A 144,179-nucleotide genomic window follows, 5' to 3' on the forward strand; every position below is an offset into this window, starting at 1 on the left:
GAGGGGTCATTGTGAGTGTCTAGGTAGGGGCAGTGGGCCTGTTATTCAGTGGGGCCTATAAGGAAGTTAGAATATTGGGACTGGGGGGCAGCTTTACTAGGATTCTATCATCACCTTGCCAACAAAAGGTCTGTATAGTCAAAGCTCTGGTTTTCCAGTAGCATTCTATGGCTGTGACAGTCAAACATAAGGAAAGTTGAATACCACAGAATCAAGGCTTTCCCATTTTAGTGTGGAAGAAGACTTTTGAAAGTCTCTTGGAATGCAAGGAGATCAAATCAGTCAAGACTTAAAGAAATCAATTCAGACTATTCACTGGGCCATCAAGTACTGAAGCTGAAGCTTAAATACTTTGGCCACATAATAGGAAGACAGGACTCATTGGAAAGGACCCTGATCTGGGGAAAGATTGAAGGCGAAAGGAAAAGGGGATGGCAGAGCATGAGATGGATAGATAGTATCATGGAAACAACAAACATGAACTTGGACAGACTTTGAGAGATGGTGGAGAATAGAGGAGCCTAGAGTGCTGTGGTCCAGGGGCTCACAAAGATTCGGGTGTGACTGAACGACTGGACGACAACAACAAAGGAGACAACTAGGACTTATACCACATCATTCCCCTGCTCATGAAGCTTCACTTAAGAAATGCTTGTGATAACATATTCTGACTTTCTTCTCTACAGCTTCCATCCCTAGAAAGAGACCGAAACAGTGGATGCTGTGCTGCTTCTGAGGACAAGGGGAGGGTTGCTGTGCTGGTGCAGATCATGCTGGTGAGATGACCAAGCACCCTATAGGGACTCTCTCCTTTCTCCATGGACCAAGGGAGGATGCATCCACTAATTGCTCTGCACCTCCAGAGTATTGCTTCAACTTTTCTACTCAAGGGGAAGTTTCAAATAAATAGAAGCTCAGTGTTGACTTTGTATATCTGGCTTGTTTCCCTTCTCTTTACTCCCTGTTTCTTCTTTGCTCCCACTTATCCCACTTAATTTAAAGAACATTATTGGCTGTTCATCCGCGTTGTTTGATTAATGTCATCAGTTCCATTCTCCTCCATCCCAGGAAATCAAAAATCTTTTAGTGTCCTTCTGCCATAGCAAGCTCAAGGTGATGAGAGAGACAGAGATGGAGAAAGAGAGAGTGATCCTGAAGCCCATCAAAAGCCCTAAACATAGGAGATGATATTTTGCAAGCCAGCCCAGGATCAAAGAGAGGAGGATGGCTTCTGTGTCTATCAAGTGGATCCCCTTTTGAATCTTTTACTTGTATGTGAGGACTATCCCCTTACAGAACAGACACTTCTAGCTATGTCTCCTTCCACCCTTCTCCAAGGGAGACTTTAATTCCTGCCAGGAAGGGAAGCAAGAGGTTGGGGCCAGAAGCTTGACCACTTTGTTCTCCTTAGAGAGAGGAAGTACTGGGCTAGAATTATATTCATCTGCTCCATCTCAGGGGTGTGGTTTTTAGGTGCAATCTAACCTCCGATTATTGTTCTGTTAACGGGAGAGGCAGGACCCCAAGCTCTGTTTCCAAGACTTGACTCCCTTCCCACTAAATCCGAGGTTTCCTATGGACTCACAAAGCAGGTATCAAAGAAATTCATTTATCCAGGTCTGTAGAAAACAAATCAGATAGAGGATATATAGGAGGATATATAACAGACAATAGAGTGAAGGTGCTTTCCCATTTATACTGAGGTAATTCAGTATAACCAAGGGTGATAGTTGCAGATCTCACCCAAGGGGAAGTTTCCTGAAATCTCTAGCTGGAGACAGGGACATTATAGAGATTGCCAGATCCTTCCATATTGTCTTTTTCCCAGAGCTTTTTTCTTCAGCAACTTGAAGTGGGGTTGCCATCTTCCATGTTCCCTCTCAAAGCTGGAAGCCAGAAATTCCAGCAGAATTGGGACTAAAACTCAGGTCTTCTTAATAAGGAATAAGGCACAAAATATCCCTTCTCTTTTTCCTTGTTTATGTGACAAGGGTCCATTTTAGTGCTCTGTGATGGTTCACTTTTCACTTTGCCAAGTTCTTATCCTTGAACTAAAAAAACAGGAACTAAGACTATTTATCCCAAACCAGACATCTTAATAAGAAATGAGGAGAAATAATAAAACAAATGTTTTTAATTAGTAATTTTCTCATTTAATGCCCACAACAACTCTGTGAGATAGGCTTCCATAAGCATCATTTAGTCCCTTTTTATAGCTAAGGAATGGTGAATTACTCAATGTGGGAAGAAGCTGTGATGCTTTGAGATCCAGCTCCCAGGGAAACTATAATCAGAAAGGAGGGAGTCAAAAAGTGAGAGTGATAAGAAAAATAAGGGGAAAAAATACTGAAAGTATCAAAGATTTCAGGAAGAAGAAAACTCAAGAGACTTCAAGCATAAGCAGGAAAACTAGTTAACAACAGAAGGAAATATGGTCTCCACATCTAGTGAACAGATTCAGGCATCTGTGAATAAATACTGAAAAATATCTGCAATTGATAGTCAAAGCATATGAACATGTGGTTTTCAGAAGAATAAATCTAAGCTACAAAACCTATCATATGAAAAAATGTGCTAAATCATTAATGTTAGAAAAATGCAAATTAAACCACTCTGAGATATCACCTTAACATCTATCAAATTGGCTAACATGACAGAAAGGGAAAATAACAAATACTGGAGGGGGTGTGGAAAAATTGGGACACTAATGCACTGTTGGCAAAGTTTGAACCTGTCCAATTGTTATGGAGAACAATCTGGGACTATGCCAAAAAAGCTAAAAAACAAACTGGTCGTACCCTTTGACCCAGAAACACCACTACTAAGTCTGCAGTCCCAAAGAGATCAAAGGAAAAGGATCCATCTGCACAAAAAAATATTTATAGAAGCTCTTTTTATGGTGGCAAAGAATTGGAAATTGAAGGGTTGCCCATCAATTGGGGAATAGCTGAACAAGTTGTGGCATATAAATGTAAAGGACTATATTGTACTATATAAGAAATGATGAGGTGGATGGTTTCAGAAAGACTAGGGAAGACTTATATGAACTGATGCAAACCAGGAGAACATTGTACACAGTGACAGCAATATTATGACAATAATGGACTATGAAAGACTTAGCTACTCTGATATGATCCATAACAATTTCAAATGACACATGATTGAAAATGCTAACCACCTCCAGAGAGAGAATTGATGGACTCTGAGTACAGATTGAAACTTAATTTTTTCTCTTTATTATTTTCCTTTTTTGCAACATAGCTAATATGAAAATGTTTTGCATGACTTTGCATGTATAGAGGCAGTTTTTGCTTTATGTAAGTCAACTATTCTATAGACCATTACATAAAGTGATTTTTATGTAATGTGAGTTTGTCTCTGAAAGTGGGGAAAGGAGGGTGGGCACCATCTGTCCTTGGAGGAGAAAAGCAGGGCAGAGCCAGTCTCGGTGGCAAATATATGGGGATTGGACATGGACACAGACAGGAGATGACAGGCAACACATGTGGCTAGGGACGGACATGGGTATCTAAGCACTGATGGATTGAAGGATATCCATGGGACTGGACACATGGGTGGTGGGCAAAATGGGCAAAGGTCTCCTCTCTTGATGCAGGAGATTTCAAGCCAATTTGGCAGCAGTATGAACAGTGGCTGACTCTCCCCTCCATCAGTCCCATATCTTTTCTGCTTTTACTTGGAGGTTTTTTTTTTGGTTGTTGTTGTTGTTGGCAGGGCCAGGGAGGACAAATCACCTAGCCAAGTAGCAGGAGTGAAGAAAGAGCACAGTTCTGTACAGAAAAATTACCATAGGTGGGGTTTTTTTTGAATATGCATTTCTTTCAGAATTCTTTGTGTAAAATCAAATTTGCGTAATATGAATTTACATAAAACAAGAATTATCCATAACGAGTATCATATTACGTACCTTCTCAATGGATAGGGACTTTTTTCATATGACTACTTTTGTAGCTTTAATTTATTCTTCTAAAAACTGAGTGTTTATATCTTTTGATGACTTACTACCTAGAGATATCTTGCAATATTTATTCACAGATGTCTGAATTTGTTTGCTAGAAACGGAGGCTATGTTTCCTTCTATTGTTGTGGGTTTTCCTGCTGATTTATCAATTTATATTCAAGGTCTTTGATATTTCTTCTTCCTGGAATCTTTGGTTCCTTCAGTATTCCCCCCTCTCCATTTTCCCTTTTTGGTCACTTCTTGAGTGTTCATATTTATTTGAACTTCTCAATGGGGTGGTAGAAAGGAAGAGAATTTGGAACCAAAAGTTTTAAAAATGAGTGTTAAAAAAATAAATACTGAGAAATAAAGGAATCCAACACTTGTTAAGAGAGGACCCTGTGGAATTTGAAGAGAACATGGAACCCTAATACACTGTTCCTAAGTAGTTTAAAAGAGAAATGAGAATCATGAGAGCAGAATTTATGACCTGCCCAACAAAAATAATGAGCAGGATAGAAAAACTTACATCTGCAGTAGCAAATTTCACTAGATGAAGAACAATAGATTAGGAATTCAAATACACAAAAGTGAAGGGAAATCAAGAAGAAAACAAGCAAAAAAATTAAAAGAAAATATAGTCATAATGAAAGCAAAAAATACTGATCTAAAAGACAGGATGCATAGAGACAACCTAAGATCATAGGTCTCCCAGAAGAACATTTCAGGACAAAAATTTTTAACATCATAATGCAGGAAATAATAGAAGAGAACTTCTGAGAACTTCTGAACAGAAAAAATGAAATTCTAATAGAAAGAATTTACAGATCACCTCCAGGAAGAAAAAAAAAACAAAACACATATGGCCAGAGACAGACCAAAGCTGCAAACTCTAAAATACATAAGGGTTACTGTTTTGTTTACATTCCTACATGGAAAGATGATGAGTATGATTCATGAGACCTCAGTATTAGGGTAGTTGAAGGGAATATGCATATATATATATATATATATATACATATATATATATATGTTTATGTATATATATAAGTGAATGTGTATGTATGTATATATCTATGTGTATATGTATGTACGTGTATGTATGTGTATATATATATATGTGTGTGTTTATATATATATGTAAAAGAGAGAGAGCAGACACAGGGTGAGTTGAAGATGAAGGGAAGATATCTAAAAGAAATAAAATGAAATTAAGGGATGAGAGAGCAACATACTGAGAGAGGGAGATAGGGAATGATAGAATGGGGTGGATTATCTCGCATAAAGGTGGCAAGAGGAAGCAGTTCTATGGGAGGAGGGGAGAGGGCAGGTGAGGGGGGAATGAGTGAACCTTGCTCTCATCAGATTTGGCCTGAGGGGGAATACCATACATACTCAGTTGGGTATCTTACCCCACAGGAAAGAAGAGGGAGGAAGATAAAAAAAAAATAAAAGGCGGGGTGATGGGGGATGATGGAGGGGAGGGCAGATGGGGGTGGAGGTAATCAAAACAAACACTTTGAAAAGGGGACAGGGTCAAGGGAGAAAATTCAATAAAGCGGGATGGGTTGGGAAGGAGCAAAATGTAGTTAGCCTTTCACAACATGAGTATTGTGGAAGGGTTATACATAATAATACATGTGTGGCCTAGATTGAATTGCTCGGCTTCTTAGGGAGGGTGGGTGGGAAAGGAAGAGGGAAGAGAATTTGAAACTCAAAGTTTTAAAATCAGATGTTCAAAAACAAAAAAAGTTTTTGTATGCAACTAAAAAATAAGATACACAGGCAATGGGGCGTAGAAATTTATCTTGCCCTACAAGAAAGGAAGGGAAAAGGGGATGAGAGGGGAGGGGGGTGATAGAGGGGAGGGCTGACTGGGGAACAGGGCAACCAGAATATATGCCATCTTGGAGTGGGGGGGAGGGTAGAAATGGGGAGAAAATTTGTAATTCAAACTGTTGTGAAAATCAATGCTGAAAACCAAATATGTTAAATAAATAAATTTAAATTAAAAAAAATACATAAGGGTTAAATAAATACCAGCTCAGCTCAGAAAACAAGTTCTTCAAGACATTAGGAGAAAGACTTTCAAGTACAAACAAAAAGCATTCAAATAATACAAGACTATTCCACACCCACTAGAAAAAGGAAGAGGGAATGATATAATATTCCCTGAAGAACAATGGAGCTCAAGATGTAGACCAGGGTGACCTGTCCTGCAAATCTGAGCTTAACCATACAGGGCAAAAGATAATCACTTAATAATACTAATAAAAAAAGAGTTTGGAACATTTTTAGAAATAAAGCTAGAGCTGAAGAGATTATTTGCTTCCTGAACATGTGAAAGAACAGAAATGCAGGAAAATGGAACAGACAAAGACAACACCAATGAAGCAACAATGGAGAGACCAGTAAGAGACTTCTTTCTAAATGTACATAAGAGATAGAGGTAAAAGTGAAATTCTAGTAGAGGTATCAGTGAAAAGGTTAATAGGAGGCATTATGGATAGAAGCTGGTGACACTGTCTACAGGTGAATCAAAACAAATGTTTTTTTGTGGGACTACATTACAACAGGGGAAGGTACATGAAAGGGGAAGGAGGGCAGCAGGAGGAAACAGAGGACTGTGTGATGCTTCTGTGTCAAAATAAGTCCTAGCAATGAGAATGTGACCTCTGTAGTCTCAGAAAGAGAAGAACCTACAGGGGAGTGAGTGAGGAGGAAAGACTGAAAAGGGAGGGCTTACTTTGGGGGTGGGAGGAAGTTCTACTGATGAATGCTTCTATGGGTGAAAAGAGATGATCAGTGAAGGGAGATGGAGATGTTACTCTGGGTAAGACATGAGGCATTCGGTGCTTTAAAAATCTTCTTGTCCTAAGGTGGGGTTGCGGCTTACAGGGTTGGGGTCGGGGGAGGATCTGTAACTCCTAGGATCAACTGACACCTGAGGGAGTGGAAGAGCATTGACCCAGGAAAGGAGATTTTGAAGCAAATGTGGAAGGAAAAAAAAAAGGTAACTTGGGGAGGTTATAGATCAATGGTGGGCTGCATAATCAGAGACAAGGTGGTTCAGGGAACCTACCATGGGGCAGTGTCTTCTATGACACTTTCAATAATTAACATTGTTCTGTGAATAAGGCACAGTGGAAAAGCAAAATCTGTGGGACAAGCTCTATAAGGCAGCGTCAGAGAGCACCTAGAGGGGAGATCCTAGAATGGATGCCTTGGAAGCTTTGATTGCATGAAGAATATAGAGAAAAGAGAGACCAGATAATTATAGGGGTCATGAATCAGAAAATGAGGGTCTACAGCAGAAAGAAAAAGGGGATGGATAATGAAGAAAGTCAGAGAAATCCTTTTTGAAAGAGGTACAAAAATGAAATTGAAAAAACTAACAAATAGGACTAATTGAATGGGAGAAGAAGGAACAGGAATCTACCTGACTTAAATGAGAGGAAAAAAGAGGGGAGGAAGAATTATATTACTAGATAAAAGCAGGAGAGCAAAAGGAACTAATAGAACCCCAAAAACAAAGAGATGACAAATAAGAAGAGGGCATTAGAAATGAGGGGAAGAGAGCCAGTGGGAACACAGCTACCTTTAAAAAAAAAAAAAGGAAAGTAACTGAAAGAACATAATACTGTGTTTACACTAGAAGAGAAAAAAAATCATAATTTGAATTTTAAAAATTCAATATTAGAGACAAGTGGAGAAAAATATAAATCTAACTTTTATAACTTTATTTTTTATAGTATTTTATTTCTCTAATTATATGTAAAGACAATTTTTACACATTTATTTCCACAGAATTTTGAGTTCCAAAATTTTCCCCCTCTGTTCCCTCCCCTCTTCCTAAAAGGTAAGCAATTTAATATAGGTTATATATGTGCAATCATGTAAAAAAAATCCATATTAGTCATATTGTGAAAGAAGAAACAGACCAAAATGAAAAAAAAATAACAAAAAGAAAGTGAAAAATTGTATGCTTCAATGTACATTCAGAGTCCTTCAGTTCTTTCTCTGGATGTAGACAGTATTTTCCGTCATGATTCCTTTGGAATTGTCATTTTGTTTTGTTTTGTTTTTTGGAGGGGGGAAGGCAGGGCAATTGGGGTTAAGTGACTTGCCCAAGATCACACAGCTAGTAAGTGTGTGAAGTGTCTGAGGCCAGATTTGAAACTCAGGTCCTCCTGACCCCAGGGCCGGTGCTCTACTCATTGCACTACCTAGCTGCCCCCTGGAATTGTCTTAGATCAGGGGAGGAGAACCTGCAGCCTTAAGGACATATATAGCCTTCTAGGTCCTTAATTGTGGTCTTTTGACTGAATCCAAATTTTACACAACAAATCCTTTTATTTTTATTAATACATTTTTGTTCGTCTTTTATATTTTTGTTTTATTTTTTAAATGAACATATTTAAAATACCAAAAAATAAAATGAATTTCAGTGAAATAATCTTCCTGGATTGACTGTCACAATTAGAACATTAGTGAGCCATAAGGACAGAATTGATGGCTGCTATGCTCATTATTTAATTCTAACTTCCTCCACCTGACTGGGCACATACCACATGAGACTGGCTGGTGAGAATTTATGGGGATCCAGTACACCAAGCTGTTATCAGCTTTTGACAACAGTGCACTGTATTTCTGTTTGAAGTAGAATTTGTAAATAGTGACACAGCTCAACAGTATATTTTAATTCTGTCTGCTTAATAGCCCATCATGTCAAAGAAGACCAAGAGAATACTGAAGGAAGAAAACTGATTTTTAAATAAAGATTTTGAATTTCAGTATTATCTTGTTTCTGCTAAAGATAAGATGATTTGCTTGCTTTGTGATACTGCAATATCAACATTAAAAAGATTCAATGCTTATCAGCATTATAACACTCATAAGGTCCACAAATATTTTAAATTAGAGGGAGAGGTGTGAAAGGTTGTATCGTAGAAATTAAAAGATGAAAAGCAAAAGCAAAGACAATCCCTTCAAGTAGCAATAAGACCTGGAAATAAAGCCATTGAAACAACTTATAAAGTAGCTTATATACTCAGAGAAAAAGGGAAGCTATTCAGTGATGTAGAAATTATAAAAGAATGCATTGTCAAAGTTGTAGGATGCTTAGACCCCAATAATGCTTCAAACAACTACCTCTTGGGAGAACTATAACTGATCAGCAGCATGAATTAGCCTTCAACTTAACAGAACAACTTCATGCAGTACTTCAAAAGGAAAATATATTATTATTCAATCGCTTCGGATGAATCAACTGATACTACTAACTTGGTGCAGGTTTTATACCTCATTTGGGTCATAAGAGAAGATTTTCTTTGCTACAAGGTGTTACACACTTTGGGCACTTGTGACTAGAGCACAGGGAATAGATATCTTCAACAGCTTTCAAGATGAATGTCATGAAGTTGGACTGAATTTGGTAAATTTAATTAGTGTATGTACAGACGGTGCACTTTCCATGACAAGAAAACATGAAGGGTTTTTTGCAGATAAAAAAATTGTTAATGATCCAGAAGCTCTCATTTCTTTTCATTGTATCTTGCATCAGCAAAACCTCTGTACAAAAACTACTATTTTAAGCGACACTTTGCAACAAGTTATAAGTGTTGTTAACTACATTTGTGCAAATGCAATACAGCATCATCAATTTCATAACAAGCTAAAGTTGAACGATGAGGTATTCAGTGTGGATTTGCCATATCATTCTAAAGTGTATTGGCTATTGAAGGGATAGGTGTTAGCCAAAATCTTATCTCTGTGAGAAAAGATAGTTAAATTTTATGAAGAACAGAATCAGCAATGTGAATTATTGAAAGAAGATTTCTATAGAAATGCTGCATTTCTGTGTGATATCATGTCAAATGAAAATGACTTGAATATTTCTTTGCAAGGTAAAACTAAGTCTATATATCATATGTGGCAAAAAAATCCAAGTATTTAGGAAAAAACTATCTTTTTTCAAAACATTTCTTCTTAAAAAAGGAAATTTTGGATGAACATTTTCCCCAGTTAGCAAAGGTCATTGATGAGCAGAATGTAATATGTAAATCATTGGAAGAATATGCTGCTGCTATAGACCCATTATCTGGAGAATACGATGAAAGATTCACTGAGTTGGAAAATCATGACATCACACTTGAATTAGCATTTCAGCCTCACCTAGCTGATATCACCAAGGCACCTAAAGAACTACAGATGGAATTGATTAAGCTCTCAGTAGATGGCATTTTAAAGTCATTGTTTGATGCTAAGAAAGATCCAATTGAAATATGGAAAAATGCGGTAGAATATTCACACCTTTGACAACATGCTCCCAAAATGCTTTCTTGCTTTTCAACCACTTATTGCTACAAATCTACATTCTCCTACCTAACCCAAATAAAGATGCCTGTAAGGTCATAAATGACTGATACCCATCTAGAGGATCAACTGAAACTGCAGACCTCCATGCTGCAACCAAATATTCCAATTCTTTCCAACAAAAAGCAGACCCGACAAACAACTAACGTTAAAAGGTTAGTTATCTTTAAAATTAACAAATAGTTTTCATTTTTTGAAATGATTAAGTACATTTTAAAAGTATATCTAATTGAAGTTTTTTGAATGTGGCTTTATTTGATTACAGCTACATATTAATGCAGCCTTCCAACATGAAAAGGTTCCCCACCCCATCTTAGACCATTGTATTGCTAAGATGAGCTAAGCCATTCATAGTTGATCATCACACAATGTTACTGTTACTGTGTACAATGTTCTCCTGGTTGTGCTCATTTCACTTTACATTAGTTCATATAAGTCTTTCCAGGTTTTTTTAAACCATCCTGCTCATCATTTCTAGTTGCACAATAGTATTCTATTATATTTGTATACCACAGTTTGTTCAACCATTCCCAATTGATGGGCATACCCTCAGTTTCCAATTTTTTGCCGCCACAAAAAGAGCTGCTATAAATATTTTTGTGCATGCAGGTCCTTTCCCCTATTTAATGATCTCTTTGGGATCCAGGCCTAGTGGTGGTATTGCTGGATCAAAGGCTATGCACAATTTGGTTCGTCTTTGGGCAGAGTTCCAAATTGCTCTCCAGAATGGTTGGGTCAATTTACAACTCTACCAACTGTTCACTAGTAACCCAAATTTCCCACATCCTCTCTAACATTTATCATTTTCTTTTTCTGTACTTTTCTAACTTTAAAAGTGAATGGATTCAATAATCCAATAAAATAAAAAAGAGTGAGAGTTGGATAAGAAAGCAAAACCCTACAATTTGTTGCTCACAAGAAACACATTTAAACAACAAAGACATACCAAAATCAAACCAAGGTGATAGGAAAAATCCAAAAAAGCAGGAGTTGAAATCATTCTATGTAACAAATCGAAAACATTTAAAAAATAAACATAGACAAACAAGGAAGCTATATTATGCTGAAAGGAAACATAAACAACAAAACAATATCAGTAATAAACTTATATGGTCTAAATGCCTTAGCATCCAAATCCATAAAGGAAATACTATCTGAGTTTCAAGATGACATAGAAAATAACACAATAGTGACAGGAGACTTCAATATTCCTCTCTTAGTTTTGGATAAGTCTAACAGAAAGATTGGCAAAAGAGAAAATATGGAATTGAACAAATTTCTGGAGAAACTAAAGTTAAAAGACTTAGGTCATCTCCTAAATGGGACAGCAAAAGAATATATGCATTCCTAACTTTTACAAAAATTTACCATGTACTAGACCACAGAAATATTACCAGCAAATGTAAAAAGGTAGAAACAATTAATATATCCTTTACAGACCATAACACAATAAAATTAGAAATTGATTCAGGGACCGCAAACAAAAGATACAGACCTAACTAAAGTCTTAACAATGAAATATAAAATAATGAGTGGGTCAAAGAAAAAATTATAGAAACAATAACTATGTAAAAGAAAATTAAAGCATCTCTGAGGTGTCACTTCATGCCTATCAGACTGGCAAATATGACAAAAGAGAAAAATTACAAATATTGGAGGTACCATGAATTAGTCCAGCCATTCTGGAAAGCAACTTAAACTATGGCCAAAAAGTCAACAAAATGTGCATACTTTTTGACACTACAACGAATGTCACTCCTAGATCTATATCCCAAAGAGATCAAAGAAAGAATAAAAGGACTATAAGTAAGAAAAAGATTTATTGCAATCCTTTTCAGAGTACTCCCAACTAAGAAACTAAGGAAATGCCCATTATTAGGCATGTTTATAACATATATATATATATACCATAATATATCATATTATATATGTTTATATTATGACATGTGAATATGGTGGGATAGTATTGTGCCATACGAAATGATGAAATAAACTGTTTCAGAGGAAACTGGGTAGATCTCCACGACTGCCACAAAGTAAAGTGATCAGAACTAGAAAAATAATTTATACATTCAATCAATAATGTAGTATTCATCAAACACGGGGTGCCAGGCAGTGTGTTAATGACATTATAAAGAAAAATAACTTTTTTTATTTAATATATTTAGTTTTCAGCATTGATTTTCACAAGACTTTGAATTACAAATTTTCTCCCCATTTCTACCCTCCCCCCCACTCCAAGATGGCATATATTCTGGTTGCCCTGTTCCCCAGTCAGCCCTCCCTTCTGTCACCCCACTCCCCTCCCATCCCCTTTTCCCTTTCTTTCTTGTAGGGCAAGATAAATTTCTACACCCCGTTGCCTGTGTATCTTATTTTCTAGTTGCATGCAAAAACTTTTTTTTTTGTTTTTGAACATCTGTTTTTAAAACTTTGAATTCCAAATTCTCTCCCCTCTTCCCTTCCCACCCACCCTCCCTAAGAAGTCAAGCAATTCAACATAGGCCACATGCGTATCATTATGTATAACCCTTCCACAATACTCATGTTGTGAAAGACTAACTATATTTTGCTCCTTCCTAACCTATCCCCCTTTATTGAATTTTCTCCCTTGACCCTGTGCCCTTTCAAAAGTGTTTGTTTTTGATTACCTCCACCCCCATCTTCCCTCCCTTCTATCATCCCCCCTTTTTTATCTTCTTCTTCCTCCTTTTTTCCTGTGGGGTAATTTACCCAATTGAGTATGTATGGTATTCCCTCCTCAGGTCAAATCTGATGAGAGCAACATTCACTCATTCCTCCTCACCTGACTTCTCTTCCCTTCCTACAGAACTGCTTTTTCTTGCCGCTTTTATGCGAGATAATTTACCCCATTCTATCTTTCCCTATTTCCCTCTCTCAATATATTCCTCTCTTATCCCTTAATTTGATTTTATTTCTTTTAGATATCTTCCCTTCATCTTCAACTCACCCTGTGCCTGCTCTCTCTCTCTCTCTCTCTCTCTCTCTCTCTCTGTATATATATATATATATATGTATATATATGTATATATATATATGTATGTATGTATGTGTGTATGTGTGTATGTATGTGTATGTATGTGTGTATGTATGTGTGTGTGTATATATATACACACATATATATACACACACACATACATACACACATACATACACACTCACATATACATATATATACATAAGCATATATATGTGTATATATATATATATATATGCATATTCCCTTCAGCTACCCTAATAATGAGGTCTCACAAATCATACACATCATCTTTCCATGTAGGAATGCAAACAAAACAGTTCAACTTTAGTAAGTCCCTTGCAATTTCTTTTTCTTGTTCTTTTTCTTGATTACCTTTTCATGCTTCTCTTGATTCTTGTGTTTGAAAGTCAAATTTTCTATTCAGCTCTGGTCTTTTCACTGAGAAAGCTTGAAAGTCCTCTATTTTATTGAAAATCCATATTTTGCCTTGGAGCATGATACTCAGTTTTGCTGGGTAGGTGATTCTTCGTTTTAATCCTAGCTCCACTGACCTCCGGAATATCATATTCCAAGCCCTTTGATCCCCTAATGTAGAAGCTGCTAGATCTTGGGTTATTCTGATTGTGTTTCCACAATACTCAAATTGTTTCTTTCTGACTGCTTGAAATATTTTCTCCTTGATCTGGGAGCTCTGGAATTTGGCGACAATATTCCTAGGAGTTTTCTTTTTGGCATCTATTTGAGGAGGCGATCGGTGAATTCTTTCAATTTCTATTTTGCCCTGTGGTTCTAGAATATCAGGGTAGTTCTCCTTGATAATTTCTTGAAAGATGATATCTAGGCTCTTTTTTTTGATCATGACTTTCAGGTACTCCAATAATTTTTAAATTCTCTCTCCTGGATCTATTTTCCAGGTCAGTGTTTTTCCAATGAGATATTTTACATTGTCTTCCATTTTTTCATTCCTTTGGTTCTGCTTTATAATATCTTGATTTCTCATCAAGTCACTAGCTTCCACTTGCTCCAATCTAATTTTTTTTTAAATGCAATTTATTTCTTTAACATATTTGGTTTTCAGCATTGATTTTCACAACAGTTTGAATTACAAATTTTCTCCCCATTTCTGCCCTCCCCCCCCACTCCAAGATGGCGTATATTCTGGTTGCCCTGTTCCCCAGTCAGCCCTCCCCTCTATCACCCCCCTCCCCTCTCATCCCCTTTTCCCTTCCTTTCTTGTAGGGCAAGATAAATTTCTACGCCCCATTGCCTGTGTATCTTATTTTTTAGTTGCATACAAAAAGTTTTTTTTGTTTTTGAACATCTGATTTTAAAACTTTGAGTTCCAAATTCCCTTCCCTCTTCCCTTCCCACCCACCCTCCCTAAGAAGTTGAGCAATTCAACCTAGGCCACACATGTATTATTATGTATAACCCTTCCACAATACTCATGTTGTGAAAGGCTAACTACATTTTGCTCCTTCCCAACCCATCCCGCTTTATTGAATTTTCTCCCTTGACCCTGTCCCCTTTCCAAAGTGTTTGTTTTGATTACCTCCACCCCCATCTGTCCTCCACTCCATCATCCCCCCACCTTTTATTTTTTTTTTATCTTCCTCCCTCTTCTTTCCTGTGGGGTAAGATACCCAACTGAGTATGTATGGTATTCCCCCTCAGGCCAAATCTGATGAGAGCAAGGTTCACTCATTCCCCCCTCACCTGCCCTCTCCCCTCCTCCCATAGAACTGCTTCCTCTTGCCACCTTTATGAGAGATAATCCACCCCATTCTATCTCTCCCTATCTCCCTCTCTCAGTATGTTACTCTCTCATCCCTTAATTTCATTTTATTTCTTTTAGATATCTTCCCTTCATCCTCAACTCACCCTGTGTCTGCTCTCTCTCTTTTACATATATATATATACACATACATACATATACACATAGATACATACATACATACACATTCACTTATATATATACTTAAACATATATATATATGCATATATATATATATGCATATTCCCTTCAACTACCCTAATACTGAGGTCTCATGAATCATACTCATCATCTTTCCATGTAGGAATGTAAACAAAACAGTTCAACTTTAGTAAGTCCCTTGCAATTTCCGTTTCTTGATTACCTTTTCATGCTTCTCTTGATTCTTGTGTTTGAAAGTCAAATTTTCTATTCAGTTCTGGTCTTTTCACTGAGAAAGCTTGAAAGTCCTCTATTTTATTGAAACTCCATATTTTGCCTTGGAACATGATACTCAGTTTTGCTGGGTAGGTGATTCTAGGTTTTAATCCTAGCTCCATTGACCTCCGGAATATCGCATTCCAAGCCCTTCGATCTCTTAATGTAGAAGCTGCCAGATCTTGGGTTATTCTGATTGGGTTTCCACAATACTCAAATTGTTTCTTTCTGGCTGCTTGCAGTATTTTCTCCTTGATCTGGGAGCTCTGGAATTTGGCAACAATATTCCTAGGAGATTTCTTTTTGGGATCTATTTGAGGAGGCGATCGATGGATTCTTTCAATTTCTATTTTGCCCTGTGGCTCTAGAATATCAGGGCAGTTCTCCTTGATAATTTCCTGTAAGATGGTATCTAGGCTCTTTTTTTGATCATGGCTTTCAGGTAGTCCAATAATTTTTAAATTCTCTCTCCTGGATCTATTTTCCAGGTCAGTGGTTTTTCCAAGGAGATATTTCACATTGTCTTCCATTTTTTCATTCCTCTGGTTCTGTTTTATAATATCCTGATTTCTCATAAATTCACTAGCTTCCACTTGCTCCAATCTAATTTTTAAAGTAGTATTTTCTTCAGTGGTCTTTTGGACCTCCTTTTCCATTTGGCTAATTCTGCCTTTCAAGGAATTCTTCTCCTCATTGGCTTTTTGGAGCTCTTTTGCCATTTGAGTTAGTCTATTTTTTAAGGTGTTGTTTTCTTCAGTGTATTTTTCAGTATTTTTTTGGGTCTCCTTTAGCAAGTCATTGACTTGTTTTTCATGGTTTTCTCACATCCTTCTTATTTCTCTTCCCAATTTTTCCTCTACTTCTCTAACTTGCTTTTCCAAATCCTTTTTGAGTTCTTCTATGGTCTGGGGCCAGTTCATGTTTTTCTTGGAGGCTTTGGTTGTAGGCTCTATGACTTTGTTGTCTTCTTTAGGCTGTATGTTTTGGTCTTCTTTGTCACCAAAGAAAGAATCCAAAGTCTGAGACTGAATCTGGGCGCGTTTTCGCGTCCTGGCCATATTCCCAACTAACTAACTTGACCCTTGAGTTTTTCAGTGGGGTATGACTGCTTGTAGATTACAGAGTTCTATGTTCTACGTTTGGGGGGGAGGTGCCAGCTCTGTCAGAGCCGCACTCCTCCTTCCCCAAGGACCCCCAGTCCAGACTGGGCTCAGATCTTCGGCAGGCTGTGCACCCCTGCTGCGATCCGCCACTTAATTCCTCCCACCAGGTGGGCCTGGAGCTGGAAGTAACAACAGCTGTAGCTGCCCCACCTCCGCTGCCCCCGGGGCTGGAAGCCGAACCGCGAACTCCTTCCACTCCTGCAGCTTTTCCCACTAACCTTCTCCGCAGTCTTTGGTGTTTGTGGGTCGAGGGGTCTGGTAACTGCCGCAGCTCACATATTCAGGGCGCTAGGGCCCCCTCCGCCCGGCTTCCGGTCTGGATCGTCCACGCCGCTCAGGCTGGGCTCTGCTCCACTCCGTTCCCAGCTCCCAGCTCCCAGCTCCCAGCTCCGTGTGGAATAGAGCTCACCCAGAGACCATCCGGGCTGTCCTGGGCTGGAGCCCTGCTTCCCTCTGCTGTTCTGTGGGTTCTGCCGTTCTAGAATTGGTTCAGAGCCATTTTTATAGGTTTTTGGAGGGACTCGGGTAGGGAGCTCACTCTAGTCCGTGCTTACCAGCCGCCATCTTGGCTCCGCCCCCTCCAATCTAATTTTTAAGGCAGTATTTTCTTCAGTGGTCTTTTAGACCTCCTTTTCCATTTGGCTAATTCTGCCTTTCAAGGCATTCTTCTCCTCATTGGCTTTTTGGAGCTCTTTTGCCATTTCAGTTAGTCTATTTTTTAAGGTGTTTTCAGTGTATTTTTCAGCATTTTTGGGGGTCTCCTTTAGCAAGTCATTGACTTGTTTTTCATGGTTTTCTCGCATCCTTCTCATTTCTCTTCCCAATTTTTCCTCTACTTCTCTAACTTGCTTTTCCAAATCCTTTTTGAGCTCTTCCATGGCCTGAGACCAGTTCGTGTTTTTCTTGGAGGCTTTTGGTGTAGGCTCTATGACTTTGTTGACTTCTTCTGACTGTATGTTTTGGTCTTCTTTGTCACCAAAGAAGGATTCCAGAGTCTGAGACTGAATCTGGGTGCGTTTTCGCTGCCTGGCCATATTCCCAACCAACTAACTTGACCCTTGAGTTTTTCAGCGGGGTATGACTGCTTGTAGACTAAAGAGTTCTATGTTCCAAGCCTGGGGGGATGCGCCAGCTCTGCCACACCAGCACTCCTCCTTCCCCAAGAACCCCCAACCCAGACTGGACTTAGATGTTCAGCAGGCTCTGCACTCCTGCTCTGATCTGCCACTTAATCCTCCCACCAGGTGGGCCTGGGGCCGGAAGCAACTGCAGCTGTAGTTCTGTAGCTGCACCACCTCTGCTGCCCCCGGGGCAGTAGCCAAACAGCGAACTCCTTCCACTCCCACAGCTTTTCCCACTAACCTTCTCTGTTGTGTTTGGTGTTTGTGGGTTGAGAAGTCTGGTAACTGCTGCAGCTCACTGATTCAGGGTGCTAGGGCAAGCTCCGCCCGGCTCCTGGTCTGGTTGGTCCACGCTGCTCATGCTGGGCTCTGCTCCACTCCGCTCCCAGCTCTGTGCAGGATAGACCTCACCCAGAGACCATCCAGGCTGTCCTGGGCTGGAGTCCTGTTTCCCTCTGCTGTTTTGTGGGTTCTGCAGTTCTAGAATTGGTTCAGAGCCATTTTTTATAGGTTTTTGGAGGGACTCGGCGGGGAGCTCATGCTAGTCCTTGCTTTTCAGCTGCCATCTTGGCTCCACCCCAGAAGAGAAATAACTTTGAAAAACTTTAGAACTTGGATCACTACAGTGGTAAACCATCAGTTCAAGAGGATTAAAGATAAAATATACTACCTACCTCCTGCCACAGAGATGATGGACTTAAAATGAAGAATGAGACATAAATTTTGGATATGGCCAACTTGTGAATTTGTTTTGCTGTATGATGCATATTTTTATGAAAGTTTCCTTTTCTTTTTTATCATTCAATGAAGCAGGGGATGGTGGGAAGGAGAGACAATAAATGCTAGTAAAGTAAGCACATTTTTTAAAAAGATGGCTCTTTGGGAGGGGTACAATGTAGGAAATATAAAAATGAATGACATTAGTAATTAAAAATAAAAGGAAGGAGTGAGAATGACTTGCAGGGCCCCTTGATAATAGATTTTATTTAAGAAAGTGTTCATAGCTGTGGTTTCATTGGTGTTGGATTAGGAAACTCAGGAAGAGACTCACAGTTTAGCAACTCATTGTAAATTAGGTTCTTAGAAAGTTTGTTCACTGGGTAAGTGACTTGGTCTTCCCTGCCAGTCTGTCAGAGGCAGCATATAAAAAATCTTCCTAACTCCCTTTATCCACTCAGTGGTTCTGTTTCTTGATTGTGCACTCAATGCAGCCTCAGAGGCTGAGATGCAAAGTATGGATCAACTCTCTGCTGCTTGTGCTAATTTTGACCTAACAATTAACACCAAGAAAACACAGGTGCTCCACCAGCCGGCACCACACCATCCATATGTGGAACCATTGGTTACAGCAAATGAAGAAATTTTGACTACTGTGGACAAGTTCACTCCCCTTGGCATTGCCAGAGCTAACTCAGTGTTTGGGAGGCTCCAAAGGAAAGTATGTGAGAGAAGAGAAGACTGCCTACCAAATGGAAGGTCTACAGAGCCATTGTGGTGACCTCCTTGTTGTACGCCTGTGAAACCTGGACAGAATACTAGCACCAGGTCAGGAAACTGAATTGCTTCCATTTGAATTGTCTTAGGAAGATTCTGAAGATCACCTGACAAGACAAGGTACCAGACGCTGAGGTTCTTTCTTAAGCTAAACTGCCAAGTTTTCAAACTCTACTGCAAAGAACCCAATTCCAATGGACTGGCCACATTGTTTGAAAGCCAAATGGATGTTTGCCTAAAAGACTATTTTACAGAGAACTCACACAAGGCAAGTGCTCACACAGAGGCCAGAAGAAACAATGCAAGGACACTTTCAAGGTGTCCCCGAAGAACTTTGGAATCAGTGGGAGTCAAGGCAAAGGACTGTCCAGCATGGCATGCCTGCATCAAAGAAGGCACTGTGCTCTATGAGTGAAGCAGAATTGTAGTAGCTCAAAAGAAATATGAGATGCACAAGTTTAGAGACATCTCCACTCCAAATGTTCATGTTGATTATTTGTGCTAGACCTATGGAGCCTTCTGAGCTTGTATTGGTCTGATGAGCCATAGTCAGACACACTTTACCTTCACTCCAACATAGTGATGTCATTTTGGCCCTCTTGGAAAACAAAGGACAACTGACTCAGTTTCCGCCATTTTTTTTTCCCTTTGCCACCTAAATTTCAACACTTCCCTGCCTTTCAGTGTTTCATCAGCTGGACATAGTTTTCTACTGACGAACAAGTGATCTGAAAACATTTGTCCAATTGCCTGGAATTAGTTTTGTCAAGACCTGACACAAATTTCATCGCACTAGGACCCCTGAGATACTTGATTGAAAAGAGGAAAAAACTCGAAGCGTCCCCTAGTTATTTTATTTTCTCTTGGACCCCATTTGTCTAATTAAACCACAAGCTGCCCTTTGTTGGTCCGACATCATCAATTCATTGTTGGCCATCAAACATTTCTTTCCTCAGACCTTCCTTAGGAACCTATGTCATTATTCCAGACAGGAGCAACCAAGGGAAATAGATATACAATGTTTACACTTATGTAAATGAAAACAACAGTAGAAGGGTAACTCAGCTTAGTAAATCTTGGTTCCAAAGGACAGTTGATAAAAGCTTCCCTACCATTTGTAGAGAACCAAGAGGCTATAGGGCTCAGTTCTGTCAGGCATAACTGGCGAATGGGTTAGTTTTGCTTAACTTCTTCTTTGTGACATGGGAGTATTCTCTGGGTGGGGGGGGAGAGATCCCAAAGGTCTGGGTTGTAAGAAACCAAACTGCATCGTTAAGAAACAGAAGAAAAAAAAACAAATCCTAATGAAATAAGTTATATAAACACTTCATAGTCATCAACACTTAACAAGAATTTCTCGTATTTCCTAGGCGTCACTCTACTTTGGAAAATAGATGCCTTCGCACTCTAGTTAAACGACAAACTGAGGGCGACTCCACCTCTACGCTCAACTATTCCTTGGGCTCTTAGCTCCTCCCTCCACTTTTTAATTGCTCCTCTATTCCTCCGGCTCGCTGACGGCTGGAAGCATGCTGGGGGGATGGGGGGATGGTGGCGAGAAGTAGGGGGGGGACGGGCAGCTGAAGGTGGGGTAGGGGAATTTTTCACTGCAGTGGTAGAAATAGAGGCGAGTGGGTCTCATCTTCCCATTCTGGAAAACCTGAAGAACACTGTTCTTCCCGTGGAAAACGGACACTACTTACCAGAGCCACCCACTTACGGAAGCCAAACTTCAGGGTTTTGGTTTTGTTTTTCTCATGCCCAGGTAAGCCTCTTCGACCCTTATTTCTGCATCCAGTGGGTGCAGCAGCTGCCCACAATACTAGACTCTTCTCGATCACTCTTCTCTGACTGGCACCTCTTCTTGTTAGGAAAGGGATTTCTCTGGCACAGAAGTGGGGAGGGGGAATAGCACTGTTGTCTGTGTGTTGCAGTGTTTTTTTGGGAAGAAAGAAAACGTGTTGTGTGTGGCAGGTGTAGTGATTTGCTAAACCACCCTGTCCTAAATGCCGGGGATAGTGTGGACGCTCTTTCCTTGAGGGGGCGTTCAGCACTGGACGTTAAGGAAAGCGTTTCCGAAGCTTCCCGGCTTCCTGACGTGAATTCTTCTGCTTGCGCTGGACTGTTTTTCTCTTTCACTGGGCATTATTATTTTAATAATTACGTGACATCTATGTTAGAGACAGCGGGGCTTGACTGACGGAAGATTGGCTTGGGAATCAGGATGAGCGGGGTCGTGTCCTCGCTTCTGAAACTAACTGGCGGCCTAACGCTGGGCAAGTCTTAGATCGGGGGCTGTTTGAGCTGGCCATGGGAACGTCTTTGTCTATGTCTATTAAATGGCAAAAGGGGGGAAATCCCATGTAAAGAAGGTTTGGGTCCTTAGAAACGGTGGTCTGGGATGGCGTGTAATTGGGAGGTGGGGTGGGACGGGGGAGGAGGGGAGCGAAGCGGAGAGGAGAGGAGAGGAAGGAAAAAGTCACAGAGATAGAGGATGATAGCTTGAGTGGGAAGGGGCTACTTTTTTGCGCCTCTTTCACGATCTGTCCAGTGGAAGCGAGAACAACTCGCGGTTCTTCCTCTTGAAGGACCGTAAGAAGGCAAATTAAGATAAGGAGTGTTGCTATTGTGGGAATGGAGGGAGCTGATGAAGAGGAATTGTCAAGATGCTGACATCTCCCTTATACAAGACCTAGGGGAACGCCATTCTTAGGACACAGAGAGGGAGAGGAATGCTTCAGATTTTCTTTGTAAGGGCTTGCTAGGGGACTGGATAAAAGTCCGGGGGCAGGACGACTAGTCACAACTAGCCACTTGGCGAGATAAAAATTCCAACAATCTACTCACAGCTCCCTTTCCTATTTCTCAAGTCTCAGTCAGTGCCTGCACTGTGCAGGATATGGAAGAATCAGGATGATGAGAAAAACAGAGATTTAAAGTTTTGCCAAGTGTTTTCCTCGCAATAGCCTGCATGGTAGGTGAAAGGTGACAAATTGACTTGAAACCTAACAAAAACACTATAGGAGTGATTTCCTAGAATCAGTGTCAGCTACTAACCGAAACTGAAAAAAAGAAAAAGATTAGGAAATGGTTCCTTTTTTTTTTCTCTTAAGGCTGGTATTTTGGTATTTGAGTATATTGCTTAGAACATGAGTGAGAGAACAACACATGAGATCAATTAATCAACAAGCATTTATTAAGTGCCTGCTATGTACCAGTATTGTGTCTGAGAAAAAAAGGAACGAAGAGAGGGGGGGAGAGAAGAAGAGAGAGAGAGAGAGAGAGAGAGAGAAAGGGACCCTATCCTCAAGCATTCATTGGCAGTAAAGTGAAGTACCTAGGGTGAGTGCAGAGGGAAAAAACTAGCGAGAGATTAGGGTTCTCGTGGGAGTGTGTCTTCTGATTGGACAAATGGGTCAAGTTATTATAACACTAGTAGAATGAAAACACCTTGAGAAGTCTCATTTTTTTGTCTCTATGAAGTCTCCTGATTTTCGCAATTGTTAGCACTCTCCTATTCAATTTTCCTTATATTGATTTATTTTTATGTTGTGTCTCTCCACACCCCTCCCCCCCCAAAAAAAACTTCCTAAAGGCTTTGTAGCCCCAGAACTTAGCTTAGTACCTGGCACAACAGGTACTTAATAAGTGTTGAATTAAATTGGAGCACCCTGAAGCACATTAAAAAGAAAAGAAAAGAAAAGAAACACAGAGATTTCCCAGAAAGTTTTGTCTATGGCAAACCAAAACCGAAAATAAAATCGAATGGGGACATCATTTCTTATTTACTTAGATAGCTGGTATTTGAGGAAATGCAGGGTTTAATTAGAGCACCTGGAGGTTACTGGTTTAAAGATACTCAAGGACATTTCAGGTTCTGGGGCAGTTCTGGGGCAGAGGCAACAGTAGCAGAGGCAGGTACAATGGATAGAGCATTAGACCTGGAGTCAGAAAGACCTGAATTAAAATTTGACCTAAGATACTTTCTAGCTGTGTAACCCTGTGTAAATCATTTAACCATTCTGTTCTTCAGTTTCCTCAACTGTAAAACAGAGAAAAGAATAGCACCCACTCCCAGGGTTGCTGTGAGGGCCAAATGAGAGCATATTTGTAAAGCATTTAGTTTAGTGCCTGGCACATAGTAGGTGCTTCACAAATGTTTGTTTCTTTCCTCCAAAAGCTTTAGAAGCTGGTAGCACCAGTCTACTTGGGATACTTTTCTCAAATATTTCCAGGGAAGTCTGAACTACTGTCTTCTTTTTCTCAGGGTGAATTTCCCTTCAACCTGGGATAGAATCTTTGACTGTGCCAAACTAGAGGTTGGCAAAATCTTGAGGGGATTGGAGTCTTATCACTTATATAATGCCTTGGTTCCTTCTGGTATTCGAGAAACCTGAGGTTTTGCTCTAAGTCATGACTTTTAGGGGTAGCAGCTATCTTGGCCCACAGTAACTTTCCTTGCCTCTGATTGCATAAAGCAAGCAATGGATGAATCCTCTCTGGATGTGAGTCCAGCCACCACTTCACACCTGCCATTCAAAATCAACGTACTTTCAAACCCTGTCAGTTATTTGTTAAATGCCGTTCTTTGGAGTAACATCCATTAGGCTTTTTGTTTTCCTTGACCCCAAGCTATGGTTACTCAATATTTTTCCTTATCATAACACAAATTTTATAATCCTTCAAGAACTTCCCTAATCCCTCCCAGTTGCTTATATTTCTCTCCCTTGGTGTAGCAACAATCTGCTAGCAGCTGCTGTAGGGGTGTAAGACCCGCCAGCAACCAGCACACAGAAAGCTGCTTTACTAAGGAAAGTAACTTTAAGGGGTTAACAATCTCAGTTTAATCAAATGTACAAATATCATTCACAGTTCAGGGAGAAAAGATCAGCCCCCTGAACTTCAAGACAAATATACACAGAAATTACAAACATCAACAGACAGACCTGGTCTGATTCACATCACAATTCGTAGTTACCAGAGAAACACCAGTTTCTGGGCTGCGAAGCTGGGGGGCAGTTGCAACTTGCCCAGTCTCAACACTCCATCCATGAGTGTGCCCCAAAAGTCAAACGCCAAGCTCTCTTCAATTATATCCTGTTCAGAGCCATGAGGGCTCTAACCTCACCCAGGCTGGGTGTGGGAAAGTTCCCTGTCCCCAGTATCACATCACATACAAATCAATGACTCCCAATTGTCTCAGTGCTAAGAAATACTCCAAGACAAAAAGATCCCACTTTATCTGCCCCATTCAAACAAAGGCCAGAATCATTAAAGGCACTTAAGAGAAGAACAGCAAAAAGTCCCACCTTAATTATTATTACACTTGATTCCAAGGCAGCTCCTTTTGCATTTCTTCCTGTTGAAATTCATTTCAATTCAATTCAGCAGTACTAGGTGCAAAGGACAAAAAGTCAAAGATGAAAAATGAGGATATGGTGACAGAATCAACAAGACTTGGTAATCAGTTAGATTGGCAGAAGGAAGACTCATCTTCCTGGCTTCAAATGTGGCCTCAAACACTTATTAGCTGTGTCATCATTGGGAAATCACTTAACTCGGTTTACTTCAGTTTTCTCATCTGTAAAATGAACTAGAGAAGAAAATGGCAAACCACTCCAGTGTCTTTGCCAAGAAAACCCTAAGTGGGGTCACAAAGAGATGGCTACAACTGAAAGATGACTGAACAGCAACAAAGAAGGGAAGGGATAAATGAGAATGGTTGGAAGAATGATAGTGCCCTTCACAGAAATTGGGAAGTTATGAAGAGTGGGGAAAAGTAATCAGTTTTTCGTTGGACATGTCGAATTTGAGACACTATGGAAGATTCAGTGGGAAATAACCAACAAGCAGGCGATGATGCTGGATTTGAGTTCAAGAGAGAAATGAGGCCTTAGGAATCGTCTCCTAGAGGTGATATCACCAAGGGAAATTGTGGAGAGGGAAAAGAAGAGGGCTCCGTTAGGGGTATACCCACACATAGCAAATGGGACATAGATGAGGAAGCTGGAAAGGACACTGAGAAGGAATGGTGTGGGCAGAAGGAAAATGAGGACTGATTAATATCACAGGAACCCAGGGAGCAGAAAGATCTAAAAGGATCAACAGCGTCAAATATGGTGTGAAGATGTGGATAGAGTGCCGGGTCTGGGGACGGGAAGTCCTGAGTTCAAATTTTTCTTCAGACACTTACTAGCTGTGTGACCCTGGCAAGTCACTTAACACTGTTTGCCTAAAATGAACTGGAGAAGGAAATGGCAAACCACTCCAGTATCTCTGCCAAGAAAACCCCAAATGGGGTCACAGAGATTCGACTGGACATGACTGAAAGAGACTAAACAAATGGCAATAAAATAAGCAGGGGCAGCTAAGTGGTGTGATGGGTAGAGCACTGATCCTGGAGTCAGGAGGACTTAAGTTCAAATCTGGCCTTAGACACTTACTAGCTGTGTGACCTTGGACAAGTCACTTAACCCTGAGTGCCTCAAAAAACCATAAAACACCCCACCTACACATGGGAATACCCTTAAGTCAGGTTCACTTGGGAAAATAAATTCAATGGTGGACAAAGTTCAGTACTCCTTGGAGCTCTGTGGATGGAACATAAGGAGGTGGCAAAGCCTCTAGATGGGCACAGAGAAAAAGACACACAGCAGTGAAATGAATGCTAATTATGAATCAGCAATATGGAATAAGACTGCCCTCTCCAGGAACAAAGGTCAGACTATTTGAAAGCTTCTGTAGACTGTCACTGAAGCATAGTGGAAACAGAAATGGAAGGGGAAGGGAATAAGCATTTAGATGGTGCCTGCTATGTGCCAGACTCTTTGCTAGGTGCTTTACAAACATGACTGGAACTGGAAGACCTGCATTTAAGGACCAATTCTGTTATTTACTGGCTAAGAGATCTTGGGTGAATCATTTAGCATCTCTGAGATTCAGGCTCCTCATACAAAAAGTGGGGATAGTAAAATAGACACTACCCACCTACTTGACAAGTTGCTGAGAGAAAAGAGCTTATATATGATATGTGATCATATGGAGTCTGGCTTTTTAAGTCAATGCAACATCAGTGCTCAGTGGAACAAGGAGTGACTTTCAGGAACCAGGCCAACAGAAAATGAGACAAGGATTTATCCAGCAGTCAAGTCACATCTGGACATGGACTTCTTGACGTTTTGGATGAATGTTATATTGGAAAGGAGCTAAAAGGGTGTCCCTGAGGTGTTGAGGGGAAAAGTTTGTAATTTGTTCTTGCCATATCTTTGACATAAAGATCCTTTGTAAAATCAATTTTATGTCAAGTGGATAAATGGAACCCAGGCTGTCACTGGAGACTTACAGTGGAAGGAAGCAGAGCCATTAGAGGCTTGAGCCAATGGGAGTAGAGAGGAGAGACATGGTAACCCCCTCGGGGTACCCTAGAAACCCTAGGGCATATGTGGCCTGTTGGATCTTGGAGAATGAGACAGGGAATGAACTTCCTACACAAGTATCACCTTGGCTATCAGTGGGATCCTTCCCACTTGCCTACAGACATGCCCGGATCACCTCCATCCTGGACAAAAGCCTTAATTTGACCCCAACGTCCCCACAAGTTATCATCCTATACCGCTCCAACCTTCCACAGCAAAACTCTTAGAAAAGCTGTTTACACACACACACACACACACACACATGCATTCACATACAATAATAATAATAATATTAACAACAACAATATTTATATTTCGAAATTCACAAACTGCTGCACATGTTATTTCATTTGACTGTCACAACAACTCTTCGAAGTGGGTGTTACTGTTATTTCCACTTTACAGACGAAAAACTGAAATGGAGAAAGTTCACATGACCCGCCCAGGATCACATAGACAGGTAAATATCTGAGATAGAATTTAAACTGGGGTCTTCTTGACTTCAAAAAAAAAACACTTCAAAAAAAGGAACAAGAGTTTATTCATTTGGTCACCACTTTTCCTTATTTGTCATCTGTTTTATTATCTTCAAACTCACTCCTCAGGCTCTTGAAATTTGGCTTTCACCCCCACCATTTAATTAAAACTGCTCTTTTTGATGTCACCACTCAAATCTTTATTGCCTCAGACATTTTGGAAGGGACTTCAGAGACCATCTGTTCCAACCCAGCAAGAATCCTCCCCCAACAACACACCCAACAAGTGGTCATCCAGCTTTCCCTTGAAGAACAAGGCACCATTTTATGCAGGGAAAGAACAATGGACTTGGAGTCAGTCAGTTTGACATTGAGTCCTGGTTTGGTCACTTGCTACCTGTTTGACCTTGAGCAAAATATATGGCTTCTCTGAGTCTCAGTTTCTTCATCTGTAAAATGATGGGATTGGACTAGATGACCTCTAAAAAATTCCCTTTCGGCTCTAAATATGTGATCCTCCCACCAGAGATGAACCTGTTCTGTTTTTGGATGGCTATCATTGTTAGTTTGACTTACTTTCTTCAATGGATTAATCTATCAATCAGTAAGCATTTACCAAGGACCTACTATGTGTTTGGCACTGTGCTAAGTAGTAGGGATACAAAGAAAGGCAAATGACAGTCTCTGCTCTCAAGGAGTTCATAGACTAATGAAAGAGAAAACATGCAAGCAACTGTTTGCAAAAAAGATGCATATGGGACAAATTGAAGATAATCAACAGAGGGAAGGTATTTTCCTTAAGGGGCATTGGGAAAGGCTTAATGTACAAGGTGATATTTTAGCATGGGCTTGAAGAAAGCCAAGGAGGCCAGCAGATGGAGATGAAGGGCAGAATTTCAGGCATGGGAGACAGCCAGAGAAAATATCAAGTAAGGAGGTGGGAGTGTTTGGGGAACAGCAAGGCCAGGATTATTGAATCCCAGAGTACTAATGAAAGAAGACTAGAAAGATGGGTGGGGGAGGACAGATTACGAAGGCCCTTGAATGCCAAACAGAGGACTTTATTTAATCATGGAGATAATGAGATATCACCAGAGTGATATGGTCTGATCTGTGCTTTAGGAAGATTAATTTCACAGTTGGGTGGAGAGCAGACTGGTGGGGAGAGATGTGAGGCAGAGAGATCCACTAATAGGCTATTGCAATAGTCTAGGTCTCAGATGATAAGGGCCTACTACAGGGTGGTAACAGTGAGAGGAGAGGAGAGGGTGTGTTGGGGAGATGTTACATAGGAAACTGAAAGGACTTGGCAAGGGACTGGATGTGGGGGCTGAGAGAAAGTAAAGAGTCAAGAATGACGTCTTGGTTTCAAGCCTGGGTAACTGGGAGGATGCTGGTGCTTGACAGTAAGAGGGAAGTTAGAAAAAATAATCTTTTAAAGATCCAGAACAAAGGTATAAATTAGATCATTCAGTGACATTGGCTCAGTACTTCATGCTGTCAATTCTGCCCTCCTCCAAGATAGAGTTTAATTTGGCCTGGTGACTTGTGCTTTATTCATATCTCTCCACCAATCTTGGGTTTCAGCTCTCTATTAGTAACATCTGTTCTCTCCTTACCAATCCAAACATCAGTCCCCTGGCAGGAAGAATTACTTAAATGGATCTGTGGTCTTGCTGATTTGAGAGTTCTTTCTAATGCTTGAGATCAGGACCCATCCATGCCTGTTCTTCCTGTGTGACTCTTGTCTGTACTCTCCTATAAGTTCTCCACAGTAGAGTCCACTCAGCATACCAAGAGGGTTGAGAAGGTGTCAGCAGAGCCTTCAACTGTGTGACCAACCAAACATCTCTTCCTATTGTTACATTTGAAAATTAAGATAAACTGAGGCAATAAAGTTCTGCAACATGTTCATTTTATTGGTGAGACCAGTTGTTCTAGTTGACAACAAAATGTCCCATCAGCAAGCCAACACCTCAAAGGTAGGGCTTACTAGCCTTCGTATAATTTTGGGAAGTACAAGAGAACAAAGAACATTAAGTATCACAGATGGAAAAACAATATGATTGGTTACTAAGTCTGAAGAATCATAGGCAGCAAAAACAATATGATTGGCTAGACATTGGACTCCATCTGCTCATTAGTTGAATAGAGATAACAGATTTCTTGGTGCTTACCTGCATTCCACAAGGTTTGTTAGTAGGATAACAGATCTCCCTTAATTGTGCATGAGTATGCAAGGCTGTAGAGAGATAACTGTTTTCTTTCTTTTAAACTTAACTGAGAGGAAAACTGAACCTTTGGACTCACAAACTTTTGAACTTAACTCAGAGACAAAGAAACATGGCTCAGGAAGTTGCAGAATTAGAATGAATTACAGAATAGAATCAAACATAAAATAGAAAGTCAATATTTGATTTTCTCACTACCATACATTTCCATGATGACTTCTTTTACCCCTCCTCTCCTTTGAAGTTTTTCGTTAGTTGAGTGGTCATGATTACTATGAATCTCTCTATCATTGTCTTCTCTGTTATGTTTTTTAATTCTTTGGAAATAGTTGCATTTTGTGTCTCACCACCGTATAGCAACATCAGCTGAAATAACTGTAATAAAAATGACTATAGTAATTTTTAATAATAGCATTTTAAATAATTATTTTAAAAATACATAGTAAATATAAAGTAGTTTTAGGAGAGGGAAAGCTCTAACACCTGGGGGGAGGGGACTCAGAAAGGCTTTTTATAAGCTGAGACTTGAAGGAAGCTAGGAATTTCAAGTGGCACAGGTGAGGAGGGATTGCATTCTGGGCAAAGGGCCACCTTTGTAAAGGCAGGAAATGGAATGTCAAGTATAGGAAACAGCCAGCAGGCCAGTTTGTATGGGACATAAAGAGTGAGAAAAGGAGGAATGTAAAATCAATCTAGTAAAGTCACTAGATCCAGACATTCCATCCAAACTCAAAGGGACCTTTGTATCAGATGCCATCTCGTATTGCAAAAGCTGGCAGCACATGGGCCTTCTATATATCTCAAGTATTTCTTTTATGTTTCCCAGAGACCCTAAATGTAAATGGGCCAAAATTACCAAGACAAAATTAAATAGAGATTAGGGTAATCTTCTACATTTGTGCCATTGACCCTGTGACTCTAAGTACAGCACTGGAGAGATGTTCACATAATATTGAAAAGGTTCTCTTCCTATCTATATGACCATTCTTTTTCAGTCTCCTTTGCTGGATCCTCTTCCAGATCAGACCCACTAGTTCTGGGTGTCCCAGAGGGTCCTGTCTCTTCTCTTCTCCTTCTATATTATCACTTGGTGATCTCATTAGCTCTCATGGATTCAATCATCATCTCTATGCTGATGATTCTCATATCTACTTATCCAGGCTTAACCTCTCTGGTGACTTCAGTTTTGCCTCTCCAATTGCCAGTTGGGCATATTAAATTGGATGTCTCCGAGACATCTTAAATTCAAGGTATCCAAATCTTGTCTCCACCCATGCTTCCCCTTGAAACTAAGTAGCTCAGTAGAGAAAACACTAGGCCTGGAGTCAGGAACACTTGAGTTCAAAATCTCTTTCTCTGTGTGTGTCTCTGTCTCTGTCTCTCTCTCTCTGTCTCTCTTTCTTCCTCTTCCTCTTCCTCTCCCCTCCCATCCCCCCTCAGATATACTCTGTTTCCCCTCTTCTCTATCCCTTCCATTTCCTTCTTCTTTCTGTTCTTTCTCAAAGCAGAGAATCAGAGGACAGGGGTTGAATTTCAGCTCTATCTCCTGTGTGACTTGGAACAAATCGCTTTAATGCATCAGTTCCTCAGTTTCTTCATGTTCAAAATGAAAGATTGGGACTAAACCACATCGAAGGTCCCTTCCAGCTTTTAAACCTGTAATCTCATCTCTTATCCTCTTCCATTTTTATTCTTTTTCCTCCCTCTCTGCTTTAGCCCTACCAGTGACATCTGTCAACACTTCTGAGCCAGAGAACTGAGAATAGTGTAGATACTAGCCTTTGTGGAATGATTTCACAGGTGTAGGGAACATCCAAGAATTAAACAAAGTCATTAGGAAACTTCTGCAAATGCAAATTAGGAACTGTTCTTTGCCTTGTAGTTTTAGAGAGTTGCACAGAGAACAAAGAAGTTACCGAGGGTCACACAGCTAGTAATATATCAAAGGAAGGACCTAAACCCAAGTCTTCCTCACAAAAGGGCCAGCTCATTATCCAGCTACCCCAAGCTGCCTCTGAATGCTAATGTAAGTTAGTCCTCAACATTTCCACAGTCTTCATGAATTTATTAGTAACCTCATTTTCACTTTCCCGTTGGCAACCAGGTACATTGGCAGCTATGCACAGTAGAGGAAAAAAAAAACCATGAGAGGCTTGAGAAGCAAGTTTACATCTACAAAAAAGAGAAAAGTATTCATAAAAGTGTTTGTGAATCTACTCCAAAAAGTGCTAAAGTAACTAGCTCTTCTCAGCAATTCAATGATCTAAGACAATTCTAAGGGACTCATGATGGAAAATGCTGTCCACATCCAGAGAAAGAACTATATGCAGATCGAAGCATACTATTTTTTCTCTTTTTTTCTTGTGGTTTTTCCCTTTTGTTCTGATTCTTCTTTCACAACATGACTAATGTGGAAATATGTTTAATCTGATTGTACATGGATATCCTGTATCAGATTGCATACCATCTTGGGGAGTAGGGAAGGTAGGGAAGGAGAAAAAAAATTGGAATTCAAAATCTTGTAAAAGTGAATGTTGAAAACTATCTTTGCATGTAATTGGAAAAAATAAATAGTATTAAGTGGAGAAAAAAGAAGAAATGCAAAATTTTAAAAGTGCTAAAATAACCTCTCAGGTGTGTGATGAAAGGATGGAAAAAAATGGAAAAGTGGCTAAGTTTGTGGGTAAATAAGATGGTAGTCATTTCCTCTCTCTCATTGGAGCAAGCCTTCCCCTCTACCAGTGCCAGGCTCCTGAGCATCCTGGCCGGCCTAGGGAGAGTGTTCTAAGGTTGGACCAGGGCCAGGGATTCACGTGCTTTTCATGGAGACCAGTTCAACTACGGAGCTGAAAGGGAGATTAGAGATGGCTTTCTCTTCCCCTTTTTACCTCTGAGTTCCTCTGACATCATCAACCCTTATCCTGTCTGGTGTTGCCTTTCCTCTCTCCTATATCTTATGGGTTTTTTCTTGGTTACTGAGTTAGGAAAAGTGCACATTATCAGAAGTAATATTTTGTTTTAAAGAATTGCATTGCAGAAACATGTATTTTCAGCAATCTCTAATGAAAGATTATGATTTTTAGTGGTGGGGGAAACCTAAGTTCCTATTTCCTATAGGTTCAATGTATCAGCATTAGTGTTTTTTACTTTTGCGCTGTTTTCTAGGAACGTTATCCCCACAAAAGTTTCCGAAGAAAACATGAACCTTCCGAAAACAGTACCTTAATCCAAAGGTGTGATTCCAATCATAGAAATCTCAAACATCTCTGGAGAGATGAACTAGAAACTTTTAAGGACAAGAAGCTTCCTGCCCCATCTTGACAGAAGGATTAGTGACTCTTCTAGTAGAGACCCAGTGGGTCAGAGAGATCATGGGAGTCCAAAAGATCAAATAAAGCATCAATGAGGGAGTCAGGGATTAAACTTGTTAACTTCCAGCTAGTTCAGAGGGTTCAGTGCGATTTAACAAACAGTCCATTCTAGTGTGCCAAGCTCTTTTTGGAACCTAACTCTATTATCTGTTGCCTCCTGGTTCCAAATGGCTCTTCATGCAGTGAATAACTGTTCTTGAGTGCCAAGAGTAGGCAGGTTGTTAACTCTTCCCTGCCTGAAAATAACTTTCTGGATGTCATGAAGACTGTAACTCAAGAGCACTACAACACAAACCAAATTTTTTCATTATAGGGGGCATCTGTCTAAGTTTGTAGGCAGAAGGGAAAATTCAACCAATAGAAAGGATGAAGATAAAGCTATAGAGAGGAGATAACTGAAAGATCCAGGTTCCAGAGAAGGAGAGTGATGAAGAGCTAAGGATAAAGAGCACAGGTAAGAAAGATCAGCTATGGCAGCTAGGTAGCTCAGTGGCTGGAGTCTAGAGTCAGGAAGACTAGAGTTTAAATCCTGCCTTAGACTTTTACTAGCTATGTAATCCTGGACAAGTGGATACAGTGCCAGGCCTTGAGTCAGGAATCTTCCTGAGTTCAAATCCGGTTTCAGATGCTCACCAGCTGTGTAACCCTGGGCAAGTCACTTAGCCCTGTTTGCCCCAGTTTCCTCATCTGTAAGATTAGCTGGAGAAGGAAACGACAAACCACTCCTGTATCTTTGCCAAGAAAACCCCAAATGGGGTCATGAAGAGTCAGACACAACTGAACAATACCACACCACAACCTTGGACAAGTCACTTAACCTTTGTCTGCCTCGTTTTCTTCATCTGTAAATTAAGGTAATAACCCAAAGAGATCAAAGAAAGAATAAATTTCTACAAAAATTTTATATCAGCTCTTGTTGTGGTGGCAAAGAATTGGAAACTGAGGAGGTACCCATCAGTTAAGAGGTGGCTGAGCCCTGGATCATAGAGTAAGTAGACTAGAAGGGTAATAGGGTGCCACATGAAGGACTTCGAATGCCAGAGGATTTTGGGTTTGAGCCTGAAGATAACAGGGAGTTGCTAGAATTTACTGAAATAGGGGATAACACGGTCAGATCTGTGCTTTAAGATCAATGTGATAGCTGAGTAGAAGATAGAGTGAGGAGATTCTGGAGGCAAAGGCCCCGATCAACAGGCTATTGTCCAGGTAAGAGGTGATGAAGGTCTGGGCTGCCTTAGGAGGTGGTGAGTTTAAAGTCCTTTTCAGAAATATTCACGCAAAGATTGGAGGACCATTTATTGGATACATTGTAGAGGAGATTGTCCTTCATGTCTGGGCTGGACTAATATTCTATGATCTCTGAGGTATCTTTCAGCTCTAAAAATCTTGAATGCTAGAATTCTAGGGCTGTGCAGGGGAAAATTTCTGAGTAGCATTGGAGTTTCATATCTATACTGAGCCCACATATGCAAAGTGCTATATAGTTAAGAAACATTTTCATGGGTAATATTTCATTTTATTTTTCGACTGGACATTATTTATTTGGAATAGAATCAGCTCCTTAGTATCTTATGAATGGCTGGCTAGTCGAATCTGAAATATATAAGAGCAAATGTCTTACTGCTCCCAGAAGTAGTATATGTCCTATTATTAGATTGCTTTTCAGGTATGCCACAGAAAAAAATTCCTGCTCATGTGTGTATATTGGACGCCTCTGAGTTCCCTCTTCGATTCTGAGATTCTATGACATATTTGGAAGTACTAGATTTATTTTTGATGACCTCAGAGAATAGAATTAGGACCGATTGTTGGAAATGACTGAGAGACAGGCATATAGGGATAAAGATAATTAGCAATTGCACCTGTTCAGAAATGAATTGGGCTGCCCTCAAAGGTTGTGACTTCAGTAAGCAATCTTTATGCTGGATGATCACTGTGATTGAGTGAAATACAGGGAAGGAAATTCCCCTTAATATTTGAATGAATGTTCTTTTTGCCCCCTGGGTTAGTCTTCACAACAACTCTGTGAAGTGGAGGACAAGTATACTCATCTCCATTTTACAAATGAGGAATCTACAGACCAGAGAAATCAAATGATATGTCAGCTGCCCCCAGAGGGAATTAGGGGCAGAGCTGGGACTCAACCCCAGATTTCCTCATTTCAAGACCTATGGTTTTTTCCTAGATAGGATGGCTAAGGTTTCAAAGGTCAGCAAGCCTTGTGATGGCATATTAATCTCTTTCAGAGAATGGCCCTTGCTATTTCTTCTTCACCTCCTCCTCCTCCTCCCTCTCCTCCCCACACCAAAAGGATTCTTATCTGTGTCTGATACTCTCTACCCACTTGGGACTGGCAGTCAGCACGAGGATATCTTGGAAAAGGGTTGAGCAAGCCAAATCTCTTAGGAGAATGACATCATATATCTTCTAAAGCCTGGCCACCTGGCCTGTTGTCAAAGTTTCATTTTCCTTTCTGCCTACTTAGCTGTAAACAACCTCACACACCTACACTTTTACACATATCAACACAGAAACAACCCAACACACTCCTTTCAAAGTCCTTTTCTATTTTGATTTGCATGAGTAATTAAAAAGAATTCAGTTTCTTTCGAGTGATACAATCACAATCGGTTTTGCAGGCACAGGGCAGGTCAAGGGATTGTATGAACACAAAGCCCTGCTTATTCGTGACCACAGCAATTAAGAACACCAGGCACCACAGTTTCTATCCTGCCCTGAGCAATTACATCTAACTGGCTGGTGATTTCCAACATTTTGCAAAACTATTAGGGGTGGGGAATAGCACTATATATAATAGCCCTATCCAAGGTGATGAGGATTAACCTGCTGGTCAGAATTCCTGCTTTCCCAACTTGGTTCAGTCAGCCATATTGAAGTAACAAAGGGTTTTAAGGACAAAATCAGTATGCTACTAAACTCTCATCTCCTTGAGGGGAAGAATTATGTTTTGTCTCAAGTTTGCTGCTTGCTCAACACTCAGAAAATGCTCTCCATATAGTATGTGCTTAATAAAGGTTTCTGGTGTGGATGTTAAGTGAATAAACTGGAATAAAATACAATTCAAAACAAATCTTGAACAAGTCACTTAAGCTCTCTGAATTTTAGTTTCCTCATTGATAAAATTAAAGAGTTGTCCTCGATCAGGACTCCTGAATGTGAGGTTGATGGACCCTCAAGAGGGTCCATTGATAGATTTCAAAGGGTACACGAACTTGGATGTTTTCACTAATCTCTGACTGAAATTTAACATTGTATTATGAATGTAGGCAACAGACATTCTTCTGAGAAGGGGTCCATAGGCTTCCCCAGACTTCCAAAGGGAGTCCATGACACAAAGTTAAGAACTGGACCAGATAATCTCCAGTCTTCTCTGGCTCTTGATCTTATGATATATGAGCAAATCTATGCCTTGTCCTCCCTCAGAACAAACAAACCTCACCTCCTCCAAGAAGTCTGCTCTGATTAAATATAGTTCCATACACATTAAGTACTTAAGTGTTGTGTTGTTTCAGGCCTATCTTGTACATTTCATAGTTTTTTTTTTTAATTTAAATTCTCCTATTATTAGTGGTTTGGGATTATTTTCATGGGACTAATGAATTTTTGCTTTTCTTCCAAAGACTGGCCAAAACCTTTAGCCACTTATCTCTTGGGGAGTGACTCATTCTCATGTATTTATGACAATTCCTTTTATATCTTGTATATCAGACATTTGTCACAGAAACTTAATGCAAATAATTTTTTCTACCTGGCAGTTTTTCTTCTCGTATGGGTTATATTGATTTTATTCATACCAAACTTTGTGATATTTTGTAATTGAAACTGTATTTTATCGTTTAGGATTTTCTCTCTTATTTGGATAAAGATTCTCCCAATTCTCTAGCTTTTTTTATGTGACCTTTTATATTTAGGTCATATATCCAGTTGGAGCTGATTATGATTTATCATTTAAGATGTTTGCTAAATTTAATTACTCTCAAATTATCTTCATTGTCCCTAGAAGCTCTTGTCAAATGGAGAATCTTTTCTCCCAGAAATTTGTTTTCTTGAATTTATTGAATATTAGACTGCTATACTTCCATACTTCTGGCTCTGGCTCATCTAGTCTTTTTAAAGAAAAAACTATTTTATAATAGGTACCAAACACTTTTTAGTATTACTGCTTTATAGAATAATTTGAAACCTGCTAATGCTATGATCCCTTTGCTCCTTTTTAAAAATCTCTTTTGACATACTAAAGTTTTCATTCCTCCAGATGAATTTTGTTATTAATTTTGTCTAGTTCTAGAAAAGAATGCCTTGGCAATTTTTGCTTGTAAAGAATTGAATCTGTAAATCAATTTAGATAATATAGCCATTTCTGTCTTGTTTTTATGGTCTAACCATGAATATCATTGACCTCTACAGTTACTTAAATGTTTCTTTATTTCTAAAGAGTGCATTTTGTGAATTTTACAGTTTTTTAACTGAATTGATATAATTTCCTTCTGGTTTTTTAAGGTATTGTATGAAAATACTGCTAGTTTCTGTGGATTTATTATGTATCCTGTTACTTTATTGATGCCAGTATTGTCTAAATTAGTTTCTTCATTGATTTGCTATGGTTTTCTAAGTAAATCAGCAAGTCATCTGCAAATAGAGAAAATTTTATTTCCTTTTTACAGATATTTATACTTTAATTTCCCATCTTGACTTATTGTTTAAGCTAACATTTCTAGAACTATGTCAAATAGTTGAGAAAGGGGATCCCATTGCTTTACTCCTATGCTTACTGGAAAAGCTTCCAGTGTTTTGCCAATGTTGATAATACTAGGTTTTGGTATTAGAATTTTTTTTTATTATATTAAAGAAGGGCCCTTCAATATGTTTGATTTATAGAAATATTAACACAATCAAGTATTCTGTTTTGTCAATGGTTTTTTCTATATATATTGACAATTCTGTTTACATTATTACATTGTTTACATTATTCATCATGTTTGCTTTTTTTCCAATCATCGTTCTACCCCCAGGATAAATCAGATGTGGTTTTAGTAGATAATTATATATGTGTGTGTATGTATGTATGTATATACATGTCTTGCTCCTTGAAATAAACTCTGCTCCTCTCCAAACAGCACCTGAGTTTCAGGCCCATCCTTTTATTGTGAATTCTTTTACTATCAGATCCTGTGCCATTGAGCATTCTTGTGGTTTAGTCAAACAACTGAAGAAACTGAGGCAAACAGGGCTAAGTGACTTGCTCAGGGTCACACAGCTAGGAAGTATCTGAGGCCAGATTTTAACTCCAGGAGATGAGTCTTCCTGATTCCTGGCCCAATGCTCTCCACTGTATCACCTAGCTGCCCCACTTGTGTATTCTTAATGTACCTTTAAAATTTTTTTTTGATTTTTTGACTTTTCCATTTGTTCTCTTTTAGATTTGATTTTCTTAGGAGTAAAGTTAAATTAAACTACTTTCCCTTGAGCCCTGAAGGGTTCTTGCACTAACATTCCCACCTTGGTCCTCTTATGGGCCCATAAGTCATGAATCTCAGACCATGGGTGGAACAAGTTTGGGTGTTTCTGGTGTTTTCCTCCACCTTAGTAAGCAATGCTTAAGGACCTTCCCCGGCTTTAGGGTGGGGGCATGAGTTGCCTCACCGGTGATTAATAGGGATAGGTTTTTCTTTCAAGACTCCTTCAGGAGGAGAGTTCAGCCTAACCCAAGAGCCTCCAAGGTATGCAATCCTTCCCTCAAGCAATTCCATGCCACAGTCAAGAAAGTCAATATATCACAAGCTCTGAGTTGCTTAACTGCTGTCAAAAGGGTGCCTATCCTGAACTTGATCTGGCATTAGGAAGGAGCTGATCTATTCAGGCTTTGGACTAAATTCTCCTGAAACGATAACGTCAGGACAATCTTTCTACTTAGGGACAGCTAGGTTGTGTTTGTCCTTCATTCTAGAAGAGGACCATGACATCAGAGAAATGATGATGTGACTTGCAGTTGAATTTGATTTGAGTGAGGGAGGTCTGTGCAAGGTCACCAGCCTCACTTTCTACTCCAGAGCCATCTGGGACCAGTGGCCTGATATTCAGCAGGAAGACTGGAGATGGCCCAGGATGCATTGTGAGACCCTGGCCCTTTCAGGCTAAGGTCTTTTCAGGTTCTCACTTTGAGTGAGGTAACGCCCATTTAGTGAATAGGCCTCCTTAAGAAGCTGATCAAGGGATGGCCCCCAAAACTCAAAAAAGTAAAAAATCAAACTGGGAGGGGAAGACCCTCAGGATGCCTGGCCAAAAGAGAAATAGTTACTATTTGGTATTTACATTCACTCTTTGCTAGGAGGACAGGGACCTATTGTCCAATCTATGAGCTCCAGAGTGAATTGGGTTTAAGTCTTGGTTTTTGAGAAAGAAATCTAGCCAGTAAACCAGAAGTTAAGGAGGCAGCCTTCATCCATTGAAATGGAGCACAGAGAAGAGGCAGAGGCGGAGGCAGAGGCAGAGGCAGAAGCTACTCACAAGTTGCGTTTGTCCTTCATTCTCAAAGAAGACCATGACATCAGGGAAATGCACAGTTTTACTTGGGGACAGCTAGGCATCTCAGTGGATAAAGCACTCCTAGAAGACTCCTCTTCCTGAGTCCAAATCTGGCCTCAGACACTTACTAGCTGTGTGACCTCAGTTTCCTCATCTGTAAAATGAGCTAGAGAAGGAAATGGTGAACACTTCAGTATCTCTGCCAAGAAAATCCTAAAGGGCTGGAAATGACTCAATAACAACCTCATTGGAAAGAGCGGTGGACTCAGAGTTGGAAAACCTGGGTTCGAATCACAATCCTGTGTAACTTTGGACGTTATGTGACTTGCCAGTCTCTAGGCCTTGATTTGCTCTGTAAAATTAGGAAACTGGAAAGAAAGATCTTGAAGGTCATTGTTTTCTCTCAGTCTCTCAGTTTCTCTGTCTCTTTGTCTCTTTTTCTCTGCCTCTGTGTATGTGTCTATCGTAGATTCAGTATTTCTCATCTTCAAATTAACATCCTTTATAGCTCTAACACCCTATTGCTAAATGCTCATAAGGTTACAATCTTTTCTCATTCTATTGGAATCTGGGAGGAGGGTGAGTGAACATGGATAGTAGGGAGGAGATACAAGGGGAGTCAAAACTCTAGGTGTCAGTTTCCTCACCTGTAAAAAACAAGTGTGGGTAATCAGTTGGCAATGGATGGGGGGAAGGAGGCAGAGGACAAGTCCCAATTCTGGGCCTCACTTTCCTCACTTCTAAAATGTTGACTACACAATCTCAAAGGTTCTTTCCAACTCTGAATCTTATGATCCTGTGACCACTGGAAGGTGAAAGAATGGTATATCTCCTAAGACAGGAGTGATTACTTCTCACAGTGGATAATGGGGACAAGCAAAGTTCCCTTTGTCTCATTGGCTTTTTCTTTCTCCAGAAGGTGTCTGGAGAACCAAAGAGGACTGACTCCTGAGGCCTGATACTCCATCATCTCCACCTGCTGGTGCAGCTGATCTGACCTGATGGCTTTTGGCTTCTTAGAGAGAATGACTGAGGCCCTCTGGCTCTTGACCATTTTGAGTGCTGTGGAAAATTCAGGTATTTTTGTTCTCCATCTTCCCTGCATAATAACAGCTGAAGAAAAGAATAAGGGAAGAGAATAAAAACTACATGATTCAGAGCAAGAAGGATCCTTAGAAATCATCTAATTTAGTCCCTTCATTTTACAAAGAAACTGAGACCTAGAAAAGTAAAGTAATTTGTCCAAGGTCATACAGGTTGTAAGAAGAAGAAATGAGATTCAAACCTGGGTCTTTCCACTCTCAGCTCAGTGCTCTGTCCATTACATCATGTGAAGGAGGCCTTCACTCTACCTGGAATATCCAGAAATAGAGATAGAACATATTCAATTTTGGACCAAGTCCACATTGCTATTCCTCTGGGAGAATATACTGTGTTGGAAACTTCCTTAGAAGACCCAGGTTCAGTGCCTTGCATTTAACAGCTTGTTGAAATGGCTTAGATTGAATTTGTTTTCTGTCACTGTGTGACCTTGGGTAAGTCACCTCACCCTCTGTGCCTCATGTTCTCCATCTGTAAAAGAAAGATAATTTCTCTGATTCTGTAATGAGTTTTTCTCTGTCTTGATCCCACTTCTCCTATGCTATTGTCCTATATTCATACCTCTCTGTGACACACATTCTCTCGTGACTAGTCTCATGACTAGGTGTTGGTTGTTTTTTTTTTCTTTTTGGCAGGGCAATTGGGGTTAAGCGACTTGCCCAAGGTCACACAGCTAGTACATGTGTCAAGTGTCTGAGGCTGGATTTGACTCCAGGGCTGGTGCTCTACTCGCTGCGCCACCTAGCTGCCCCTTAGGTGTTTTTTTGCTTGTGTTCTATCATACTAAGACAGTCTAGAGAGCTCAGTACCCTGGGCAGAGCCTCCTCTTCTGAAATATACAGTTCCCTCTCCAGGAGTTTAAGCCAGTAGGATAACCAACTGAGCATGAAATCAAATAGAAACCAAGGGAAACACTTAAATATGAAAAAACAAGCAGGTATATGAAGGAGGCAGGGGGTCCAGGGAGAAAAAGGAATAGGTTTTTGCAGGTCAGAAAGCGAAAAGATGTTCTCCAGTCTTCACATAGGGTTGGAGGCCTGGAGTCCAAGACTCAAATAATGAGTTTGACACAGCTCTCTGTAGGTCTGCTGATGAAGTTTTGGGCTGGGCTGGGCTGGGTTTTCAGTTAGCATGTTTTATGGAGCTAAAATAGGCCAGTGGATGAAATCACAGGCCTGGGCCACTTCCACCACCATGCAAACTGTCCACCATGGACAGTAGAATGTTGAGGGAAGATAATGTTTCCTTTTTTTTTTTTGATCCCCAGAACACACTAGGCATTGAGTGAAATTTGTTCAATTGAGTTGAATCACATAATGTTGTATTTGGAAGGGACCTCAGCAGCCATCTGAGTCTAGCCTATATGTGACATAGCACTGCCATGATGAACTTAACAAGGGTTCATGCAACCTCTGCATGAACAACTTCAATGAGGTGAAATCTGACCCTTGCCAAAGCAAGCTTATTATATTTTTGTACAATTCTAATTGACAGGAAGTTTTTCCTGACACGAAGCCTAAGTCTAGTTACTTTTTAAAAAAATTAGTTTATTTTTAGTTTGCAACATTCAGTTCTACAAGTTTTTGAGTTCCAAATTTTCTCCCCATCCCCCCTTCCCCCCCTTCCCCCTCCCCAAGATAGCATGTAATCCTATATTGGTTCTACATACACATTTGCATTAAACACATTTTCACATTAGTCATGTTGCAGGGAAGAATCATAACCAATGGAATGAACCACAAGAAAGAAGAAACAAAGCCAGAGTAGGTACTCTTGTTGCTAATTACTCTTTACACTCAAGCCTCTACCCAATTGCCCCTGGTTCTGCCTCCCAAAACCAAATGAAACAAATCTAATCTCTCTCACACATGACAATCATTCAAATACATTTTTTGTTACCATACAGAGAAGGCCAGAAACTAAACTTTCAGTTTACATAGAAATTTATACTAATTGACACATTCACTTAAAGTATTTTCTTTCTGTGCTACATTGGTGCTTTGGAAATAAAAGCTTAGGTTTTTTTTTGTTGTTTTTTTTTTGCTTTTTGGCAGGGCAATTGGGGTTAAGTGACTTGCCCAAGGTCATAAAAGCTTAATTTTTAAAATTATAAACAGTATATCCAAAATAGTCAAATAAACATATTCAACAAGGGGCAAAATCTTATTATTAGAGAATGTTAGAAAGGAGACAGCTAGCAGCCCTGCCCCACTATTCCTTGTTCCATGTCTAAGTCTTTTGGTAGAGTCCCATAAGGTGCATCATATGGATGAAGAAAATGAAGAACCTGAGATCCAGATAAAAGAAAGTGATGGGCCCAAAGGCACATGGGTAGTTTTTCCATTACCTAAAATTTCCCCTCTATCTTCCCTACCTGCGCTTCCCCCACCACCACCAAGAGAACCATCTCCTATAACAAAGGATTAAAAGAAAAAAAGAAAGAAGACAAAAAATTTAGCAAAGTGAATAGAAACACAGGAAAAAAAATCTCACATTAGAAATAATGATCTACACCTACGGACCCCTACCTCTGCAAAAAGAACAAGGAGAAATTAAGTACCTATCAATTGGGGTGGAATGACTGAACAATTTGTGGTATATGATTGTGATGGAATAGTATTGTGATTTAAGAAATGATGGGCTAGATGCTCTCAGAAAAGCCTGGAAAGATTTACATGAACTGATGCAAAGTGAAATAAGAACATTGTATACAGTAACAGCAGCATTGTAAGATGAACAGCTGTGAGTGACAGCTATTCTCAACAATACAGTGATGCAAAACAACTCTGAAGGATTTAACATGAAAAATACTAACCAGTAAGAATGGATGGAGTAAGAACTGATGGAGTCTGAATGCAGATAGAAGCATATTTTTTTTATTTTATTTTTCTTGGGTTTTTATTTCAGTCTATGTTTTCTTTTACAACATGACTAATATGGAAAAATTTTTTGCATGACTATACATGTATAACGTATATTGAATTGCTTGCATTCTCAGTGAAGTGGGGTGGAGAGGGAGGGAGAGAATTTGAAACTCAGTTTTTAAAATGAATGTTGAAAATTGTTTTTACATGTAATTGGGGGGAAAATAAAATACTAAATTTTAAAAAAAGAAAAAACCTAAATATCCTTTATGCTTAAAGTTATCCCTCATTTGTACCTTAGTGTGTATGAAGGCTCTAAAGGCAAATTTTAATATGGCTGCAAGAGGACTGGGAGTGCCCTGGAAGAGCAATAAACAGGGATATGGAGAAGCTAGAGATACCAAATGTTTTTCTCCCTTTGCAATTTTGCCTAGGGCCAGCTCTGCTAGGAGAAATAGATTTACATATCAAACTTCTTCCAAGTGTTTCTGGAACTGTACCTTGAAGTCTAAAATGGCCCTAGTCTAGACTTGGAGTTCCCACTTTGTGGTAAAACAGTTGGGGACACTTGGCCCGATGATGGGTGTACTGGGTCACCAGTACATAGCAGAATCTCTGAGCCCTGATGTTTAGAAAACAATCCACTCATCCCTCTGGGGGTGGGCAAGTAACAGCTTGCTCAAAGAAGTAGGAATAATAATGATAATAATAGCTAGTATTTATACAGTACCTACTACATGCCAGCCACTAGATTAAGCCCTTGACAAATATTATCTCATGTGATCCTTACAACAACCTTGCAAGGGAGGTGCTCTTCCAATTCCCATTTTCCTGTTGAGGAAACTAAGGCAAACTGATTTGCCCAAAGTCACATACCTAGTAAATGTCGGAAACTGGATTTGAACTCAGGTCTTCTTGACTCCAGGCCCAGCACTCTATCTACTGCACTACCTAGCTGCCATATAAGAATGTACCTAATAATAGGTAGTATTTATATAGTGCTTTAAGGTTTCCAAAGTGATTTACAAATATTATCTCATTTGATCCTTACAAGGACTGAGAGAGAGGTAAGTAGTATTATTTGATACATGAGAAAACAGAAGCAAGCAGATTAAGTGACTTGCCCAGGATCACACAACTAGTGAATGTCTAAGGCTGGATTTGAACTCAGGTGTTCCTGACTTCAGGTTCATCATTCTATTCACCATGACCCTGAATACTATTCACTGGCATGCTGTGGTAAGAGGGTAATGAGGTTTATGATACAACCCCTCCTTCTTCCCCTCCCTATTTGTTTCAGTATCTAATGTGATTTTTTTTAATGCTGATATTTCAGCTCATAATGCTTGTAATCCTTTGATCTTAACCCATTCCTGTATAAATTTATGTGTAAAAAATAGTATATATGATTGTATGGGGGTGATTTTGAAAATGCATACCAAATATTAGTTCTTTTTAAATGGCATAAATTTAAGTTATACATTAAATCATAAATGTAATTTAGTTCATATTTTTAAGTAGCTCTTTTATGTATATGGAATGCTTTCTCCACAACACTCTGTAGTGCAAGTATTATCATTCCCATTTTACAGAAAAAGAAGTAGAGGTTTATATAGATTTTGTGAGTTTGGGGGAATCGTAGATTTAGAGCTGGAAGAGGCCATATAGTCCAAGCTCTCCATTTTACAGATGAGGAAACTGAGGCTTGGGGAAGATTAAGTACCTTGGTCATGGTCACACAAAAAGTGTCAGAGACAAAATTTGAAACCAGGTTTTCCCTGCTTCAAGTGCACCCTTTGGTTTACTATGTCATGCTACCTCTTGCTTAGAACTAAATGGCAATAAGTGTTGAAAGAAAGATTTGAACCCAAGTCTCCTGACCCCAAATCGAGTATACTGTCTACTCCACAGCACTGTCTTTTATACGACTATAAGATACGGCAAAAGGGAAGTGGCCCAAGAGAGACAATAGCAAATTATGATTAAGGATTTAAATTGACTTACTCCTAACAGTATCATGATGCGGTAGTGTGCTAAAATTGAAGTTTACAGGCTGAATTCAAATCCTACTTCAAAATCAGATCATCTTGTAATCCCAAGGTCACAAAAAGGGCTCGGTTTCCTCTGTAAAAAGAGGACTTTGGATTTGATGATCTCTAAGGTCTCTTGTAACTCTAGCTCTATGATTCCATGGTATATAGTAAGTCCTCTTCAAACCTAATCTCATTAGCCCAACAAAGAGCTCTCTATTTTCATTTTTTTAAACTTTTTTTTGAGGGGGGAAGGCAGGGCAATTGGGGTTAAGTGACTTGCCCAAGGTCACACAGCTAGTAAGTGTGTCAAGTGTCCAAGGCCAGATTTGAATTCAGGTCCTCCTGACTCCAGGACTCTACTCACTGTGCCACCTAGCGGCCCCTCTCTATTTTCATGTTGAAAGTTTCCTCTTTGGGCTTTTGAGTTCTATTGTGTTCCAGTATAGAACAGAACACAGAGAAGGGCAGTAGTGATCTTCAAATTAACTAATACATTCCTTTCTATTCATTTGGATGCCATATTTTTTTCATTATTCAGAGTCCTTTTTTAGGGAGGAGGAGAAGGGGAAGAATAATCATTTATTAAGTACCTATTATATATCAGGGACTGTATTAAGCATTTTACATGTCTTTGTGAAGGGATCTAGGCAACAGCAGGGGTATAGTCGAGAACCTGGATAATAAATACCTGCTTTAGGACAGAAGCCAAGAATGAAAAGCACCTGGATCACAGAAGGAGGAAACTGAGAGGGAGCTGGAGCTCTTAGCTCAAGAAATGAAGGATGCTTCATTCCTTGTCTCTTCTCCTTCCCTCTTGTTTTCCCCTTTCTCTTATATTTTTTTTTCTCAGTGTGATAAGCCTTTTCATGGGTAAATAATTTTGTAAAAAAAAACAAACTGCATTTTCTCAGAAATACATACACAGATAAACATTTCATATTTTCAATATGCTTTCTGTGAAACTGACAAATTCTTTTTTAAAAAATGGTTTTAGCCTCTTGCATTTAATTTCGTTTAAGGATTCAGAATGCCTAAAGCTAGCTTTTGATCTAGAGAGGTGATTTTCTTTAACCTATTTCTTTTGTTTATTCCTTCTTTCTTTCCTTCCTTCCTTCCTTCTTCCCTTCCTCCCCTTCTTCCTTCCTTTCTTTCTTTTTTGATGATGAGAGGAAGTGAACAGGGATTAGAAAAATAAATGAGACAGCTAGGTGGCACAGTGAGTAGAGCACTGGCCCTGGAGTCAGGAGGACCTGAGTTCAAATATGGCCTGACATTCAACACACTTACTAGCTGTGTGACCTTGGGCAAGTCACTTAACCCCAATTGCCCTGCCTTCCACCCTCAAAAAGAAAAAGAAAAAAAATAGAAAAGAATCTGCAAGTGTTTGGGGAGTCAGGAGTACTTAAGGATGGATCCAGAATCACTTACAGAAACTTTCATTCAAAAGCTTCTGACTAAGATGTTCCTGTTTGCCAGTAACTGAGAATCTTTCAAGGCTAATTCTTCTCCATGAAGCTTTTCCCAGCTTCCCTAAACCCAGACCTCAGTAATCTCTCTTCCCTTTGAACTTTGAGTACATGATATCTGTGCCAATCATCCATTTGACCCTGAGCTTATGTGTTCTTATTTGAAAGCAAGTCCTCAAGTTCAGAGACATAAGGTCAGTGCCTTATGCCTCTTGATATCCTCAACACTTGGCACATGGTAAGTGTTGATGACGATGATAATGGTGGTAATGATGATGATGACATGATTCTGGGATTTGTTCATTTATTGCAGAGTTTGCAAAGTTCAAATGCCAGAAAGAAGTATCTGTTTGCAAAGATGACCAGGCTGAAATGATCTGCAGCAGCACCAAGGACTTTGATGGTATAAAATTGTATTTCCCTAACGGCAAGGCCGATGAACAACTCCTCTTCAGCATGACCACAGTAGGAGAGTCTCCACATCAGCATGGGATGTATCTCAAATTTAAAATCCGAGAAGCCACATTGGTGATTCCGAACACCCAATTTTCCCATCGTGGAACCTACCGGTGGCTTCTTTCAGGTCGAGGATCCTCAAATGAACACACTACGCTACATGTTTCAGGTGAGGAAAAGACAGGAATGTGAAGTTTTTTATATATAAAGTTAGGGAACATTGTAAGATCTTCCCCTGTTATGTTGAAAGTTCAACTGTTCAATTCAACAAGCATTTATTTAGTGCCTACTATGTATATACAGTAGGCACAACATGAAGGCGATACAAAGTTTAGCTGTGACAGATCCCTGATCTCCTAGGGCTTACATGTAGTTAGTTATTATACACTTCAATACAGATAGCTATAGCACTGGCAACTTTTTGAGGGATCTGGACCTGTGATTTCTTTGGTATGGAAACTCCCTCCTCTGATGAGCAACTCATTTGTAGCTTGTGGTCTTAAAGTTGCCTGAGGATATTGACAGGTTAAATAACTTGTCCATGGTCATGCAGCTAGGTTTTGTCATAGGCAGGATTTGAACCTAGATCTTCCTGATTCCAAGGCCAAGTCTACCCTCTATGTTCTTTACCTCTCAAAGATAAAACAGATATAACTGGTTTTCCTGGTTGGGGAAGTTTCTTCTCAGACATCTAACAATTTAAAGCAAAGGGCAGATATTTACCTCAAGGGGAGAAATGTCTTCTTTAGTTTGCAGAGTCATATCATTCAGAAAACTTCAGATAATCAAGATCTAGAATGTGCATTAATTACGTAGCTGCATTCTTGAGCAGACTAATTCTCCTATCGGTCCTGAGAATGATGTATTGGAACTGAGTGCCATAAGCAGCTGTATAGCCACCTGTCTGAACCCCCTTATTTAGTGTCATTGTTCTCTTGGTGTGCCACAAGCCTAGCCCCTTTGGATAGCAATGAGAAGCACTTTTCAGTTTAGCTGGAACGCCCCCGCCCCATCCCTGATGACTAGGTTTCCTATAATAAAAGCTAGCTAGCGATTTACATAATACTTTAAGGTTTGCAAAAGCGCTTTATAAATATCTCATTTTATCCTCACATGTCTGGGAGAGGGGTGCTATTATTATCCCCATTTTACAGATGAGAAAACTGAGGGGAAAAGAGGTTGAATGACTTGCCCAGGGTCATATAGTTAGTAAGTATCTGAAGCAGGATTTTTTAAATTAATTAATTTTTAGTTTGCAACATTCACTTCCTTAAGATTTTGAGTTCTAAATTTTCTCCTCCCTCCCCTTCCCAAGGCAGCATATAATCTGATGTAGGCTCTACATATACATTCATATTAAACATATTTTCACATTAGTCATGTTATAAAGAAGAATTAGAAACAACGGGAGGAACCACAAGAAAGAAGAAACAAAAAAAGAGAGAGAAAGCAAATAGTATGCTTCAATCTGCATTCAGACTCCCTAATTCTTTCTCTGGATGTGGATAGCATTTTCCATCATGAGTCTTTTGGAATTGTCTTAGATCCTTGCATTGCTGAGAAGAGCTAAGTCTATCAAAGTTGGTCATCACACAATGTTGCTATTACTGCATACAGTGTTCCCCTGGTTCTGCTCACTTCACTCAGCATCAGTTCATGTAAGTCTTTCCAGGTTTTTCCGAAGTCCACCTGCTCATCATTTCTTACAGTACAATAGCATTCCATTATATTTATATACCACATCTTGTTCAGCCGTTCTCCAATAGATGAGCATCCCCTCAATTTCCAATTCTTGGCCACCACAAAAAGAGCTGCTGTAAATGTTTTTGTACACATGGGTCCTTTTCCCTGAAGCTGGATTTGAACTCAGGTTTTCCAGACACCAGGTCCAGCTCTATTTATTATGCTACCTAACTGCTTCATTAGTGGGGAGTAGCATTGCCAAGAAGTCCATCAGCATGCTTGTGGTCAGCGAGTCTTCACACGTGACTAGCGAAGCCTTTGAAATTGAAAGAGTTTTGAAAGTAATGGGATTTGGACAGAGGGGCTTTTGACGCTGGTTTTCTAAAAGCTGAGAGGCTTTAGTTAGGTGATTCGGGCTGTCAGTCTGTGATTTTGTATCTATTCTGCAGCTAGGTGGCGCAGTGGATAAAGCACTGAACTTGGAATCAGGAAGATAGCTTCATGAGTTCAAATTCTGCCTCAGACATTTACTATCATTTAACCCTGTTTGCCTCAGTTTCCTCATATGTAAAACAAGCTGGAGAAGTAAATGGCAAACCACTCCAGTATCTTTGCCAAGAAAACCCCAAATGGGTTCATGAAGAATCAAACATGACTGAAAAATGACTGAACAATTGAGTCTCCCCAAAAGGCCATTTTCTCTTTGACTCATATATTCTAACCCAGAGTTTATGGTGGGAAATATCTAAATATATTTATGTCTAAGTTTGCACAAAGATGACTACCTGGGCCTCTAGCTCCCACATAAGCACTCAAGATAATGGATATCTATATATTGGATACAGTCATTATTTTAGCCCTCAGAAAATGCAAAACATGTAAAGGATTCACAAGAGTTCATAAACAAATACAAAAAACACTTAAAATACTTATAATAGTCCATAAGCTCCAGCAGCTAGGTGATGCAGTGAGTAGAGCACCAGGCCTGGAGTCAGGAAGACCTGAGTTTGAATGTGGCCTCAGACATTTGACACACTTACTAGCTGTGTGACCCTGGGCAAGTCACTTAACCCCAACTGCCCTGCCTTCCCCCCTGAAAAAACAAAACAAAACAAAACAAAACAAAACAAAACAAAATAGTCCATACACTCTTCTTAGAAGGGAAGTGAACTTAGGTTTGCCATCAAGGCCACACACCAACATTATACTAGATCCCTAGCTCTCCCACAGGACCCCACACTGTCCTCTGGACTCATGGCACCTCTTTCTATTTGAGCCCACTTGAAGGTAAATATAATTTGAAGCATCTGGACAGGCAATTCTCTTCCCATCACAGATCATCCAAATAATTCATTGTAAAGTCAAGGGTGGGAAACTAGGAGGAAGGGAAAGAAGGTCCTGACTGCTTGACCTCTAATGCATGGCTTTAATCTCTTTGCTGCTGCTTCTCCAGATGTGGGTGATTCTTTTCTTTATCCAAGAGACATGCCACTCAAGAACACCTCTTTTTCCTCTAGAAGATACAATTCTAAAACTCTGAAACTGGGCTTACTCTTAAGCTGGCACTACCCAAGAAATTTCCCTTCTCTGCTAGAACAATTGATTCTGTGGTCACATGGTCTAGGAAATCAAGATGCCTCATCTTCTGCACAGGATGTTGGGGTCCACAGACATGAATTCCCTCGAGTCATACGGGCAAGCATACGTCTCCTTCTGCCATGTGCTTCTGCAGGAAATCTTGATATTTTGCTATGGCCCAGATGTTGCTGTCATCAGAGGAGAATTAGTACTTGCTGGATGGTTCTGCCAAAATGCAACTATCATTGATTACTGGGTGGGAAGGAGAAGAGAGGTCTCTTCACACCCCCTCCCAAAAGGAAGGAAGTTATAAGAACAAAGGGGAGAATGGGGAGGGGGATGGGGAATGGGTGGAACAGGCCTGCCAGTTCTTTTTTGTTGTTGAGGCAATTGGGTTTAAATGACTTGCCCAGGATCACACAGCTAGTAAGTGTCTGAGGCAGGAGTTGAACTCAGGTCCTCCTGACTCCAGTGGTGGTGCTCTGTACCACCTAGCTGCCCATATATTAGCTCATTTTTTTCTAAGCCAGAGGACATTCCCACAGTAATCTCCATCCTCTCAAGACGACTAACCAAACAAATTCTCTTGGGAACAGCCTCAGTTACAGAAACCCATCAGATAGGAGACACCAGAGATTCCAGGTGACTTGTGCAATAGTCACGTAGGTAGTAAGTGGCAGGGTCAGGTCCTCTGACTCCAAATCGAGTGTTCTTTGCTCTCTGCCATGCTCATCTGGAAGCCTTCATTGACTAACTCCTAGTCCTCCTTGAGAGGCCATTCCATGGATATAGTATTTTGTAAAGGTTTCCATGCCATTTTGTGGTTGTGTTTAAGCCTCCACGATGAAATTGGAAGTTCCCTCAAGGGTAAGAATCACATCATCTCATTCATAGGTTCACAGAATTTCAAAGTTGGAAGGGACCTTGGAGATCATCTAATCCAACCTCCTCATTTTACAGATGAAGAAACCTGGGCTCAGGGAAGCAAAGTTACTTGTTCAAAGTCACACAATGAGTTAATTATAAATTATCATGTGGCCAAATGAAATAATAATTGTAAAGAGCTTAGCATATTGTTTTTGTTCAGTCGTGTCCAACTCTTTGTGGACTGTGGCATGCCAAAATTGTCCATGGGATTTTCTTGGCAAAGATACTAGAGTGGTTTGCCGTTTCCTTCTCCAGGGGATAAAGGCAAACAGAAGTTAAGTGATTTGCCTAGGGTCACATAGGTAGTGAGTATCTGAGGCCAGATGTGAGCTCAGGTCCTCCCAATTCCACCGTGCCACTTAGCTGCCTCTATGTGCACCTGGCACACAGTAAGCATTCTGTAAACATTGGCAGGGGTGCGGGGGGGGGGGGGGATTCAGTGAATTCAAAAGTCATACAATGAGTTCCAGCTTAGAATGGAACCCAAGTCATTGCTTTTCCCTCTAGACCAAGCTACTTTTTTATAGCAAGACCTAGTACAGAACTTTGTGTACTTCTTGAGGGCAGCTAGGTGACACAGTGGATAGGGCATTGGACCTGGGCAAGTTATTTTAACCTCTAAACTTTTGTTTTCTCATCCATAAAATGGAGATAACAAAACATCCACTTCATAAGCAGGACTGATGTGAAGATCAAATGAAATAATGTATGTAAAGCGTTTTGCAAACCTTAAAGCACTATATAAATGCTATCACCATCGTTCTCATTATTGGTGGTGATGTTGTTAATATCATGGGCTAGAGTGGGAGCAGAGTTCCCTAATGTACCTTGTCCAACACTTCCTGTTCCTCCCAAGGGTGACTCCTCCTCCTGGCATTTATTTGACCTCATGATTCTGCTTCTTCCAGACGCTCCTACAATCTCCAAGGAAAATGGCAGCCTAATCTGCCGAGCACAGCTGGTAAAGGCAGGGAGAAGAATCATCTGGTCCAATGACCTGCCAACAGAGCTGACAGAGGTCACATCCAATCTGGATGCCACAGGCCTAGTCAATCTCAGCAGTTCTCAACTTTGGAAAGCTAGTTTTTCTAGTAATCCACCGTGCTGTAAAGTTGTGGACGAGAAGGGCTTCCAAGAACTTTGTGCAAAAACTTGCTATAACAGTGCCATCATGGATGAGATCTCAGGTAAGGTCTGGAAGAATGGGTCAGAGGCAGCTGACAGCTTTTTGAATTTTTCTTGCTGTTTAGGGTAACAATTGCAATCCTGGTGGTATCTGAGATAGGACTAGGCAAGTAGCTCAGAAATATGGCATAGGATCCTAAACTTTGTCACTTTGAGACAATAATTCATTTTTTATTATTTTTTTTTATTTTTAGCTTACAGCACTCAGTTCTACATAATTTTGAGTTCCAGATTTTCTTTCCTCCCTCCCCCCCACCAAGATGGCATGGAATCCCATATAACTTCCACGTATAATTTCACCCAATAATTCATTTTTAAAGCACTTTAAGGTTCACAGTTTGCTTCTCTCATAATAACCTCCTGAGGCAGACTGAGTGAATATTATTACCCACACTGCCATTTGACAGAAAAGGAAACTGAGACTGAGAAAGAGAACATAGCTCATTAGTGTAAGGGCCAGAATTTGGACCCAGGTCATCTAACTCTAAATGTAGGATTTTTGCCACACCAACCTCTCTCCAAAATGAGAACTCCCTCAGGTTCTCCTTGGTTGGCCAGTCAATAAAATATTATCTAAGTCTAGGAATATCATTCAAAGGTAATGATATCAGAGACATGGAATCCAACTATGACACTGTAAAGAATTTGGTTCTCCCACCCTAGACACTAGTGAGATATGGCACACCTCAGGAGGAATTTATATGGGTCGTCACCACCTCCACCCCTGTGAGCTGAGTTGGGATAGACACACACAAAGTACACCACTGCCTGATAGGATGGATAGCAATGGGACTTATCTTGATATATCCTGGCTACTACCAAACTAGTAGCATTTATCTCTGCTTAAGTCTGCCCTTTCCAAAGGTCTAAAAAATAAACATTCACATTGAGATTTCTTCATACACATTTCTGCTAGTTCTTTGGTCTTCCAAGTGGCTTCTCTAAGCTATTTCTAATTCTATGCTTTGAATTTTTAAAAATACTTTCTTATCAAAGCAGCCCAATCATATTCTGAGGCACAGTGGAGGATTTCATGCCAAGCAGTAAACTTATTCTACAATTATTATATGTTCTTTTGTGAACAGCGGGTCAAGGGACTGGTAAAGGATTGAAGCAGAAGAGTACACTTAGGGTGGACAAATTTTTCCCCCAGTCCTTAACCTTGGCTCACGGAACCATAAGGCATTTGAGCTGGAAAAGGACCTTTTTATCATCACCTTTATTTTACAAATGAGGAAACTAAGACCCAGAGAAATTAAATAATTTGCCCAAAGTAATATAGCAACTTTTTGGCCCAGCGAGGATGCAAATATAGTTCTTTGGATTCCCAGTCCAGGGCTCACTTGTCATTTTTGCTTTTTTTCCATTGCAGGTACTCCAACAACAGATCAAAACAATACACAGCAGCCTATAATAGCAATTATATTAATTCCTGTTCTGATTTTGGCTCTGATTGTGATCTACAGATGTTTAAAAAAGAGACAGTCGTCAACTATTCCTACATCCACGACTCTCCTCTAATTGTATTACTTTCTGTCATCCAAGATACTTCACACTTTGTAAGTAATCATTCTGTCTTATGTTTCCTGTCCTTTGTTCTCTTGTATTTCCCAAAACTATATGAATTCTATTTTGGTGTTTAATTGAATATTTTTAATTTGCTCTCTTTCAAAAAATGTTAGTTGTATATTCAGTTCATTGACCCGATGTTTCCCTCTTTTATTGATGTAATTTGCAATTGTGTTCACGTGCTTAGGAAGTATACGGTTTTGTCTCGGCAGGTGGACTCCCAAGTATACTATAATGTCTACGGTTATTGTGGAATAGGCTGAAACTGATGAACTCTGAGTATAGATTGGAACATTTTTCTTCTTTTTTTTTTTTTTTTGCAACGTGGCTAATAAATAAATGTTTTGCCTGACTTCACCTGTATAATTTAATACCTACCTTAATGGGTGTGAAGAGCTGACAAGAGGGAGAGAATTTGGAACTCAAAATGTAAAAAAAAAATGTAAAAAATAAATAATTATTTTTAAAAGAAATCAGCCTGCAAATTCAACTTTTCGACTACTCTATCTTTTGTCATAGAATGTTAGAGCTAGAAGCAAATTTAGAGCTCATCAAATGTTGCTTTTAAAATTCTAGGTCCACAATCTTGATCCCAGAGAATCTATGGTAAAACACATTTTGATTCCTTTGGTAAGAGAAATAAGGGGCTACAAGAGTGGAATGTTGCATACACTATTAGATGTAGTATTATCTATTTTGTTGCATTTTGTCCATTTTAGCTTAACTGATTTTCTTTGTTAGAAGGGAGGGCTTAATGAGGATAAGGGTTACTGGCAAACAGTTATGTTGTAAAAAAAATCCACCAATAAAACTTAAAGAAAAACTCTTGACCCAGAGTCTGCTTCCATCTTAGACATCTGAGAATAAAGATAAAATACTACATCACCTCTGCATACCCTCTTCCTGTCATTCTTTCAATCCCTCCGTGTAACTGAAAAAGGCTCCAACTCCTTGTAAAATTGCATCATATCCAGATGAAGAATTGTTTTAAATAATTGTTGGCAGCTGTGTGTTCCTACTAATCCCACATCCATGCCCACTCCAAGCAGTTTCAATTTAAAGTCAACTTAATTATTTAGATTCCCTTCAATTGTTATATTTGTAACCTTAGAAACTACTTTAAGTCTTTGAATCAGAGATAATGCCTCCTGGCAAAGAAACAGAAGAGATTAAGAAGAGGTAGCAAGAATAAACAAAAGAATTAATTATATAAGAAAGATTTTAACATCACCTATAACCACTATGGGGTGGTTACCGAGCCAGACATCCTGGAGAATGAAGTCAAGTGGGCCTTAGAAAGCATTGCTGACTATAAGACTAGTGGGGCTAACAGATTTAAAATCCTTAAAGATGATGCTGTTAAAGTGCTGCATTCAACATGACAGCAAATTTGGAATATTCAACCATGGCCACTAGATTGAAAAAGATCAGTTTCTGTCCCAAACATAAAGAAGGGCAATGCCAAAGAAAATTCAAATTACTGGACAATTGCACTCATTTAACATGCCAATAAGGTTATGCTTAAGATTCTGCAAGCTAGGCTTCAGCAATATGTGAACTGAGAATTACCACAATAGGTTGATTTTCAAAGAGGCAGAGGAACTAGAGACCAGATGGCCAACATTCACTGGATTATAGAGAAAGGGAGGGAGTTCCAGAAAAACATCTACTTCTCCTTCGTTGGCTACACTAAAGCCTTTGACTGTGGATCACAATATGAAATGTGACAAGTCCTCAAAGACAGGGAATACCAGATCATCTCACTTGTCTCCTGTGGAACTTGTATGTGGGCCAAGAAGCAAGGAGAACTGAACATGACAACTGATTAGTTTAAGACTGGAAAAAGAGTGCGACAAGGCTGTATATTGTCACCTTACTTATTTAACTTATATGCAGAGTACATGATGCAAAATGTCAGATTGAATGGATCAAAAGCCAGAATTAAGGTTGCTTGGAGAAGTATCAACAATCTCAGATATGCAGAGGATACCACTCTGATAGCAGAAAGTGAAGAGGAATTAAGCAGCCTCTTGATGAGGGTGAAAGAGGAGACTGTAAAAGCTAGCTTGGAAAAAACTAATATCTTGGCAACTGGACCCATCACTTTCTGACAAATAGAGGCAGAAATGTTTGTATGTTGCCTCCCCATATTGCTGCTGTTTGTTCTTCATTCTTGAAGAGGATCAATGATATCAGGAAGGTGATGTCTTGACTTGTGCGTGAAGCAAAATTGTACATGCATAAATGCTACATAAAGCTGCCTCCATTAAAACCACTGAAGGCCATACTCTCATTCTTTAAAATCTTGGCAATATTAACATACCACTCAGGTTGCCCTTCAGTTGCTTCTCTTTCTTTTTACACAGGATCACAAAATTTCAGTCAAGTCAAATTAACAAGCACTTATCAATTCTGGTGTCATAAGCACATTTGTCAATGCCTACTGTGTGTGAGACACTGTGCTAAGTGCTGGGGATACAAAGAAAGGCAAAGAAAGTCCCTGTTCCCAAGGAGATCACCCAAGGAAGTTTTTTTGGTTTTTTGTTTAGGTATGTGTGTATGGTGTGTGTGTGTGTGTGTGTGTGTGTGTGTGTGTGTGTGTGTGTAGGAAAACTAGGCCATCTGTTGCTTCCATTCATACTGAGATTTTAATTATTGAATGGGTGCTGCCTCAGATAAACTGAGACCTAGGAAAGACCTTAGCTTGAAAAGGCTGATGTCTCCCACTTCATCTGGACCATCTCAGTCATCCTGACCTATGTCTTGCCACTGGACTCCAATGACTCTGGAAGAGAGAGTGAGGCTGATGACTTTGCACAGCTCTGCCTCATTTAAATCCAATTCACTTACAAGTCAAGAAATCACCTTCCTGATGTCATTGGTCCTTTTCAAGAATGAAGGATGAATAACAACAATCTGGGGAGGCAACATGCAAACATTTATGTAAATCTAAGAATCTGAAGAGATCTCAGAGACCATGTAGTCCAAACCCTCATCTGTACAAGAACCCCCTCTAAAATATTGCTGACAAGAGGCCATTACGTTCGAAGCTATCCAGTGAGGAGCAACTCACTAACTCCTAAGGCAGAGCATTTCATTTTTGTATAGCTCTAATTTGTAGGGAGATCCTCTTACATCAAGGCTCAACCTGCCTCTTGAATGCTGCTTCTGGTTTTGTCTGATGGGGTCAAACATAACAGGCCTAATAGAAATTAATAGAATAATAGAAATTCCTCTTAGAGGGAGAAAAAACGGAAATAATGTCAGATTTTCTATTCTTGAGCTCAAAGATTAATGCAGATGGTGACTGCAGCCGTGAAATTAAAAGACGCTTGCTTCTTGAAAGGAAAGCTATGGGAAATCTGGATAGCATGCTTACAAGGAGAAATCTCACCTTGCCAACAAAGGTCCGTATAGTCAAAGCTATGGTTTTTCCAACAGCAATGTATGGCAGTGAGAGTTGGACTAGGAGGAAAGCTGAGCATTACAGAATTGACCCTTTCTAATTGTGGTGCTGGAGAAGACTTTTGAGAGTTCCTTGAACAGCAAGGAGATCAAATTAGTCAATACTGAAAGACATTAATTCGGGCTATTCTCTGGAAGGTGAAATTACCGAAGCTGAAGCTTAAATACTTTGGTCACATAATGAGAAGACAAGACTCATTGGGAAAGACCCTGGTTGTGACATGTGGCCTGGATTCCTGGACTCCTGAATTCCTGTGGCTTTGTCCTCCTAGCTTTTGAAATTCCCCAAGGTTGGAGAATCAGCTTCTTGCACATAGAATGGAAAAGAATAAATAAAAAGGCTAATGACCCAGGCTTATTGGGGGGGAAGGCACATTATCATGGTTGGGATTGGAGTCCCCTTCTCCTTACAGCATAGTTCTTTTATCAGAAGTTGGGAATGAAGGAATTGCCATGTTCCTTCAGACATAAATGCAGTGATGGGAGGCTAGTGCTGACTCCTTTGGAAGAAGACTTTAGCTGTGTAGACAGTGGAAAAAAGACTCTTCCCAACTGCTTAGTAATACAATCTTATATGACCGAAAGTGGGCCATCCAATTTTCTTTTCCCCTGGATCCTTGTGACCGTATAGGGTTTCTGATTTTGGAGGTGTCTGTCCATAAAGACCAGGCTAACTGGAACCTTTGGCAAATGTCGAGGGGCGGCCAGATCAAACAACCATTAGGCTACTGGAGCTGCAGGCTCCCTGAAACAGGTACTCAATATGCCCATTTACTGCACTCTAGTTGCTACTGAATGGATGATAGCAGGATCTTACTATTACCTTTCATCTAGAGTTCCATATCATGTATTAGATGATGCAAGATGGTTCCCCTAACAAAATGGGTAGGGCAGAGGAGGCTGTCATTGTTGAATGGTACAATCAATACCACACTTGACCAGGTCCCTTAGTTGTTAGCACACTTCATGAACAAGTTGCAACTCTGCCAAAGGTTGAGATATCCAGTTCTACCCTTGGCATCCTGCTTGCTCCATTAGCCCAACGAGCTGCCACCATTATTATCCCATTTGCTCCTTACAACAACCCTGGCATGGAGATGCTATTATCTTCCATATTTTACAGTTGAAGAAACCGAGACAGACAGAGATTAAGTGACTTTCCCAAGGTCACACACCAGTATGTGTCTAAGGCTAGATTTGAACTCTTGTCTTCCTGATTCCAGTCCTGGTAATGGTTCCTAAGTGAACCTGGTTCTTGAGAATTGATTGACATTTTTACCTGGTTCACTGGTCTTCTTTATAACACAAGAAAGGCATACCCAAGCAGACTTTAGCATCCACCACTCTGGGAATGGAGGTTCTGGAAAGGCCTCCTAGTGGGCTGAGCTGGGAGCCACAGGTAAAATCTTCATCTACATTGATATAATATCCCCTGAAGAAATATTCTCTGCCCCTGGGGTCCTTCAAGTACAACAGAGCTTCCCCTGAACTCTGTCAAGTCTACTACCACATCAGCCACCATCAATATCTATTTTCATATAGGCTTATCTCTGATTGGGGCACTCCACCATGAAGAAGGGGGGTAGATAAAGCTATCTCTGAAAATCTATGGTGATTGGTAATTTACCTGGGAGAAAGGGACCCCTGAGCTCACTGGGTGGCATTCCTGAGGTCCTGAATGAAGGCAAGGAAACAGAGTAGGTTTTTTCTTTTGGAAAGGGGAAGACAAGGCAATTGGGGTTAAGTGACTTGCCCAGGGTTACACAGTCAGTAAGTGTCAAGTCTCTGAGGCCAGATTTGAACTCAGGTTCTCCTGACCAACTTGGCCAGTGCTCGATTCACTACACCACATAGCTGCCCTTAGAGTAGTTTTTAAGCTCTGGTATGGACTCTAGTTCTGGTTACTCTCTTGACTTTTCAGAGTTCACCAGGTCACATACATCCTAGTCCATTCTGTTTCCAATACTCCTTCACCAACAGCAAGGCAGAACAAAGGAAAAGGCATAAAGAATAGAGGCATCAGGTACTCATGGCCAAGGGTGGGCCCCAGGTGGGAAGAGTGGGCCACTGCTACTGGATCTGCATTTCTCCCTACCCTGACACTTACAACGATTGCCTTTCCCACCACAAGGAAAAAAGGACAGAATAAGTGGTCCCTCCGAGAATCTTTTCTATGCATTCTCAGTTCTGGTTCAATATCAAATTGAAAATATTCTTTTCTTTACCACATAACAAGCAGATAGGAAAGAGTCACAGAATACGTGCATACGCTCCAAAGTCCACATAGGGAATTGCTGGACTCTCACTAGCTAAGCCCCCATTCCACTTATACAAATGCACCCAGACCTCTCTCTTCCACCCTTTCCTAGAGAACGGGGGATTTTTATTTCTTTGCTGTTAGAGGAAGTGGATGATTTACAATTTTCTATTTGGTCTCTCAGCTCAGAGCTGTCTCTCACACTCTATTTTCACCCCTTCTTCTCTACCCCCACCTCCATCCAAATAAGAGATTTGGGGAATATGATAATATTTGAGAAATTCTATGAAAATATGCCAGGTCATCTAAATTTTCAGACTTGGACAGGTCATAAAAGTCTTATCAGATCTGTGAAATAAGAAGCTACAGGAATGCACGTGAAAGGCGAGAGCCTTTGCAAGATCTAACTTAACACCATAGTAATTAGTAAATTGGTTTACAGAGAAATTAAGATTCTGTGCACATTCAGAAACCAAATGGGAAGATGTTAATACTATAACAGTTTGTTAAGAGGATGGCTTGAAAAGTTTGAACAATATAAAAATGATTTATGTGGTGATATGTCTGACTAATTATTATGGAATCTATGGAAAATAACTGGACAAAACAGGAATTTATTGACATACATCAGAGCTTCTTACTATCCCCAACTTGTTAGTTGGATGACATTGGAAAAAAGGGTAAGTGCATCTTTGTGTATGACAATTTTGTCAATTGCTGTAAGATTTATGTTGTAAGCAAAGGATTTTATTCCCAAACCTAAACTCTTCATTTCAGATAGCTATCAAAGAGAGTTACAATCTTGAAGCATTCTGATGAAAAGACCTCCTGAAAGAACTCAGACCATGAACAACCTTGAATCCACAGACCCTAATTTAAAAGACATTTAGTGGATATATGATTTAGACATAAATAGCGATACTATAAGCAAATTAGGGAAGCATGGAATAGTTTACCTGTCAGTTCTATGGATGAGGGAAGAATTTGTGACCAAAGAAGAGATAGAAAGCATTATAAGATGTAAAACAGATAATTTTGTTCATATAAAATTTAAAAAGTTTTTGCACAAATAAAACTAATGCAACCAAGATTAGAGGAAAACCAAAAAGCTGGGGAAAATTTTAACAGCAAGAGTCTCCGATTAAGGCCTCATTTCTCAAATACGTAGAGACTGAGTCAAATTTATAAGAATACAAATCATTCTCCAATTGATAAAAGGTCAAAGGATATGAACAAGTAATTTTCAGATGAAATCAAAGCTATCTATAGTCATATGAAAATGCTCTAAATCACCATTGATTAGAGAAATGCAAATTAAAACAACTCTGAGGTACCACCTCACACCTATCAGATTGATTAATATGACAGAAAAGGAAAATGATAAATGTTGGAGGGCATATGAGGAAATTGAGAACTAATGCATTGTTCATAGAGTTATGAACTGATTCACCCATACTGGGGAACAATTTGGAACTATGCCCAAAGGGCAATAAAACCTTGCATAGTCTTTCATCCAGCAATACTAGTACTAGGTGTGGAGCCCAAAGAGATCCAAAAAAATGGAAAAAGGACCTATTTGTACAATAAAAAATATTTATAGTACTCTTTGTTTGTGGTGGCAAAGAATTGTGATTGGAGGGGATGCTTATCAATTGGGGAATGGCTGAACACGTTGTAATATGTGATTGTAGTGGAATACTATTATGCTATAAAGGGGCGGAGCCAAGATGGTGGCTGGAAAGCAGGGACTTGTGTGAGCTCCCTGCCAAGTCCCTCCAAAAACCTATAAAAAAATGACTGTGAACAAATTCTAGAACTGCAGAACCCACAAAATAGCAGAGGGAAGCAGGGCTCCAGCCGAGGACAGCCTGGATGGTCGCAGGGTAAGATCTATCACACGGAACTGGGAGGAGAGCCCACACGCAGACCAACCAGACCGGGAGCTGGGCAGAACAGGCCCTAGCACCCTGAATCAGTGAGCTGAGGCAGTTACCAGACTTCTCAACCCACACACACCAAAGACAACATAGAAGGTTAGTGGGAAAAGCTGCTGGGATAGAGTGAAGGGAGTTCACAGTTCGGCCACCTCCCCGGGGGCAGCAGAGGTGGTGCAGCTACAGAACTACAGCTGCAGTTGCTTCTGGCCCCAGGCCCACCTGGTGGGAAGAATTAAGTGGCGGATCAAAGCAGGAGTGCAGAGCCTGCTTAAGATTTGAGTCAGGTCTGGGTTGGCGGTTCTTGGGGAAGGAGGAGTGCTGGTGTGGCAGAGCAGGCTGTATAGAAATAGCTCTGAAAACAACAGCACAGCCCCTCAAGCTTGGAACAAAGTACTCTTTACTCTACAAGCAGTCATACCCCGACAAAAAACTCAAGGGTCAAGTAAGTTGGCTGGGGACATGACCAGAGAGCAAAAATGGACTCAGATTCAGTCTCAGACTTTGGAATCTTTCTTTGGTGACAAAGAATATCTAAACATACAGCCAGAAGAAGTCAACAAAGTCAAAAAGCCTACATCAAAAACCTCCAAGAAAACATGAACTGGTCTCAGGCCATGGAAGAGCTCAAAAAGGACTTGGAAAAGCAAGTTAGAGAAGTAGAGGAAAAATTGGGAAGAGAAATGAGAATAATGTGAGAAAACCATGAAAAACAAGTCAATGACTTGCTAAAGGAGACCCAAAAAAATACAGAAAAAAAATACTGAAGAAAACAACACCTTAAAAAATAGACTAACTCAAATGGCAAAAGAGCTCCAGAAAGCCAATAAGGAGAAGAATGCCTTGAAAGGCAGAATTAGCCAAATGGAAAAGGAAGTCCAAAAGACCACTGAAGAAAATACTACCTTAAAAATGAGATTGGAGCAAGTGGAAGCTAGTGACTTGATGAGAAATCAAGATATTATAAAACAGAACCAAAGGAATGAAAAAGTGGAAGACAATATGAAATATCTCATTGGAAACACCACTGACCTGGAAAATAGATCCAGGAGAGATAATTTTAAAATTATTGGACTACCTGAAAGTCATGATCAAAAAAAGAGCTAGATATCATCTTTCAAGAAATTATCAAGGAGAACTTCCCTGATATTCTAGAACCAGAGGGTAAAACATAAATTGAAAGAACCCACAGATCACCTCCTGAAAAAGATCCCAAAAAGAAAACTCCTAGGAATATTGTTGCGAAATTCCAGAGCTCCCAGATCAAGGAGAAAATATTGCAAGCAGTCAGAAAGAAACAATTTGAGTATTGTGGAAACATAATCAGAATAATACAAGATCTAGCAGCTTCTACATTAATGGAATGAAGGGCTTGGAATATGATATTCCGGAGGTCAATGGAGCTAGGATTAAAACGAAGAATCACCTACCCAGCAAAACTGAGTATCATGCTCCAAGGCAAAATATGGATTTTCAATAAAATAGAGGACTTTCAAGCTTTCTCAGTGAAAAGACCAGAGCTGAATAGAAAATTTGACTTTCAAACACAAGAATCAAGAGAAGCATGACAAGGTAACCAAGAAAGAGAAATCATAAGGGACTTACTAAAGTTGAACTGTTTTGTTTACATTCCTACATGGAAAGATGATGTGTGTAATTCATGAGACCTCAGTATCATAGTAGCTGAAAGGAATATGCATATACATATATATATATATATATATGTGTGTGTGTGTGTGTGTGTGTGTGTGTGTGTATGTATATGTGTGTGTATATATATGTGTGTGTGTATGCATATATACACATATGTGTGTGTCTATGTATGTATATATGTAGGTGTATACATATATATATATATATAGACAGAGGGCACAGGGTGAGTTGAATATGATATCTAAAAAATATCTAAAAAAATAAAATCAAACTAAGGGATAAGAGAGGAATATATTGAGAAAGGGAGAGATAGAATGGGGTAAATTATCTCACATAAAAGTGGCAAGAAAAAGCAGTTCTCTAGGAAGGGAAGAGGGGGCAGGTGATGGGGAATGAGTAAATCTTGCTCTCATCGGATTTGACCTGAGGAGGGAATACCATACACACTCAATTGAGTATCTTACCCCACAGGAAAGAAGGAGGAAGATAAAAAAGGGGGGACGATAGAAGGGAGGGCAGACGGGGGAGGAGGTAAAAACAAACACTTTCAAAAAGGGACAGGGTCAAGGGAGAAAATTCAATAAAGGGGGTTAGGTTAGGAAGGAGCAAAACATAGTTTATCTTTCACAACATGAGTATTGTGGAAGGGTTTTACATAATGATATGCATGTGGCCTATGTTGAGTTGCTTGCCTTCTTGGGGCAACAAAAAAAAGTTTTTGCATGCAACTAGGAAATAAGATACACAGGTAATGGGGCATAGAAATCTATCTTGCCCTACAAGAGAAGAAGGGAAAAGGGGATGGGAAGGGAGTGGGGTGACAGATGGGAGGGCTGACTGGGAACCGGGCAACCAGAATATACGCCATCTTGGAGTGGGTGGGAGGGTAGAAATGGGGAGAAAATTTGTAATTCAAACTCTTGTGGAAATCAATGTTGAAAACTAAATATATTAAATAAATTAAATATAAAAAAGTTATAAGTGACAGAATTTACAATGTGAGGTAGAAGGTCTTAGAACAGTAATTTTGATTTTTAAAAATGTGTTGATTGATGTCATTTTTTTTTGCATCTTTATAATTTTCCTCATTATTCTGTCTTTCTCTCCCAGAGAGCCATCCCATGTAACAAACAATATTTTTTTAAAAAATTTAAGGAAGAGGAAAAAATCAGTAAAATTAATCAATACTTTGAAAAAGTCTGAAAGATATGTGCAATGTGCCACATTTGTGGACCTCCCACCTCTGCAAAAGAATGAGATGGGGCTGTCTTTTCATATTTTTCTTTCCAGCTATGCTTGTCATTTACAATTTTGCACCTTTCACTTTTGATTTGTGTGTGTATGTGAATGTGGTCAGTTCTTCCACTTACATCATGGTAGTCATTGCATACATTGTCTTATGGATCTATTGACTTCACCCCATATCACTTCATGTAAATCTTTCCATGTTTCTCTGTATTCATTATATTTATTATTTCTTACAGCAAAGCAATATTGCATTCCTGTACTACATTTTGTTTAGCCACTCCTTATCATTTTAATTTGATCAGATTTTGAATCCAGGTAAAAGTGTTTATGCTGCTGCCTAGTCAGGAATCTCCCCCATTCAGGGAAAGAAGCAAAAAGCTTCTCACAGTGAGTGAGATGGCTAAGTCCAGGAGTCTCTAGGTTACATTACTAGATCAGATGACAGGGGCTGGGGTTCTGGAAGGCTTAGAGCAGTTAGTAAGGCCTGGAGAACCTCAAGAGGTGGTGGTGAATCAGGTGGCGGTCCTTCATCTCACCAAAAGGAATAGAGCTGGTGACTCTCAATTCATCTAAGCCATGTTAGCAATCAAGTAGTCCAGATGTATTGGGGATGAAGGATAGCCTTCATAAGGATGGATCTTTCTGCTGCCCTTCTAGGGCAGACTCTGGGAGACCCAGAGTTAAGGAGGAGGGAGTGAGAGGAGAAAGCAAGGGAAGAAGGGCATTCTATGGTGGCAAATCTTCTCATCATCCATTGTCTCAGATGGGTTCTGGGCAAACTGAGGGAAGAGGTGGGAAAGAGAAGGGCAAAGGAATGTCCCTATGGAGAGCTCACCAGATTGTCCTAGACAGACTTTGATCTGGGGAGTTGTGGCAAGTACTGAAGAGGAGGTAAGGGATTTATGATTTTTGCCTAGAATAAAAGAAGAGCTGAGGAAATTTTATCCTATCATACCTGTGCCATGTCAATTTGTGACTTTTAGGCCCAAGCCTTATAGAACAATTCTGTTGTCTTATAACCATGTTCCTCTTCCTCTTTCCATGGCCAATTTCACTGACCATTGTAGGAGAAGCACAAATGATTTATGATAAATCCAATATTACTATCATAGGAGGCAAAACTCACTATATATGTGTGTATACATGTATGTGTATATATATATGTAAATCCTAAAGTATATATAAATAAATACATGATAGATTTTAAACTCTCCCCCACCCCCACCCCTTTGTCTGCTCTATAGACAAGCTACTTTAGGTGGGCTTCAGAATACAGCTTGCCAATATCAAAACCATTATAAGTTCTAGAAAAATCTTTAACCCATCAAGTAAATTGAAGGGAGCAACTACCACAGGAAATGATGGAGAGGCAAGCTGGCTGAATGTTGGATAAGTTGGACAAGCAGTCCAAATACTACATTCTGGAGTTTTACATGAATACAGTGAACACCAGTTTACACATAGTGACTAGTTGTTCAAAAATGTAACTTTACTCAGATATAATTCCATGATTATCTAAATGATCTCAGATGAAACTCACTTATTTAAAAATTAACTCCTAGATTTCCCACTTTGGCTGGGAGGGGTCCTAGTTCCCTTAAGCTGCAGCACTTCAGAGTTTCACCATGCTGTCAGCAAGACTTGTCCTAAGGAACCTCACATACAAAGATCTCTCTCTCTCTCCTTTTTTTTGTTAAAGTCACATTTTGTTTGGTATTTATTTTCAGCAAAGTAATTTCACACACACACACATACACACACATGCACACTTGAAAATCCTCACCAGATCAAAGACACCCTTTGAATGGTTGGTAATTATTCTAACTTTGGATAATCATTAAAATTTGTATTGTAAATTCTAACCTTTGGGTATACAAAGGAATCTCCTTCCTCACCCACTACCTAAAGGTAGGCAGCAAAAAGTCTCTCTTTCTTCACCCCCAATTTGGTCATTTGTTCCTGCTGATTTTTATCGAACTTTTCAGAGAGGGTAGAATTTGTGTACCTAATGAAATGTAGATTGCTTCAGAAATCAGTTCTAAAACATAGAGCTCTAATATTCAGCTTTCAGATCTATAGTTGGACTTAGGCATCTAAACTTCTGTCCAGGGAATAAAACACATCCATGCTCATTTCTACAAGAAATTATGAGACTCAATCCTCACCAGACTCCTTTTCATGCTTCTCTTGATTCTTGTGTTTGAAAGTCAAATTTTCTATTCAGCTCTGGTCTTTTCACTGAGAAAGCTTGAAAGTCCTCTATTTTATTGAAAATCCATATTTTGCATTGGAGCATGATACTCAGTTTTGCTGGGTAGGTGATTCTTCGTTTTAATCCTGGCTCCATTGACCTCTGGAATGTCATAGTCCAAGTCCTTTGATTCTTTAATGTAGAAGCTGCTAGATCTTGTATTATTCTGATTATGTTTCCACAATACTCAAATTGTTTCTTTCTGGCTGCTTGTAGTATTTTCTCCTTGATCTGGGAGCTCTGGAATTTCGCAACAATATTTCTAGGAGTTTTCTTTTTGGGATCTTTTCCAGGAGGTGATCTGTGGGTTCTTTCAATTTATGTTTTACCCTCTGGTTCTAGAATATCAGGGCAGTTCTCCTTGATAATTTCTTGAAAGATGATATCTAGCTCTTTTTTTGATCATGACTTTCAGGTAGTCCAATAATTTTAAAATTATCTCTCCTGGATCTATTTTCCAGGTCAGTGGTTTTTCCAATGAGATACTTCAAATTGTCTTCCATTTTTTCATTCCTTTGGTTCTGTTTTACAATATCTTGATTTCTCATCAAGTCACTAGCTTCCACTTGCTCCAATCTCATTTTTAAGGTAGTATTTTCTTCAGTGGTCTTTTGGACCTCCTTTTCCATTTGGCTAATTCTGCCTTTCAAGGCATTCTTCTCCTTATTGGCTTTCTGGAGCTCTTTTGCCATTTGAGTTAGTCTATTTTTAAGGTGTTGTTTTCTTCAGTATTTTTTTTCTGTATTTTTTTGGGTCTCTTTTAGCAAGTCATTGACTTGTTTTTCATGGTTTTCTCACGTTAATCTCATTTCTCTTCCCAATTTTTCCTCTACTTCTCTAACTTGCTTTTCCAAATCCTTTTTGAGCTCTTCCATGGCCTGAGACCAGTTCATATTTTTCTTGGAGGCTTTTGAGGTAGGTTCTTTGACTTTGTTGACTTCTTCTGGCTTTATGTTTTGGTCTTCTTTGTCACCAAAGAAAGATTCCAAAGTCTGAGTGTGAATCTGAGTGCGTTTTCACTGCCTGGCCATGTTCCCAGCCAACTTACTTGACCATTGAGTTTTTCGTTGGGGTATGACTGCTTGTAGAGTAGAGAGTACTTTGTCCCAAGCTTGAGAGGCTGCACTGTTGTTTTCAGAGCTACACAGCAAGCTCTGCCACACCAGTGCTCCTCCTCCCCCAAGAACCGCCAACCTGGACTGCGACTCAGATCTAAGCTGGCTCTGCACTCCTGTTCTGATCCACCACTTGATTCCTCCCACCAGGTGGGCCTGGGGCCAGAAGAAACTGCAGCTGTAGCTCTATAAGCAGCCTCAGAGCTGCACCACCTCTGCTGCCCCTGGGGCAGTAGCCAAACTGCAAACTCCTTTTGCTCTGTCCCCCACAGTTTTTCCTACTAACCTTCTCTGTTGTCTTTGGTGTTTGTGGGTTGAGGAGTCTGGTAACTGCCACAGCTCACTGATTCAGGACACTAGAGCCTGTTCTGCCTGGCTCCTGGTTTCGTTGGTTCAGGCATGGGCCACGCTGGGCTCTGCTCCGCTCCACTCCCAGTTCCATGCAATAGACCTTACCCAGAGACCATCCGGGCTGTCCTGGGCTGGATCCCTGCTTCCCTCTGCTATTTCGTGGGTTCTGCAGTTCTAGAATTTTTCAGAGACATTTTTATAGGTGTTTGGAGGGACCTGGGGGGGAGCTCACTCAAGTCCCTGCTTTCCAGCCACCGTCTAGTATATTCCATCCTTATGACTCCTTCCTCTGATTAGTTGGTTACCATCAGAACCTCCATTTAAAGGAAAGTACCCAGGCCAGCCATGTCCTCATTCCTCTCTGGATTTCTGCCCTCCCTGCCCCTTTTTGGGTACCTTCTCTCTCCCTCTCCTCCCAATTTCAGTTTCCCTTTTTATGTTGTCTTCCTTCAATAGAATCCAAACTCCTTGAGGGCAAGTGATGAGGTCAGAGTTGGGAGAGCTGGTTCATCAAATGTGAAAGAATTCACTTAGACCTTCTCTGTAGCCACTGGGAGCTTTATTGACACAAAAGCAGTGGGCTAGCCCTGGAAGGACTACCCAGGACTAGCAATTTTCAGAGGGGCAGTGGCTTGTTTTTGTAAGGACAGGATAAGGGAGACAAGGGAAAATTTATGACCCAGGATGGGGGGAGACAAGGAATTCCATGGTCCAGGATAAGGGGGAAGTTTTATGGTAACTCAAGATAAAGGGAAGAGACTCCAGTGTGCCTTTAGGTTAGAGAGTAAACTAGGGGCTTCACAAAGTCAGCTATTAATTTTAACTCTTAGGGCACTATTTGTATCCACATCAGCAAGGGCTGTCTTTCTGCACATATTTATATTCTCAATGATTAGCACAGTGCCTGGCACATAATAACGCTTAATAAGTGTTAATAATTATAAATATTTGTTGACTGTATAGAACTCCCATGTGAGAAAATTCCCTTTAAAAATGTCAGCACTTTCTCTGCAACTGATAATCTTAGAGAGTTGCCCAGAATACTGAGAGGTAAAGTCATGAAAAAGAAATCAGCTATTTTTGATTACTTTGATTTTTAGTTTGATTATAGGATTAAGCTTAGCCAGACTAACATAGATGATCTCTTAAATCTAGGTTACCTATAGATTTGGTGAATAGATAGTTCTCAAGTCAAAGTCTTCTCAAGACTTTATCATTTAACAGCAGATAATTTAGAATAAGACATAATAAAATAATCATAGGATTACTCTTTTGAAAAGCTTTTTGTAAAAAAGCTTTCTGGCAGGAAGGAGGTTGACCAGAGGCTAAGTCCCCCTTTCTGGATAGTGGAGAAAGCTTAGCCACAGGCTAAGTTCCTCTTGCCAGTCTTGGTGTACAAGCCTCCTTTCTTCTGGAATTAGAGTCTAAATTGAATAATGGATCCTTCTAGGGAAGATGGGTGGTGACTGCTAACCACTAACCACAAGTTCCTCTTTCCCAGCACCCTTTCCAGTTACAAAAGATTGTTGTTTGTCCTTCATTCTCAAACAGGACCATAATATCAGGGAGGTGATGCCATGACTTGCAGGTGAATTGGATTTAAGTGAGGGACGGCTGTGTAAAGTCACCAGCTGTGGATGTAGTGGGAGATGCCGGTCTTTTTAAGCGAAGGTCTTTAACAGGTCTCAGTTTGAAGCAACATGCATTTAGTGATTAAGACTAAGTAAGAAATGAGGCAGAGAATAGCCTCCTTCACCTAGTCAAAAAAAAATCTGTCTGGGAGAGGAAGACCCTCAGGGTTTCTGGCCAAACAGAAACATTTGCTCTTTATATCACTCTGAGCCAATCAGGGCCCAATCAATGACCAAGTGGGGCTTGGCCTAGGACCTGTTATTGGTCAATAAATGAGAGCCAGAGGAATTTTGGTTTAAGGGATGGTCCTTAAGAAAAAAAATCTAGCCTATAATTCCCAAGATATCTTGCCAGGTTTCAGGGATCAAAATTTATATTCCCCTGGGCAGAGTGCCGGTAGGTAAGGTAAGTTTTCTATGAAGAAAGAGAGAAAGAAAGAAAGAGAGAAAGAAAGAAAGAGAGAAAGAAAGAAAGAAGGAAAGAAAGAAAGGAAGAAAGGAAGGAAGAAGGAAGGAAAGAAAGAAAGAAAGAAAGAAAGGCAGGAAGGAAAGAAAGGAAGGAAGGAAGGAAGAAAGAAAGAAAGAAGGAAGGAAGGAAGGAAGGAAGCAAGGAAGGAAGGAAGGAAGGAAGAAAGAATTGTGCTGCCCAACTGGACATTTCCAGTTGGGTCCCCAGCAGGGCAACTCCTACTACTAGTCACAGAGGTTGTTGTTTGTCTTTCGTTCTTGAAGAGGACCATGGCAACAGGAAGGTGATGCCGTGACATGCAGTTGAATTGGATTTAAGTGAGGGAGGGCTGTGCAGAGTCACCAGCCTCACTTTCTTCTCTGGAGCCATCTGGGTCCAGTGGCAAGATATAGATCAGGAGGACTGGAGATAACAAAAGGCACCACCTGCAGCAAAGGACTTCTGGCATAGGATTAAGGAAGTTTGGGAGAAGCTAACTCGTCCAATAGAATCATGTTCAAAACAAGTTTCTGTAATTTTTCCAATTCTTTCTTATCAAAACCATCTCTATAAATCACTCCTTGTCTCTGACTTCTGAGCAGTCAGGTGACCTGGTTTGATATGCAAATGCTAGCTTTGCAGATTAAATCATAGATGACTGGGTAACTCTGTCCTGTTTCCTGTGTATTTCAGATAATCAATTTTAACAGTTGGCACCCCAAGATGGGACCTGAGAGATTGACTCCAGACTTCCATAAGGGGTCCTCTCTGAGGAATTTCCATGAGAGCTCTCTTGCCGCCAAAGGACTTCTCAGAGGGCTGCCTTGGAGGCCTGGACTATCCTCAGTCCAGAGCCTAATTTTTCATGAGGCTAAGGTAAGCTTCTACTTTGAGAAGGAAAGCTGCAAAACCACCAATTTTTACTCTGCAGAAATGGTTAAGTGAAAAGTTCTAAGATTCTTTCAAGTTTAAGGTAGCCTCCACTTTGGGGGGAAAAGATTTTATTAGAAGGCATCCTCCACATTAGTGTAGAAGAAAGGGTTTTGGTTTGTTTTGTTTCAGAAAAATCCTATGATTAGAAAGGTATCCCCTGGGGAAGAAAAGTTTTAGGGAAGTAAAATAGGCATTTCATTTCTCTTTTAAAAAATTCTTTTTTGGGGCAACTAGGTGGCACAGTGAATAGAGCACCATCCCTGGAGTCAGGAGGACCTGAGTTCAAGTGCAGCCTCAGACACTTGACACACTTGCTAGCTGTCACTTAATCCCAATTGGGCAAGTCACTTAATCCCAATTGCCCTGCCTTCCCCCTTCCAAAAAAAAGTAGGATATATAGGTTCTTTGCTAAATATCATAAAAATAATTTTTAAAGATATATATATATATATACACATACAGCTAGGTGGTGCGGTGGATAGATCACTGGCCCTGGAATCAGGAGGACCTGAGTTAAAATCTGGCCTCAGACACTTGAGCTATGTGACACTAGGCAAGTTACTTAACTCCAATTGCCTCACCAAAAAGAAAAGTATGTATACATATGTAAATATAAATATATGTTTATACATATGTATATAGGGGTATATACATGCACATACATACACACACAAAGTGTACTTTAAATGGGTGAACCCAATTGGCAAATTAGACTAAAGCAATTTGACATTGTTACTAAATTACATTTTCTTACTGTAGGATTATAAAAACATTGACACAAATAGTAAGCAGAAGAATTAATCTTAGACTGACAACAGGACTCCAGCCACAGGACTGTCAAAAGTTGTATACTTAATAGAGGAGACAGATAAAATCTCCTAGGGAAAATTTGGGAGAAGTTCAGGCCTGATTTAATATTGCATCAAGTGTTGTTATATGTTCTTTGTGTGTGTTTTGTGAACGATAGAACTAAGTTTAGGAATGATGGGTTCCTTGCTTCATATAAAAAGGGACCTTATGCAATTAGGAAAATCTTTAAGAGAATGGAAAGTCTGTGATATCTTATCTGTGCTTCATACTAATCCATGCTAGCAGGTGCCTCCAAATATTCATTTTGTTCCATGCCTTTTCCTGTGGTCCAATAAACCAGGGGAAACAATAATAAATGACTAAAAGCTAAAATTTATTATTCTCTACTGGAAAATTCTAAAATTATGATTTGAAAATTTTTATGAGTATTTTGATGAACTTTTGAAGTACCAGCAAACTTTGTGAAGTTTAATGAAAACATAAATTGATAGGTCAGTTATTCCATAAAAGAAACTTTAAAATGACTAGGGATTGATTTTAAAGTTGCAGTTTGAATTTTAAGAACTCTTTTGTTAATCATAGAATCTGTTCAGGAGAGATTCAGTGAAATAGAAATTCAATAAAATTCAGGTAAGAGTTAAAATAAGAAAAAACTTAGGAGAAATTAGAATAAATTAGAAATCAGAATAAAACCTATGAGTTTAAATAATTCCACAACTAAGAATTTAAAAAGAAATGCATTTCCTGAGCCCTAGGCAGTATCAGTTAGCCAGGCTCTGACTCTGAAGTTTTGGGATATTACTCTGTGAAATTGATTTTAATTTTGGTGTAGATTAAAGGTATATCTAGAAACTGTGCTTGAAGTTGTGACAAATTTATTGCAGGAAAGAAGTGTGAATTTTTGTTATTAGAAGTCAGAACAGGAAAGTTTTAGACCATCTTCAGATTCCAAAAGAATAAAAGGAAGTACAGTTGGAATATTTTTACCCTTCTGTTGCTTACTGCTTTTAAACAACCAACATGAAGGCACCAAACAAGTCCTTAAATGTTTCTTGTCTCCTTGTCAAACATAAATATAAATATAAAGCATAAGTATATTAATAATATTTGGACCCTTGAAATTTGAAATCTTGGCAATTAATGATCCTTGTGAAAGTTGGAAAAATGAACTCAGACTCAAACACAGACTCAAGCTCAAACTCTAGATTCCTTTTTTGAAGCCAATGAGGAGAAGAATGCCTTGAAAGGGAGAATTGGCCAAATGGAAAAAGACCACTGAAGAAAATACTACCTTAAAAATTAGATTGGAGCAAGTGGAAGCTAGTGACTTGATGAGAAATCAAGATATTACAAAACAGAACCAAAGGAATGAAAAAATGGAAAACAATGTGAAATATCTCATTGGGAAAAACCACTGACCAGGAGAATAGATCCAGGAGAGATAATTTAAAAATTACTGGAATTATTATTATTATTATTAAAAATTATTGAGTGAAAAGATCAGAGCTGAATAGAAAATTGGACTTTCAAACACAAGAATCAAGAGAAGCACGACAAGGTAACCAAGAAAGAGAAATCATAAGGAACTTACTAAAGTTTAACTGTTTTGTTTACATTCCTACATGGAAAGATGATGTGTGTAATTCATGAGACCTCAGTATTAGGGTAGCTGAAGGGAAAATATGTATACACACACAGAGGGCATGGGGTGAGTTGAATATGAAGGGATGATATCTAAAAAAAATCAAATTGAGGGATGAGAGAGGAATATATTGAGAGAGGGAGAAATGGAGAGATAGAATGGAGTAAATTATCTTGCATAAAAGTGGCAAGAAGAATCAGTTCTGTTGGGAGGGAAGAGGGGGCAGGTAAGGGGGAATGAGTGAATCTTGCTCTCATCGGATTTGACCTGAGAAGGGAATACCATACACACTCAACTGGGTATCTTACCCCACAGGAATGAAGGAGGAAGGAGATAAAAAAAAGGGTGGACAATAGAAGGGAGGACAGATAGGGGGAGGAGGTAATGAAAAACAAACACTTTCGAAAAGGGAAAGGGTCAAGGGAGAAAACTGAATAAAGGGGGATAGGATAGGAAGGAGCAAAATATAGTTAGTCTTTCACAACATGAGTATTGTGGAAGGGTTTTACATAATGATACACATGTGGTCTATGTTGAATGCTTGCCTTCTTAGGGAGGGTGGGAAGGAAAGAGGGGAGAGAATTTGGAACTCAAAGTTTCAAAAACAGATGTTCAAAAAAAAATCTTTGCATGCAACTACAAAATAAGATATACAGGCAATGGGGCATAGAAAGCCATCTTGTCCTACAAGAAAGTAAGGGAAAAGGGGATGGGGGGAGTGGGGTGACAGAAGGGAGGGCTAACTGGGGAATGGGGCAACCAGAAAATATGCCATCTTGGAGTGGGGGCAAAGGTAGAAATGGGGAGAAAATCTGTAGTTCAAACTCTTGTGGAAATCAATGCTGAAAACTAAAAATATTAAATAAATAATAAATACTTAAAAAAAAAAAAGAATGGCATGTACTTGCAACATGAGGCCAATGAGACAGGCCCAATTCCAAGCCACAATGATAAAAAATAATGTGGTTTTTCTTATATTTGTTTTTAATGTGGTCTATTATACTGACAATTTTCCTAATAGTGAACCAATCTTGCATTCCTATTATAAATCAAACCTTTTTTTGCTAACATTTTGTTTAATTTTTTGAATTGATAGTCATTAGAAACATTGGTCCATAGGTTTTCTAGAGGCTTGGTAATTCCCGGGTTTAGTTGTTAAACCCATATTTGTATCATAGAAAGAATTTGAGAGGATCCATTCTTTTCCCATTTTTGTAAACAGTTTGGGTAATATTGGAATTAAGTTCTTTGAATGTCTTACAGAATTCACTTTTATATCCATCTGGTCTTGGGTTGTTTATTTTTCTGAAATTGGGTTATTTAAAATGTTTTTTTCTTGTTCTGTTCACTTGAGTATTTTACATTTACATAAATAATCATTATTTTTTTCTAAGCTTTCACTTTTGCTGGCATTTCTGAAGGCTTCATTTATTTCATTTATGTGAATTCTCCCCTTTAATTTTTTGAAATTGAACATTTGTTTTTCTAAAGGAAGACATACTATTTTATTATTTTTCTAAAACACTGACTCCTAGTTTCATCTACTTATTCTTGTTGCTTTCAGTTTCATTAATTTCTTCTTTGATTTTCTCAATTTCTCATTTGCTTAATCAGGGTTTTTTGATTTGTTGCTTTTTAATTTCTTTAGTTGCATATCAAATTTATTGATCTGTTCTTTCTCTCTTTTGTTGATTAAAGAGTTTAGAGATAAAAATTTCCCCTTCTCAACTGCTTGGCGTCATCTCAAATGTTTTGGTTCATTGTCTCTCATTTTCTTTGATGAAATAATCTCTCTTTTTACTATTTGTTCTTTGACCCACCAATTCCTTAAGATTAAATTATTTAGGTTTGAATTAATTTTTAGCCCTCTCTTTAAAGGCCTTGATTGAATACACTTTTATCATAATGTGGTCAGTAAAGGGTGTTTTAATATTTACATTTTTCAATATTTGTTTGTGAGGTTTTTTAATGCCCTAATACTTGGTCAGGTGTTTGTTTGTTTGTTTTAACATGTGCCATGAACAGCTGAGAAAAATACATCCTTTCTGTTCCTATTCAAATAATCACCAAATCTATCATATCTAACTTTTCTGAAAATCTATTCAGGCCCTTAACTTCAGGCCCTTAACTTCTTTCTTATTTATCTTTCTTCTTTTCTTTTGCTTTTTTTTTTTTGCTAGATTTTCCTAGGTTTGAAAAAGGCACACTGAGGTTTACACACACACACACACACACACACACACACACACACACCACACCACATGCACCACTATTAGAAGTGTACTATTTATTCCTGTATTGATTAACTTTTCTTTTAAGTATTTAAATTCTATGTCATTAAATGCAAATATATTAAATGTTGACATTGATTCATTGTCCATGATGTTTCTAAACAAAATATAGTTTCCTTATTTTAATTGGGTATGTTTTTACTTTTACCTTGTCTGAGATCATGATTGTTAATCCAGCTTTTTTGAATTCATATGATTCATGATAGACTTTTTTCCATTCCCTTATTTTAGATGTGTGAACCTTAATATTTCAAGTATTTTTTTAAACAACATATTGTTGGATCTCCCTTTCTAAATTTATTCTATTTTCCTCTTCTGTTTTGTTGTTGAGTTCATCCTATTCATATTCAAAGATATGATTGTTAATTGTATGTTTCTTTCTATCCTGTCCTCTTATGTTTTTCTCTCTTCCCTTCCCCATGTTCTTCTTTACAAAAAAGAAGGTGATGAAAGGAAATTTGTGGTTAACACACTTGATCTATAATTAAAGTGATCCTTTTCTGCCGCCCAGTCTCCTACCACACTTCTTAGTTCTTTCTTTCCTTTTAATCTCAGTTTTATGTTTCATCCTTTGTTATTGGAGTTCATTTTGTTCATGACCAATCTTATCCTCCTTCTTAACTTCCCTCCATTCCCATTCCCTTTCCCTATCTATTTCCCTGTTAAATTTAATGTATTTCTATACCAGACTCTGCGTGTGTGTTTGTGTACGTGTGTGTGTGTGTGAGAGAGAGAGAAAGTTAAACCTTCTTTCATGTGATTCAAATGTACATGAGGTTCATATGGTGCCCATTCTCACCACTTCCTCTGTGTTTATATACTCTTCATTTCACATATCCCAGTTATGTTCCCAAACTCACACTCAAAGTTGGTGCTCTGATGGCTTTGAGACTCTAGGGTCAACCCCATTCCTGAATGAATCAAGATCTGAACTTTGAAAAGGCTGTTTCCTAAGCCTATTAGCTTCTCTCCTTTCACCTCCATGTCTTAGAATCTCTTTGCTTCCTCCTTCAGGGCTCAGTTCATGTACCCTCTCCTATGAGAATCCTTCCATGATCCCCTACTTATTAATATGCTACCCAAATTATTACTTATATACTTGTCTATTTACACAGTTTTATCTCCCTAGTAAAATTTAAGTTTCTTTAATGGAAAGATTTTGTTGTTTTCTCTTTGTCTCTCCAGCAAGTTAGGGCAGTAATAGATGTTTAATAAATCAATCAACAAACATTTATTAAGCACCTATTATGTGCTGTCTGGGCTGGACTGGATCAGGTTAGATTATTACGGGGAATCACCACAATGCTTTCCATAAAATAAAATAAAAATGTTACCATGAAGTCACAAGTCAGGAACTTAAGTTTATATTAACTTGCTTTGAATGAGTTTTTAAAGTGTGGTTAGAATCAGGAACCATGTGTGGTTTGCATACTTTTTTTTTTTTTGCTGGTGATCAGGCTGTCAGAACTGTAAGATGAACACTTGGGTGAAGATGTTCCAGTTGCTGATACTCCCACTGCTCTTCTTGCTTCTCTCTGGGATCCCAGCAGAAGGTATGTGTGTTTCCCAAATACCGTAGGCATCTTTGGGTTCCTGTTTGATAAAGGAACCAAGACCAGGTTATGGATGGAGCACCTCAGTAGCTTTCAACCTCTTCCTATGCTCTTTTTGCCCATTCTATTCCAGTTGATCAATTGAACAAACATTTATGAGGTCCCTTCCAAATTTGAACCAATGTAGCATAACAGATGGAAGGATGGAGAGCCTTAGAGTCAGGAAAACCTGGGTTCTAGTGCTGCTTCTGGACTTACTGACTGGGTGTGACCATCAGCAAATTAATTAATCTTGTAGATCCTGAGGCAACTTTCTAAGACTATAAAATATAGAGAAGGGGCTGAGCTGTATTGTGGAAGGGAGTCCCCAGATTAGAAGTGCCCTATACTGATGAAATCTGGTCCAGACTGGGATTCTTAAGAAAGAAAAGAAGAAAGAAAGAAAGAAAGAGAGAGAGAAAGAAAGGAAGGAAGGAAGAAAGAAAAAGAAAGAAAGAATTGAAAGAAGGGAGAAAGAAAGAAAGAAAGGAAAAAAGAAAGAAAGAAAGAAAGAAAGAAAGAAAGAAAGAAAGAAAGAAAGAAAGAAAGAAAGAAAGGAAGGAAGGAAGGAAGGAAGGAAGGAAGGAAGGAAGAAAGAAAGAAAGAAAGAAAGAAAGAAAGAAAGAAAGAAAGAAAGAAAGAAAGAAAGAAGGAAGGAAGGAAGGAAGGAAGGAAGGAAGGAAGGAAGGAAAGAAAGAAAGAAAACTTTGTTAGATACTAGGAACACAAAGGAATGAAATTAAACAGCTCCCTGGGTGGAGTTTAAATTTTATTTGTGAGGCTGCAAGGAGGATACGACATGTTTACAAATAAGAATAATGCAAGGTAATATGAGGAGGGAGAAGGCACTAATAAATGGGAAGGGAGGTAAGGAAGAACATCATGAAGCAGGTTGCACCCGAACTGCATTTTGAAGGAAGACAGGGATTTTGAAAGGTGGAGATGAAGAGGAAATGCATTCTGGGTGAGTAGACAGACTGCAAATGCATAGTGGTGGGAAATAGGAGCTCAGGGAATAGATAGTATAGTCTGATATGGATGATCCATAGAGCTCTTGAAGAAGATTGAGGCTGGAAAGGTAGGTAAGAGTCAAATTGCAGAGAACCTTCCACACCAGGCTGAGGTGATCATATTTTATCCTAGAAGCACTGAAAGTTTTTGAGAGAGGGAATGATATGGTTAGTCCTGTGCCTTCAGAAGACTATTTTGGCAGCTGTGTGAAAACTGGAAAGGGGAGTGCCAGAGGCCAAGGAGATAAATTCGGAGGCTATTATAATAGTCTGGTTCAGAGGTGATGAGATGCCTGTAAGAAGAAAGAAAGAGAAAGGAAAGAAGAGAATGGATATAAGGAATGTAAAGGAAATAGAATTTATGAGACTTGGCAACTGATTGGATATCGGGCCTGAAAGAAAGGGGAAAATCAAGAATGCATTCAAAGTTATAAATCTGAGCTACTGAGAAGATGATGGTGCTCTAAATAGATTAAGGGAATTCAGATGAGAAGTGGGTTTAAGGGGCACAATACTCAATTCTCTTTTGGACATAATGAATTTAAGGTACCAATGACGCATCCAGGAGACATGTGCCAAATGACAATACGGGCTGATTTCATTTGAAATAGTATAGGTGAATACATAAATTTGTGAATCATTTTCATAAAAATCATTCTATATTCACAATATCATATATATGTAAATTTGTATACAGATACACGTGCATACAGAGAGTGTTTTAAAAGTCAGTGCGATTTTAAGCCTTTAAAGTTTAAATGGACATATATATGGATAAATATATCTATATAGATATGGACATATTGACATGTGTCTCCTCCCCAATTACACGGCCACCACCTGAGTTCAGCCCTATTATTTCTTGCCTGGACTGCAACAGGTTTCTGTCTCCATGACTCCAATCTCTCCCCCACTCCAATCCATCCTCTATTCAGGGACCAAAGTGATTTTCCTGGCTCTATATCATCTCCAGGATTAAATATCAAATCCCTGTTTGCCCTTCACACCTGGGTCCTTCCTGCTTTTCAAGTCTTCTTACATTTTACTTCGCTATACGTGCTCTACATCTACTTCCTATTCATCACACATGACATTCCATTTCCTGATTCATGTCTTTGCAGAGGCCATCTCCCATGCCTGGAATGCTCTGCTCTGGTACTTTGCCTCTTAACTTGGTTTTCCCTCGTGTCCTTTAAGACTCAGCTCTAACCAAAGAAGCAAAGAAAAGATGAACAGCTCTCAATACAGCATGTAGCGTTTATTAGACAGGCTTTCTTGAAATGGAAATTTGTTGTTGTATATTTTAAATCCTCTCTTACATTCTGCTGTGCACATGGCAATACTTTTTTTCTTTTCTTATTTTATATTTAAGTTTACAATATGTTCCTTTTTTCTCTATTGTGTATTTAAGTTTTAGTATTTAAGTCTAAAATAAAAGAAAAAAAGTTAAAAAAAAAAGACTAAGCTCTAATCTCACCTTCTGAAGGTCATTTCCCATTCCTTATCACACAAACACACACCCAACCTTCCCCACTACTAGTGACTTTCATCAGAAATTACCTTTCATTTCCTCTATGGACACAATTTGACATGTCAATCTCATCAAAAAAGTGAGCTCCTTGAGAGCAGGGACAGTATTTTTGCTTTGTTTGTTTTTGCATCCCCAGAGCACAGAGTCTGACACATAGTAAGTGCTTAATAAATGCTTACTGACTGATGAGAGAGAGAGAGAGAGAGAGAGAGAGAGAGAGAGAGAGAGAGAATCAAAGAAAGAATGACAGACAACGGAGAGATGGGAGGGTGTTAAGAAGAGGAGTTGACTGAAAAAGAGAAGGGTTACCTGTTCTTCATAGACTGGGGTAAAGAAGGAGAAAATGAGTGAAAATGTAATGGAGTTTTGATATGTAGGTAGTTAAGATGACGGGATTTGTGATGGATAGTTTCCATTATCTCTTAGGAGATCAGGGCATCTGCTGAAACTGGGTAAAGGTTAGGAAGTGGAACCACAAGTTTCCAGAGAGACTAGTGTGGGCATGGATGTAATGAGGATGATGAGGCTTGAGCTACCCCACCCCTACTCCCAACCCCGCTCCCAGAGCCTGGATGTTTCCACCAGCTCCACCTACCAAGTTCAGGAGAGCAGCCTGAGACTGAGACAAGAGGTGAATCTGTGACAATTTGTTGTTCCATTTTCTGTTCAGAAAAAACTGATACCAGACTAATTTGCCTTCCCAGGACAACATATGTTGAATTCGAAGTTGACCTAATAGGCCAATTGTTTGTTCACATGTCTATTATGTTAATATTGAAATCCAGTATAACACAAAAGTGTGATCAACCTTAGCAATTTTTGATTTGTATGTGTTTCATTAGTGGCAACGGGATAGAAGTGTGGAGCAGTCATCTGTATGCCACACATGAAGAGAAAAAAAATCAGAAAGAGAGCATCAGTTTGGTCAGAAATTGCCCTGATCTTCCTGGCTGGAGACTGGAGCTAAATGAAAGCATCTTAGTGATTTATGCTTAATAACTTCCCAAAGCAGCTTAAAAGTGTGAATCCAATTTTTCTTCTAGGCAAAAGGTTGTTTCCTCTAGGAAAAGATTGGTCTTTGTGAGGAATTATTTGTACGAAGTGAAAAGATTCTGCCTGGCTGCTGTGGGAGAGGAAGGTTTGGATTCTCTATTCCATCTTTCTCTCTAGTGTCCACCTTGGAATGTGGGCATTGCTAGTCTTTTCAGAAATTGCCATGGTCGATGATGCCTTTATCCTCTGCCAGTTTTCAATACTAATTGAAAAGAAATAAAAACAAATTTTAAAGAGCAGATAAGCTTTGGATTTAACATGTGTTCCCCTGAGCAGCTAGGAAGGAAGGGAAGAGGAACAGGCAAAATCGCTGTCTGGTTTTGGTCTTCCAGAATGGACAACATAACCAGTCTGCCTACAAATCCTCCTTGCCTAATTCTCAGGCTGCTATCCTGGATGTGGTAGGTGGGGGTGGTGGTTGGAGCATCTGAGCTTCAGGGGCTGCTCAGACTCCAGCAGCCCTGCCTATCTTCATTTCCACTCCAGTCTTTTTCGAAACTCAAGTATAGGGTGTCCAAGCTCATTTCTGAACCCATGTTCACTTACCATCTTGTGAGACTACTCCAAGGGAAGGAGAAGTTAATACTATTTCTTTAAGGCATAATTTCTCTTTAGACAGGGGAATACAAAGAGAAAAAGAAACTGAAGATTTCTAACCTATCCATCAGGCTTCATCTTATCTACTTTAAATCCTTTGGTATAAGAAATTCTACATTCCTTCCCAATGTTAGAAATTTTGCAGTCCCTTGAATCATCAGTTATGACATTAATGACCTCTGTAATTACACACCACAGGATCAACATACCAGCACTTTCCAGAAGATGAATGATTAATCCACGGTGCCAGGCAATCGCCTTAGGGTGCCATTCACAGCAAATGTATATCAACCATACATGCCATAGACATACCACAGAGGAAAGCATCACTTGACAGGCTATTTAAATGACTGAAGGTCTAAACCGTATGCAGAACATATTTTATATACATGTCATAGAAGTGCACACATATCTAAAGAACATAAGCAAATATGCATAATAGCAATCAAACAGCTCTACAGGATAACAAAATATGCAAAATAGCATATTATGCACAAATAAACAAACAATGAAAACTATGCATACTCAGCAGGCTTAGGTACCTACAATACATGCATGATACCTGCACAAAGGCAAATAAACATGAACAAGAAAATACCATAGCAGAAGCATGTACAATAATAGAAACCTGAATCAATGAACAGGTGAAATTATATGTGAATCACATGATACGTGAGTATACATGGTCATCTGAAATTATCTTTCATTTAAAGTTTAGAGTCCCCAGCTTGGAAGGTGCTAGTAGTTTCTGATAGAGATTATTTTCTCTGTCTCATTCTCATGTAAAGTATTGTTATGTCTCATTCCCACTAATGAAACACATATAGACCAGAAATTGCTATGGCTGATCAGTCCTTTATCTTCAACCAGTTTTAATGCTATTTGAACAGAAATATGAGGAAACTTTAAGGAGCAAGATAAGCTTTAGATATGCAATTACATGTGAAGTGCACAATACATGTGTATACGCTAATATTTTCATCTAGTAACTGAACACTATAATCTGGTAAACATAGTATTGTCCTCTGGTAAACACTGACATTGTCATCGGGTAAAGATTTATCCAGTTGCCCCTGTAACACCACAAGTTAATTTGGTCGCTATATCATCATGATTTAGCCCAGCTCTCCCTGTGCCATGTCGACCTCTCCACCCCTGGTCATAGTCCTCAGTAGAACTATAAGCCTGAATCCCATATTCATGACACGTAATAGGCACTTAATAAATACTTGTTAACTGATGGGTCCCTAAACCTGATTTTATGTAGGGTCAAAGCTGGCTAGCAGTATGACTCTACTGCTGTATGAGATATATTTGTACTACAGGAATCTCTGTGCCTGAAATTCTATACAGAAAAGAGTCAATCCTCTTCCCTTTTTTGAAATGGTTATTGGGAAGACAATAATCCTGGAAGGTTTATTTATTGTTCTCATTTTATAGTGGAAGAAACTGAGGCAAACAGCCAGAGGTGTCACATAACTAGTACATGTCTAAAGCTAGATATGAACTCTTTGTGACTAGGATGAATGCTCTATCCACTGCCACCGGCCGTCTAGTAATAATCCTGGTAACAATAATAATAGACAACGCTTATAAAATGCTTTAAGGTTTGCAAAGTACTTTACAAATATTTCTTCATTTTGCCTTCACGACAGCCCTGGGAGGTAGGTATTATTACCACACCCATTTTGCAGATGAGAAAACTTAGACAGGCAGAAGTTAATTGACTAGCACAAGGTCACGCAGCTAAGAAATGTCTAAGGCTATATTGGTACTCAGTTCTTGACTGCGGGCCTAGCACTCTGCAGTAGTGGGACAACAAAGTAGGAACATTTTTGATAGTTCCTTATCGTGTAACAGCAAATTGCTTTCCAGAAAAATTGTCCCAATGCATAGGTTGACAAGCAGCGCAGAAGAGTCTCTCTTTCTTCACCGACCTACCAAAAATGAATTATCACTTTTCCCCTTTCCACCAAGTTGAAGGGTACAAGGTGGTGCCCAGAGTTGTCTAATTTTCCATTCCTCTGTATACAAGAACTTGAACTTTTTTTTTTCCAGATAGTCATTGAACTATCTGTTCCCTACCTTTTGACAATTTATCTGCTATGTAGGGGAACAGGTCATACTAATAAAAGTCTGTTAATTTTTTATATGTTTTGCATGCCACATTTTTCAAAAATTTTTGTAGCAGAGAATCTGGCTACATACATACACACGCACACGCACACATATGCATACACGCACTTTATCTTGGCTGCATTGCCTTCTATTGTGTAAAACCTCTTTTTTTTTTTACACAATAAATCCATCTCTCTTTGGCAACCATTTCTATACTTTATTAACTTGGATTTTTTTTATCATAAAGGAATACAGTCTTCCTTATTTCATTAATGACGTTCTCATTTCAACCTAAACATGCACACACAAAGGCTTTCTAGTTTATTTAATATTATTCACTGTATTTGCCAAAAGAAAAAAAATTCTACCTGCATTCCCCCACATATCCTGTCCCCTTGCAATGGGACTGTCTTTCAAAGATTGCTCCCCCTCCCCACTCCACCCTCTTTGCTTTGGTTCTTTTTCTCTCATTATTTGCCTGTGATACCCATTATTAATTTCTACCTTTCTTTCTCCCACTTCTTTCCTCCTCCCTTTTCTCCAAAGCCTATTTGCGTCATTCGGTTCTTAATCAAGGCAAAATGGCTATTGTTTTGCTATCTTTCTCTCATGACTACATTGCTATATAGCAACTAGATAATCATAAGTGCTAACTGCTTCTCAGTCTGTGGTCTTGGTGGTTTTGTAGATTAAAAACTGCCATATTACCCCTGTGCGCTCCTAATTTTTCAAGTTAATACAAATTCTTGAATTACCATCTTTTGTCCTGAAAAAGAATTCATAGCTTTGCTGATTTAGTATTATAACCTTTAACTTTTAATATATCATTAAAAATGATTTTCTCGTTTCTTACTTACGTAGGAAAATCTTACGCAATTGCATTTGCTGCTTTTTGAGGAGGTGTTTTTGTTCTTGGATTACTGATATTGCATCCTTGTCACTGTAGTCTTGAATATTATGTGTCTGCATGATTTGAATTTGAGGTTGATCTGTTGTCATCTTTTGAAAGTCTGTAGCCTGTCCCGTTTTTCCAGTATTTCAGAAATTTTCCTGCATAATTTCCTAAAAGAGTGATATCAGTTTTTTTTTCTTCTTCATGGTTTTTAGGAAGTCTGATAATTCTTAAATTTTCTCTCCTTGTTTCGATACTAAGAATCCAATCCTTTTGCCTATGTCAACGTCGATTCTTTTTCTGGATGTGAAGTTTTACAGGTCATTTTTTCTTTTTTCCTATTGTCTTTACCATTTTGTTTTCTACTGAAATAATTTTGTTTTTCACTGAGCCTATTGTTTCGCTTATAATTGCTATGTATAGTTCTATACTATCGACTTTCATCATTTGACTTGAAGGTTTTAACAACAGGTCTTAGTGTTGGTATTATGGTGGCATACTCAGACATTGACAGTAGCAGGAAAATGGAATGGAGAAGAGAGACTGGGGACAAGGAGACCCATTAAAAGCAATCTCAGTAACCCAGTGAAGAGGTTATGAGGACCCGAACCAATTTGGGGTATGTAGGACTGGACAGAGTCTGCAGTTGTTACTGGCCATCTTTGATTTCAAAATATCTGATTTTTGCAACAAACTTGAGGTTACATTGAAAAATGGAGCTACAGGGGCAGCTAGGTGGTGCAGTGAATGGAGCACCAGCCCTGGAGTCAGGAGGAGCTGAGTTCAAATCCGGCCTCAGACACTTGACACTCGTACTAGCTGTTTGACCTTGGGCAAGTCACATAACCCCAATTGCCTTGCCCCCCCCAAAAAAAAGAAAAAAAGAAAAATGGAGCTACTGGTTAAAAGATTTCTGATCATAGCCTAGCATATGACTTTTATAATAATTGATTTTTTTCATGCTCGCAAAGAATTTTATAAACTACTTTAGTCATCTCAGAATCAATTCTATTCATTGTCATATAATACCCATTCGTTGACATGAATAGAAGCTTCATAAGAAAAGCTGTGAAATCTAGCAATCAGTTTCAAATAAACCCAACCAGCTCATACCTAGCAGAGCGGGCCTACTTCTCTAAAAATGTTCTCTAAATCTAGATCTGTCCATTTCATTCTCCATCAGGTTAGAAAAGTTCTCAAAAGTCTTCATTTTTATAATATTGATAGTGTAAAATGTTCTGGTTCCGCTCACTTTGTTTTGCATTAGTTCATATAGTCTTACCATGTGTTTTTGTAATCAAATATTTCCTCATTTCTTATAGCACAGTAGTGCTCCATCATATTCATATACCACAACTTATTCAGCCCAGGAGAACAATTCATACAATAAAAACAACACTGTAAAAACAAATAACTCTGAAAACTGTAAGAAGCATGATCTACATGATTACTATTCATAATTCCCAAAGACTGATGATGGAACTTGCTCACCATTATAGAAAGCTGATGTATTTAGAGTATGATATGAAGCAAATATTTTTTGTATATGGCCATTGAGGGAATATCCTTTGCATGAGGCAAAATTTGTTTTTTGTTACAATAAATTTGTTTTTCTTTTCTCTTTGTAGTGGTATGGGGTATGGAAAGGAAAGAAAAGAGATTTCTATAAATATTAATTTTTTTTAAATAGAGAGGTAAGGGGTGCTACAGATGTGGAATGTTGCATGCACTTTCAGATAAATTCACTGTATTATAATTTGTACTTAACTGTTTTGCTTTGCTACAAGAAAATTCTCACGAAGCGGGGATAATCTACAAATGTACATAATGTAAAAACAAAACATATTAATAAAACTTTAAAAATTAAAAAAGAAAGACATCAACATACCAGTGTCTTTTGTTATCGATTTCTCAAAAATATTTAAATATATTAGGAATTTGGGTTATTTAAAATTTAGAATAATCTCTTTGAATTTTTTATTGTGCTATTTTATATTCTATTAATTCCTGACTATAGCATTCCCCCTCTCCCCTATTCAATGAGTCATCTCTTGTAAAAATAGAGAAAAAGAGCAGTTCAGAAAAACCAACCAATAATTTGACCGTATAAAATAGCATATGTGATATTCCACAAGTGTAGTTCCTCACCTCTGCAACAAAATAAATAAGGTGCATTTTGATCATTTTTTAAAAAGGAAATATTTTAAGATCTTGCCACCCCCATGTCCCTTCCCATAGTTGATCTGTTTTGTGATTAGATTCTCCCATCTTGGTTTTGGGCACATCTGTAGTGGCACTAGTCTAGAAATGGATAGATATAGGCCTTGAAGGTCTCTCACCCTGTTCTAATACATCTCGATTAAGTGGGTTAAGGAACATTGTGATCGCAGTAATCAATCACTCAATCAGGAAGTGTTTACTAAGGCTTTACTATTTAAGAGAGAGAACAGTACGGTGGAAAGAGCAATGACTAAATCTAGAAATTCATAGACTTGGGTTCAATTCCTGACTTGAGTACTACTTGTGTGAACTTGGGTAAGTCTCTTAGACTCCTTGGGTTCTTGAGGTCATTTTACAGATAAGTTTGAGTTTTCTCACCTATATAATGAAATCATTCAACTAGATGGTCTCTGAGGTCCCTTCTAGCTCTGGATCTGTGGTCCTATAATCTTACATGCCTGGTATCAGTCCTCGCCTTCAAGGAGCTTATATTCTATTGGGGAGATGATAAGTAGATAGATAGATAGATACATAGATAGATAGATAGATAGATAGATGATATACAGATAGATGCGAGAGGTAGATAACTAGCTAGAGAGAGAGAGAGAGAGAGAGAGAGATGGATGGATGATGGGTAGGTAGATAGGTAGATAGATAGATGGATAGGTAGACAGTCAGACAGATAGATGCTAGAGGTAGATAACTAGCTAGAGAGAGAGAGATGGATGGATGGATGGATGGATGGATGATAGGTAGATAGATAAGTAGATAGATTATAGACAGATGCTAGAGGTAGCTAGAGAGAGAGAGAGAGAGAGAGAGAGAGATGGATGGATGGATGGATGGATGGATGGATGGATAATAGGTAGATAGACCAATGCTAGAAATAGATAGATGATACATAGATAGAGGGTAGAGAGATAATAGATAGATAGATAGATAGATAGATGATAGACAGACAGATGCTAGAGGTAGATAGATAGCGAGAGGGGGGGATGGATGGATGGATGGATGGATGATAGGTAGGTAGATGCTAGAAATAGATGATACATAAATAGATAGAGGGTAGAGGGATAATAGGTAGATAGATATAGATCTACACATATATGTGGAGAGAAAGAGACAGGGGAGAAAGAGAGGGAAAGAAAAAAATAAAGAGAAGGGAGACAGGAGGGAAAGAGAGGCAGAAATGAAGAAGTAGTGCATTCTGTGTAAAAGCAGAGATATGAGGAGTATTGTGTATATGGACCAACAAGAAGGCCAATTTGGCTGGATTGTAGAGAGCTTGAGAGGAGTAAAATATAATAAGGCTGGAAATGAAGGTTGGAGTTAGAATGTAAAGGGCTTTAAATGCCAGGCAGAGATTGGCATGCCACTGCCACTGAGCCAGAGGCATAGCATTCACCTCAATGGGAATGACTTCTTTGTCTCTTCCTTTTTAGAGGTGAAACAATTTCCCATACTCATCATGGCTCAAGAAGGGGACACAATCAATATCACCTGCGCTACCATTGGAGAATCAATTGGGCTCTACTTGAAGCGAAACATTGTCAGGCCCATGGATGTGTTATATTTCTCAAGAAAAAATGAAACCATCATAACAAAAAGTTACGAGAACCGTACCATCATCTCTGGGTCCTTGAATAATTTAGTGATCACAATAACCAATATACAACTGAATGACACTGATGTCTATGCTTGTCAAGCCACAGCATCTACCAATCTTCTGGGAAATGGTACCGTGGTGATGGTAACAGGTACCCAATTCTACTCATACTTCAGAAAAGCAAATGCCATTCCCAGAGTCTTTGCTTACACTGTTTCCCTTAATTATAATATACTTTCTCTGTTTGCCTAAGTCCCATTCTCCTTTCAAGGCTCAACCTCAGTCCCATTCCTTTCATGAAGAGCTACGCTAGCCCTTATCTTTAATCTTTAAATCCTTTAAATGCCCTCCCTAGAACTCATGCAACTGTTACTTTCAATTATATATTGCTTTGTATTGTTAGGGTTTTTTTTTAATGTATATGCCTATTCTTCCAAACTAGTCTATAATCTCCCTTAGAGCAGGGTTTCTGTTATTCAACAATTCATTCACTCATTCAATCAACAAATATTTTGTGCATTTACTGTGTGCAAGTTACAGTGCTAGGTACCAAGGGGAGAAAATAAATATATGGCCCCTGTTCTTAAGGAGCTGACAAACTAGTAGAGGAAATAAGACCAGAATACAAATAGTGCAGATTGGAATTTAGTCAGTGTGTAAGAGGAATATAAACAGGAAGCAAGTCATCTGCTGTAGTGGGCAGAGCACTAATTGTAAAGTTAGAGGATCTCCATTCAAATCTTGGCTTGGCGATATCTGACTTGGGTGACCTTAATCAAGTCACAAAATCTCTCAGACTCATTTTCTTCATCTGGGAAATGGACTAGAGGCCATATAAGTTCTCTTCGAACTCTAAAATCTATTTACTCTATGATCGTGAGTAAGAATTGTTTTGTTGTCTGTATTTGTATCCCTAGCACCTAGAATAGCACCTGACACACAGTAGGTGCTAAATAAGTACCTGATGATTGATAGATCCATCCTATGCTATTAGAGCTCAGAGGACGAAAAGGTCACTCCTAGCGAGGAGGAGCATGAAAGGCTTACTAGAGAAGGTACTCCCTGAGCCAGACCTTGCTCTGTCATTTTTTCAGTTGTGTTCAACTCTTCATGACCGCTTTTGGGAGTTTTCTTGGCAGATGCTGGAGTGGTGTGTCATTTCCTTCTCCAGCTCATTTTACAGATGAGGAAACTGAGGCAAACAGAGTTAAGTGACTTGCCCAGGATCACACAGCTAGTAAGTGTCTGAGACCAGATTTGAACTCAGGAAGATGAGTGTTTCTGACTCCAGGATGGGCGCTGTATGCACTATGGCACCACCTAGCTGCCCAAGCTGGACCTTAAACAAAAGGTGTTCACTGGGAAAAGGAAGGAAGGAGTACATTGTAGGGAGGGCATGAGCAAAGACACAGACTGAAAAGAATATAAGACAAGAACAGGATGTGATAAGTAATTCTGAGGTGTTGATTCCTGGTGGACCCTGGCCTAAGTCATCTCCACTCATTTCCCTAGGATGGAATATAGTGACTAGGTCATAGGGTCACAGCATCACAGAATGTCAGAACTAGAAGGAGACCTTAAAGATCCTCTTTTTCAACACGCTTACTTCACAGATGAGAAAACTGAGGTTCAGAGACATTAAACACCATGTAAGTACACAGTTAATAAGTACCAGAGTTGGGATTTGAACTCCTGACCCCCCTGTGCAATGCTTTTTCTACTATTTAGGGACACAGAGACTCTGATGAGTTGTCACCAGCTAAGGACACAGAGATAGCTACCTTTTTTTTTCAGTATTCCCCATCTACCTGTGGGGCCCACCTTCAGCTTATTAGAACCCTAAAAATCACTCTTCACTTTTTCCTCTTCCTAGAAAAAAAGTGGATAAAAGAGAAAGGAAACCTGAAGAATTTACAGGTGGGGGTGATCTTGATTGTAGCATCTTTCTTCATTGGGCTGGCCCTGTGGCCACTGTTCGTGATGTTGAAGAAGTGGGTAAGTGAATCAGACTTGTGACTCGTCTTGTGTTTTTTCATTGGCTATTTCCCCACCCAACAGGCTCTCTCAGAAGCACAGAAGGAAGAAGGGGTAATATGAGATACAGAAAAACCAATCATTTGGAAATCCCAAATACCATCTCATTTTTTTTTTCTTGGGCTCCTTAGAGTAGGGTCCTTAGACTGCAATATCTATGGAACACTTAGGCCAGAGCCAGTATCAGGTAGGAAGAGCAAGTTGTACGTGGGGAAGGGAGGAGCAGAGTTTAGGAATCATTAGTGGAAATGCTATAAAGATCATGAAACACTGAAAGGAATTCTATAGGACAAACACAGATGAGGATGCAGATGTCTAAAGATTCATTGTCGAGGAGATTTTGGAGACTGCTTAGCTGCTCAGGATCTTGCTTGTGTGACTCAAGAGAGAGAGGTTGCCAAGAAATTCATTTCACGTTACTCTCTCAGCTTCTTTCTCCAACTTTGTCAGAGACCTAAAACCCCTAAAGCTAAGAATTTCCAGTAGGAGAATTTCACTAGGAGCTAGGAGATGCAGGAGAAAGTAGGGAGTGACTAATTAAATTGTTTTTTCCAGAGTGGAGATACACACACACACACACACACACACACACGTATAGTTGTAGCTATGGTTATAGTTATATAATAAATACACACAATACACACATATACTCACGTGTTTATATATACATAGATACACATATATCTTACACACACATACACATAAGTGTGTATATTATATGTGTGTGTGTGTGTGTGTGTGTACACACACACACACACACACAATCATGGATAAAAGTCTACCTGCAAAAGAGACTGAGAAGTCTTGAGCTGGATCAATCTTTAACATTCCTTTCAGCTCTAAAATCTATGATCCTATGAATTACTTGCAACAGTAGGGCACCATGAAAACAGAACTGGATTTAGAAACAAGGAAGGTAGGCTAAAATTCTACCACTTAATACTTTGTGATCTTGGGTGAGTCACTGCCTCTTTAGGTCTGTTTCCTCATCTGTAAAGTGATGATTTTCTGGGTCCTTTATAGCTCTAACTCTTTGATCTCAGATGTGTCTGAAATAGGATTTGAACTCACAATCATGTCTCCCCACTGCCTTCCTTTACAAATACAAGGCATTATTGTGGAATGAAAAAAATGACAATAACAACAGACTACTACTAGTTAGTGTTTTATTTCTGAAAAGGCATCTAATCTAGTCCTAAGGGGACAGCTCAGCTTGCAGAGAAAGAGCTGAGGCACTCAAAGTGAACTTAAAATAGGAAAAACTGCTTTTGTTTTCCAGGTGCACAATTTAAGAAAGACCCAGAATCCATCATGTATTATATATGAAGACATGTCCTACACCATTCAACGCAACACTATATGCCGGGACAATCAGTACAACTGACCAGCCTCACTGTGGAGACCAAGCAAGGGGACCCTAAAGAAAGACATTTCTGCTTTCCCATTCTGTAACTTCTCTCTGCCTTTGAATGAGGAATTCAGTGTTCCACCAGAAAACAGCCAACACAAATCATCCTAGGGTAAAGGAGATTAAGTTGTTTAATGGATTTTAAATTTCATAGGATAAGAAATGGAAGATATCAGGTCCAGCATACGCCAACCTACTTCCATTCCATTTTTCAGACTTGCCAGAGACTCCATACAAAGCAGTTACCAGAGCTGAGATTTGCCCCCAGATCATTTAGGTGGAGGGGCCGGGGGGAGGTGAGAGACTTTTGGAAGGGGGAAGGTATACTAATAGTGTTGCCCCCAAAAAGTGAAATAAAAGAAATGATGTCATTGAATTGTCTTTAAAAATATACAAAAAAAGAACAGAAAGGAGTTCAGAAGAAAACAGACATTAAGATTGGGTATGAGAAGGAGTCCACACTTAGGCTACAACTGTAGAAAAGAACAAATAGACATCAGAGAAAGGACCAGTTGTCTTGATATAACCTTCTCTTGTAAGGGGTTGGTGCTGACCCCAGGGCTGTTGGGACCCTAGTGCTTGGCCTGTTTCCTGGGTAAACCAGACAGGCTTAGTAGGAGTGGAACGGCAGGCACCCGGAGGGAGGGCCTCCACCCTTGGGAAGCCCCTGTAGTCTACCCACACATGCAGGCAGAGCCTGTCCACAAGGGACACACAAGCCCAGAAGGAAGGACCCAGCTGGCCATTACCTAATGCTCTTGAACTGTTGCCTAATGCAGTGCTTTGTTACTTTACTTACTGGAACATCTTTGATACTGTACGGACACATCCTGCCTCGTGTCTCGCATAGTTCATACAGCTCTGATACCATCTTGCAACATGCCCAAGCATTCCCATGCCCTCGTAGATACTGTAGTGTAACATCCCCCCCTCGTTCCCATACCCCTATAGATACCGCCTTGCAACAGTCCTGATCTTTCCCATACACTTGTAGATACCATAGTGTACCATACATTGCAACAATCCAGGTCCTTCCCATGCCCATACCAATACCCATACAGAAACAAAATGCAACAGTATACCTGTACTGCAACATTTCTATCCTGTCCCTCTGCAACGTTTCTGTTCCTTCCCATGCTGTCATCCTCATACCCATTGGCCACTGGCTTATGCTCATGTAGTGCAAACCCTATAAAATTGGATGATTTCTCCCAATAAATCGGAGTTCCTTCCATTCTTGACTCCCGCCTCATCATTGCGTACCAAGACAGGTCCTTGGTGGACAAGGACCCCCAGAGGAGAGGAAACCCCCAACATCTCCCCTCAAGGCAACATTCTTTGTGGTGGTATTGAGCTAAGCAATCTTCTTCCTCACTATTCTGTGTTATATTGCTATGAGTCTAGATTCTTTCCAAAAAAGTACTTTGTCAAAAATAAAAATAATAAAGATCTATGAAGATAGCACCCTAAGAGATTGGCTCATTGGCCCTTGGCTTTCAACACTATCTATGTTCTCCTGATGGGGTTTGAATTGGGGAGTATAGAAACTTCTTTTCTAAGAAGACTGTGAGCCAGTTTGATATTGGGGTAATGTCCTAAAGGTCACCGCATGCATTTGATAGAAGTGGGGCCCACTGTGTGCCTCAGAGTGCAGGAAGTTAAGGCTTAGTTGAGTCATGCTGGGCTAAGGTTGTGCTGAATGAGGCTGCCACTTCAGGGCTAGCAGGAACTGACTGCTGTGCTAATGATTTCTACCGATCCTGCGTATCCTTCAATAAAAATAGATATTTTCTGATGGCAATGGAAGAAAAGAAGGAAATAAGTAATGATTAAGGGCTGACTATGTCTCAGGTACTGTGCTAAGTGCTTTTAATTCTCACACCACTCCTGAGAGGTAGATGCTATTCTTTTTTGTTGTTCAATCATAAACAATTCTTTGTCACCCCATTTTGGGGTTTTCTTGGCCAAGATATGGAGTGGTTTGCCATTACCTTCTTCAGTTTGTTTTACAGATGAGGAATTGAGGCAGAGTTAATCGAGTAGCCCAGGGTCACACAAGTGGTAATTGTCCAAGGCCAGATTTGAACTCATGAAGAGTGGTCTTCCTTATTCCAAGCCCAGTGCTTTAGCCACTGTGCCACCTAGCTCCTCTGGTGCTATTATTATCCCCATTTGTAGTTGAGGACACTGATGAAGACAGAGATTAAGTGACTTGCCCAGGAACTCAAGTATTTCTGACTCCAGGTCTAGAGTTCTATATACTGCACCACCTGACTGCCAAACCTATGGGAGCCAAATCTCATCCTGATCAGACATTGCCTAGGCTGTCTGACCTGTAGTAAACAGACTCATGGCTATGCTCTAGTCTAGATTAATGCCACATGTGATAATCATAATCATAGCTAATATTTCTATAGCAAGCTAAGTGATTCAGCGGATAGAGTGCCCAGCCTGAAGGCAGGAAGATTTGAATTCAAATCTGGCCTCAGCCACTAGCTATGTGACCCTGGGCAAGTCACTCAAGTCCATTTGCCTCAGGTCCCTCACCTGTAAAATAAGCTTGAAAAGAAAATGGCAAACCACTTCAGTATCTTTGCCAGGAAAACCCCAAAAGGGTTCACAAAGACATGACTAGACAACAATTAATTTGATCTTCAAAACAATACTGGAAGGTAAATGCTGTTATAATCCCCATTTCACAGAAGAGGAAACTGAATCAGAGGTTAAGCGACTTGCTTAAGGTCAGACAGCTAGAAAGTGCCTGAGATTAGATTTTAGTTTAGGTCTTCCTGATTCCAGGTCCTAAGTTCTACCCACTGTACCACCTTGCTATAGGATAGGATTTAGAGTCAGGAGACTTTTGAATCCTGCCCCTGACACTCTGGCCAAATCACTTAACCTATCTGAGCCTTAATTTACTTGTTTGTAAAATGAAGATAATAATTTTTGTACTACCTACCTGCACGGGCTGTTGGGAAGGAAGATCTTTGCAACTTTAAAACACCTTTGAAGTGCAAATCATTTTTATTGCCATAATCAGAAATTCTTTGATCTCATTTTCCACTAGGTAGAGTGATGTTGGTACAACTAAAAATTCTAATAATAACTGAACAAAGAAAACATACGTGACCACATCCTCTCTGCCTCATGTCAATCTGCAGAAATGGTCAGGCTGGCACTCTTAACCACTGAGGGACTATCTCTTCAGGAGGAGATGAGAACCTTGTTAATACCTAAAATGGGTTAGGAATAGGGATTGGCCCTGCAATTTCACTGCTTTAGGTTACTCCCAGATAAGAAAATTCTCTCTAGCCTGCAAGTTGACACCTCCATAGCTATTAAAACTTAAAATTACACTAAGACTTTGGAGGCACCCTATATATAACAGCTAGCACTTACATAATGCTTCGAGGTTTACAAAATGGGATTTGCCTCACTAGATTCTTACAACAACCCTGTGAAGTAAGTGCTTTAGTTATTATCATCATCCCAACTTTATAGATAAGGAAACTGAGGGTCAGAGAGGTAAAATAACTTGCTTACGGTCACACAGTCAGTTAAGTATTGAGGCAAGATGCAAGGTTTCTTGTGACTCCAGGTAGAGTGGTGCATCTCTACTTTCCCTCCACGTGGTTAGAAAGAGCTATAAGTGATTGGTATAGTCCAGGGATGGGGAACCTGCAGCCTTGAGGCTACATGTGGTCCTCTAGGTCCTCAAGTGCATCCCAGCCACCCATGTGGCCTCAAGGCTACAAGTTCCCCACCCCAGATAGTCTATGGACTAGGTTGGAAGATCTACATCCATAGTCTCCTACGTGGCAAGTACGTACCATCCATCCTCAACTCCTACAGACCCTTCCTGGAGACAAGTCACTGTCCTTATTCCATTAGTTCCTCTTGGCCACCCCTTAAATTACCTTTGATAACACCAACCTAGCAGATGTCATGAGGAAGCTGCCAGTATCTTTCCATCTAGTCCTCCTTTGCAGTATAAGAATTTTCCTTTCTTCATGGGAGCAATGTTTTCCATGTTATCACATGCTGTTCAGTCACTTCAGTCATGTCTGACTCTTCATGTCCCCATTTGGGGTTTTCATGGAGTGGTTTGCCATTTCCTTCTCTAGCTCACTTTTTTTACAAATGAAGAAACTGAGGCAAAGAAGGTTAAATAACTTGCCCAAGTTTACACAGCTAGTAAGTGTCTGAGGCAAGATTTGAACTCATGAAGATAAGTCTTCCTGATTCCAAGCCCAGCTCACTATCCACTATGCCACCACATATATCTGATATTAATGAGGCCCATGACATAGCTCAGAGTGCTGGAAGCTAAGGCTTGGAACTGGCTAAGCAGAATGTGACTGTCTCTCTCCAAGAACAGCAAGATTGAATGTTAAGGATCTTCCCAGAAATGACTTGGCCAGCCTGACATAGCCGTGTTGCATCAGACACCTGGTGAAATCATTTTTTCCACTTATCTTTTCCAATCAGTGCAATGACATGCCATCTTCTCCGCAAATCGCTAAGAAACTCAACTGCTTATATGGTAACAATTATCTCCTTATTATCATGTGATTTTTGGACAATGAGGAATGTAGTGAACAAGTTTGCAACTGGCTTGTGCTAGTGGAATCACACTAGCAATGAGGAAGGAAGGAAGGAAATGAGTTTTTATTAAGTGCCTATATGTGCCAGAATCTGCTAAGTGGCTTTCACAAATGTTATCTCATTTAATCCCCAAGATAACTCTGAGAAGTAGGTGCTACTCTTATGCCCACTTTAAAGGTGAGGAAACTGTTAGAAAAAGTCACTGGGAGTTTGAGACTCAAAAGGATTTGGATCAAGGTGGAAAGTCTTCAGAAGCTGAATCATAAATATTTTGGTTAGGATTAATTTCTACTGTGTGATGAGTGCCTTTAGCATTCCCTCCTCCTTCAGATCCACACAGTAGTCCCCAGGGGTGTGGTACTAGGTGCAAAGTCGACAACCAAAAGAATTTAAATAGCATAGCTTCCACTTATTTTGGAAGCCATTCTTGAGATAAAACATAACAGATGATCAGATATTCTGAAGATAAAGAGAATACATCCTGCCATACTGGAGAACAACTGAAGAGATTATCTTAATCCTCATACATTTTAGAATTAAGTAAATGTCTCAAGGGGGTATTTTTTTTTCATTTAAGATTTAAAAAAAAAACCAGCACTTTAGTCACCATTTTCCATAGGAAAATATGCTTTTTTTTTTTTCTGTTGTAGCTGAAATTTAAGGAAATCTGTTTTGGCGAATATACATAAATTTTCCTAATACTTTTTGATTTAGGCTTAAAAATAAAACACAAATTTATGTGCACTAATATGTTTATGTGTAGATGTCTAAAGCACATTTGTGAATGAGTGTTTATATATGTGCTTTTTAAAATAAGGAACTTTGGTTTATGCTATGTAGTAGAGGCAGGTAGGTGACAGTGGATAGAAAATATTGGACTTGGGTGATGGAGCCAAGATGGCAGAGTAAAAGCAGGGACTTGCTTGAACTCTCTACCAAACCCCTCAAAATACCTGTAAAAACGACTCTAAACAAATTCTAGAGTAGCAGAACCCACAAAATAACATAGGGAAACAAATTTACACCCAAGACAACCTGGAAGGTCTACAGGAAGGGTCTCTTGCACCAGTCTACACCAGCACAAAACATGTCAGCACAGACAAGGCCCCAGCAAACCTGGAGCAGGACTCAGGAGATGCAATCACTAGCAGGTGTGGCAATTTCCAGACTTATCAAACCACGGACACCAAAGACAACTTAGAAGGTCAGTAAGAAATGTCTGTCAGACCTGAGTGAAAGAGGAGCACAGTGCAGCTCCAGCTCTGGGAAAGCAGTGGCAGTGGCTGCTTCTGGAACTCTTGGCCCACAGATGGTGGGGGTCAAGTGGCTGATCAGAGGGGGATTGCAGGGATCTCTTTGCTATCATGGAGGCAGGATTCTCTTGGATCTGAGTCACAGTCCTAGGTGGTGGTCCTGGGATGAGGAGGAGTGCTAGTGTGGCAGAACTTGTGGCAGTGGTAGAGAGGGAAACCTACTTACAGTTCCAAGGTAGAAAAGAGTGTTTGTGGTCACTTATAGACTAGAGCACAGGTCAGGAGAGGACTAAACACCTCTCCTTTGATCATGCCACCTTGGGAGAACTAAAAATTTACAGGTCCTTAGGAGTATCTCTGAAAACAGCTGCAAAAAACCCCTGAAGCTTGGGACAGTACACCCTCTGCACTGAAAGCAGATTCCTAACTTAACAAAGAGTTTGAAAAGTCAAGTAATTGGCTGGGAAAATGAGGAAACAGCAAAAAAAAAAAAAGCTCAGATTACAGAATCTTACTCTGGTGACAAAGAAGATCAAAACATACAACCAGAAGACAACAAAGTCAAAGCTCCTACATCCAAAACTTCCAAGAAAAATATGAATTGGTCTCATGCCATGGAAGAGCTCAAAAAGGATTTTGAAAACCAAGTAAGAGAAGTAGAGGAAAATTGGAAAAAGAAATGAGAGTGATGCAAGAAAATCAAGAAAAATTAGTCAACAGCTTGCTAAAAGAGACCCAAAAAATACTGAAGAAAATAGCACCTTAAAAATAGACTAACCCAAAAGGCAAAAGAGGTTCAAAAAGGCAATAAGGTGAAGAATGCCTTAAAAAGCATAATTGGCCAAATGGAAAAGGAGGTTTAAAACTTCGCTGAAGAAAATAATTCCTTAATAACTAGAATGGAGCAAATGGAAGCTAATGACTCTATGAGAAATCAAGAAATTATAAAACAAAACCAAAAGAATGAAAAAAATGGAAGACAATGTGAAGTATCTCATTGGAAAAACAACTGACCTAGAAAATAGATCCAGGAGAGAGAATTTAAAAATTATTGTATGAACTCCCTAGGAAAAAATCTCCAGGGCCAGATGGTTTTACATGTGAATTCTGTCAAACATTTAAAGAACAGTTAATTCCTATACTTTGCAGACTATTTGGGAAAATAGGTGAAGAAGGAGTCTTACCAAATTCGTTTTATGACACAAACATGGTACTAATACCCAAACCAGGTAGAATCAAAACAGAGAAAGAAAATTATAGACCAATTTCCCTAATGAATATTGATGCAAAAATTATAAATAAAATATTAGCAAAAAGCTTGCAGCAACTTATCACGAGAATAATATACTATGACCAGGTAGGATTTATTCCAGGAATGCAAGGCTGGTTCAATATTAGGAAAACTATTAGCATAATTGACCATATCAACAACAAAACTAGCAGAAACCATAGGATCATCTCAATAGATGCAGAAAAAGCCTTTGACAAAATACAACACCCATTCCTATTAAAAACACTGGAAAGCATAGGAATAAATGGAGCCTTCCTTAAAATTATAAATAGCATCTACCTAAAACCATCAACAAGCATTATTTGTAATGGGGATAAGCTAGATGCATTCCCAACAAGATTAGGGGTGAAACAAGGATGTCCCTTATCACCCCTACTATTCAATTTGGTACTAGAAATGTTAGCTGTAGCAATAAGAGAAGAAAAATAAATTGAAGGAATTAGAATAGGCAAAGAAGAAGCTAAATTATCACTTTTTGCAGATGATATGATGATTTACTTAGAGAATCCTAGAGAATCAAGTAAAAAACTACTTGAAATAACAAACAAGTTTAGTAAAGTTGCAGGATATAAAATAAACCCACATAAATCCTCAGCATTCTTATACAATACTAACAAAGCCCAACAGCAAGAGATAGAAAGAGAAATTCCATTCAAAGTTACTGCAGACACTATAAAATATTTGGGAGTCTATCTGCCAAGACAAACCCAGGGCCGATATGAACATAATTATGAAACACTTTTCACCCAAGTAAAGTCAGATCTAAATAAATGGAAAAATATCAGTTGTTCATGGTTAAGCCAAGCTAATATAATAAAAATGACAATTTTACCTAAATTAATCTATCTATTCAGTGCCATACCAATTGAACTACCAAAAAATTATTTTACAGAGATGGATAAAATAATAACAAAATTCATCTGGGAGAACAAGAGGTCTAGAATATCTAGGGTATTAATGAAAAGAAATGCTAGAGAAGGTGGCCTAGCCATACCAGATATTAAACTGTATTATAGAGCAGCAGTCATCAAAACTACCTGGTGCTGGCTAAGAAACACAGTGGTGGATCATTGGAATAGGATATGTACACAAGATGGAGAAGTCAATGACTATAGCAATCTACTCTTTGATAAACCCAAAGAGGCCAGCTGCTGGGCTAAGAATTCACTATTTCACAAAAACTGCTGGGAAAATTGGAAAATGGTAGGGCAGAAACTGGGCACAGACCAATATCTCACACCATATACCAAAGTAAAGTTAAAATGGGTTCATGATTTAGGAATAAAGGTTGAAACTATAAGCAATTTGGGAGAGCAAGGGATAGTTTACCTATCAGATTTATGGAAAAGAAAAGAATTCATGACACAACAAGAGATAGAGAGCATTACAAAATGCAAAATGGATAATTTTGATTATGTTAAATTGAAATGTTTTTGTACAAAAAAAAGCCAATGCAACAAAGATTAGAAAGGAAATAGAAACTTGGGAGAAAATCTTTACAACTAGTGTCACTGATAAAGGCCTCATTTCCAAAATATACAAGGAACTGAACCAAATATATAGGAATACAAGTCATTCCCCAATTGAGAAATGGTCAAAGGATATGAACAGGCAGTTTTCAGAGGAAGAAATTAAAGATATCTATAGGCATATGAAAAAATGCTCTAAATCACTGCTGATTAGAGAAATGCAAATCAAAACAACTCTTAGATACCATATCTCTCCTGTCAGATTGGCTAAAATAACAAAACAAGAAAATTGTAAACACTGGAGAGGATGTGGGAAAATTGGAACATTGTTACATTGCTGGTGGAGTTGTGAACTGATCCAGTCATTTTGCAGAGCAATTTGGAACTATGCCCAAAGGGCTATAAAAATGTTCATACCCTTTGACCCAGCAATACCACTTCTAGGGTTGTATCCCAAAGCAATCACACAAGTGGCAAAAGGACCCATATTTATAGTGGCTCTTTTTGTGGTAGCTAAGAATTGGAAATCGAAGGGATGCCCATCAATTGGGGAATGGCTGAACAAGCTGTGGTATATGAAGGTAATGGAATACTATTGTGCTATAAGAAATGGGGATGATACGGACTTCATAACAACCTGGAAAAACCTACATGATATAATGCTGAGTGAGCAGAGCAGAGCCAGGAGAACATTATACACAACCACAGATATATGGATTCTGTGAGGATTAACTCTGACAGACTTTGCTCGTCTCAGCAACACAAGGTACAAAGACAACTCCAAAGGACTCACGATGGAGAATGCTATCTACATCCAGAGAAAGAACTATGAAGTATGAATGCAGATTGAGGAATACTTCATGCTTGCCTTTTTCTCCCCCCCTTTTTTTTCTCTCTTTTGTTTTTGTTTTTGGGTTGTGTTTTTTTTTTTTCGGTTCTGTTTCTTCTTTCTCATGATTTATTCCATTGGTCATAATTCTTCTCCACAATTTGACTAGTGTGTAAATTAATTCAATGCAAAGTTATACGTGGAAGTTATATGGGATTCCATGCCATCTTGGGAAGGGAGGGAGGAAGGGAAGGAAAAAAATCTGGAACTCAAAATTATCTAGAACCGTGTGTTGTAAACTAAAAATTAAAAAAAAATTTAAAAAATTAAAAAATAAATTATTGTACTACTTGAAAGCTATGATCAAAGAAAAAGAGCCTAGATATCATATTTTAAGAAATTACCAAGGGAAATTGCCCTGATATTCTAGAACCAGAGGGTAAAATAGAAATTGAAAGTATCCACCTATCACCTCCTGAAAGAGATCCCAAAAGGAAAACTCCTAGGAATACTATGGCCAAATTCCAGAGTCCCCAGGTCAAGGAGAAAATATTGCAAACCACCAGAAAGAAACAATTCAAGTATTGTGGAAACACAATCAGAATAATACAAGATCTAGCAGCTTCTACATTAAGGAATCAGAGGGCTTGGAACAGGATATTCCAAAGGTCAAAGGAGCTAGGATTAAAACCAAGAATCACCTATCCAGCAAAACTGAGTATAATCCTTCAGGGGGAAAAATGGATATTTAATGAAATAAAGGAATTTCAAGCATTCTTGATGAAAAAACCAGAGCTGAATAGAAAATTTGACTTTCAAATATAAGAATCAAGAGAAGCATGAAAAGGTAAACAGGAAAGAGAAATCATAAGGGACTTACTAAAGTTGAACTGTTTACATTCCTACATGGAAAGATGATATTTGTAACTCATGAGAACTTTCTCGGTATTAAGAAAGTTGGAGGGAATATATATAGACAGAGGGCACAGGGTGAGTTGAATATGAAGGGATGATATTTTTAAAAATAAAATTAAGGGGTGAGAGAGGAATGTACTTGGAGAAGGAGAAAGGGAGAGGTAGAATGCGGTAAATTATCTCACATAAAAGAAGCAAGAAAAAGCTTTTACAGAGGAAGGGAAGAGGGGGGAGGTGAGAGGGAATGAGTGAACCTTACTCTCACCAGATTTGGCTTAAGGAGGGAATAACATACATGCTTAATTGGGTATGGAAATCTATCTTACCCTACAGGAAAGTAGAGGGGAAGGGGATAAGAGAGGGGAGGATGATAGAAAGCAGGGCAGATTGGGGGAGGGGGTAATCAGAAACAAATACTTTTGAGGAGGGACAGGGTCAAAGGAGAGAATAGAATAAATGGGGAGTGATAGGATGGAGGGAAATATAGTCTTTCACAATATGACTATTATGGAAGTGTTTTGCATGAACCACACATGTATAACCTATAGCAAATTGCCTGCCTTCTTAATGAGGGTGGGTGAGGAGGGAGGAAGGGAGAGAATTTGGAACTCAAAATTTCAAAAATGAATATAAAAAATTGTTTTTATATGCAACTGGGAAATAAGATATACAGGCAAGAGATATAGAAACCTATCTTGCCCTAGAGGAAAATAGAAGGAAAAGGGATAAGAGAAGGGGGTGGTGGTGATAGAAGGGAGGGCAGATTTGGGGAAGGGGTAATCAGAATGCATGCTGTCTTAGGGTCTGGGGAGGGAAGAGATGGGGAGAAAAATTGGAATTCAAAATCTTGTGGAAGTGAATGTTGAAAACTGAAAATAAATTAATTAATGAAGAATGAGAAGGAGGAGGAGAAGGAGGAGGAAGAGGAGCAGGAAGAGGAGAAGGAGGAGGAGGAGGAAGAGAAGGAGGGGGAAAGTATTGGACTCCAATGCAGAAAGGCCTGAGTTCAAACCCAGCCTCACAAACTCATTGTGTGAGCCTTGGGAAGTCACTTAACTTTTGTCTGCCTCAGCTTCCTCATCATGGGGGTAATAATAGTACCTATCTCCCAGATCAAATGACATATTTGTGAAGTGCTTTGCTAAGCGTAAAAATGATAGATAGATACTAGCTTTAGTTATTGTTTTAATATATTGATAAAATGTGCTTTAAAAAATTTTTAAGGTGTGTGTCTCAGAATTGAATGGGATATACATATTATTTTCAGAGGGGCCAGCTAGGTGGCATAGCGGATATGACAGGGATGGGATCTGAACCCCTAAAAGGAAAACACCATGTCATTGAAAGCAACCCAGTCCCTGAATTTTTCCATACATTTCAGTAGCCCAGATCACTACTGCCTCCACCCAAGTCATCTGGCCCCCCCCACCCCCCCACCCACCCCCCCACCCCCCCCCCCACCTTGATTACTTAATTAGCTTACTTAACACTCCTTAATGTCATCCAGGTCCCTTTCTCTGTTATCCCCAGACCACCCCAGGCTACTTGCCACTCCTTATCTCCAGATCTTCCCACAGTCTTTCTGTATAAAAGTATCAATTTTTCCCCCATTATATTGCTCAGATTCTTAAAATCTGGCTACTATTAATGTTACAATTAACTCCCTTCTTGGATTGAAAGAAGGTTTGAGTGGTCAAATTCTTTCAAAGCAGACTCCTTCCCTTCTCTCCCCCCCCCTCCCCCACCTAGCCACCTTCATCATTGTTTAGTAATTCTTAAAACTTTGAAACTAAAATTATGTACTTTGGTTTTTACAGTTGCTATGAAACTTCAACTTTTATTTAATAATTACTATAAAACATGTTAGAAACTGTTTAAGGAGGGGGGTCTTTTTTGATTTAGCAGGAGGAATGCTTCCAGTCAGACCCTCTCTGTGAGCAGATGCATGCACATTTTATATATCATGTGTCTTTGACAGATTTGGCTTCTGCTTCCCTCTGGTTGTCTAATTCCTACATGATTCCCTGATTAAACTTCCCTTTGTTTCTTCAGTCCTCCACTCAAGCTTTTGCAAGGTTCTCCCTACTGGACTTCATCCCATCCCAGACCCAGGTCTTCTCCACTCTCAGTTCAAGCACCTTCATTATAAACTTCCTGACTGGGGCCTTACCCAAGCTTTGCAGTTCTCCATCTCTGATAAACCTGTGCTCTGGTAGAATCACAGCTACAGGAGACCCTGCCTTCCCAGCCTTGGCCAACAATCCCCAAAGTCCCGCTTTGCTAAACCTAAATTCTAGACAGTTGTCACTTCATTTCCTCCTTAACCTAACAATTATCTGTTTTATCAGTTTATTGTCTAACTGTTATGTTGGTATTTGCAAAGATTTTACTGAATAGTTGATTGAATTTCATTAATCAGTGTCATAAACAAGTTAATATTAAAAACAAATAGGTTTTACAATGGCATCACTGAAATTACTCCACTAAAACCCTCTTCTGATGCCTCTGCAAGTTGGCACACACGGCCTCCTCATTGTTGAGTCCCAACCCAAAAACCAGAAAAGACAGAACAGCAATTTTTTTTTGAAGTACAATTCTGTTTATTTGCTGTTCCCATAGTTAAATATTCGTTCACCTGAAAGCGTCTTGTTAAAACCAAGGGCCAAGTGGTAGAGGTGATCCTCCCCTGGTACAGGCAGTTAGATAGTGAAATAAGGAAGAAAGCAGAGAGTTCTCAGACAAGGAACTACCTGCCCAGCGAGTCTTTGGTAAAAGCTTCAGGAATGAATTGCTGAGATTGAGGCAGGTGCAGCCCCTGGCATAGATGTCTCTATACCTATGGGAGGCCACAGCAGAGAGGAGCCAAGGCCTCTCCCCAGAAACTGGGAGGAGGGAGAGGCAGCAATTCCCCAGTAAGTCTCTACCCCAAGATCCAGCCCACAAGAATTTCTGGGACCTGCAGATGGGCAGCTCCTAGCAGCCTAATAGGAGCATGTTTTTTGTTGGGGAAAACAACTCTGGGGATATTATATTCATGTAATTTAAAATATTAATCTGCTACTTTTCTCTTTTACTGTAATATTTATTTTATTTTATTATTTTCCAATTTTTTTCTGGCATGACTATATCCAAAATTCAATAGAAGAAAATTTTCACTGCCTTCATTTCTTTTCTGGCCATTGTTCTTCATTTTATTTCATGATGAGTGGGATGGTGAAGCCCTCTCATGGAATCTGGGTCTCAGCCTTTCTGTGAATTGAGTGGGATAAATGGAGGTGAGGACTCAGGGCTTCTGACTGACAGCCAGGCCTAAGTCTTGAGTTACTAAGAAATCACCTGATCTATAGGAATCCAGAGCTTAGAAAAGCCAGACCCACTTCCTCCCCACTACCACCTCAGCACCAGCCTTGCCAAATAAGGATATAAGTGTTGTTAAGAATTGTTATCGGCTCAATTAGCATTTCCTTGTCCCTTGTACCTGGGTTAGATTTCTCTCGAAATTGTGAGCCTGAACTCCACCAATGAGAGTAAAAGGTCAGTGGCGGAGTGGGTTGTTTCTGTTAGGGTATAAAAGTTAAATTCTGCCCTCTGGGCTCCGCCTCTCCCTACCGATTTCCTATTGGTTTGGAGACCGCCCTTTCCCGTAGGATCATAATAAAATTACTTTACTACTTTCTACTTGAGTAGCCTCTGAGTTTAATTTTTGGGTTTAGTTTTTGTACCACACAATGATTATTATTAAAAAACAATTTTGTTGTATTGAAGAAGGGGAGGTGTTAAAAAATTACCCCCATGGGTGTCTAATAAAGACAATTAATACAAGGAAGAGTGTTTTCTGATGCTGGCTTGAACTTGCCACACAGTCATTTGCTAATATAGAAAAGTCATAGTAATAAAATATAGGCTTATTGATTTAAATTAGAGCTACGAGGAAATTTCCAGATATCATCTAGCCCAATGATATCAAATTCAAATAAAAATAGGGGCTATTAAAATATACGTAAGGGTACCTGTGGACCACATATTGACTTAGTTTCAAAATATAATATTATCTATATCTTATTGTATTTTTTCATTAAATATTTACCAATTATATTTTTCATCTGATTCAGACTCTGCTCAGGAGTATTGTGAGTTCTAAGTGGCCGGAAAGTCACATGTTTGACACCTCTGATCCATTCTATCAAAGTAAATAAATGGAGTCATTTAGTATTTTGTTTAGGTTTCATATCTATCAGAAACACAGATTTATTAACTCATCAAGTAGTTATTTGAAGGACAGTGATCTACTAAGTACCTTCCGTATTAGCCAAGGGGCCTTGTTTTACAAAGGAAGGCTGGTATTTATATGCCCTTTTAAGGGATTTCCAAGAATTCTAAACAATTACTTCAACTCAAGAATAGAATGTTTATCTGACAAAAAGGGAAGACAATTTGCAAGTCATGAAAAAATAATAATATATAACTTCAAGGATATGTAACTACAGGATGTATGGCAAATCATAGTCATTCTATATAGACAATTCTAAGAACAGGCCTAATTTTATCTGGAAAAGTTCCAAAGATTGTCAGTAATTCCTCATATCTTTCAGCATGTGCTGGTTTTGGCACGTAGGCAATTAATCTTAAACAACTCAGTTTCATCTTAGAAGCTTAGTTAATTCAATTAAGCATTAAGTCCTATCTTATGTTTAAATGTTAGATTTAAAATTTATGTTTAAAACTCTAATATACTACTTTTAACCCAACTCCTTCATTTTACAAGTGAGGAAACTGAGGCTTTGTATTAGATAGACAAAGCTATAGGTTGACAATATAGTCAAGGCTTTTCACATACATACTATTGCTCAGAGCTTATTCAAATGACAACAATGGATGAATTGTGTCATTGGGGGAATTCCACCCAGGCATTTGCCAAGCACCTTCCCTTCCCCCTACACACACATACACATACACACACACTTGATTGACCAAGGTGTATCATTAGTTTAGTTGATTACCTGATAAGCACTGCCCAATTAAGGCTATTACACAAGGGCAGATTACATGGGTCAACAGTTGGATACTGCCATGCCTCAAGGAAAACAATAAAAACCAAAATCTGAAAGGTCCCATTTATCCAACAAAAAAGGCAAACCTCCAAAGGCAGTCACAGTGTAATGCAGTTTGGACACGAAAAAATTGTGTGGCTGACCTCATCCTCTTCTCCAAGGGATTATCTCTCTTCTCCTGAGTATGTGATTTGGTAATATTGCTCTCTCCACTTTTTCTTCCTACCTGTCTGATCACTCCTCAGTCTTCTCTGTTGATTCATCATCCACACCACACCCTGTAACTGTGGGTATAATTCAGTCTGGACCCTCTTCATGTCTTACTTTATGCCAGAGGTTCAAAGCCAGGAGTCAGAGAACTTGTCTAGTTTTTAATATTTTGATAATTGTATTTTAATATGAATGGTTTCCTTTGTAACCCTATAGATTTTATTTTATGCATTTAAAAACATTTATTCTGAGAAGGGATAGACACATAGATGGCTTCCCCAGACTTTCAAAGGGGTCCATGACACACAAAAAAGTTAAGAACCCTGTTGTATATCATCACTTCTTAACTTCATCAGCATCTCTGGATGTAATTATCATCTCTTTGCAGATGACTCTCAGATCCAGTCCTAGCCTTTCTTCAGATCTATAATTCCATATCACCAACTGCATTAGATATTTGAAAATGGACATCCCATAAATAATCTCAAATTCAACATGTCAAAAAAGTAACTTATCTTTCTTCCCAAACTCACTCCTCTTCTGAACTTTCCTATTGCTGCTGAGGGCACCACCATCCATCCATGACGTCATCCTTGATTCTTCACTCTCACTCATCCCATAAATCTTATAGTTTCTATCTCTCCAACATCTTTTTATGTGACCCCTCTCTCTACTGACACAGATGCTTCTCTGTGTCTTTCATCACTGCTTACTTGAACTATCACAAAATCCTCCGAACTTGCTTCAAATCTCTCCCCACTCCAGTTCACCCTCCACTTGGCTGTCAAAATTGTTTTCCTAGTGCATCAAGTCTGATCATGTCATCATCATAATAACTCAAGGGCTCCCCATAACCTCTAAGATCAAATGCGAGCTCTTGTTAGGTATTTAAAGCCCTTCAGAAACTGGCTTCTTCAATTTAGAAGAGAAAGGAATAGTTTACCTGTCAGATATGGAGAAGGGAAGAATTTACAATCAAATAAAAGATAGAGAACATTATGAGATGCAAAATGGATAATTCTGATTACATTAAATTTAAAGGGTTTTGCACAAACAAAGCCAATGCAACCAAGATTAGAAGGCAAGCAGAAAGTTAGGAAATAGTTTTTACAGCCAGTGTCTCTGATAAAGGCCTCATTTCTAAAATATATAGAGAACTGAGTCAAATTTATAAGAACACAAGTCATTCCCCAATTGATAAATGATCAAAGGATATGAGCAGGCAGTTTTCAGATGAAGAAATTAAAGCTATCTATACTCATATGAAAAAATGCTCTAAATCACTATTGATTAGACTGCAAAGATGGAGAACCTGTAGCCTCAAAGTCACATGTGGCCTTCTAGGTCCTTGGGTATGGACTTTTGACTAAGTCCAAGTTTTATAGAACAAATCCTTTTATTAAGAAGATTTGTTCTGTGAAGTTTGGAATCAGTCAAAGGGCCACACTTGAGGACCTAGAGGGCCACATGTGGCCTCAAAGCTGCAGATTCCCCACCCTTGGATTAGAGAAATGCAAATCAAAACAACTCTGAGGTACCACCTAAGAACTATCACATTAGCTAATGTGACAAAAAAGGAAAATGATAAATGTTGGAAGAGATGGAACACTAACGCATTGTTGGTAGAATTGTGAACTCATCCAACCATTCTGGATAACAATTTGAAACTATGCCCAAAGGGCTATAAAACTGACTATAAAGCCAGCAATACCACTACTAGGTCTTTATTCCAAAGAGATCATAAAAAAGGGGAAAGGATCCACATGCGCAAAAATATTCATAGCAGCTCTTTTTGTGGTGGCAAAGAATTGGAAATTCAATTGGTGAATGACTGAACATGTAATGGAATACTATTGTGCTATAAGAAATGATGAGCAAGCAGATTTCAGAAAAACTTGGAAAAACTTATACAGACTGATGCTAAGTGAAGTGAGCAGAACCAGGAGAACATTGTACACAGTAACAGTAACAGTAACATTGTGCAATGATCAACTTTGATAGACATGGCTCTTCTCAGCAATACAGTGATCTAAGACAATTCCAAAAGATTCACAATGAAACATGCTCTCCACATCCACAGAAAGAACTATGGAGTCTGAATGTAGATTGAAGCATAATATTTTCTCTTTTTTTTTTCTTTCTGGTGGTTTTCCCCTTTTGTTCCCATTCTTCTTTCACAACACGACTAAGGTGGAAATGTGTTTAATATGATTGTACAAGTATAACCTATATTGAATTGCATGCTGTTTTAGAGATGGGGGAGGGAGGGAGAAAAATTTGGAACTCAAAATTTTATACAAGTGAATTTGAAAACTAAAAAAGAAAAAGAAAAAAAACCTGGCTTCTTCCTATTTTCTAGTTTTCTTTTTTTTAATAGTATTTTCCCAATTATATGTAAAGAAAAATTTTAGCATTCATTTTTACAAGATTTGAGTTCCAAATTTTTCTCCCTCCATCCCTCCCCTCCTCTCTTCCTCAAATGGTAAGTAATTTGATGTTGAATATATATGTGAAATCATGTAAAACATATTTCCATATTAGTCACAGTTGTAAAAGAAGAAACAGACCAGAAGGGGAAAAAACACACACAAACAAAAGTAAGTGAAAATAATATGTTTTGATCTGCATTCAGAGTCTGTCAGTTCTTTCTCTGAATGTGAATAGCATTTTCCATCATGAGTCCTTTGGAACTGTCTTGGATCATTGTGTTGCTGAGAAGAGCTAAGTCATTCATAGTTGATCATCACACAATGTTGCTGCTATTGTAACAATGTTTTTCTAGTTCTGCTCACTTCACTTTGCATCAGGTCATGCAAGTTTTTCCAGGTTATTCTGAAATCTGCCTGTTCACCATTTCTTATAGCACAATAGAATTCCATTACATTTATATACTACCATTTTCTAGTTTTTTAACACATTAATCATGTATTAGAATTCTCTAGTCTAACCAGCACTGGTCCTCACTGACAACGCGGGAATGCTCCCCCTCCTCACCTCTGCCTCTTAGAATTGTAGAAGGCAATGGGTCTTATCAGACAAGGTAGACTTAGCTGTCAGTGTGCAGGGAGAGAGTGAAACTCTCTCTTCTGTGTAGGTGTTAATTTTTTTAAGTCATTCCTCCCTCAATGGGTTGGGCCTTCATTTCCAGCCAAGTCCAAGAATGGCACTGTGGGTTTCTTTAAATGAAAGTGGACTTACCTATAAGTTGCTCCCTCATAGCCTTCCTCTCTAGCTGCATCATGATTAATTTCTAGATATAGCTCAATCCTGAATTCACATCAGGCTTTTTTGGCCTAATCATATTCTGCCCTATTTGTTCTAATAGCGCCAAACCCCCATTTCAACTCCCACTGGCCAAAATCTTATGTCTCCCTAGAGTAAGGAACCCTTTCTCCCTTATGCCCTTAATCATCTCATTAAAATGCGATGATATTTGGAAAATGCTTTGCAAAACTTAAAGCCCTATATAAATACTAGCTCTTATAGACCCCTCCCCAAACCATTTTGAATTCCCAAGGTCTGAGAAAGACCTAAAACCTGGACTGGCCAATTAGGAGAGGCATTTTGGCCCACTCTCAGCTTAATCTACTATAATGCTTTGCATTTTCTTGTATGACAGACATGCCTCACTCTCTGAGTGAACTCAAAATGTCCCTTCCTGTGTCAACAGATGAAGCTGCCGAGAGCATTCTTCTGTTAATGCCTACCAAGGACAAGGCACCTTGACCAGACAATACCTTGAAAAATGGGACTTTTCTTATCTTAATATTGTATGGACATACACTATGTCTTGTCACATTAATGGTAAAGGAAACATAGATATCCTGGGTTGTATTTTCAATTGATACTTTATCAACTTTTTGTTGTATTTGCAACGTATTCAATTAAGAAAATTCTTTTCTCATGCTATGGTTAAACACATATAGAGATCATAAATTTGAATGACATAGATATCCTGAGTTGGGATTGTTCTTAAATGTATATAAAGCTTCTCATCTTTTTATCAGCAGTCAGAACTAAAGCTCTGGCTCCATGTATAAAGTAGTTAGCTAGCTTTAAAGGAATAAGCAATATGAATTTATGTACCACCTGGCCTGTTTGCCTCTTTTAACCAAACTTTCAGGTCAATACTCTCCTTCATAACCTTTAAGTAATACACAAACTGCTAAACATTGCTTCTGGCCAAGAGTATTTTAGGGTAAGAAAATGAGATCTAATTTAATACACTAAATATGAAACAAAAATTAGCACACCCAGCTGGTTGGATGACAGAAAAGCAGCTATTTTTTCTTCTAAGAAATATGAAAAGTCCCTATTGCAGGGATGTGCTGGCACCAGTCCTGAATCAGCCTGGAGACCTCACTGTAAAATTTTCAGTGGGAGCTTTATATGTCAGAAATCAGCAAATACTGCATATCAGGGCCTGATTTATTGTTTTGTTGATTGAGGTGATGGAAAAAAAATGTTAAGGATTCAGGTTAAATTTAGTTAAATATTTATCCGCACACTTCACCTGAGGGGGTGATTGGAGTGTTGGACCAGTGCTCTACCTACTTCTTCACTTCAACTGCCTTGGATTATAAAAGGATTAGTCTGGGAGTGGGGAGAAACTCAGAAATCTTTCTCTGAACTTCTACTGTCTGCTGGTCTTATTAGCTACACTTCATAGCTGTGTAACCCTGGGCAAGTCACTTACCCCTGTTTGCCTCAGTTTCCTCATCTGTAAAATGAGCTGGAGAAGGAAATAGCAAACCACTCCACTATCTCTGCCAAGAAAACCCCAAATGGAGCCATGAAGAGTAGGACATGACTGAAACCAGTTAACAGATTTCAGAAAGTTCTAGAGATTATTGCATACTACAAAGTTTGCATTAAAGTTAGGAAGGAAGGAAATATTTATTGAATGCCTGTATATGCTGGATACTGTGCTAAGTGCTTAACAAATATATCATTTGATCCTCAAAACAAATGAGAGACAGATACTATTATTTCCATTTTACAACTGAGGAAACTGAGACAAACGGAGAATAAATAACTCACCCAGGTTCATACAGTAAGTAAAGTGTCTGAGGCCAAATCTGAATTCAGATATTCCTGATTCCAGTCTAGCACACTGATCACTGCTACCTAGCTGCCTCTAGCTTTTACACAGTGCTTTAAGGTTTGCAAAGCACTATATATACATGTATGTGTATGTGTGTGTGTGTGTGTGTGTGTGTGTTAATTTACCTGATCCTCACAAAAACTCTATATGGTTATGATAGCCATTTTACTTTGCCAGATGAAGAAACTGGGGTAGACAATTTGTATACTGAAATTTCACATTATTCATGAGATATAATTACAACTTAAAACACTTACCTGGACCCTATTTAAAATCTCAGAACTCTTTTTCCCTGATACCATCCTCCTTTTACATGATGGTTATAGATTTGTCAGCATAAAGAACTTTTTCTAGGATTAAAATAAAATTATACACAAAATATTAATAAAATTTATAGTCAATAATGTGAAAATATGTTTAATAGGAATGTATATATAGAGCCTATATCAGATTGTAGGCCATCTTGGAGAGGGAGGGGGGATGGAGGGGGAGAAAATTTAAAACTCATGGAAATGAATGTTGAAAACTAAAAATAAATAAATTAACTAGTTAAAAAGAGAAAAATAATTTATAGTCAAGACCACCTCAAGCAGCAAATTCCAGTGCTTACAATTAGAGCAAGGGTGATTATCCTTTAACTTGTTTAAGTTAGCATTAATACAAATAAATTTGGGGTTATATTTATATTTGTATCATGTAATCATATATGATAATTATTAACTTTTCTTTTGTAGACATTTAAATTCCTCCTCTTCAATTGTTTTCTGTTCCAAATCTTTTAATCTCTCTTTTACTTCTTTATAGTTCTGCATCATGTATTCATTTTTTCAAATTTCAAGTTTTTCAAATCTACTAATTAAGTTTTTAAATTCCATATTGAGAGCCCTAGGTTTCACTTGTATTCATCCACAATTTCTTCTTTTCATTCCTCTTTTGCATCATTCCGTAATTACTTATTATTCCATGATCTCTTTGGAGTCTACAAGATACTATATTTCATCAGATATTGATCCATTTTCTTTTGCATTGTAATTATTTTTTTAAGAGAGCTTTGTACTCTTTTTGAGGATATACTCAGCCTTCCTTATGATTTTAGGATACTCTCTGTTGACTTATCTCCTCATGCCCTAGACTATCAATAAGGCCATGACATTTTTGGTGTTTCAAGTTGTTTTTAAAAATTCCCCCAACACTCACTCTCTGGCCCCAGCACCCAATGGCTGCTGGGCATACTCCCAAGGCTAGGCTAGAAGAAGGCTGCTTTAACATCCTCAGGTTGTAGGATACATGTTTACCAGCCTGAGTCCCTTCCCTGTATTCCTCCTGGGAGGAACAAGGCATCCACATCTGGGTTTCAGTACCGTAGCTGTCAGACCCAATGCAAAGCCACTTTGTCTGGAATCCCACCCCAACTGCCCTATCTGCTCTCCTCCCTTCTTAACCAGGCTGAATCAGTATCTGCCACTTTTTGAGGGGGAGGGAGAAGAGTGGATAGGTGTTCCAAGAAGAGTCACTAAAGCCTTTAAAGGTCCCTAATATAACTAGGTCCATGACCCAATCAAAATGAAGCACACTTTGAGCCTCTCTTTCCCCGATTTCAGCTTCATGTAGCTAAACAGAATTAATGTCTGCTGTTTCTTGAAGGGTTAGGGGAGTTGAGAGTTTTTCAGTTTTTTTTCTGGCAAAATCCCTAGGGCAGTGGAGGCAGAGATGTGCTGGCAAATGTTTAACAACAAGCTCTCCCCCCCACCAAAATGTATATTGACACACTTGTAAATTTAATCTGCACTAACATTTCCACCATCATTTTATTATGTCTAGTTGATCAATAGAACAATAAGTCAAGACCTGATTTGTTGGGCTTGATCATTTCTGAGCTGTAAATAAAATGAAAATTTAATAACCAGACCTCACAAGCTAGTAAGAGCTGATGCCAGCACACCACTAGAGTGGAGAGAATGCCAAGATGAGACCCTAAGCAAACTTGAAAATTCATGCGTGTTTCTGATTGGGGAGGGATACTGTGTAGCTGCTCTAAAGATTATAGTTCCCCAGTGTCGACTCTTAGGAATTTTACCCGGTAAGAGCTCTGCCTTCTTTCTCCTGTGGATTAGCTACAATTACTGTGCATAATTTTTTTTAAGGGTTTGAGGATTGAAGTAGTTTGGAAGAAGTAACTAATCTAGCATCTTGCTGGTACCAGACCTAGAAGTCATAAACGAAATGGAATGAAATAATCTTAGTTCAGTGGAGTCAGAGGACCTGATTTCAAATGATTAAATACTTCTGGAACTCTGAGTGAATCATTAAACCTCACCTAACTTCTTGTTCAGTTGTTTTAGTTATATCCTACTCTTTATGACCCCATTTGGGGTTTTCTTGGCAAAGATACTGGAGTCATTTGCCATTTCCTTCTATAGCCCATTTCCACAGATGAGCAAACAGGACATGATGACTTGCCCAGAGTCACACAGCTAATAAGTATCTAAAGCCCGATCTGAACTCAGGAAAATGAGTCTTCCTGACTCCAGGCCCAGCACTCTATCCACTGTACCACCTAGCTGCTCCCCCAGCTGTCCATTCAATTCAACATTCTTTTCTGCCTCTTTACAGTCACATAAGCAATCCCCCCATGTCTAGATTTCATGCCATCTTAGGTTTTCAAAATCCTTCCAGAGTTCTGCAAATTGTGGATAATCATGTTTATAATACTTACTCCTACAAGATTGTTGTGAGGAAAATGCTTTGCAAACCTTACCATATAAATATGAACTATTTGAAAAAATGCCATTTCCTTCAGGAGTTCTTAGTATCCAGTTGAGTTTAGCTGCCTTCCATCACTTTCCAGAATAAAGTGGTAATGTCAGGTTCCGTGAAGTTCCCTAGGGAAAGGACTCTTTTAATCCTAACACCTCTTGGCCAACTGACGTTTGTTCCCACTTGCAAAGGAGGCTGAGTCAAATCTTTTCTGGTTGATATTCCATTCCCTGTGATCAGTCTCTGGAATGGCAGCTTTCCTGGCTTCAGCTTTGGACTCTCACCCTGGCAACACCTTCCCACCTGAACCACAGGTTAGTTCTATGATCTCTGGAAGCAGCTGCCTCATACAGACAGGCTGGCACTAGAAAGCTTCTTATGAAGGAATTAGCATGTCTCATATCTCTGAATTTGTCAAGGATTCTGGAAAAATCATAGAACAAAAGAATATAAGAGTCAGGAGAGACTTTAAGAATAACCTCCTCTAATCCCTTCATTTTACAAGTGAATTCAGAGAGGTTGTAACCAAGATCATGGCTAACAAGTGGCAAAGCTTGGAGCTGAATCTGGGTCTCCAGACTCCCAATCCAGTGTTCTTTTTATTGCTTCCCTGGATTCATGGAAAATAGTACTTCTCCCACCCTAGCCCTTAGTGCCTAGTACAGTGCCTAGTACTCAGCTAACTGTTTGTTGGCTGACACGATGACTCTATTGGCAAAATAAGGATCCAAATAAGGATCACAACATCCTAATTGTAGCTTGTCTCAGAGAGATGCTTTTCAGGTTTACCATCAAGCCTTTCCACTTGACATCTCAGTACTGTTAAATCTGATAATCAATTTTGTAGAGCACCCTCTCATTAGATAAGCAGATCGTGTAGTGATAGACCTTTAGGAGCACCTCCCATCAAAGGCATGCAGCAGTCCTCCAGATCCTGTCTTGTCCTGTTTCAGTTGTAGAAGGGTACCTCAAATCTAAGCATGATTCTAGGCTTCAGGAAATTTTAAAATGCCCCCCCCCCCACTATATTCTAATTCTTTTGAAAGCTTTAATTGAATTCCTCAACTTCAGTGATGTGTAGTGGGAATTTTTGTTGCCTTGACATAACTACATCCATTTTGTATTTAGGCCACTATTTTGTGATGAAGTGTGTTGATGGATTTTTTAAAAATAGCTTGTTTTTATTAAAATATCATGCTATACAATGTGTTAAATATTATGTAAACCCTGTTCCAAAGCCTATTCATATGGGACTGTCTCTTTATTGATGGAGATGAATACTTTGCCCTGTGTGAGGAGCAGGGTGGAGTTGAGGAGAACAAGAGAGCTCCAGCCTTTGAGACTTCAAATTTAGTCTTCTTCAGTACTCTTCAAGCCTCAAGTCATTTGGGGCACTTCTGGCTTCTAGCTTTGAAAAGGAAGAGGCCAACCCCACTTCAGGTTACTGAAGGAAAAGATTCCATCATGAATTTGTCCCTGGCTTGCTATAGTAGAGACTTCAGGGAATTTCCCCTTGGATGAGATGGATTAACCCTGAAAGCAAATGACCCAAGAGTCACAGAGGTTATAAAACTGCTGTCAACTCTGAAAATACCAAAGAGCTCAGGCGGGTTATCACAACCACAGTTAACTCTGAAAAATAAAATAAAATAAAAACAAATTGCTAACAGTGGTCCTAAGCAAAAAGCTTTCTTTGTTCTGTTGGAGGAGGAAAACTAGACACATGTGCTGGGGCCCCCTCTAGTAGGAGACTCGATTTAGGGTGGGCAAATCTCAATACATATACCAATGACTACACAGAGAGCTGTAGCCCTGACAATGAGGGGTAGCAGCAACAGTGAGACAAGTTAGATTCATAGCAGGACTTCTTGATCAGAACATGGGTACTGCAGGTGCTTGTCTGAGCTCAGGGACCACCTGGTACTGGTATGAAACAATTCTGGGATTTTGCTGTGGCTGAGTTCTTCCAGAGGGTGAGTAGAAAGGATTATTGTTATGCCAAACTCAGTCACAGCTTGCTTGCTGGGCCTTAGCTTTGGAAAACAGAGTGTCTCCTAATAGTAAAAAGAAAGAAGTAAAAAGAGAGGGGTGGTCTTGGCATGGCGATCCTGACAAGGACAATCTCTTTTGCTTGAGGTAAATTATCTCTCTCTGAATGGGAGTGCTCTTTCATCCTGTAGTATCTCCTATGTATAACACTCTCTAATTTGTATTTTACTATGATTTGGATAAATGGTTTTCTTTGCCATTCACTATGTGTGTTTATTGTGGAACTAGTATTTGGTGGAAAAGGGATCAAGCTTTCAATATAGAACTTGGGATCCTTCTTTCTCCAATAATAATGACAAAGCAATCAGAAGTTAAATTGAACCTGGCCATATACCCTAGATGACCAATATTTAAGGAAATATATATGCTTCAAGACCAGTACCCCTTATCTCTGATGATAGCAGAGTAGCCATTAAGCCCCAGTCTCCTGGCAAGAATGAAAGTTCCCTTGGGGAAGGGGGAGGGAGGGAAGGAGAACTATTGCAGAGTGAAGTGAATACATTCAGAAAAACAATTTATATAAGGACAATGGCATTGTAAAGAAAAGCAACTTTGGAAATGGAGCTAAGATGGTGGAGAAAAAGCAAGGACTTGCCTGAACTCTCCCCCAAATTCCCCCACCCCCTATACCTCTCAAATTTAGAGTGGCAGAATCCCCAAAAGGATGGAGTGAAACAATTTTCCAGCCAAGACAACTTAGCAGGAAAGGTCTGTTGCACCAGGGTGAGAGTGGAGTGCAGTCCAGAGCAGGCTATTCCATTGCAAACCAGGCCCCAATAAACCAGGAGTAGGCCATGGGGGTAATTGAATCAGTGGTAGTTTCCTGACCTCTCAGCCCACTGATGGTAAGGTCAGACAAGTGATCAGACAAGATTACAGGGATCCTTTTGCCGGCACTGGGGGCAGCACTCTGTTACATTGCCCATACTTGGATCTGGAGTGCAGTCCTGGGTCTTAGTCCCAGAACAAGGAGGAACTCTAGGACACCAGAGTTTGTGAATGCTGAACCCTGGTCACAGTTTTGGGGTGGAAAAGAGAGCTTGTGGTCACTCACAGACCAGAGCACAGGCTCGGAGAGTAGTAAACACACCTCTCCCTAGGTCATACTACCTTGGAAGAATCAAAAACTTGCAGGTCAGGGCAGCTAGGTGGCACAGTGAATAGAACACCAGCCTTGGAGTCAGGAGGACCTGAACTCAAATCTGACCTCAGACACCCGATACTTACTAGCTGTGTGACCTTGGGCAAGTCACTTAATCCCAATTGCCTTTCCTTCCCCCCTCAGAAAAAAAACAAAACAAGTCTCCAGAATTATCTCTGAAGACAGCTGCTCAAAAACCCTGAAGCTTCAGACAGTGCCCCTTCCACTCTGGAAAGAAAGCCTCACTTTAGCATAGAGTTAAGTGTCAAGGAATAGGCTGAGAAAATGAGCAAAAAGCAGAAAAAGATCCTGACGATAGAAAGTTACTATGATAACAGGGAAGATGAAAACACAAACTCAGAAAATGACAACAAAGTCAAAACTCCTACATCAAAAGCCTCAAAGAAAAGCACAAATTGGCACCAGGCCATGGAAGATCTCAACAAGGATTTAAAAAAACAAGTCAGAAAGGTAGAGACCAAATTGAGAAGAGAAATGAGAGTGATGCAAGAAAATAATGGGAAAAGGGTCAACAGTTTGGCCAACGAGTCACAAAAAATACTGAAGAAAATAAAAATAGGATAGGTCAAATGGAAAAAGAGGCACAAAAATCCAATGAAGAAAAGAATGTCTTGAAAAGCAGATTGGCTAAAAGAAAAAATATATACAAAAATTCACTGAAAAACTCCTTAAAAATCTGAGTTGGTCAAATGGAAAAGGAGGTACAAAAGTTCACTGAAGAAAATAATTCCTTAAAAATTAGAATTGGACAAGTGGAAGCTAATGGCTAATAACTCCGTGAGACGTCCAGAAACAATCAAACAAAATCAAAAAAAAAATGAAAAAATGGAAGAAAATGTGAAATATCTCATTGGAAAAACAACTTACCTGGAAAATAAATCCAGGAGAGATAATTTAAGAATTATTGGACCACCTGAAAGCCATGATAAAAAAAAAGAGCTTAGACTTGATCTTTCAAGAAATTATCAAGGATAACTGCCTTGCTATTCTAGAACTAGAGGATAAAATGGAAATTGAAAGAATACACTGATCACCTCTTGAAAGAGATATCAAAATGAAAACTGCCAGGAACATTATAGCCAAATTCCAGAGCTCCCAGGTCAAGGAGAAAATACTGTAAGCAGCCAAAAAGAAACAATTCAAATATCATGGAGCTACAGTCAGGACAACACAAAAGTTAGCAGCTTCTATATTAAAGGATTGGAAAGTTTGGAATATGATATTAAAGAGGGCAAAAGAGCTAGAATTACAACCAAGAATCACCTACCCAGCAAAACGGAGTACAATCCTTTAGGGGGAAAAAATGGATATTCAATGAAACAGAAGACTTTCAAGCATTCCTGATGCTATTCAGTAGAGGTGAATAGAAAATTTGACTTTCAAATACAAGACTCAAGAGAAACATAAAAAGAAAAGCAGGAAAGAGAAATCATGAGGATTCAATAAGGTTAAACTGTTTACATTCCTACATGGGAAAATGATACTTGTAACTCCTAAAAACTTTCTCATTATTAGGGCAGTTAGAAGAATTATACATATACAGAAAGCACAGGTGTGAATTGAATATGATGGGATAATTATCTAAAAAAATAAAATTAAGGTGTGAGAATGTACTGGGAGAGGAGGAAAGGGAGAAGTAGAATAGGGTGAATTATCTGACATAAAAGAGGCCCAAAAGAGATTTTACAGTGAAGGGATAGGTGGGGGAAGGGAAGCACATGAACCTTACTCTCATTAGAATTGTCTCAAAGAGGGAATAACATATATGCTTAGTTGGGTGCAGAAATCTATCTTACCATACAGGAAAGTAGGAGGGGAAGGAGATAAGAAAAAGGCTAGGAGGTGGCTGATAGAAGAAAAGGCAGGTTGGAGGAGGAAAAAGTCAGAAGCAAAACACTTTTGAGAATGAACAGGGTAAAAGGAGAGAGAGAGAGAGAGTAGGATAAACAGGGGGAAAATAGGATAGAGGGAAATACATAGTTGGCAATCATTATTGTGAAAAGTATTTTTACAGCAAGTTTCTCTGATAAAGACCATATTTTTCAAATATATAGAAAACAGAGTCAAATTTATAGAAATAAAAGTCAATCCCCGATTGAGAAATGCTTAAAGGATATGAATGGGAAGTTTTCAGAAGAAGAAATCAAAGCTATCTATAGTCATTTTAAAAAATGCTCTAAATCACTATTGATTAGAGAAATGCAAACTAAAACAACTCTGAGCCTCCACCACACACTCATCAGATTGGCTAATGTGACAGAAAAGGAAGATGACAAATGTTGGAGGGAATGTGGAAAAATTAAAGCATAAAAAATTAAAACTTCACTGTTGGTGAAGTTGTATACTGATTCAACCATTATGGAGAGCAATTTGGAACTATGCCCATAGAGCTGTAAAACCATGCATACCCTTTGACCAAGCAATACTACTATCAGATCTGTATCCAAAAAAAGGAAAAGGACCTATAGCTCTTTTAGTGGTGGCAAAGAATTGGAAATTGGGGGGGATAATCATCAGTTAGGGAATGGCTGAACAAGTTGTGGTATATGATGGTGATGGAATACTATTGTGCTATGAGAAATGATGAGCAGGATGCTCTCAGAAAAACTTACATGAACTGATGCAAAGTGAAATGAGCAGAACCAGGAGAACATTGTACACATATAACAGCAATATTGTATGATGACCTACTGTGAATGACTTAGCTATTCTCAGCAATACAAAGATCCAAGACAATTCTGAAGAACTTATGGTGAAAGGTGCTATCCATCTCTAGAGAAAAACTGGTAGAGCCTGAATGCAGATCAAAGATAGTTTTTCTTTATTTTATTTTTATTGGGGTTTTTTATCTGTGTTTTTTCTCAGCATAACTTACATGGAAATGTGTTTTCCATGATTACACATGTATAACTTATGTTAAATTGCTTACCCTCTCAATGGGGGAAGAAGCAAGAGAAGCAGACAATTTGAAACTCAAAATTTGAAAAAAGAATGTTAAAATTGTTTTTACATATAATGTAGTGGAGGATAAAATATTAAATGAAAAAAGAAAAGCAACTTTGAAATGCTTAAGAACTCTGATTGAGAAAGCGACCTCGAAATCAGCTGTAATGAAACATGGTATCCATCTCATGACAGATAGGTGATAGACTCAAGGTGTATAAAGAGACATAAATTTTGGACATGGCCACTGTTATGTTTAAAAATTAAGATAAACTGAGGCAATAAAGTTCCAAGCATATTCATTTTATTGGTGAGACTACTAGTCAACAAAAACCAAAATAGGTCTTAGACTCCTCAGCAAGTCAGTACACAAGGTAGGGCTTAGTAGCCTTCAAATAGCTTGGGGAAGTACAGAGAACAAAGAACAGGAAGTATCATTGATGGAAAACAATATGATTGGTTACAAAATCTCAGGTATCATAGGTGGCAACAATATAATTGACCAGACACTTGGGGCTAGCAACAAGCCCTCCTCCCATCCTATTCCATCCTGCAGTCAGGAGAAGTTGATTGAACAGAGATAACAGATTTCTTGGCACCTACTTGCATTCTGTAAGGCTTGTAAATAAGATAATACATCTCCCTTAATTGTACATGAGTATACAAGGCTATATAGAGATAACATGCTTCTTTGATTTAATGTGATTTATAGGACAATTGAAATTTAAACTAACTCAAGGAAGAAAACAACTTCTGGACTCAATGAACTTATGAACTTAAGTCAGAGACAAAGAAACATGGCTCAGACAGTTACAGAATAGAATCAATTACAGAATGGAAATAATTATAAAACACAAAATCATTATTTCTTTTTCTCACCACTATATGAATTGCTTTGTTTGAGTTTGATTACTTATTACAACAATGGGTTTTTTTTTCTGTTTTTAATTGGAAGAGAGTTCAAGGTAGAAGGTGCCCATAGTAATGCCGGAAAAAAAAAAAAGAGTCCACTAAAACATTTTTAAAATGCACAGAAGAGAGGGAAGCATAGACAGCATTGAAAGTAATGTGTGAAATTTATTACATACTTTTTCAAAAAACAAGCGGTATAAAATAGATATTCACGGTTTCATATTCACATGATTTCAACCCTCTCTTATAATCTGCTATGTAAATACAAATATGTTCATGTATATGTATATAAAGCGAGAAATGTTCAAGTTCAGAATATTTAAAAAGATGGGGGGAAAAAAGCAAAAAAGCAGTACATCAGTGGAAACTCAAGGGTTACAGCATTTCTCTCCCCCATTCTCTCACCTTCCCCTCCAGTATAAAATCTCTTTTGGGCCTCTTTTATGTTATCTCTAGTGTACAGTGTTATCTCTAGCATCTGAGGCAGCATTTGATATCTGGGACCCAATCTATGAATGTGACTACAAGTTGGGGGAAGTAGCTCAGAGGAGGTGGTACATCATAAAAATAGAAAAACCAGGATTCAAGCCCACATCTGGCAAATTAACAAGTCAACAAGCTTCCTGGGCCATCACCAGTTGTCTTAACTTTTGTATTGTCACTGGATTTTGATGATTGTAGAGGAAAGAATGAGGCCTATGACTTTGCACAGCTCTGCCTCACTTAAATCCAGTTCACTTGCCAGTCAAGACATCACTTTCCTGGTATCATTGGTCCTCTTTGAGAATGAAGGACCAACAAAAACGACAGTGTCAGAGGGGAGGTTTGAACCAAATTTTCTTCTTGCTCGCAAGCCAGGATGCTTTCTTTCTTCTTCTTTTTTTTAAATTAAAGCTTTTTATTGACCATATTAATTTTTCCCACAAAACCTTTTAGAATACCTGTAGGCTCTGAAAACTCAAAGTAGAAAGTTAAGAATAAAAGAAACAAGTTAAAGGGGAAAAAAGCAGCAATTTGGCAAACAAATCTTTGAAATACTCTTGTCCTACACTCTCAGACTTCCTTCTTCTCCAGTAGGATTTTGTGCAATTCTTCAGAATTCTCAGTGATTTTGATCCCGATTAGCATCACCTTAAGAAGGGCAGCAGTCTTCTCATTGATTGGTGGGTTTGGGACATACATGATAAGAATGTTGTTCTTGCTGGTTGGAAGCAGGGCATCTTGAATGAAACTAGGACATTCAGAAATATGTTGCGTAAACTGGTATCAGCTTAAACCAGGAGTTGTCTTCTGACTTCTGACAGAGTGCTCATGCCATTCTCTCTAAACTCATTATCTTTTTTGTAAAACAGTTTCTAGTTGGGGCAGCTAGATGGTGCAGTGGATAAAGCACCAGCCCTAGAGTCAGGAGAACCTGAGTTCAAATCTGGCCTAAGATACTTAGTGCCTGTGTGATTCTGGGCAAGTCATTTAACCCTGATTGACCAAAAAAAAAAAAAAAACTGCCAGTTTTTATATATTTGAGTAAAAGGCATTCTGTTCTTTGACTTCAGTCATGATTACTTTGAGTGGGTCCTTGTTCCCTTCTTTACCTACCATGTTTGCATTCACCAGTGGACCCTTCCAGGTGAGCCTCCAACATTTTGGGGGAGAAGGAAGAGACAGGTTTCATCAGGGTGATGTCTGCCAAATACACTTGCATTTCTAGGGGAGCAGGAGAAATTTGCCATTATGTTGGAGCCCAAGGTGCCTAGGACATAGCTATTGACTTTCTGGCCAAAGTGAAGGGAGTAGTAGTGATGCTTCTAAAGCCAGGGACAGTTTCTTGTCAAGTGATGCTTCTGTCTTCTTTACTGAGCCCTCAGCTTTGTCTGAATGAAACAAAAAGGGTTCTTCTTCTGGCAGCTTTGATGACCTGAAGGCTGGACCACCCTGGTCTTGGCTTTACTCTCCAAACCACCATCGCTGTTGTTCCCATGTAGCTGCTTATTGCTCGGGGGGTGCCTCTCATAGTCTTTAAAAATGGTCGTAGGGTGGGCTGGTGTCTACATGCTTTGTGATATAATGCCCCACAGAGTGGTTCAAGGCAGCTAAAGGTCTGTGGTAATTTCTGGCACTGAAGGCCTTCCTGCATGCCATGGCCAGAAGAGAAAGGTTTCTGACTGTCCCCATTGATCTTGGGATTGGCAGCCTTCTTGTCTGCCCCTAAGACAGAGGTAGAGTCATTGGTTGTGATATTGCCAAAGGTTACCACTGTTTCTGCCATGGCCTTGATAGTGGCCAGGGTGGGTGCATAAGACATACTACTGCCATTGGACAGGCTCCCAAAGAGAATCAGTGGCATTGCCAAGTGTATCAGTAATTAAGGTGGGACTTTTTGCTGTTCTTCTCTTAAGTGCCTTTAATGATTCTGGCCTTTGTTTGAATGGGGCAGGTAAAATGAGATCTTTTTGTCTTGGAGTGTTTCTCAGCACTAAGACAATGTAATGGTAATCAGGGCAGGACTTTTTGTTGTCTTCTCCTTTGGAATGCTGAGGTAGTTAAGTACCTTTGATGAGTCTTGCCTTTCAAATGCAATAGCCAGCAAAATGGGATTTTTCACTGTTCTTTGTTTGGGTGCTTCTCAGCAGTGAGGTAATCAAGTGCCCCATGGCCCTGAGATCCATATATAAGATCCAAGGTTGGTGTTTGACTTTTGGGGGCTCTCATTCATTGGAAGAGTGTTGGTGTGGAGATTCTGGGTAGCCATTAAGGAGCGCTCCAGCTTTGAAGAAACCTGGATGGCTGGTTTGGAGGCTCTCAGTCATTGGAAGAGTGGTGTGGGACTCTGGGCAAGCTGTAGTAACTGTCCCCTAGCTTTGCTAACCCAGAACCATAGGTTATTTGGTAATCATGAATTGTGATTTGGTCAGTTTATATTGTGTATGTTTGTAATTTGGTTGTATTTGCTCTGAACTTCCGGTTGCTGGCTTTTCCTCCTGAACTAAGTGAATGATATTCCTATGCTGGATTAAAGTGGGATTTTAACCCCTTAAAGTAAAGCAGATCAAAGAACCTTGTGTAGGGGCCTTCTGTGTGCTTGCTGTTGTTGGTTTTACACAGCCACAGTAGCTGCTAGCAAGATTGTTGCTACACCAAGCCACCAAGCCCTCCTCTTCTTCCTCCTCCTGGAGTTATCACCAAGCCTTTGAACCCTGTAAAAACCTCTCCACTTTCAGATTCAAAGGCTAAATTCCTTCACTTTGCCTTGGTAACAACTCTGTTCTCTAAGACTTCTTTACTTGCCACTGGGACTGTTCCCACCTCTTCCACTTCATCCTCTCGATCCCAATTCCTGTGTGTCAGCTTCTTTGCATTTCTTTTAGCCACTGTCTTGTACCTGTTGCAAATAGGGAGCTCCTTGTCCCTGCCAGGATGCTTTCCACTAAACCAGGGGTGGGGAACCTGAGGCCTCGAGGCTACATGTGGTCCTCTAGGACAGGCCTGTCCAACCTGCAGCACACCAAAGGATTTTGAGCAGCCCATGAAAAATGTGGAGGAAAACATCCTTTGTATGTAGAGGAAATCCTTTGGCATGCTGCAAGTGACCTACAGGCAGTCAGCAGCCCCCTAGTGGCCCATGGGCAGTAAGCAGCTAGCAGGCCACAGGTTGTGCAGGCCGTGCAGGCGTGCTCTAGGTTTTCAAATATGACCCTTTGACTGAATCCAAACTTCACAGAAGAAATCTCCTTAATAAAAGGATTTGCTATTTCCTTCTCCAGCTCATTTTATGGATGAAGAAACAAAGGCAAACAGGGTTCATTGACTTGCCCAGGGTGACACAGCTAGTAAGTACCTGAAGGAAGATTTGAACTCATGAAGATGAGTCTTCCTGACTGGAGGCCCATCACTTTATGTACTGTAGTGCAACCTAGCTGCCCCCTAACAGTCCTTTAAAGTTGACTTTTAAGGTTATCTTTCAAGGTTGACTTTATTCCATTGAACTGTCTTTCTCTTGTCCTGACCTGTTAGATTGCTGTCTGTAAAACTCAGACTGAGTCAAAAGACCACACCCAAGGACCTAGAAGGTCACATGTGACCTCAAGGCCACAAGTGACTAACTTGTGCTGGTAACCCCTGCATGACTAAACCATGTTATGGGAACTATTAAGGAGAGAAAAATTCAGAGAAATTCTTCAGAGAGATTCTAAGAGATTGAGAGATTCTAAGAACTATCGTGTCTAGGAAACTAATAGGACGGCAGTTTTGACACAAAACCAAAAGAAGACATTAATTCTCTAGGGACCTAATGGGCTTCAAGACAATGAATGAAGCCTGGATCGAGGAGACAAAGTAGAGAGAACTAACATTCTCTCAGGACAGCAATGGAATAAAGTCAACCTTGAAAGATAACCTTAAAAGTCAACTTGAAGGACTGTTAGGGGACAGCTAGGTTGCACTATAGTACATAAAGTGATGGGCCTCCAGACAGGAAGACTCATCTTCATGAGTTCAAATCTTCCTTCAGGTACTTACTAGCTGTGTCACCCTGGGCAAGTCAATGAACCCTGTTTGCCTTTGTTTCCTCATCCATAAAATGAGCTGGAGAAGGAAAGAGCAAATTACCGCGGTATCTTTACCAAGAAAACCCCAAGTGGGGTCATGAAGAGTTCAGACGCAACGGAGACAATTGAAAAACAATAAAAGGATTGCTGAATGTTGAAAACCCATGCCAAGCTAAGAGAATAACATGAAACCATTGACTATAACAGAGCTGTCCAACCTTAGGTTTTTATTGAAACAATAGGCAATAAATTTTCATTTGCCATTTTAGTGAGAGCTCTGTGGTAGCTCGGCTTTGTTTACTAAAGCATTTATGTAAATTTCTATGCTTGTAGGCAGTCCCATAAATCACACTGCAGGCCCCATTTTGGACAGCCCTGGACTACAATATCTCAGCTGAGAGAGGGAGGGAGGAATAGAGAGAAAATGAAAGAGAAAGGAGTTTTGAGAGTGAGGGGAGCAGAACCAAGAGAACATTATACACAATTACAGGCACACGGTATCTCTGGTGACTAACTTTGATAGACATGGCTCTTCTCAGCAATACAAGGTTCTAAGACAACTCCAAAAGACTCAGATAGAAAAAGCGATTCATATCCAGAGAAAGAATTACACAGTCTGAATGCAGATTGAAGCAAACTATTTGCTCTCTCTCTTTTTTTTTTTTGTTTCTGTTTTGTTCCTTCTTTCTCATGGTTCATTCCATTGGTTATAATTCTTCTTTTCAACTTGACTATTGCAAAAATATGTTTAGTGTGAAGGTATATCTAGAACCTATGTTGGATTGCATGTGGGTGGGGAGCAGGGAGGAGAAGGAGGGGGAGAAAATTTGAAACTCAAAAACTTGAGGAACTGAATGTTGTAAACTAAAACTAAAAATGAATTATTAATTAATTAAAAAAATAAAAAAGAAGGAAGTTTTGGAAAGATGGGCATGAGAGATGGAGGGAAAGGGGAAGAGGGAAATGAGGATTCAGCAGCTGCAGTCTCAGGAGACAAAATGGTTTCAGCCACTCAGCCCTGTTCTATGCCTCTCACCCAGAGCCCAGTCATGGCATCCCCATAATTGCTCCTCATTGCTTGCAGTCTCTTTTGGTCTTCCATAGTGAGGCTCGATGCCTCTGGAGCCTGTGTCACTGCCCACTGCTGTCATGGAGACTCATTGCTTGATGCTGCCTGTGCTCTTCCACTGCCTCTGCCCATTCTGCTAGGGCCTAGAAATTTTAAAGGGAACAAAATACTAATGGGAACTCAGCAAGACACTAGCAGTGCATATTGGTGTCTCCTGACTTTTGAAAGTGCTATAAGGGTGGAGGGATGATCTGACAGGAGAGGTGGGCAAGGGACCTTGAAGATTAATTTTACTTTATCATTTTGCTAAGAGCTTACTCTGACTAAGGATGAGGGGTATGAGTAGGGGAGAGCAGAGAGTGAGACTATGTGGGCTACAGCATAAGCGCAGACTCAATCCTCTGGAAAGTCTTCAACTGCTTTGCTTGTTCAGCAAAAACTTGACTTTCTTTGGAGTTCCTACAAACTACTGTGGGAAATTTCACTTCCTCACTGAAGCAAGAGCATTGCTACCACTTGGGCGTGACTTCCACCACTCTTTGTCAGAGACTAGCAATACCCCCTTGGTTGTTGCCCACTGCCAATGCTACAGGCCAGGGTATCACTGTCCCCCTGGCTAGTTTGCCATGCTGATGAGTTCAGGAATGTCCTTGCAAATCCAAGAGTTTCTGGCCAACCATGACAGAGTTTGGGATCCGCTTCTCGATTATGGGCCTCCTCTTCAATGCAGGAAATGTCTTCCTAATGCCAGTCACCTGTGATTGAGAGGAACAGAATCTCTTAATTCCTTGGCCAGGAATGTCCCTTTCAGAATTGCTCACCTAGAATCAGGAAACGAGATACAAAGCAAAAGAGGAAGTCTTTTTTGGCCAGTATGGCTGCTCTAGTTGTAATGTGCATGTCATGTGCAAGCAGAGAAACATGGAAAGACTTTTTTGAACTGATACAGAGTGAAATATGTAGAACCAAAAGAACAATATATCCAAAGACTACAAAAAGAAATTTTTTTAAAAGATCACTCAAAGGAAATTGATCTCTGAATAATGGAAAAACTAACAACTGTCCTGGAGAAGAGATAAGGAAATATATCTTTTCCCTCAAGACGAAAAGGCGGGGGACTGCTAGGACAAAATATTATTTTAATAGTCAGACAACTGGATGTCTTTGCTTAATTGCTTTTCATTGTCAAAAGGGAGGGTTCAATTTAGAGAGGAAAGTGCTAAATGACTATGTTATAAAGAAAAAAGTGATTGATGTAACATTAAAAATGATCCTAGACCAACCAGACTCTGGAAATATTTACATTTATACAACTATGGGGATTTAAAGGAAACAAAATACTAATAGGAACTCAGCAAGACACTCGAAGTGCATGTTGGTATCTCTTGGCTTTTCAAAGTGCTATGAGGGGGGAGAGATGATCTGACAGGAGTGGTGGCCAAGGGACCTTGAAGATTAATTTTACTTCATCGTTTTGCTAAAAGCTTACTCTGGCTAGGGGTGGGGGTATGAGTAGGGGAGAGCAGAGAGTGAGGTGTGTATGCGGGCTACAGCATAAGTGCAGGCTCCATCATCTGGAAAATCTTCAACTGGTTTGCTTGTTCAGCAAAAATTTGGCTTCCTTTCATTATGTTGCACATCATTGGTGATTTGTCACCATTACTGAAAAAGCACCATCAGCTCCTGCCGAGCACCTTAGGCTCCCACAGTGCTTGAACATAAATGTCACTAAGTTCACAGGACAGTTTGCCTGCCAGAGCTCTCAGGTCTCTTGCTTCTCATCTCAAAGGACAATTCTAATGAGGGACTATGTGGTTTTAAGGTATGCTACTAAATGATAGCCTCAAGCCATGAGGGTAGGGTGCAGCTAAAGAAACCATAGGTCAGAGCCAAGAGCTCTGGGTTTGTGACAGAACTCAATTCCAGGTCCTATGAACTAGAACAGTCTTTCCTACCAATGACACCAATAATAATAATAATAATAAACATTAACAATGATAATAACAATAGTAATAGCTAGAATTTTCATAGTGCTAGGCACCAACTAGCGTAATATGTATAACATGTATAATAACATATTGCACATAATATATAATGTGTATAGCATAATATCATATCATAATATATAATGTAATATAATAGCCACCATTTATAAGTATTTTTAAATTTTTATTTTTAATTTATGGAATAAAACAAGCATTTCCATAATATGGTACAATAAAAAAAAAAAGATTGCACATGAAACTTCAAATCTACCATGCACAACTTTTTATTCCTTTCAAATATACAACAAAATTATCATGTAAATTTCTTTTTTTTAATTCCTCTCCCCACTCGAGAGATGGCTAACATTAGACACAAGCCTTTGTGTGTATATATATGTAAAATTATTGCACACATATTTCTATTTATCAGTTCTTTCTCTGGATGCAGATAGTGTCTGTCTTCATATGTCCTTTATAGTTGATTTGGGTATTTATAATACTCAAAATAACTTATTCACTCAAAATCATTCTTAAAACAATATTGCTGTTACTGTATACAGTGTTCTCTTGGTTCTACTCATTTTGCTCCTCATTATTCTGTGCCAGTTTTCCATGTTTTTCTAAAATCATCTGGCTCATCATTTCTTATAGCATAGCAGTATTCCATCAAAATCATATACCACAGCTTGTTCAACCATTCCCCAATCGATGGGCATCCCTGCAATTTTCAGTTCTTTGCCACCACAAAGAGAGCTGCTATAAACATTTTGGAACATATAGGTTCTTTTCCTTTTTCCCTAATTATCTTTGGAAATAGACTAAGTAGTGATACTGCTGGGTCAAAGGGTATAGGCAATTTAATAACACTGGGCATAATTCCAGATTGCTCTCCAAAATAGTTGGATCAGTTCACAACTCCACCAACAATGAATTAGTGTCCCAATTTTTCCATATCCCCTCCAACATTTGTCACTCTCCCCTTTTATCATTTTAGCCAATCTGGTAAGCATAAAATGATATCTCAAGGCTATTTTAATTTGCATTTCTCTAATTAATAATGATTTAGTGAATTTTTATATGACTATAAATAGTTTTGATCCTATACTTTATAGACTATTTGGGAAAACAGGTGAAGAAGGAGTCTTACCAAAATCTTTTTATGACACAAATATGGTACTAATACCCAAAACAGGAAGAGTCAAAAAAGAGAAAGAAAATTATAGACTAATTTCCCTAATGAATATTGATGCAAAAATTTTAAATAAAATATTAGCAAAAAGATTGCAGCAACTTATCATGAGAATAATATACTACGACCAGGTAGAATTTATTCCAGGAATGCAAGGCTGGTTCAATATTAGGACAACTATCAGCATAAGTGATCATATCAACAACAAAACTAGCAGAAACCATAGGATCATCTCAATAGATGCAGAAAAAGCCTTTGACAAAATACAACACCCATTCCTATTAAAAACACTGGAAAGCATAGGAATAAATGGAGCCTTCCTTAAAATTATAAATAGCATCTACCTAAAACCATCAACAAGCATTATTTGTAATGGGGATAAGCTAGATGCATTCCCAATAAGATCAGGGGTCAAACAAAGATGTGTATTATTACCCCTATTATTCAACTTGGTACTAGAAATGTTAGCTGTAGCAATAAGAGAAGAAAAAGAAATTGAAGGAATTAGAATAGGCAAAGAAGGAACTAAATCATCACTTTTTGCAGATGATATAATGATTTACTTAGAGAATCCAAGAGAATCAAGTAAAAAACTACTTGAAATAATAAACAACTTTAGCAAAGTTGCAGGATACAAAATAAACCCACATAAATCCTTGGCATTCCTATACATTACTAACAAAGCCCAACAGCAGGAGACAGAAAGAGAAATTCCATTTAAAGTTACTGTAGATACTATAAAATTTTTGGGAGTTTACCTGTCAAGACAAACCCAGGGCCTATATGAACATAATTATGAAACACTTTTCACCCAAGTAAAGTCAGATCTAAATAAATGGAAAAATGTCAGTTGCTCAGGTTAGGCTGAGCTAATATAATAAAAATGAAAAGTTTACCTAAATTAATTTATTTATTCAGTGATATACCAATTGAACCACCAAAAAATTATCTTACAGAGCTGGATAAAATAACAACAAAATTCATCTGGAAGAACAAGAGGTCTAGAATATCTAGGGAATTAATGAAAAGAAATGCTAGGGAAGGTGGCCTAGCCATACCAGATATGAAACTGTACCATAAAGCTGCAGTCATCAAAACTACTTGGTACTGGGGGCAGAGCCAAGATGGTGGCTGGAAAGCAGGGACTTGCATGAGCTCCCCCCCAGGTCCCTCCAAACACCTATAAAAAATGGCTCTGAACAAATTCTATAACTGTAGAACCCATGAAATAGCAGAGGGAAGCAGGGCTCCAGCCCGGAACAGCCTGGATGGTCGCGGGGTAAGGTCTATCACATGGAACTGGGAGCGGAGGGGAGGAGAGCCCACACGCAGACCAACCAGACCAGGAGCCGGGCAGAACAGGCCCTAGCACCCTGAATCAGTGAGCTGAGGCAGTCACAAGACTTCTCAACCCACAAACACCAAAGACAACAGAGAAGATTAGTGGGGAAAAACTGCAGGGGACAGAGTGAAAGGAGTTCGCAGTTCAGCCAGATACAGAAGTATAGCTGCAGTTGCTTCTGGCCCCAGGCCCACCTGGTGGGAGGAATTAAGTCGTGGATCAGAGCAGAAGTGCAGAGCCAGCTTAGATCTGGTCCAGGTTGGCTGTTCTTGGGGGAGGAGTAGCGCTGGTGTGGCAGAGCTTGCTGTGTAGAAATAGCTCTGAAAACAACAGCGCATCCCCTCAAGCTTAGGACTAAGTACTCCCTACTCTACAAGCAGTCATATCCTGACAAAAACCTCAAGGGTCAAGTAAATTGCCTGGGAACATGGCCAGGCAGCGAAAAAGGACTCAGATTCAGGCTCAGACTTTGGAATCTTTCTTTGGTGACAAAGAAGACCAAAACATACAGCCAGAAGAAGTCAACAAAGTCAAAGAACCAACATCAAAAGCCTCCAAGAAAAACATGAACTGGTCTCAGGCCATGGAAGAGCTCAAAAAGCATTTGGAAAAGCAAATGAGAGAAGTAGAGGAAAAATTGTGAAGAGAAATGAGAGTGATGTGAGAAAACCATGAAAAACAAGTCAATGACTTGCCAAAGGAGACCCCCAAAAATAGTGAAGAAAACAACACCTTAAAAAATAGACTAACTCAAATGGCAAAAGAGCTCCAAAAAGCCAATGAGGAGAAGAATGCCTTGAAAGGGAGAATTAGCCAAATGGAAAAGGAAGTCCAAAAGACCACTGAACAAAATACTACCTTAAAAATTAGATTGGAGCAAGTGGAAGCTAGTGACTTGATAAGAAATCAAGATCTTACAAAACAGAACCAAAGGAATGAAAAAATGGAAGACAATGTAAAATATCTCATTGGAAAAACCACTGACCTGGAAAATAGATCCAGGAGAGATAATTTAAAAATTACTGGACTATCTGAAAGCCATGATCAAAAAAAGAACCTAGATATCATCTTTCAAGAAATTATCAAGGAGAACTGCCCTGATATTCTAGAGCCAGAGGGTAAAGTAGAAATTGAAAGAATCCACCCATTGCCTCCTGAAAAAGATCCCAAAAAGAAAACTCCCAGGAATATTGTCACCAAATTCCAGAGCTCCCAGATAAAGGAGAAAATACTGCAAGCAGCCAGAAAGAAACAATTTGAGTACTATATAGAGAGACAGAGGGCACAGGGAGAGTTGAATATGAAGGGATGATATCTAAAAAAATAAAATCAAATTAAGGGATGAGAGAGGAATATATTGAGAGAGGGAGAAAGGGAGAGATAGAATGGGGTAAATTATCTCACGTAAGAGTGGCAAGAAAAAGCAGTTCTGGGCAGGTGAGGGGGAATGAGTGAATCTTGCTCTCATTGGATTTGAGCTGAGGAGAGAATAACATACACACTCAATTGGGTATCTTACCCCACAGGAAAGGAGGAGGAAGGAGATAAAAAAGGGGGGACTATAAAAGGGAGGGCATATGGGGGAGGAGGTAATCAAAAGGGACAGGGTCAGGACTATAAAAGGGAGGGCAGATGGGGGAGGAGGTAATCAAAAGGGACAGGGTCAGGGGAGAAACTTGAATAAAGGGGGATAGGATAGGAAAGAGCAAAATGTAGTTAGTCTTTCGCAATGTGAGTATTGTGGAAGGGTTTTACATAATGATACACATGTGGCCTATGTTGAATTGCTTGCCTTCTTAGGGAGGGTGGGTGGGGAGTGAAGAGGGGAGAGAATTTGGAACTCAAAGTCAAATGGTCAAAAAATAAAGTTTTTGCATGTAACTATGAAATAAGATGTACAGGCAATGGGGCAAAGAAAGCTATGTTGCCCTACAAGAAAGTAAAGGAAAAGGGGATGGAGAGGAGGGGTGACAGAAGTGAGGGCTGACTGGGTAACAGGGCAACCAGAATATACACCATCTTGGAGTTGGGGGGGGAGGGTAGAAATGTGGAGAAAATTTGTAATTCGAACTCTTGTGAACATCAATGTTGAAAACTAAAAATATTAAATAAATAAATAAATTATCCAAAAAAAAATACTACTTGGTACTGGCTAAGAAACAGAGTGATGGATCAGTGGAATAGGTTAGGTACACAAGATGCAGTAGTCAACGACTATAGCAATCTAGTCTTTGATAAACCCAATGCATCCAGCTTCTGGGCTAAGAATTCACTATTTCACAAAAACTGCTGGGAAAATTGGAAAATGGCAGGCAGAAATTGAGCATAGACCACTATCTTATACCATTATACCAAAATAAAGTCAAAATGGGTTCATGATTTATGAATAAAGGCTGATACTATAAGCAATTTGGGAAAGCAAGGAATAGTTTACCTATCAGATTTATGGAAAAGCCAAGAATTCATGACACAACAAGAGACAGAGAGCATTACAAAATGCAAAATGGATAATTTTGATTATGTTAAATTGAAAAGGTTTTGTATAAAAAAAGCCAATGCAACAAAGATTAAGAAGGAAACAGAAACTTGGGAGAAAATCTTTACAACTAATGTCTCTGATAAAGGCCTCATCTCTAAATATACAGGGAATTGAGCCAAATTTATAGGAATACAAGTCATTCCCCAATTGAGAAATGGTCAAAGGATACGAACAGGCAGTTTTCAGAGGAAGAAATTAAAGATATCTATAGGCATATGAAAAAATACTCTAAATCACTGCTGATTAGAGAAATGCAAATCAAAACAACTCTTAGATACTACATCTCTCCTGTCAGATTGGCTAAAATGACAAAACAGGAAAATGATAAATGCTGGAGAGGATGTGGGAAAATTGGAACACTGTTACATTGCTGGTGGAGTTGTGAACTGACCCAGCCATTTTGCAGAGCAATTTGGAACTATGCCCAAAGGGCTATAAAAATGTGTATGCCCTTTGCCCCAGCAATAGCACTTCTAGGGCTATATCCCAAAGAGATCACACAAGTGGGAAAAGGACCCATATGTACAAAAATATTTATAGTGGCTCTTTTTGTAGTAGCAAAGAATTGGAAATTAAGTTGATGCCCATTAATTGAGAAATGGCTGAAAAAGTTGTGGTATATGAATGTAAAGGAATACTATTGTGCTACAAGAAATGGGGAAGATATGGACTTCATAATAACCTGGAAAAACCTACACGATATAATGCTGAATGAGCAGAGCAGAACTAGGAGAACATTATACACAACCACAAATATATGGATTCTGTGACGACTAACCTTGGTAGACTTGGCTCTTCTCAGCAATACAAGTTTCAAAGACAACTCTAAAGGATTAATGATGGAGAGAGCTATCTACATCCAGAGAAAAAACTATAGAGTCTGAATGCAGATTGAGGCAAACTATTTGCTCTCCTTTTTTTCTTTTGTTTTTTTTTTTTTTTTGGTTTTGGTTTTGGTTTTTGGTTTTGGTTCTTCTTTCTCATGATTCATTCCATTGGTCATAATTCTTTATAACTTGACTATTGTGTAAATACGTTTAATGCGAAGTTATATGTAGAAGATATATCAGATTCCATGCTGTCTTAGGGAGGGAGTGGGGGGAGAAAATCTGGAACTCAAAATCATGCAGAACTGAGTGTTGTAAACTAAAAATAAAAAATCTTAATTAAAAAAAAATAAATTGTTTTGATTTCTTCATGGAAAACTGCCTGTTCATATCCTTTGACCATTTATAATTTGGGGAATGATTTGTATTCTTATAGAGTTGACGAAATTCTTTATATATTATGTAGATTTTTTAAGTTTGCAAAGCACTTTATTATATCATTTGATCCTCACAACAACCCTGTGCAGAAGGTACTATTATTATCCCCATTTTATAGAAGACAAAACTGAGGTTCGAAGAGGTTAAGTATCTTGCCCAGGGTCACAGGATTTAAACTCAGATCTTCCTGACTCAAAGGTCACTGCTCTATCCACTTCACCACCCAACTACGGATTGCCATTCACAATAGCCAGCTATCCCCACCCCTGCCTTTACAAGTTTCCAGTCTCAGTTCCTTCAAAGCGCAGCCAGTACCATAAACACATGATCTCTCATTCCCACTTCCTACTTGGGCATCCCAGTTTCCTTCCCATCATCCTACCTTGCTGTTTACGTCCATTGGCTGTGTAACTCTAGTCACAACTTCAGTTCCCTCGAAAGCTGCTCCCGTTCTGTGTCCCTCAATCCTTTTTGGTGGAAGGAGTTTTCGGGGTTTTCTCAGAACCTTCCTCATCGTGAAAACTTCAAAGAATTCCACTGACTACCGAACCAAAACAACCTCACTGACGCTTGTGTCTTTCTGAGTACTTTCAGCTTAGCTACAGAGAAATCAGAACCACCTTCTATAGTGTTTCTCTGCCTTGCCGACATCTTAAAAATAATGGACTATCGAAGTTGGAACAATTATCCAGTCCATGTTACCTAACCAATGCATGAATTCCTTCTGTCTTCTTTAAGCTGCCATTCATCCTCTGCTCGAATACCTCCAGTGACAGGGAATTCACTGCTTTTATGGGGGAAATCTATTCTTGTCAAAGGTCTTGTCAAACATTTTCTCATTTTCTTTTTGCCCTTTTCTTTCTCTCTTTTATGTCTCTGCCAGATTAAGAGACAGACAGAGAAAGAAAAGGAGGTGGGGGGGGCAATGTGGTCTCAAAATGCATTCCCCCGCTATTTTTTTTTTTAGTTTTTCCCTACTATTTCATTTTTTTTTAAGTTTTACGGATGTTTTATTCTTACATTATAATCATTTACAGATTCCTCCCACTCCATGGGAATTCTCTCGTAACAAAGTAAAACAACCTAGTAAAATTAATAATACAGTGGCCTCCCCTGAAAGTGCATGCATCATTTCACATCAGTAGTATGCTTCTGTATTTAAAAAAAAAAACAAACAGAAATCTATTGTCTCTCCCACCTCCACCCTAGTGGGGAGGGAGGGAGGGGAAGAAAAACAATTTATAATAAATATGTATAATCAAGCAAGACAAATTCCCCCAATGACTGTACACAAAAATATGTCTTATTCTGTTTCCTAATCCCTCACCTCTCTGTAATGGATATAACATGTTTCATTATCAGTTCTCTAGAATCATGAATGGTCATTGTATTCTTGGATTTTGATACCAATCTCTGGAATTTGCTGGCATAAGGGAGAGAATGTGCCTTCACACTTCAGATTAATATAATCACAGAAGGCACAGAATATTACTATCACATGTAGAAGTGTTCAAGAATTTTCCAACAACCCCATAGGTTAGGTAGTTAGATGTCAATGTGACCAAAACCCTAAGCCTAGAGTTGGGAAGAACTGAGTTTAAATCCAGCGTCAGTCACTTGTGTGACTCTGGGCAGGTCACTTAACCTGTATCTGGCTCAGTTTCCTCATCTCTACAATGGGAATGATAATAATACCTACCTCACAGGATTGCTGTAAGGAGCAAATGAGATAATCATAATTTAGCAAAGTGCCTAGCACATAGTAGGCACTTTATAAATGCTTATTCCCTTTCCCACCAAAAAAATGTCAATAAATCCTCGCCACCAGATGAGTATGGGGATTAAGAAATCTTACAGCTTACAAAGATTCTTACAGCTCACAAAGCCTTTTGTTTTTACAGTGTCATTGTTACTATATAAATTGTTCTTCCAGTTCTGCTCTCTTCACTCTGTATCAGTCCATGCAAGTTTTTTCATGTCCGTTCGAAATCATCGATTTCCTCATTTCTTACAGTAGACTGGAATTTAACAAGAGTAAAGGGAGCACAAACCTGGCTGAAGACAGAAATAGAGATTTTCTATATTCTTTGCCTCCATGTCCTTACCTCCTGCTCACATATCAATCCTTTGCTATCAGACTTCTTATGCCAATATTCATCCGGTACATGGATTTATTGATACGTCTTTTTTGTGGGGAAGGGAATAAGCATTTATAAAGTGCCTACTATGTGCAAAGCACTTTGCTAAATTATAATTATCTCATTTGCTCTTCACAACAATCCTGTGAGGTAGGTATTATCATCATTCCCATTGTATAGATGAGGAAACTGAGCCAGATACAGGTTAAGTGACCTGCCCAGAGTCACACAACTAGGAAGTGTCTGACACTGGATTTAAACTCAGTTCTTCTCAACTCTAGGCTTAGGGTTTTGGTCACACTGTCTCCTAGCTACCTAACCTATGGGGTTGTTGGAAAATTCTTGAACACTTCTTTTTTTTTCTTGTTACTATCTTTTTAATTATTCGTTTATTTAATATTTTTAGTTTTCAGCATTGATTTTCACAAGAGTTTGAATTACAAATTTTCTCCCCATTTCTACCTGCCCCCCCCCACTCCAAGATGGCATATATTCTGGTTGCCCAGTCAGCCCTCCCTTCTGTCACCCCACTCCCCCCATCCTCTTTTCCCTTACTTTCTTGTAGGCCAACATAGCTTTCTATGCCCCATTGCCTGTGTATCTTATTTCATAATTGCATGCAAAAACTTTTTTTTTGAACATCTGTTTTTTGAAACTTTGAGTTCCAAATTCTCTCCCCTCTTCCCTCCCCACCCACCTTCTCTAAGAAGGCAAGAAATTCCACATAGGCCACATGCATATCATTATGTAAAACCCTTCCACAATACTCATGTTGTGAAAGACTAGCTATATTTTGCTCCTTCCTATCCTATCCCCTTTTATTCAATTTTCTCCCTTAACCCTTTCCCTTTTTGAAAGTGTTTGCTTTTGAATACCTCCTCCCCCTATCTGCTCTCCCTTCTATAGTCCCCCCTTTTTTTATCTCCTTCCTCCTTTTTTCCTGCAGGATAAGATACCCATTTGAGTGTGTATGTTATTCCCTCCTCAAGTCAAATCCGATGAGAGCAAGATTCATTCATTCCCCCTCACCTGCTCCCTCTTCCCTTCCTACAGAACTACTGCTTCTTGCCACTTTTATGTGAGATAATTTACCCCATTCTATCTCTCCCTTTCTCCCTCTCTCAATATATTCCTCTCTCATCCCTTAGTTTGATTTTATTTTTTTAGATATCATCCCTTCTTATTCAAGTCACCCTATGCCTTCTGTCTCTATATATATGTATATTCCCTTCAGCTACCCTAATACTGAGGTTTCATGAATTACACACATCATCTTTTCATGTAGTAATGTAAACAAAACAGTTCAACTTTAGTAAGTCCCTTATGATTTCTCTTTCTTGTTTACCTTGTCATGCTTCTCTTGATTCTTGTGTTTGAAAGTCAAATTTTCTGTTCAGCTCTGGTCTTTTCCCTAAGAAAGCTTGAAAATCCTCTATTTTATTGAAAATCCATATTTTGCCTTGGAGCATGATACTCGGTTTTGCTGGGTAGGTGATTCTTGGTTTTAATCCTGGCTCCGTTGACCTCTGGAATATCATATTCCAAGCCCTTTGATCCCTTAACGTAGAAGCTGCTAGATCTTGTATTATTCTGATTGTGTTTCCACAATACTCAAATTGTTTCTTTCTTACTGCTTGCAGTACTTTCTCCTTGATCTGGGACCTCTGGAATTTGGTGACAATATTCCTAGGAGTTTTCTTTTTGGAATCTTTTTCAAGAGGTGGTAGGTGGATTCTTTCAATTTCTACTTTATCCTCTGGCTCTAGAATATGAGGGCAGTTCTCCTTGATAATTTCTTGAAAGATGATATCTAGGCTCTTGTTTTGATCATGGCTTTCAGGTAGTCCAATAATTTTAAAATTATCTCTCTTGGATCTATTCTCCAGGTCAGTGGTTTTTCCAATGAGATATTTTACACTGTCTTCCATTTTTTCATTCCTTTGGTTCTGTTTTGTAATATCTTATTTTCTCATAAAGTCACTAGCTTCCACTTGCTCCAATCTAATTTTTAAGGTAGTATTTTGTTCAGTGGTCTTTTGGACCTCCTTTTCCATTTGGCTAATTCTGCCTTTCAAGGTATTCTTCTCCTCATTGGCTTTTTGGAGCTCTTTTGCCATTTGAGTTAGTCTATTTTTTAAGGTGTTGTTTTCTTCAGTATTTTTGGGGGTCTCCTTTAGCAAGTCATTGACTTGTTTTTCATGGTTTTCTCACATCACTCTCATTTCTCTTCCCAATTTTTCCTCTACTTCTCTCATTTGCTTTTCCAAATGCTTTTTGAGCTCTTCCATGGCCTGAGACCAGTTCATGTTTTTCTTGGAGGCTTTTGATGCAGGCTCTTTGACCTTGTTGACTTCTTCTGGCTGTATGTTTTGGTCTTCTTTGTCACCAAAGAAAGATTCCAAAGTCTGAGTCTGAATCTGAGTCCGTTTTTACTGCCTGGCCATGTTCCCAGCCAACTTACTTGACCCTTGAGTTTTTTGTTGGGATATGACTGCTTGTAGAGTAGGGAGTACTTAGTCCTAAGCTTGAGGGGATACGCTGTTGTTTTCAGAGCTATTTCTACACAGCAAGCTCTGCCACACCAGCACTCTTCCTCCCTCAAGAATGGCCAACCTGGACCTCGACTCCGATCTAAGCTGGCTCTGCACTCCTGCTCTGATCCACGACTTAATTCCTCCCACCAGGTGGGCCTGGGGCCAGAAGCAACTGCAGCTATACTTCTGTAGCTGCACCACCTCCTCTGCCCCTGGGGCAGTGGCTGAACCACGAACTCCTTTCACTCTGTCCCCTGCAGTTTTTCCCACTAACCTTCTCTGTTGCCTTTGGTGTTTGTGGGTTGAGAAGTCTGGTAACTGCCACAACTCACTGATTCAGGGAGATAGGGCCCGTTCCTCCTGGCTTCAGGTCTGGTTAGTCTGGGCACAGCCCACGCTGGGCTCTGCTCCCAGTTCCGTGTGATAGACCTTTACCCCACGACCATCCAGGCTGTACTGGGCTGGAGCCCTGCTTCCCTCTGTTATTTCATGGGTTCTGCAGTTTTAGAATTTGTTCAGAGCCATTTTTTATAGGTGTTTGGAGGGACCTGGGGGGGAGCTCATGCAAGTCCCTGCTTTCCAGCCGCCATCTTGGCTCCACCCACGAACATTTCTTCTATACTTGGTAATGATATTCTGGGCCTTTTCTGATTATATTTATCTCAGGTGTGGAGGCAAATTCCATGTCTTATGCCAGAAAATTCCAGAGATTGATATCAAAATCTCTATCTTACCTACAAATAGATTCTTCCTTGGCTTCCCCACTTAATTTTGAAAATTAATGCATAAATTTCTGCTACAATTCAATTTAAACTCAATACAAATTTATTTTCTCTAATCCATTATCCCACTCTCCCAGCTATCTAGGCTCATTATCTTAGAGGCAGGCTAGGTGACACAATAGGTAGAGCTCTGGGTCTAAAGTCAGGAGGACCTATGTTCAAGTCCAATGTCAGACACTTACTAGCTATAACCCTGGACAAGTCCTTAACTACTGTCTGGCTTAGTTTCCCCAACTGTAAAATGAGACTAATAATTGTTCCTATCTCCCAGATTTGTTGTGAGGATCAAATAAGATGATGTTTTTCTGTGCTTAGTATAATGTTTTAAGTACTTAGCACAGTGGCAGGCACATAGTAGGTGCTTAATAAGGGTTTTTTTTTTCCTTCCTTCTTGTCCCTTAATAGGGAAACAAACAGGTGTGGTGGGAGGAGCACTTAAGAGTAAGGATTATAATATGGATGAGATAATTACACTCAAAATAAACTTCCTGATAAAAACAAAGAAAAAAGGGGGAAAAAAGAACTAGAATCTAACTGGGGGGGGGTGGGGAGGGCACCTCAGATTGCCTTTTAGACATTTGGGCAATGGGTGAATAAATTATGAATATGAGAGAACAGAAGAAAGATTAGAAGGAAGCACAGAGAAGTAGGACAGTTTTGAAAGTAATATGTATAATTGATTACATATTTTTTCTTTAAAAACTAAGGAGTAGAAATTTAAAAGAGATTCATAACTTCATATAGACTCTGCTTTTTGAGTTTTACTGTGTTTATGGAAATGTTCTTTGTCTGTGGGCACGTGTGTGTGTGTGTGTGCATGTGTGTGTGTGTGTGTGTGCGCGCGTGTGTATGTGTGTATGTGTGTGTGTGTGTGTAAGTTCAGAATCTTAAAATCTCCGCCACCCTAAAAAAAACTTAGCACACTCTATGAAGGCAAAAGATGGATGTGTGAGAAGTTAAAGGCTTTGAAAGAGGTTGAGACTTTCAAAAGTCAACAGGACAATAAAGCCATTTCAGGAAGTCTTCTAAGAACTAAATAAGGTAACTAGACAAAAAGATCAGTTTTTAAAATAATTCACCCTTCTCAAATCAATAGAAAACAGTTATTAACAAATTGTGAGTAGTCATACAGTACTGTATTAACTAAGTCACTAAAGGGAAAAAGAATCTTTAGAAAATAAACTCCTTGAAAACTGTATCGTTTTTCTATTTATTTCTTCAGACTCTAACATGGTTCCTTGCACATAGTAGACACGTTAGCCAGTCAACTTCCATTTAGTAAGCACCTACTATGTGCCATGCCCTGTGCTAAGTAGTAGGGATACAAAGGAAAGCAAAAAACAGTCCTCACTCCCAATGACTTCATAGCCTGTGGGGGGGGGGGGAGAAAATATGCAAACCAATTATGGAAAAACAAGATATAAACAGGATAACTTGAGGGTAATTTGGGGGAGAAAGCACAAAGATCAAGGATTGGGAAAGGTTTCATATAGAAATTGAGACTTTTGCTGAGATTTGAAGGCATCTAGAGAAAGTAGAAGGTAGATATGAGGAGAGAAAGCATTTATAGGCATGGGCAACAGCCATAAAAAACACTCAGAGGTGAGAAATGGAATACTATATTCTAGCTAGGAGAAGCAATTCTACTCTCATAACATCTCTCTTATATACATTATCTTTTCTCCTCTGACACTGCCACCACCTTTGTACAGGCCCACATCACCTCACACCTAGACTATTGCAATAGACTATTGGTGGGTCTCCCTGCCTCAGTCTCCTCCCACTAGCAAACTGATCTTCCTAAAGTAAAAGTCTGAACATATCATCCCCCTATTCAATAAACTTCAGTGGATCCCTATTACCTTTAAGACAGAATATAAAATCCTCTGTTTACCTTTTTTTTTGGAGGCAAAGTTAAATGACTTGACCAGGGTCACATAGGTAG

At 39.2% G+C, this 144,179-nt stretch overlaps 2 protein-coding genes and 1 pseudogene across 2 annotated transcripts; 2 read left to right on the forward strand and 1 right to left on the reverse strand.

Moving 5' to 3' along the window:
* Nucleotides 1-20,909: 20,909 nt before the first annotated feature.
* On the forward strand, nucleotides 20,910-55,037 carry LOC118845591. Its single transcript, XM_036753570.1, has 6 exons — nucleotides 20,910-21,071; nucleotides 40,262-40,422; nucleotides 47,123-47,434; nucleotides 52,362-52,640; nucleotides 54,011-54,197; nucleotides 54,420-55,037. Exons 2-5 carry the CDS (start codon nucleotides 40,347-40,349, stop codon nucleotides 54,157-54,159), a joined length of 816 nt encoding a protein of 271 aa, XP_036609465.1. The 5' UTR covers nucleotides 20,910-21,071; nucleotides 40,262-40,346; the 3' UTR covers nucleotides 54,160-54,197; nucleotides 54,420-55,037.
* A 22,680-nt stretch (nucleotides 55,038-77,717) lies between these two features.
* Nucleotides 77,718-92,988, forward strand: CD7 (CD7 molecule). Its single transcript, XM_036757433.1, has 4 exons — nucleotides 77,718-77,789; nucleotides 88,692-89,006; nucleotides 90,729-90,850; nucleotides 92,169-92,988. The coding sequence occupies exons 1-4, from the start codon at nucleotides 77,729-77,731 to the stop codon at nucleotides 92,271-92,273; spliced, it is 603 nt and encodes a 200-aa protein (XP_036613328.1). The 5' UTR covers nucleotides 77,718-77,728; the 3' UTR covers nucleotides 92,274-92,988.
* A 30,912-nt stretch (nucleotides 92,989-123,900) lies between these two features.
* Nucleotides 123,901-137,294, reverse strand: LOC118847014 (annotated as a pseudogene).
* Between the last annotated feature and the right edge of the window lie 6,885 nt (nucleotides 137,295-144,179).

Source organism: Trichosurus vulpecula, chromosome 4 (assembly GCF_011100635.1).
Source record: "Trichosurus vulpecula isolate mTriVul1 chromosome 4, mTriVul1.pri, whole genome shotgun sequence".
NCBI classification, from domain to species: Eukaryota; Metazoa; Chordata; class Mammalia; order Diprotodontia; family Phalangeridae; genus Trichosurus; species Trichosurus vulpecula.

Excerpts from the sequence above, each read along its gene's own strand:
- CD7 (XM_036757433.1), top strand. The coding sequence starts at position 77,729 with ATGTTCCAGTTGCTGATACTCCCACTGCTCTTCTTGCTTCTCTCTGGG. Across the intron at positions 77,790-88,691 it reads CTCTGGGATCCCAGCAGAAG|AGGTGAAACAATTTCCCATA; the intron begins GTATGTGTGTTT and ends CTTCCTTTTTAG. Across the intron at positions 90,851-92,168 it reads TCGTGATGTTGAAGAAGTGG|GTGCACAATTTAAGAAAGAC; the intron begins GTAAGTGAATCA and ends TTTGTTTTCCAG.
- LOC118845591 (XM_036753570.1), top strand. The coding sequence starts at position 40,347 with ATGGCTTTTGGCTTCTTAGAGAGAATGACTGAGGCCCTCTGGCTCTTG. Across the intron at positions 40,423-47,122 it reads GAGTGCTGTGGAAAATTCAG|AGTTTGCAAAGTTCAAATGC; the intron begins GTATTTTTGTTC and ends CATTTATTGCAG. Across the intron at positions 52,641-54,010 it reads CATCATGGATGAGATCTCAG|GTACTCCAACAACAGATCAA; the intron begins GTAAGGTCTGGA and ends TTTCCATTGCAG.